The sequence below is a fragment of the Tamandua tetradactyla genome, chromosome 4, assembly GCF_023851605.1.
Source record: "Tamandua tetradactyla isolate mTamTet1 chromosome 4, mTamTet1.pri, whole genome shotgun sequence".
NCBI classification, from domain to species: domain Eukaryota; kingdom Metazoa; phylum Chordata; class Mammalia; order Pilosa; family Myrmecophagidae; genus Tamandua; species Tamandua tetradactyla.
In genome coordinates this window covers 12,418,398-12,562,576 of record NC_135330.1, presented here as the reverse complement: position 1 = coordinate 12,562,576, position 144,179 = coordinate 12,418,398, and the positions used below count along the sequence as shown (strand labels likewise).

Sequence of the window (144,179 nt, the reverse complement as noted above, 5' to 3'; positions counted from 1 at the left end):
GAGTGCCACTGCCCTCCACTGGGCAGATGAAGAAGGACATCAAGGCAGTTTTCAACCTTATGTACTACCCTTGCCTGTGTCCTTATGGGGAAGAGACATTCTAGCCCAGATGGATGTTACATTGACCAGTAACTGCTCTCCGGCCTCTAAGCATCTCTTAAAAGGAATGGGATATGTCCCTGGCAAAGGCTTAGGAGCCTCATTGCAGGGACACACCATGCCCGTACAGACTGCTTCCAATTTTAATAGACTAGGCCTGGGTTTTTCCTAGGGGCCACTGAGGGGAGATTCCCACCCACACCTATAAAACTAAAGTGGAAGACCAGTACCCCAGTGTGGGTGCCTCAGTGGCCCTTACCAAAAGAAAAGCTGTCAGCATTGCATACTCTAGTGTCTATACAGCTAAAAGAGAGCCATATCATTCCCTCCACATCGCCTTGGAACACACCCGTATTTGTCATAAAGAAAAAATCAGGCAGATGGAGATTGTTACATGATTTAAGAACCATCAATAACTGTATGGAGCCTTTAGGACCTGTTCAAATGGGGTTACCCCTCCTCTCAGCTTTGCCAGAACACTGGCCCATTATCATCCTAGATCTTAAGGATTGCTTCTTTTCCATCCCACTTCACCCTGAAGATACTCCAAAATTTGCTTTTACTGTGCCCTCTCTTAACCAAGAGGAGCCCTGTCAACGCTTCGAGTGGACGGTCCTGCCCCAGGGCATGACTAATAGTCCTACCATGTGCCAGCTGTATGTTGCTACAAAGCTAGCCAGCACTCGGCAGCAGTTCCCCCAAGTGAAAATCATCCATTATATGGATGACATTCTCTTAGCCCATAAAGACACAGATCTTCTTAAAACAGCTTTATCACATTTAGTCCTTAGTCTTAGAGAAGCCAACCTGGAAGTGGCCCCTGAAAAAATCCAGATGACAGAAATTACCACCTTCCTGGGGGCAAAAATCATGCCTCAGCATGTTTCCCCCCAAAAAGTGTCTCTCAGAGTAGATGACATACATACCCTTAATGATCTGCAAAAGCTTATGGGAGATATCAATTGGGTTCGTCCGTACTTAAAGATCACCAATGCCAAATTAACACCTTTGTTTGATTTGCTAAAAGGAGATTCAGACCTACACTCGCCCCGGTGTCTCACCCCAGAGGCGAGGCAAGCACTACGTCAGGTAGAACAGGCGCTCAGTAGTGCTGCTTTAAAAAGAATAGACCCCCAAAAGCCATTCGAAGCCTGCTTACTGCCAACAAAACTACAGCCCACGGCAGTGCTATGGCAACAGGGACCATTACTCTGGGTCCACCCTGGAATTTCCCCTAAGAAAAGTTTAGAGCATTTTCCTACAGCAATTGCAGAGTTGGCATTGGAGGCCATCAAGAAGGCCATACAGCATTTTGGCCAACAGCCTAAGTACCTCAGAGTACCTTACTCTTCTCAGCAACTTGAGATACTTACTGGATGTATAGATCAGTGGGCCATTCTCCGATGTACCTTTTTGGGAGAAATTGATAACCAATACCCAAAAGATCCCCTCTTACAATTCGTCACCCGTCACCCAGTAATCTTTCCTAAGGTAACTTCATCTAAGCCACTAGTGAACGCCCTCACCGTGTACACGGACGGTTCCAGCTCCGGTTCAGGAGCATATTGCGTAGAAGGAGGTTCTCCTAAAACTGTGTTCTTCCAACCACAGAGACCTCAATGGGTAGAATTACAGGTCATTATTACAGTCCTGAAAGAAATTACCGATCCCCTAAATATTATATCTGATTCGATTTATGTCGTAAATTCTGTAAATATTTTAGAGACGGTGGGCATTATAAAATATTCCTCCTCAGTAAGACCATTCTTTATCAAACTTCAAGAGACAATATGTGCCAGACAACATCCTTTCTACATAACTCACATTAGAGCGCACACAGGCCTGCCAGGCCCCATGGCACAGGGAAATCACGTAGTGGATGTGGCCACTCGACAGCCACATATCTTCCCTGCGCTGACACCGTGTCAACAGGCCCAAGAGTTTCATACTAAATTTCATGTCAATGCAAGCACCTTAGTCAGACAGTTTCACATACCGCGTGCAGCTGCCAGAGATATAGTCAGAGCCTGCAATAATTGTGCAGAACAGAGGGTAGTCCCTTCAGTTGGAGTTAACCCTAAAGGTCTCATCCCGGGAGACATTTGGCAAATGGATGTCACCCATCACTCAGAGTATGGTAAAGTTAAATACCTGCATGTGTCAGTGGATACTTGTTCTCAAGTTTTATTTGCCTCTGCCGAATCAGGAGAAAGAGTCCACCAAGTAATTGCACACTGCCTTGCCGCTTGGGCAGCTTGGGGTAAGCCGAAAATATTAAAAACAGATAACGGACCTGCTTACACCAGCAAAGCCTTCCAAAGATTTTGTGCAAATATGGAAGTGCAATTAAAACATGGTATCCCTTACAACCCTCAAGGGCAAGGAATCATTGAAAGAGCACACAGGTCTCTTAAAGACTTGCTCAAAAAACAGAAAGGGGGAATAGGCCACGGCCTGTCCCCGAAGGCTCAACTGTCTGTAGCCTTATTTACATATAATTTTTTAAATGAAAATTCACAAGGCATGACACCTGCCCTTCAACACACCACTCCGAGTCCTCCACATAGAGGTCTAGTCCGTTGGAAGGATGTCCTGTCAGGACAATGGCAAGGCCCTGACCCAGTGCTCAGCTGGGCCAGAGGCTCTGTTTGTGTTTTTCCCCAGGAGCCAGGACGTCAACCAGTGTGGGTTCCGGAAAGACTGGTGAGAACCGTGACATCGCCCGAGGAGGCCACGGAGCTGTTGCCTAAAAAACCAACAAGCCTTCAACCTGAACCATCAGATCAGGCCTCCAACTCTGCTGATGACGGCGGCGACTGACGAGATAGCAACGAAAGCGCCGGTCACCCTTCGATTGTTTAGAAGGGGGACCAGTTTTAATAACCCCCGTTGCCTTCGACCTTTCCGAACTGGGCGAGACTGTACAAAGTCTGTGGAACCGAGTCACCTCTTGGTTCTCTTGGCCCAATTTGACTACTTGGATCCTCGTGGCAGTGGGACTATTAGTGGGCTTAGTCACTGTTAAATGTTTGTTAGAACGCTTGTTCCAGACACAACAGCAACTACGTGTTTCTACCATGTTAGCTATGTCTTCCCAGTCAAATGTGGGTGTGCGTCCCTCCTCGATAGATAGCCCGTCTGAATCACCTGGGGCAAAGCTCTTGTCAGCAAGGTTTGTTGCAGGCTCCCTGGCCACTACCCGTGTTTAGCTAGGCACCAGAGGCTGTTAATTTTGCGCGCCTAGCCGCCTCGACGGTGGAGCTGCGGCCGCAGTCCTGGCCAGACTGGGCTTGGCTCTAGCCATTGCACCGAGGCCTCCGCAGCGTTTCCGATGCCCTGGCTGTCGCTCTCATAATCCCCGCTTGACCCAGTTGCGAGGCGAAGCACTGCAGGGAGGAGTCACGTGGTATCCAGTTCACGGACTCTCCGGTCTCTATATGAGGTGAGCATTCTGGTCGGTGCCAGAGGCTCCGTCGTGTGATGACGCGAGCCTAGTCCAGACTCCCCAAAGCACCAAACTATGTTGTGAGCCACTCAGGCCCACGGGAGCACCATCATCAATAGAGACACTGGGTACAAGAATACGGTCTACGGACCATGCCTCTTATAAAAACAAAAAGGGGGAGATGTAGAGAGCCGCTTTCCGGGTTTGGCCTAGTGGACACGCTGCAGCCTGCTCTAGAGTTCCCCCCGCCCATCGAGTGAGCCAAGATGGCGCTCACATCCTGCTTTTGCAAATGACGCACACGCCCACCAACCCTATCTTCCAATCACCTCTGTATACGTGGCACTAACCTATTGGGTTTGGGCACAGTATATAAGAGGTTACCCGGACGGGGTGGGCGGAGACGACCCACAGGGAGCCGTGCCTGACGGCCGCATAGAGGTCGCTCCCCCGCGGGATATTCAGTCCCGCGCGGAACCTGTAACAGAGAATGCAAGCTTAACTCCAGTAAAGGTCTGTGCTCACAACTGCTACGTGTCTTGGATCTGTGTTTCTCACCAGCGCGGATTTGTCTGCGTCTGTCTCTCTCTCCTCTGTCCCCTTCGCCGGCTGGGGGCTTGACGCTGAGCGAGAAGTCGCGGACAAACTTTAACTAATAGTGCAATAATAAAAACATGCTATCATCAATTGTAACAAATATTCCACACCAATACAAAGTGTTGGCAGTAGAGTGGTGTCATGGGTAGGTTCATTTATCAACTTGGCCAGGTGTTGGTGCCTGGTTATCTGGTTAAGCAAGTGCTGGGCTGTCTGTTGCTATGAGGACATTTCATGAACTTAAATCAGGACTACATTGGTGTCATCCACAGCTGATTGCATTTGCACTCACCTAAAGGGAGTGTCTTCTGCAATGCGTGATGCTTGATCTAATCACTGGAGGGCTTTTAAGGAGGACTCAGAAAAGACAACCACTCTTCCTGCTTCAGCTAGGAAGCCTCTCCTGAGAGTTTGTTGAGGAACTTTATTAGAGCTGTCAGCTTGTGGCCTGCCCTACAGACCTTGGACTCTACATCCCCATGGTTACGTGAGACACTTTTACACATTTTATATTTACAAATATCTCCTGCTGATTCTGTTTCTCTAGAGAACCCCATTTAATACAAGTGGTATATGCTAATCCTATATTTTATACATACTTTTTCTATTAAACTCACAATTTCTCTAATAAAAAAAAAGTAAAGGAGAACAATGTTTCCAATTTACTCTCAAAAGATTGAGATGATAAGGCAATTGGGACAAAATCTAAATAAATGGTTCATCTAAGTATTACTTCTGGAATTTCTCTATAAGTTTGAAATTTTATCTAAATAAGTTGTTTAAGAATTAGGGGGGAAGAAGAATCAGTGCCAACATTCACTGTCGGACATATTGAGAGAAACCTGATCTTCAGGAAAGGTAGAGATCTTGGACACAACTGAAGATAACTAAAGGATTTATGAATATGCTTCATATAGTTTCTAGAGTCTTAAGGGCTATGCAAAATATCAAGATTACTATGAATTTGTGGGAAAACTGAATTAAGGGTTTACTGAAATTGAAGAAGGGATTTGTGAGGTACTTAAGAATTTTGGGCTCTGAGTTCTAATGAAATACCATTCAAGTTTAAGGACATTTGACTAGCCTAATTATGACCCTGGTGTGTGCATGAATTAATCAAAGGTCCACAGTCGTGTGTTGATAGACTTTCCATATGATATAAGAAGGAAATAAAAGTACATTAGGCTTCACATGATTCCATAACTTTAATGTCAGAAAGAGAGGAATAAATATAGGCTAATAGAGAAATTAATGTGTCATTTGCTACAGTCTCAAAAGAACCTTGAGGGACACACAGGAGAAAGGAATTTGCATCAGTTAAGGGAAAGAAAGGGAATTGGACAAAAATAGGGAATTGAACTTGCTATGATATGACATACCCATTGGAAATCTCCTAAAAGTCATAATACTCAGGCTACAATTTACTAAGAAAATCTATTCTGCTAAAATTGACTTTAACAAATGAATGTCCTTGGGAAATACTGAATCTGCTTAGTAACATAAGTGCCTTTCATGTTGGAAAGACTGATCCCTATCTTCTAAAACAACCATAGATACATGTTTGGGACACCTCCCTCAGTAAAGTCAAGGATGCAACTTTGTGCTAGGCCTTTATAAGTCTTTTTATTTATCCATAGCAAGATTTTAAACTTGAGAAAAGATCCTGATTAAATTTAGGCCATGAAAGTTAAGATGATAGAAAACAATATTTCCAGAATCAGCAGCCCACTGTGTTAATTTTTTTCTTGATATGAGTGTGAATTTGCAGCCTCATTTATGAAACAGAAGTTTCTGCATCCTTCTCAGACTCTACCCTGGGAAATATAAATTATTTGTGGTTCTGGTTATCCTTACCTCCATGATTTTGTGGCAATAGGGGCAATTTTTCTCCAGAGAATACTGGGACAGAAAGAAAGTGTTAGGGTATGGAACTTTGGGTTTGAAGTAGAAAGACTCCTTAGATCTTCTCTGGAAAATTGGAGGTGAGATAATCTTCTGAAAGTCAGGTACTGAGTGAGGTTGGAGTAGAGGAGAGACTAGAAAAATCCCATGGGTGATTGATGAGAGTCTCAATTTCTTCACTGCTAAAATGAACAGTATAAAATGGGTTGGCTTAAATATCAGGAGTTTATTGGTTCATGGTTTTGAGGCTAAGAGAAGTTCAAAATTGTGGTCAACAATGCAATGCTTTATTTCCAAAGACTCACATTCTGGGGTTAACTGCCACCTATCCTTGGTCCTTGGCTTTTCTATCACTTGGCAGCATCTTCTCCTTTCTCTTCAGGGTTCTGGCCTCTGGATGCCTCCAACAATATTGGATTAGGGCTCACCATCATTCAGCTTGGGCACAACTTAACTAATAACATCTTCAAAGGTCATATTTACTAATGGGTTTCACACCCTGTGCTAGTTTCAAAGTGTTGTGTACCCAGAAAAAGCTATGTCCTTAAATCCTTATTCAATATGGTAGAGTGGAAAACTTTGATTAGATTGTTTTTGTGGAGATAAACTCACTCAAATGTGGATGTGACTTTTGATTATGTTACTTCATGGATACATGACATGTCCAATTGTGGGTGTGACATTTTGCTCAGATGGAGATGTGATTTTCCCCATTCAAAGTGACTCTTGATTAGTTTACTGGAATCCTTTAAAAGGGGAGACCTTTTGGAGAAAATACAGTTTCTTCAGAATTGACAGAGATGCAGGCATTTGGAGATGCTTGGAGTGCCAACAGAGTGAACAGATGCCTAGACACAGACATTTGGAGATGCAGAGTTCAGCAGATATTTCCATGTGCCTTCCCATGAGGTGTTAAATAAGCCAGAACTCAGAGTTGTGTCCTGGAGGAGCTAAGTAAAGGCTTACAGATGCTTAGAGAGGAAACCACTGGCATCAGAAGCTGGAAGCAATGGAACCAGGAGCAAGGACCAGCAGACGCCAGCCACACGCCTTCCCATGTGACAGACATAGGCCATTTTTTAGTCAAAAACTTTCTCTGGGTGCCTTAGTTTGGACATTTTTATGGCCTTAGAACTGTAAACTTGTAACTTAGTAAATTCCCATTTTAAAAGCCATTCTATTTCTGGTGTATTGCAATCTGTCAGCATTGACAAACTAATGTACACTTACATAACCAGGGGTTGGGACCTGAACACACATTTTGTGGGGAACATGATTCAATCCTTAACAATGGGGAAGTGAGCAAACTGAGAAATGAATCAGAGGGCATCTAGCACAGTGAGGACAGGCTATCCAAGTCTCTCCCTGGGACCAATGACACATTAAAGAGGGACCAGTCATACCTTTCCACTCTGAGTATCTGGTTTCCTCTGAGTCCTCAGCATCAAAGTTCAGATGTGAGTCAGAGCTCACAGCCAGTGATGCTACAATGAGATTTCCAAAGAGAAAAAAGACTGAGAATAGGAAGAGGTTCTTGGATGTCTGTAAAGACTAGAATCAAGAGTTAATTGGGTGTAGTGAAGATCATGACAGGAAACTTGAGAGGAAATTTGTAGTTAACTGATAGTGGCAGAGGAATGTAAGCTTCTGAAGACTGAGACTAGGTTGTACATTTCTTCATATTCACCTCTGTACCTAGTGATTCTTAGATACATATTAAGTATTTGAAAATACCTAGAAGGAAGAAAGGAAAGGAGAGAGGGAGGAGGGAGGGAAGGAGGGAGGAAGGAAGCAAAGGGGAAGATGGAGGGTATTTCCTGGGAGGGATTCCTCTAAACAGGGCAAGAGAAGAAAATGTACAAGTGCTAAGGATCTATCCCACAGCTGACAGGGCCAGAGTTCTGGGAAACACGTCCCGAGGCTACAAAGAACTTGACTGTGGCTATAGAAATCTAGCAGAGCTTTCCTTAGAGGGTGAAACAAAGATCTCCAAACTTTGGCTCCTGGGGCTCTGAGTTGCTAGCTGTCCCTTTCTTTACATTGGTTACTCCCTGATTTTGAATGCTTTCAAATGATTCTGGGCTTGGCTCCAGTGCCACCTTCTTCTCATAAGTGGAATCTGAGCCCAGAGGTTGGGATGTAAGAAGTTCCTGGTATCTTCAGTAATGAACTACCATTGATTTCTCTGCCAAGGGGTCATTCCCTTCTACCCTTTTGAAGCCCAGATTCTTAGCATAGATGGGCAGAAGAGAAAAAAAAACATTTATAGATTATTGATACTTTACAACTCCCTCAATTCCCACCCCATGTATGTAAATACTAGAAGATCAACCATGAGAAGCTTACACTCTGTGAAGGTGATGTGTCATGTTTGCATCCACTACTGTGGAGTGAAGCCTTACACTTTGCTCAGCCAGGAGAGGAGAGATAATAGGATGGGCTGGAGGACACATAAAGAAAATAAATAAATTGTTAACAACCCAATATTTTTTAGTAAAAGTTTTTCTGCTTCTCTCTTTCTCAGACAGACATGATTAAAAAAGGGTTTGATTTCCCCAGAGAATGTACTGAATTACCTCATGAACTTGATTCTACAGCTGGAGAAAATATACAAGCTTATTCTTTGTCTTTGAGCCTTCATGACTTCTCCCATACCTTTAGACTACTCTTCTCTAGTACTGAATGCAAGGACAATGAATTAGTTCTCATTGGTTCTGTACTTGGGAATATTGCTTGTTCAATGGGGTTACAATATTGCATCCAAGATCATTGAGGGCTTTGTTAGTAGTAGACTTGGGAGCAGCCCTGGGTGTCTCTGAGGTCTTGATGAATGGGAAAGTTTTGATGAGAAAGGGTCTATGACTAAGATACTTTGTGAGGATTCATCCCAAGGTTGTTCTGGACAGGAGCAGAATTCCTAGTGGGATGGGTTCTGTAAGGTACAACTCTTTATTGCTCCACCTCATATATTTCCACCCTGAGAATCCATTGTATTCTGAGACCTCAGCATCACAATTCAAATGTAGGTGAGTTCATAGCCAGTGATGCTTCTGTGAGCTTTCCAAAGAGAAAAAAAAAGACTCTGAAAAATAGAAGTAATTGGAGATATGAACATCTGGGAATCTGTGCATTGCATGTATATGAAATACATTTCCAGTTCTGATATCCTAGGCTCCTAGAAGGAAATAATTTGGTCTTGAACTCTGGTGTAAAATGTTTTATTATCATCAAGCTCCACCCAAGAATTGAAAAATAATTCTGACTGGAATTTTAATGGCATTATTACTAGAATCTCTTTCTTTTTTATATGTCTTTCTTCTTTATTAGACAAGTTATGCATTTATAGAGCAACCATGCATAAAATAAAGGATTCCCATATACCATCCTTTTATTAACACCTTGCACCAGTAGGGTGCATTTGTTAGAATTGATGATAGAACATTTTTATAATTATATAGTCAATGATAGTCGATGGTTTAACTTAGGGTTCACTGTATAGTGCTGTGTCATAGATTTTTTAAAATTTCTTTTATCATGTATAAAATCTAACATTTCCTTTTAAAATCACATTGAGATATTTATTTCAGTGCTGTTAATTACAGTCACAACGTTGTGTAATCAATGCTTGTGTAACCACCATTTCGAGTCTTAAGTTCCCATTCCCTATCCCTTCTCCATCCCTTGATGAGCAGCACTTCAGATTCTGACTCTGTGAGTTTGCTTATTCTAATTGTTTTAAATCAGTGCAATCATACAGTATTTGTCCTTTTACGTCTGGCTTATTTTACTCAACACGGTATCTTCAAGGTTCATCCATGTAATTGCATGTATCAGGATTTCATTCCTTTCTAATGCTGACTAAGATTCCATTGTATATATACCACATTTATACCACATTTTAAACATCCATTCATTGGTTGATGGATACTTGGGTTGCTTCCATCTTTTGAGAACTGTGAAAAATGCTGCTATGAATATCAATGTGAGAATATCTGTTTGAGTCTCTATTCTCAATTCTTCTGGTTACGTACCAAGTAAGGGATTGCCAGATCATATGGTAGTTCTATACTTGGCTTCTGAAGAACTGCCAAACTGTCTTCTACAGCAGCTGCATCAATTTACATTGCTACCAGCAATGAATGCGTGTTCCTACTTCTTCACATTCTCTCCAACACTCATTATTTTCCATTTCTTAAATAGCAGCCATTCTAATGGGTGTGAAATGGTATCTCACTGTGGTTTTTATTTCCATTTCCCTTGTGGCTAATGATGTTGAGCATTTTTTCATATGTTTTCTGGGCTGTTTGTGTATCTTCTTTGGAGAGATGTCCATTCAAGTCTTTTGCCTGTGTTTAAATTGGGTTATCTGTTTGTTGTTAAGTTGAGGGATTTCTTGATATATTCTGGGTATTAAACCTTTATCAGATGTTTTCAAATGTTTTCTCCCATTGTGTAAGTTGTCATTTTACTGTCATGTTAAAATCCTTTGAGCACAAAAGCTTTCCATTTAGATGAGGTTTCATTTATATATTTTTTATTTTTTTGCTCTACTTTGGGTGTGAAGTCTAACAAACCATTGCCTAACAAAAGATCCTGAAGATGCTTCCCTACAGTTTTTTTTCTAGGAGTTTGATAATAATTCTGGCTGTTTGAGTCATTGTTGGTTTTGTGTGTGTGTGTGTGTGTAGGTTGTGAGCTAGGGGTACTTTTTCTTTTCTTTTGCAAATGGAGATCCAGATTTCCTTTAGTATTGCTTTTGGGGCAAGTCTACTGGAGATGAACTCTCTCAGTTTTTGTTTATCTGGAAATGTCTTAGTCTCTTCCTCATTTTTGAAGCAGAACACACTGGAGAGGACTTTCCCAAATCAGACTTTACCAGCCACCAGGGCCAGGGACCCACAAGTGGGAGCAAACTGGCTCTATAGTGACCTGAGATGGGAATCAGAAGGGGTACCAAGAACTCCTTGCATGGCTTCCTATAACTGAGCTTTCTTGATCTGTCCAGCAAATGCAGCCCTTCAACTAATTCTCTCCTGCAGCCTGAGGAAGTTCATCATCCTTATGTCTCCACTGCAGTTGTCCCTGTCTGGGGCAGTTTGAAATGATGGCTGTATTCAGAGCCCCCTCTGCAGTGCAAAGTTGCTAATCAAAAGTCATGACTAGCCATGCCCACTCTAGGTCTTGGAGAAAAGGATTTTTATGTCCTTTTCTGTCACCTAGCTAATGAGCTAGCCAGGGTCTAGACCCCAAGGCAGCCTACCACAAGAGTGGGGGATGGGTGATGGTAGCCACCACATGGAGAGAGAAGTTTACTCTTCTTTAGTATAATTTATCAACCTCTTCCTTCTGCTTTTCTCTTGATGCTATACAGTGTTCATTTTGCCTTTGGAATTTCAAAATAGTTGTTGTAGACAGTTCCTGCCTGTATGATAGCTGCTTTGTTGGAATCCTAGTTCTCCCTACACTGCTATTTTCCCCAAATCCCCTGAAATCTCTTCCATATATACCTGCTAGTTGTTTTGCAGTGCTCGTGCTTCAAACTGCCTGTTAAATGCCCTGGAATCTCTTCCATATATACCTGCTAGTTGTTTTGCAGTGCTCGTGCTTCAAACTGCCTGTTAAATGCAGTTCATTTTTTAATGACTCATTGAGCATGTGAAATGCTTTTTCGAAACAGAGGGCTTTCATGTATATATTAAGCCCTTTGACATTCAGCTTTGTATTTCTATGAGCAGCACAGAATTAAGGAGTAAACCAAAATACATATTGAACAGCAAGACTCATGTCACAAAATAAATCTATGTTCTACATTGTATTTTGCTGTGTTCTCCTCTGGTATTAGTTTGCTATAAGTTTCATCATGAATGAATTCTAAATTTCTTTAAATGCTTTTTGTGCATCTATTAAGGTGATTACATGGTTCTTCTCCTTTTCTATGTATTAGGATAAATTAAATTGAGTGATTTTTAAAGTGTTACTCCAATCTTATATTCCTAGAATAAATCCAACATGATTATGATATATTACCAATTTTAAATATTACCAAATAAGTTTTGCAGATATTTTGTACAAGTGTTTTGTATCCATGTTTATTGTATGAAATTATTCTGAAGTTTTCCTTCTCCTGTACCCTTTGTTAGGTTTTGGTATCATGTTATGCTTTTCTTATAAAATAAGTTGGGAAAAGTTCCTTCATTTCAAGTCTCTGCTACAGTATATCTAAGTTTGAAATCTAGGGAAGGGGATTCTCTTTGTCAAAATATTTTTAGTTATAGATTCAAATTTTTGAATAGTTAAAAGTTCACACTGTTTTTTTTTTTGTCTCAGTTTTTATGAATTCTATTTTTCTAGGTTAATTTAGTCTAAATCTTCAAAACTTTGGCATAAAATTGTTTCTAATCTCTTATCTTTGAAATGTCCTTAGGATAAGATATTTGTTATTCGTTCTTGCTTCTTTTATTTCTTAATCTACCAGGTAGGGGGTTATCAATTTTAAACAAAATTTTATTGAGAAATCTTCACACGCACATATAGTCTGACCATACTATACAATCAGTGGCTCACAATATCATAACATAGTTGTGTATCCATCACCATAATCATTTTTAGAATGTTTGCATCACTCCAGAAAAAGAAATAAAAAGAAAACTCATACATCTCATACCCCTTATCCCTCCCTTTCATTGACCACCTGTATTTCCATCTATCCAATTTTTTTACCCTTTGTCCTCCCCCATTATTTATTTATTTATTTATCCTTATGTTTTTTACTCATCTGTCCATACTCTAGATAAAAGGAGTATCAGACACAAAGTATTCACCATCACATATCACATTATAAAAGCTATATAGTTACACGTTGTCTTCAAGAATCAAGGCTACTGGAACGCGGGTCAACAGTGTCAGGTACTTCCCTCCAGCCACTGCAATACACCATAAACTATGAAAGGATAGCTCTAGAATACATAAGAATGACCTCCAGCATAATCTCTCAACTCTGTTTGAAATCTCTCAGCCACTAAGACTTTATTTTGTCCCATTTCTCTCTTCCCCCTTTTGGTCAAGAATGCTTTCTCAATCCCATGTTTCCAGGGAGATTTACACCTCTGGGAATGAAGCAGGGAGAGGGAGGGCAGTGAGTTCACTTGCCAAGTTGGCTTAAACAGAGAGGCCACATTTGAGCCACAAAAGAGGTTCTCTTGGGGTGATTCTTAGGCATAATTATCAATAGGCTTAGCCTATCCTTTGCAGGAATAAGTTTCATAGGGGCAAACTCCAAGACCAAGGGCTCAGCCTATTGAATTAGTTGTCCCTACTGCTTGAAAGATTATTAGGAATTCCCCAGATGGGGCTGTTTATTATTTCCACCTCTCTCTAGGGGACTTTGAAAATACTTTTTTATTCTCTGCCCAAATTACTCTGGGATGTATGGGGGCATCACACGAACCTGTACAAACCAGGAAACTCTCACACCCTATTCAAGATTCCATGTAATTATGGTGTTTAGGTAAACTTACCACACAAGTTAAATTAGATAATGTGCTACCTCAAATAAATTTTGCACCAAATAAACCTCTCTCCCTTTGGACTTACACAAGCTGATGTTTGAAAATATGGGCCATATCATCCTTTACCCAGTATTCTGATTTACCTTACTCCATCCAGATCAGCTTCATTCATATCTCTAGTCAAAGTCCATTCATTTTTTCATTTTTTTTAAACAGTTGCGGAATGAAGTAATGCTGACTTTCATAGGTTTAGTGCTCTAACTCTGAGTGTCAGGCATCACATAAATACCCAAAGTTTCAGGAAATGACCAGGTCATATACAAAATAGCTCAGCATCTCAGAATTTAGAAATAATAGTTACAAGTCCTAAATATATATGGCTGCTGTAAGAGCTTACAATCAAAGACCCTTTAAAATAGGCCCCAACCTGATAACCCATCCTCTCAGCTTCATTTTCTGAGTTTGTATGTTATAGTTGGTTCATATGAATGAGGCATTTATCAGCTTTTAAAATCTCTCCAAAGAACACACTTTTGGCCTTATTGATATTTTCTAATTTATAGTTGTTGTTTTTTTAAGTAATTTTTGCCTTTACCCTTATTATTTTAATAGGGTTTAAATTGCTGTTGCTTTTCTATTCTTGAATTATGGATCCTTAGTTGGAGCCAAGATACAGATCCTTAGTTGATTGTTCTTCATCTTTCTTCCTTTCTAATAAAGGATATGAGGCTATATATTCCTTCTAATCAGTTAACTAAGTACATATATATTTCCTCTAATTACAATTAACTAGCTACAACACACAAGTTTTATGTGTCATATTATTACCATTCAGACATATTTTCTAGTATCCACTGAAATTTCTTTTTTAACACATTGGTTACATAGAAATGTATTTCTTAATATTAAAACATATTGGGATTTCTAGTTTTATTCCTCTATCATCAGAGAATATAATTTATATTATTATTATTATTATTATTTTGTATGCTCTAGGGTGGAGTCACATTTCATTAGTTTTCCATGTGAGTATCTCATTATTGCAGCACCATTTTGTTGAATTTTTCTTTGTTTTGTTTGTTTGTTTGTTTTGCTTGTTTGTTTTTTTTTGTTTTGGGAAGATCATGGGCCGGGAATCAAATCCAGGTCTCCTGCATGGCAGGTGAGAATTCTACCACTGAACTACCTTCACATCCCCAATTTATATTATTTTAATCTTATGAAATTGTTAAGACTTGCTTTGTGACTGTATTAGTCAGGGTTCTCTAGAGAAACAGAACCAACAGGAAAAATCTGTAAATATGAGATTTATAAAAGTGTTTCAAGTAACTATGGGGATCCAAGAGTCCAAAATCCATAAGGCAGGCCGTAAGGCTGGCAACTTCAATGGAGGGTCTCAACAAACTCCACAGGAGAGGCTGGCTGGCCAAAGAAGAAATGAAAATTGTCTCAAAGTCTTCAGTTGATTGGGTCAAATCTAATTGATTGGATTCTCTCATTTGTGGAAGATACACCCCAAGTTGATTGTAAATGTAATCAGCCACAGATCCGATCAACTGACTGATGAGTTAATCAACCAGCCTTCTGGTTTATCAACCAATCATGAAATGTCCTTGCAATAATGGTTAGGTCAGTGCTTACCTGACCAGATAACTGGGCACCATCACCTGGCCAAGGTGACACTGGACCTAACCATCACAATGACCTAGGACATAGTTGTTTAGAAAATAGTTCATGTGCTCTTGAAAAGAATGTGTGTTCTGAAGTTTCAGGGGTTTGGATGTATATAGTCAAGTCAGCCAAGTTTGTCAGTGGGTTCTTCAAATTTTCTACACCTATATTGATTTTCTTATCCACTTGTTCTTTTTTATCAGTTTTGGCAAGAAATATGTAAAAATCTCCCACGGTATTTTGTTGTCCCAGGAGTGGCATTGAAGCAGTGGAACCAAACGACTGGATAAATGGATACGTTCTTGGTAAAAATTGAAGTGGACAGATGACTCAATAGTGAGAAGACAATCCTACACAAGTTCTCGAATATTCAGAGGACTGGGAAACTTGAACACCTTAAGAAAGAGAAATGGAGTTCCAAGGAAAATGAGATAATATTTTCCTTAAAGTTCAGTAGGAAAGGGATTGAAAAGTAAGTTAAAATATAGATAAAGAAACTTTTTAGACCCATATATTCATGGACTGAGATTCATATCTGTTACACATGCATCATAGATTTTGCCCTACTTTAATCTTCAAAGTAGACAAAAGTGTCCAACAAAAGAAAAAATGTGCAAATACATTTATGCTAAGTGTCAAATAAGTAGGATTAATTGGAAGAAGTGATTATAGCAAACAACATATAATCAAATAAAAAATATGTAGTTATTGTACACAAGTTTTTTGTTGGACACTGTGGGGAATTGAAGAATAACAAGAAATGGTCCAGTCCTAAAGCGTTAATATTCTATAGATCAAAAGTCTGTAAAAACCTTTCCTTCAAGCTCAGAATGACCATGTCAGCTTCATTTTCCTCTCTCTCCCCTCTAATAGATAACTGAAGGACCTTCTCCTAGAAGCCACTTGTTCTCTGGTATTTGCTTCTAAGCCAGTGGTTGGTCCAAGGGCAGGTGTTTGCCAAGTCTTTTCTTAGACTAAGGAAAATAAAATAAAAAAAAGAGAAATATGTTGAATTTTCAAAATAATTCCCAATTTAAGTAAAACTAATTAAAACTAAATTAAAGGATTGTCCTGGGATTATTCTTTAGTACTTTTTTGGTGTAAAAATATATATTTAATTTACTAAAACAATTTCCTTTCAAAAATATCTTTTAATGGAATTTTAAAAATGAAATTTCACTCTTCTCAGGAGCCTCTTTTAGGGGTAGAGCTTGTGGCACTTAACTTCTTCATTTTGTATGTGAATGTAGTTGTCCTACTTAAGTTGCCTTAATGCTTATGTTGCTGGTGTTGAATTCCTAGGTCCTTGGCTGGACTAATCTATCACAGATCCAGCAAGTAGGTAGAAAGTTTACTGAGAACACATGCAAGAGGAACATACAGATGCTCTGGCAAGAGAATAGGTGAGAGGTGAGAGTCACATAACATTGGGGCAATCTGCTTTTATTTCTTAGCGTTACTTATTTTGGGCTTCCACTGGGTGTTTCTCATAAGTGGGTAGCCTCAGGCAGGACATCTGTGCAGGACAGGCTGCCCTGGTCTTAATCAACCATCTGTGCTTAAGGGCTTCTTCACACTATCTTCTCTTCCCTCTTGGGTTCCTGCTGTGATATGCCTCACTTGCCCTGAGGTTTTCCAATGAGAGGAATTAACTGCATATCCCAAGAGGGGATTGCCATTGGAGAAGTGTGGGTAGGAAATAGAAAGCCCAGTACCAAGAGAATTAAACAGGACCTGGAACATCAAGGCTGACATCATTCTTCTTCCTAGCCAGGAAAGAAAGCACTGGTGGGTAGAGTGATGGGTCCACTAATACAGCCAATTCCAAGTGATTAAGAAGAATGTCTTTTTCTCATATTTGGTATCACTATGTTGTATAGGGAAAAAATATCATTTTCCTTCCATACATGTAAATATTTCAAAGATTACTTAGTAAAGCAAAACAAATGAAAATATCTGGGCCAGAGCTATACTAGAGGTATATTGATTCAGAATAATGGAAACTACACCCACATTGTTTCCTACTTTTATAATCCCTTCCCCTTCAGACCATAAAATGACAGAGCAGAGGAGTGGCTTGAATATGTAGGATGCAAGAAAGGACCAAAGGATGAAACTTCTTAGTGGTGAGGAATAGAATTTTGAGCAAGAGGATGAAGCTACAATAGAATAGGAAGATCTACGTAAGGGAGGAGGAAGAGTCTGGAGAACAGGAGAGGGCAAGAGTAGAGGAAGCAAACATAGTGGTCTTGAATTTTAATTGTCATTTGTCCTCCATTGATTCCCCTTCTGACATTCATCCGGTTTATCGCTAAAGATCTTCATATCTCACACTATAGTCCATAGTGATTGTCCTCATGGAGATTGACAGCGTGGGTGGCCCGAGAAGGAAAAATAAAATGTGAAAAAAACGTTTGAGCTGCTTTCGCCCCTTCAGATAGGCTAGGAGATGGTATTGTCTTTGGTTTTCAGCAGTCTAGAGACATTCGCTACATCTAGGAGGTGTAGCAAAGGCCCCAAGTGCTAGTATCACCAGGACTGAAGTTTTTACTGCTTCACATGGCTGGGAAACCTCACTCTTCTGGTTCAATATAAGGAAGAGCCCTACTTCTCTTGATTTAAAGCCTGGGTACCTAGAACAAGGAGAAACTCAGTCCTTTAGTGAAGGGAGCTGCTAACATTAGCTCCTCCAAGCTCTGCAGAGAGGACGAAAGCTGAGAGCATCAGTGATTCTCAGCCCTGGAGCAGAAGCAATGCAAACAGTCCTCCTGCCTGCAGAGAGAACATGGAAGGGGGTGCAGCAGGCAGGGGAAAATATAAGCTATTCTGTCTCCCTAGGGCACCCTGAAGAAGGAGGCAGATCTGCTCTGATTTACTGGGTGGCATTGGAAGGCAGCAATCCCAGAAAGGCTGCTGTGAAGCAGGATTGCAACAAAGGTGTTTCCCCCAGGTATTGTAGCTCAGTCTTTTAGGACTACCTCACCCATAATAATCCTCCAAGGAAAAGAGCCATTGTATTAGGTTTTATCAAACTCAGGGCAGCCACTAGAGTTATGGAGTCTTTAAATTGGTTCTCCTGTTGAGACATCCCCATCCTGCCATATTGATGGACTTTCCTTTTTTCCTCTTAGCTCAGTTCAGGAACAGAGATGTCTTTGCTCACTTATTTTAATTTGAAATCTAATTTTATCTATTCTTCTATGGTGAATGATTGATTTTTCCCATCATTCTCTCTTCTATGGACACCACCTCATTATTTTCCACTAAGTGCCAACTCCTTTCCCTCTTCTTAGGAAGAGGAAAAAGACTTTGTGTCTTAACCACTTTCCCTATTGAAGAAACTGACAGTTTTATAACAAAAGTCCCATTATGTTCCTAAGAGAAAACCTGGAGGCGGATGTAGAGCAGTGGTCTTCAAACTTTTTTTTATCACACACAATTATCTTTGAAATTTTTTGAGCATATCTCTTAAATAGTTGTATATTCATCTATTTATAGAAATACACATTAGTATAGTAATATGTGCTAATATATGCATTTAAAACACACAAAATAGAACATTTAAATAGCTATGAAATAAGTAATATTTTATTATTTGAAATAAGTAATATTTTAAAATATCTTATTAGTTATGATAATTTACCTCCTTTGCTAACTAATATCTTAAGGCAAAGTTTATCACTAATCATAAATGGAAGTAAATGTATATTGTAGTTGTTTTAGCTGAGAATGTGCTGATAAATAGATTGCACTGGCCGTAAAAGTGACAGGACTTCATTTTCTTGTGGTTTGCTTGTGCTTGCTTTATGAAGCTTATCTTCAGTCTGCAATTTTTTCACAGGAATATTTTTAGTCCCATACTCCTTGTATGATCATTAATACAGTTAAAACTAGATAACATAATCTGTAACTCTACATATACAGATACATGCAAACATTTGTTTTTTTAAATTTATTTATTAATTAAAAAATTAAGAAACAAAATAAAACATCAACATACATAATCAGTAATTCACAATATCATCACTTAGTTGCATATTCATCATTTCTTAGAACATTTGCATTAATTCAGAAAAAGAAATAAAAAGACAATAGAGAAAGAAATAAAACGAACATAGGAAAGAAAAAAAAAAGATTATACCTACTATACCCCTTACCCCTCACTTTCATTGATCATTAGCATTTCAAACCAAATTTATTTTAGCATTTTTCCCCCTATTATTTATTCTTATTCCATATGTTCTACTCCTTTGTTGACAAGGTAGATAAAAGGAGAGATCAAACACAGGTTTTCACAATCACACAGTCACATTGTGACAGCTGTATCATTATTCAATCATCCTCAAGAAACATGGCTACTGAAACACAGCTCTACATTTTCAGGCAGTTCCCTCCAGCCTCTCCATTACATCTTGAATAACAAGGTGATATCTACTTGATGCATAACAATAACATCCAGGATAACCTCTCGATTCTGTTTGGAATCTCTCAGCCAAAAACATTTTGCTTTAAAAGTCACCATGCTGAGAGTGTGTCTTGAGTGAGTTCTCCACTGTCAATGGCCCTGGGCTGTAGATAACCCCTCAGGATGCTATATGCACTGTGTATAACATAGAACTACCTGACGTGGGGCCAGAGTGAAGGGGCCATTCTCTATTTAGATAGACAGTATATATATATATATTGGTATAACTTAATTTTTAAATCAGAGATGCAAACAAATATAATGTCCAATATTTTATTCCCATTCTAATGAATTGTCTTGCTCTTGCATGCTCACTCAGATATGAACAGTCTACTTTGGAGACCACTGGTTTAATGAATATATCAGAGACTCCTAGTGATCCCTCAATATCCTTAAATAATGATACTTCTCATCTAAATGTAGCCATGTGATGTCCCTGCTAATGGGGCAATGGAGAGGTAAGGGATGCATGGAACTCCTACCATGCCCTTAGAGGGAAGATCCATGCTATCCTCTTGCCTCTTTCTCCCTTACCTGTTGACTGAAGAGTCTCTGTGATGGATAGAGGTGGAGTATCTATCTCTAATAGATATTATGATGAAACCTTCATATTGAGAATATCAAAGGAAGGAATAGAAGGACCCCTAACAGCTCTAGACCTCCTACCTGAGGGAAATAAAATTCTGGTTTTTTTAAGCCATTATAATTTGGGAATTTTCTGTATGGAGATTCAACTGATATCCTAACTGTTCTGACTACCTCCTAGTCACCCAATTGGTAAAGGAGGGATTCTCCTTCCTAAATAGTACAAGATGGCCAAACACTCAACACTGATGCTTGATGGATGACATTGGCATCAGTTTGTCAACCACACATCCTCACTCCTCACAGAGGAGGATACTTCAGGCCGTGCGGGGTGTTCTAGTTTGCTAGCTGCTGGAATGCAACACACCAGAGACGGATTGGCTTTTAATAAAAGGGGATTTATTTTGTTAGTTCTTCAGAGGAAAGGCAGCTAACTTTCATCTGAGGTTCTTTCTTATGTGGGAAGGCTCAGGGTAATCTCTGCTGGCCTTCTCTCCAGGCCTCTGGGTTCCAACAACTTTCCCCAGGGGTGATTTCTTTCTGCATCTCAAAGGACTGGGCTGAGCTGCGAGTGCTGAGATGAGGTATACCGAGCTGCTTGGGCTGTGCTATGTTGCGCTCTCTCATTTAAGCACCAGCCAATTAAGTCAACCATCATTCACTGCAGCAGGCATGCCTCCTAGCCGACTGCAGATGTAATGAGCAACAGATGAGGTTCACATACATTGGCTCATGTCCACAGCAACAGAACTAGATGCTTTCACCTGGCCAAGTTGACAACTGAATCTAACTACCACGCAGGGTCACAAGGAGGTTGCCCTTCAGCACAGAATGAAGCAGTAGTTGCTTTGGAAGGTAAGCTTTGTAATGACAAGAGCCTGGGTACCCCTTGGTTCCTATGGAAGGATGTGATTGGCTTAATTTTTTGCAAAGATGTGAACCCCATTAGATTAAGGATGATGTCATGTGCAGCTGATCTAGCTGATAGAGGAACTAGCTAGGTGGGGAAACTTTCCCTTTATGTTGGGAACATATCTGATGAAAGCAAGGGAACTCATGGCTAGGTCTTTGGGGCCTTGTGAGGCTCACAGCTGTCAAGGCATCACTTTATTACTGCATCATAATTTAGAGCTTTATTTTTACATTAACTAATACAGTGAACTTTGTTCATAGCTCACCTGATCCTTCCATATCTTTCAAAGCAGCATTCTGATTTTGCTTAAGTATACACAAAAGGTAATTTCATTTTTCAGACCAGTCTGATTCACTGGTTCAGACATGAACATTGACCAATCTTAGCCAAAGGGCTGTGAGGGAAAGTCTTCCAGCAGACTCTGGAACACCCTCCTGCTCTCTAGAGGTCCTAGGATCAGCTGGGTATCCTCAGGTCAAACTGAGAAGATGCCAAGTGTGTAGCCTTTGACAAAGGTTTTATAATAAGTCATGAACTGCCAATCCTCTAGGATTGAAACCTTCCAGAAGCTGTGCTTGCCACTGATTGGAAAATATGATCTATCTACCTTCACAGAAGTGATATGGTCCAGCACTTCTTGCTCCTCCAAAGTTCTTCTGAATACAGTTATATCATCTATACATAAGGGCACCTTAAAATGCTTATATCTCAAAATACTTTCATCCACGGTTGACAAGTACCTAAGCTATGGAGATGAACAGAAGAAAGATGAACAGCTTTCTAAATGAAAAAATAATCTGATTAGACAAATATTTGAAAGGGAGTTTCTTCATATATTTTTTCTGTCATGTGATATGGGAATAACTCATTCTTTAAATCTAACCCTGATTACCACTGACTCCCTACTAGGTGCTCTGGATGCCCAGTCTAGATAAGAGAGAAGAGCAAAGGGGGCCACACAGATAGAAGGTATGGAGGGAATTTCCAAGCCAATCTTAGTTGCTATTTGGCATAGAGAACCAGTGGACTTCAGGGGAACTTTGTGGCAAGGAACCTCACTTCACACTTATTCTCACTTGGAGAATAAGAGGGAATTGCCAAGTCAGGGGCTGGGATGAAAGAAGATGTAGTAGATACTCAAAGAGGAGTCCAGCCTAGCTCATGAGGGGATGGTTGTTGATTCGTGGGAGTATAACTCAAGCTCAAAGTGTAAACTACTTGTTCATCAGCCACAGACTGCAGCATGGGAGGACAGCAGGGGAACAGTGATAGACTTGACAAGGGAAGCCTGAAGACCAGTAAGTACACAGAGAGGCAGAGAAGCCTTCTGCCCTCTCTTTCCACCAATGATTTATCACCCTCACAACTTCTAACAGTTACTGTCACCAGGTGTCAATTTGGGAAACCCAGGGGTGAAGGAAACTATCTGAGAGATTAAGCACTTTTATCCAGATGGGAGACTACTACCTAAAGAAACTCTTCAAATTTATGAATAGGACTAAGATTAAACCACAGCATACAATTAGTTATTTATTCCTGCTAACCATGAGCAGGGGACAAGAAGGAAGACTAGATTAGTGATAGACAAATAGATAGATAAAGGCTTCATATGCATGTCTGAATTTGTAGTATGAGTGAAATTGTATTGAGTGACTCCTCAATACAAGTTGGACTAACAATTCAAGATTATACCCCAACCCCCTTTCTGTATTCCTACAAAACCAACTGGTTTTGATATTTGAGAGCATGTATCACTGACTGTATCACGCATCTTACTTTTAGTTCTAAGCTATCAGTCCAGAATTCCACTGAAGCCTGTAGGACCCATATATACCACATCTGTTTTCCTATTCCAGAAAAAAATCTTTCTCTTAAAAGTTAGTGTTGGAAGCTTTAGGGATATAAACAACACCTACCTTCTCCAAAAGGATGGCTAATGTCCCAAAACACATGAAAAGATGGTCAACATGACTAATACGAAAATGCAAGTCAAACAGAACTGGGATTATTTTTTTTACTCCCAAACTGTAGAAGTTTATAATTTTTCAGTCCTGTCAGGAACATGGAGAAAAGCAAACCTGTGAAACACTATAAAGGTTTTTAACAGTTACCTGGTACACGATTACAAAGTTTAAAACGTACTCAATGACTCACAAATCACTGAAGAGTAAGGTCTGAAGAAATATAGGTCCCAGAATATGAAAATGTATTTGAAAGGATGGTTATTGTGCTATATTTTAATGGTAAATACATAAAATAACCAGCAACAGGAGAAATGGCTAAATAAATTTTAGTCCATTCATACTACAGAATATTATGCAACTACATAAAACAATGAGTTAGATTTATTTGTATTAATATGGAGTGACATCTACAATATATGTTAATGAAAAATGCATATTGCTGAGTAATTCATATAGTATAGTACAGGTAAAAAATAAAAAAAACCAAAGGGAAATATATTTCTCTCTATGGATTTGTGTATGAGCATAGAGAATGGGGTAAAAGGATACAGAACAAACTGTTAACTAACATTGATTACCTTGGCAATGGGGAAGAGGGAGATTGTTGGCTTTTTCTTTACACACTGGCAAATGTTTTATTGTTGCAAGAGGCAGGTATTGCTTTTGCAGTTTGAAAGGAAAATTCAGTAAATTATAGTAGAAATAAAACAAAAACAATGGAAGAGGAGCCCTGGACAATACTCAGGGTCATACATCTATAGGCAATCAGGCCTTTTACATTGTTAAGAGTGACTGCCTCTTAGAGGAACTCCTGTGAATTCATATACTGAAAAATCCATTTCTTTTCTAGGCTTTGGGGATGTTATAAAAAATAAAGAAACCCTTTTGTTATCTGAGTACTTGGCTTGCTTGAGGATGAGATGTCCATTGGTCAAGGGTCAACAGGAAGGCGAAATCAACGATTTCTTCTCCCATCCTCTCCCCATCTGTGCTAGTTTGCCAGCTGCTGGAATGCGATATATCAGGTATGGAATGGCTTTTCAAAAGGGGAATTTAATAAGTTGCTAGTTTACAGTTCAAAGGCCAAGAAAATGTCCCAAGGCTACAGAAATGTCCAATCTAAGGCATCCAGGGAAAGATACCTTGGTTCAAGAAGGTCAATGAAGTCCAGGGTTTCTCTCTTATCTGGAAAGGCATATGGCAAACACGGTGTCATCTGCTAGCTTTCTCTCCTGGCTTCCTGTTTCATGATGCTCCCCAGGAGGCATTTTCCTTCTTCATCTCCAAAGTTCACTGGCTGGTGGGCTCTCTGCTTCTTGGGGCTATTTCATTCTCCTCTGACTCTCTGAATCTCCCTCATTCTCCAAAATATTTCCTCTTATACAGGACTTCAGAAACTAATCAAGACACACCCAAATGGGTAGAGACATCCCTCCAGCTAATGCAGTTCAACAACCACTCTTGATTAAATCACTTTCCAGGGAGATGATATAATTACGGTTTCAAACATACAATACTGAATAGGGATTAGAAGAAACGGCTGCCTTTACAAAATGGGATTAGAATTAAAACATGGCTTTTCTAGGGTATGTACATCATATCAAACCAGCACACCACCCTACATCTAAATTGGCATGAATCCAGTTTAAGAAAGGTGTAGGGAGTAGTGTGCCATGCCCCAACAATGGAGTAATGGAGAAGGAAACATTTCTATGGAAATTATATGAGTCCAGACTACACAGCAAAGCTTAAACATAATGTTTTAGTTATAATAGCACTGCATAGCAAATTATCCCAAAATTTAGCAGTTTAAAACATTTAGTGCTTCATAAGGTTTCTATGATCAGAAAACTGTGAGTGCCTTTGCTGGGTTGTTTTGGTTCAAAGTCTCTCGTGAGGTCAAGGTTTTGTCCTGTAGTCATCTGAAAGCTTGGTTAGGACTGGGGGATCTGCCTACATTGTGGTTTATATGGCTGGTGAGTTAGAGCTGATTGAGGGCAAATGACCTCAGTTCCTCCCATATATCCTTTGCCATTTAGCTGCTTAGGGTTGCGTTTCCCCAAAATGGCATGGCAGTTGGCTTCCCTTAGAGTTAGTGATCCAAGAGAAGAAAAGCAAGAAGGCCAAAACGCCTTTAGTGACCTAGTTTTGAAAGTCATACATTGTCACTTTTGTTACATTGTATTCCATTAAAATCAAGTTGCATTCAAGTGGAGGAGAATTAGGCTCCACCTTTTGAAGGGAAGAATATAAAATAATTTGTGGATCTGTGTTACAACCACCAAACACCACTCACTGCTGCCCTATAATTTACTATATAAATTATAAATTTATAATTATAAATAATATAAATTATCTTTCAATAATTTCTCAAAGTTCCAAGTTCGCTGAAGATATTCCCTTTCTCTCCCACAGAAAGTTATGGATTTTTTTCTTAATAGCTTTCTTTAATTTCATAGGTTTTGGTGATTCAGGGTTCTCAGTTCCCTTTTCCAGGACATGTACTTCACTCACTTTTATACACAGCCAGAACTCCACATGCTCTTGTGAAGACCTCTACCCTTACCTCCACCCCAACATATCAGATGTATCAATGCAATTGGTCCAAGAATTCATTGGAACTGATTCCATCATGACTTATATCCCTCTTCATATCAGCTACCATAATAGTAATAATAACTGACACTTATGGAGCACTTATCCTATACCAGAAACTGTTTAAAGGATTTTACACATATTGACCTCAAGTATACCAAGTCATCTCTTATGATTCAGATCTTAGTTCAAAGCCTAACTTACTCTCCCACCCCTCCTGTGACGGTCACTTATTATGGAGTTTTGTGGACTTAAGAGGTATAGAGATGTTGGCTGGTTGTTGTGATATGCTGGATACATTGATAAGACAAAAGGATGAGCTTAAGACTTCAAATGAGAAGCTTATGTGCTCTATGATAGATATAAAAGTTTCTATGACTGGCCTGAAGGAAAATCTTATTTTCTGTAGCTGCAGACTTGAGATTTCTGAAAATTAGACTCAGAATCTTATTGTTAAAGTTGAAATCTCAATCTCACATAGTGAGGGCATTGACTGGAAAGGAGTGGGACACTGAAAAATGAGATGGCGACATATGGATGATAATGATGGCTGTGGAGACATTGAAACCCTAGATTGTGTGGTGTTTTTTACTAGATAACCCTGGAATAGTCTGCCCTGAGGACATAGCTGCCCCGCCTCCAAACTGCCCTGAGGAGTTGGCCACCCAACATCCACCTGAAGGGATTAACCCTTCAGTGACAGTGAAGCATGTAATTACCCCCCATGGGGAAATAGCTCTTGTTCCTGAAGTGAATTTAGGAACTTCTGCCTGAAGTGATTAATCCTGTTTCACCAGATGAAAATGCAAATTTCCGGAAGTAATTGGCTTGGAAGATATTTCTAATTCTTTTCATGATCCACCCCACCACCCCACTTTTCTTCCAGACCTATAACTAGACTGAAGTCCCAACAGGCCCCAAAAGGTGAGGAACAAAGTGTCACCCACGAGGAGGTATACTATACTCCAAAAGAACTGCATGAGTTTTCCAATTTATATAGACAGAAATCAGGGGAATATGTATGGGAATGGATTTTAAGGGGATGGGATAATGGTGGAACATAAACTGGATCAGGCTGAATTTATTGATATGGGCCCACTAATCAGAGATTCTGCCTTTAATGTTATACCTTGAGGGGTTAGAAAAGGCATTAACAGCTTGCTTGGATGGTTGGCTGAAACATGGATCAAAAGGCAGCCAACATTACCTGAGGCTGAAATGCCAGAATTGCCCTGGTATAATATATATGAGGTGATCCAACGGCTTAGAGAGATTGGAATGTTAGAGTGGATTTATCATGGAAAGCCAGCTCAAAGGTTATTATGGTGTGAAAAGCCAAGTGGAAGCCACTAAATCTGCCTACCCCAGGAATGTCCAGGGAATGCACCTTTTACCGGAACTGTGAGAAATAAATTTGTGAGACTAGCACCATCATACCTGTAGAGCTCTGTAGTCACCCTTCTCTGTAGGTCAGATATTACTGTGGGAACTGCTGTCAATGAATTGGAATGGGGATGATTGAATCCCAAGTTGACAGAAGTCAGGTGGCAACATTTAATCACCAAAGATAAGGTGGGCATGGCCATCATAATGGACAGCAGACTCAAAGCAGGAGTCAAAATAATCTGACTAACAGTGATTTGTGGCATTAGCTAGTAGATCATGGGGAACCTAGAAGAACAATAGATGGGCAGTCTACTGAATTCTTGTTTGAGCTGTATAAGCAGAAGAATTCTAGGTCAAGTGAACAGAAATCTAATTTGAATTACAAAAACAGAGAGTCATGTTTCCAAACAATCAATTTCCAGACTTGAGACAGTTTATGGACCCAGAGCCCCTTGAATGAGGGGAAGGCCAGGTCCCTTTGGGGGAGGAGTCTGTTACACTGCCACAAATTTATACTGTTAATCTTCCTCCAACCCTTCCCCAAGGATACCTATGCCCCTTTATCAAGGTAACTGTGCATCGAGGAAAAAGAAATGATCAGATATTTCCAGGATTGTTAGGCACTGGTTCAGAAGTGACAGTAATTCCAAGGGATTCAAAATGTGACTCTGGTCCACCAGTTAGAGCAGGGGCTTATGGAGGTCAGGTGATTGATAGAGTTTTAGCTCAGGTGTGTCTCACAGTAGGTCCAGAGGGTCCCCAGACCCATTCGTAGTTGTTTCCTCAGTTCCAGAATGCATAATTGAAATAGATACACTGAGCAACTGGCAGAATTCCCACATTGGCTCTCTGACTTATGGAGTGAGGGCTATTATGGTATGAAAGGCCAAGTGGAAGCCACTAGTACTGCCCCTACCTAGCAAAATAGTAAATCAGAGGCAATACCAGATTCCAGGAGGGATTACTGAGATTATTGCCACTCTTAAGGACTTGAAGGACATAGGGGTGGTGATTCCCATCACATCCCCATTCAATTCTCCTATTTGGCCTGTGAAGAAAACAGATGGGTCTTGGAGAATGATAGTGAATTACTGTAAACTCAACCAGGTGGTGACTCCAATTGCAGCTTCTGTTCCAGATGTGGTATCATTGCTTGAGCAAATCAACACACCCCCTGGTACCTGGTATGCAGCTATTGATCTGGCAAACACTTTTATCAATAGCTGTTAGTAAGGTCCACAGGAAACAGTTTTCATTCAGCTGGCAAGGTCAGCAGTATACTTTCCCTGTCCTACCTCAGGGGTGTAAAAACTCTCCAGCGCTATGTCATAATCTTGTCAACAGAGACCTTGATCGTTTCTTCCTCCCACAAGATATCACACTGGTCCATTATATTGATGATATCATGTTGATTGGACCTGGTGAGCAAGAAGTAGCAATTCTAGACTTATTGGTAAGGCATTTGCATGTCAGAAGATGGGAGATAAATCCAATAAAAATATAGGGGCCTTCAACCTCACTGAAATGTTTAGTGTCTAGTGGTGTGGAGCATGTCAAGATATCCCTTCTAAGGTGAAGGATAAGTTGCTGCATCTGGCCCCTCCTATGACCAAAAAAGAGGCACAATGCCTAGTTGGTCTCTTTGAATTTTGAGAACAACATATTCCTCATTTGGGTCTGCTACTCCAGGCCATTTATTGAATGACCAGAAAAACAGCTAATTTTGAATAGGGACCTGAACAAGAGGAGGCTCTGCAACAGAACTAGACTGCTGTACAAGCTGCTTTGTCACTTGGACCATAGGACTCAGCAGATCCAATGGTGCTGGAAGTATTACTGGCAAATAGAGGTGCTGTCTGGAGCCTTTGGCAGGCCTCTACAGGGTAATTACAACACAGACCCTTAGGATTTTGGAGCAAAACCTTACCATCTACTGCAGATAATTACTCTTTTTGAGAAACAGCTTTTGACCTGCTACTGGGCCTTAGTAGAGGCTGAATGCTTAACCATGGGCCACCAAGTTACCATGAGACCTGAGTTGCCTATCATGGTATTGTTGTCTGACCCATCAAGCCATACAGCTGGGTGTGCACAGCAGCACTTCATCATAAAATGGAGATGGTACATATGAAATAGGGCCAGAATAGGTCCTGAAGATATAGGTCAGTTAAATGAGGAAGTAGATCAAATACCCATGGTCTGCACTCCTACCACATTACCTTCTCTTTCCCAGACTAAAGCTATGGCCTCTTGGGGAGCTCCTTACAGTGAGCTGACTAAGGAAGAGAAAACTTGGGCCTGGTTTACAGATGGTTCTACACGATGAGCAGGTACCACCCAAAAGTGGACAGCTCCATCACTACAACTCCTTTCCAGGATGTCCCTGAAGGACAGTGGTGAGGGGAAATCCTCCCAGTGGGAGGAAATTTGAGTGGTGTACCTAGTTGCTCATTTTGCTTGGAAGGAGAACTAGCCAGAGGTGTTTTTGTGTACAGACTCATGGGCTGTTGTTAATAGTTTGGCTGGCTGGTCAGGGACTTGGAAAGAACATAATTGGAAGATTGGTGAAAAAGAGGTCTGCAGAAGAGGTATATGGATAGACCTTTCTGAGTGGGCTAAAAACATGAAGATATCTGTATCCCATGTGAATGTGTACCAGAAGGTGACTTCAGCAGAGGAAGATTTTAGTAATCAAGTGGATAAGATGACCAGTTCTGTGGATACCAGTTAGCCTCTTTCCCAGCAACTTCTGTCATTGCCCAATAGGCTCATGAACAAAGTGGTCATAATGGTAAGGATGGGGGTTATGCTTGGGCTCAGCAACATGGATGTCCACTCACCAAGGCTGCAGCCAATGCTGAGTGCCCCATCTGCCAGAAGCAGAGACCCACACTCAGACCCCAGTATGGCACCATTCCCTGGGGTGATCAGTCAGGAACATGGTGGTAGGTTGATTACATTGGACCACTTGCATCATGGAAGGGACAGTGATTTGTTCTAACTGGAATGGACACATACTCTGGATACGGGTTTGCTTTCCCTGCATGCAATGCTTCTGTCAAAACTACCATCCATGGACTTACAAAATGCCTTATCCATCATCATGGTATTCCACACAGCATTGCTTCTGATCTAGGAACCCTCTTTACATGCACAATGAAGTGCAGGAATGGGCACATGTTCATGGAATTCTCTGCTCTTACCATGTTCCTCACCATCCAGAGGCAACTGGGTTGATAGAATGGTGGAATGACCTTTTGAAAACTCAATTACGGTGCCAATTGAGTGGCAATACCTTGCAGGGCTGGGGTGATGTTCTCCAGGAGGTTGTGCATGCTCTGAATCAACATCCACTTTATGGTACTGTTTTTCCCTTAGCCAGGATCCATGGGTCCAGGGATCAAGGGGTGGAAATAGGAGTGGAACCGCTCACTATTACCCCTTGTGATCCACTAGGAAAATTTTTGCTTCCTGTCCTTGCAACCTTGAGCTCTGCTGGTTCCAGAAGGAGGAGTGCTTCCACCAGGAGAAACAACAATTATTACACTGAGCTGAAATCTAAGACTATCACCTGGTCACTTTGGGCTACTCATGCTCCTAGGTCAACAAGCCAAGAAGGGGATTACTTTACTGATTGGGGTGATTGACTCTGGTTGTCAGGGGGAAATAAGACTGCAAATATACATTGGAGGTAAAGAAGAGTTTTCCTGGAATATAGGAGATCCCCTAGGGTGTCTCTTAGTACTGCCATGCACTGTGATTAAAATCAATGGAAAACTGCAACAACCCAATCCAGGCAGGACTATCAATGGCTCTGAAACTTCAGGAGTGAAGGTTTGAGTCACCCTACCAGGCAAAGAACCATGGCCAGCTGAAGTGCTTGCTAAAGGTAAAGGGAACATGGAATGGGTAGTTGAAGAAGGTAGTGATAAATATGAACTATGACCACGTGATCAGCTAGAGAGACAAAGACTGTAATGGTATGAATATTTTCTCCTTGCTTTGTAATTAGTATCTCTGTATTTATACATAAATAAAATATCTTTGCTTTCCTCTTTATTTTATCCCCTTTATAATATGACTTAAACTGTTTTATTCATGTTATAGTATTTAAGTTGTAAGATATCAAGTTTAAGAGTGAATATTGCCCAAGGACTCATACCCTATTCTGGAGATATTTAATGTGTTTCTAGTCGTATACAGGACAGTTGAGTATGTTTAGGCTAAAAAAATACATATGTTATTGTTTTCTATTTAGAGATTAAGTATGGTTTAAGATTATGTGTATAGCTGCCAAGTTGACAAGAAGTGGACTGTGATGGTCAGGTTCATGTGTCAACTTGGCCAGGTGGTGGTGCCCAGTTGTCTGGTTGGGCAAGTGCTGGCCCATCTGTTGCTGTGAGGACATTTCATGGACTTAAATCATGACCATGTTGGCTGCATCCACAGCTGATTGCATTTGTAATCAGTTAAGGAGAGTGTCTTCTGCAATGAGTGATGCTTAATATAAGCACTAGTAAGCTTTTAAGGAGGATTCAGAAGAGACAATCACTGAAGAGCTGCTTTAACCACCCAGCTTCTCCTGAGAGCTCATTGAAGACCTTCATTGAAACTGCCAGCTCGTGGCCTGCCCTAAAGACTTTGAACTCTTAAATCCCCACAATTATCTGAGACACTTTTGTAAATTTTATATTTACAGGTATCTCCTATTGGTTCTGTTTCTCTAGAGAACCCTAGCTAACACATCTCCCAATTCCCAAACCCTTCCCCTGGAGAACCATGGTCCGTCATTGTCAAAATTCCCTATTATCTTTAATGTTTTCTCTTGAATATTCCTTTCACTTTTTTGTTCACAGTGAAACTTGGCTTTCCTCTGAGGGCACTTTTTCTTTAACCTGCTAATATGGTGGATGCTTCCTCTCCTGCTTCTTTTGTATAACTGGGCTTGGGGATTGAGTAGCTCTTTGCAAATCACAACTGCACCTGTCCATTTTCCCTCCTTAGAATATCTCAGCTTGTAAGACCCCTGCTATCAGACTACACTGCTTGGATTCCTCTGTTGTAATCATTTATGGATGCTTCTACATTCCCTTCTATCCCTTGAATATTTTAACTCCTACATTACTCCTTTTAATATTGCGGTCATAATTATTGGTGATTTTGATGACCATATAAACTATCCTTCCAGATAACCTGGATATCAGTCTTTGTCTTCTTCACCAATAATCTTGTTCTCTACTCTTCCTTGGCCACCCACTTCTACAATCAAACAGATCTTTCCATTGCCAATACTCTATCTGTTTTGTAATCTCTATAATCACCACTACCTATCTTTCCAACTCTCTTCCTGCAGTACCAGCAGGAAGATATCTTTGAAAGCCCTAGGACTTGCATTTCATCAATCCTAGCATTGCTCCTTATTCCTCTCATGGCCTTATTTTTCTCCCTACTCAGTTTAGATTCTGTAGTACGTCATTATAATAACTCTCTTACATAGAATCTCAACTCTCTTGTTTCTCACTTCATCCACTACACTTACCTTGAAAATCTCGTACCCTAGCTAAATTTAACCGTTCTCCTACTTTGCATCTGAAATAGGCAGCAGAACTGCATGGAGAGAAAACACAACCACTTTGACTGATCTCACTCTATGATAATGTTACTGACCCTTTGTGGGTTAAAATACTTGTTGACAGCTAGACGCTAGTTCTCAAACATTGGTGCATTAGAATTTCTTGGAGAGTTTATTAAAAATCCTGATGTCCAGGTCATAATCCAGGCCAATTAAGACGATCTCAAGGAGTGTATCCAGATAGCTTTATTTTTATAACACCCTAGGTGATTCTAATGTGCAGCCGAGTTGAGAACCATTGTCCTAGTCCATTCACTCTTCTGCCCCTCCAGATGACTCAGATTCACCCACACTGGCTTTTTGCTGTTCCTCCAATGTGTAGTACAATTCTGCTATAAGGTCTTTGAAATGATTCTCCCCATCTTCTGGGATTTTCTTTCTCTAGAAAACTGCATGGTTGGTGTGATTTGAAAGGATGTATGGACCCTAGAAAAGCCATGTTTTAATCAAACTCCCATTTTGTAAAGGCAGAATAATCCCTATTCAATACTGTATGTTTGAATCTAGAACTAGATCATCTCCCTGGAGATGTAATCCAATCAAGAGTGGTTGTTAAACTGGATTAGGGGAGATGTGTCTCCACCCATTTGGGTGGGTCTTGATAAGTTTCTGGAGTCCTATAAAAGAGGAAACATTTTGGAGAAAAAAAGCGATTCAGAGATTTGGAGAGAGCAGAACTACATAGCCACAAGAAGCAGAGTCCACCAGCCAGCGACTTTTGGAGATGAAGAAGGAAAATGTCTCCCAGGGAGCGTCATGAAACAGGAAGCCAAGAGAAGAAGTTAGCAGATGATGCCATGTTTGCCATGTGCCCTTCCAAGAAGAGAGAGGAACCCTGACTGTGTTCACCATGTGCCTTTCCACTTGGGAGAGAAACCCTGAACTTCATTGGCTTTCTTGAACCAAGATATCTTTCCCTGGATGCCTTAGATTGGACATTTCTATAGACATAATTGGGACATTTTCTTGGCCTTAGCTCTGTAAACTAGTAACTTATTATACTTCCCTTTTTAAAAGCCATTCCATTTCTAGTATATTGCATTTCAGCAGCTAGCAAACTAGATCAGTTGATTCCCTCATTCTTTCAGAAATCTGCTGAAAGTGTTGTCTGTTAGTAAGGACTTTCCAAACTATCCCATATAGAATAGGACCCTCACTCTTAGCATTCCTTATTTACTTTGACTTATTTTATTTTGAAAGGATGTGTGATTTGAAAGGATGTATGGACCCTAGAAAAGCCATGTTTTAATCAAACTCCCATTTTGTAAAGGCAGAATAATCCCTATTCAATACTGTATGTTTGAATCTAGAACTAGATCATCTCCCTGGAGATGTAATCCAATCAAGAGTGGTTGTTAAACTGGATTAGGGGAGATGTGTTTGTTTTTCTCCTTAGTATTTATTACCATCTGACATAGTATATATTTATTTATGAATTACTTATTGCTTGTCTCTGCATACTAGAATAATGACAGGGAGTTTGTCCATTCTGTTCATTGCCTATAATAAAATATATGCAATAAATTTATTTTAAGAACAGATTAATAGGTGCTCAATAAATATTTTAAAAAGGAATGGGCATCAGACTTCTCAGAATTTTATTGTCTTATCGACTTTCTGTGTTCAGGATAACATATTTTAAACAATAAATACATTTATAATCCTGATCAAGGGGGCTGGAGTGGGGCTTGGGTGAGCGAATAGGGGTCTTGGATCCCTTGAGAGCTAGGAGTTCTTAGACCTTAAAAGTGAGGCTTAGAGCACAACATTGTGACTGCAAGTAACAGCACTGAATTATATATTTGAGTGTGGCCAAAAGGGGAACGTTTAGGTTGCATATAAGTTACTAGAATAAAAAAAAAAGAGTGAGGCATGCTGAGGTGATGAGAAGGGATGGTAGTGGCCAACAGCAATGAAAGCAAATAGAAAATGTCACAGTGTCTCCACAAAAAGAGAACCATCATGAGAACCAACTTTTACTCACACTTGAGGCCCAGAGAGACTGTTGATCACCAACATCATCATCATCATCAGTAAGTCAACAGTGCTTGCCAATGCAAAATACACAGACAGATAGCTGCTCTGGTGGGCTGCTGGGGTAGAGAGAGTATCTGGGAGAAGTTGGGGTGCTACCAATTACAAGGGTAAGGGCTCAGCCCATTACAATTGCTGGAGTTTTCCTTTCTGAGTGTGGTGGCTGAGGAAGTATACATTCCACATGTGTTATTAGAAGAGCTAATACTAAAGAAAAGTGAATTTGTAGACTAATACTAGATCATTGTCAGAAAGCTACAGGCAGATGATATGGAATTTTACTTTTTCTTCTATTTAAGAATAATGAATAAATTATTACACAAGATCAAAAGATGAGTCTTGAGTCAACATTGTTCAACTTTGCTCAAATTACCTTGGTTTTTTAAAGTAATAAAAATATGAGCCCTTCCTAAGCATAGATTCTCCACATGCAATAGTAATGAAATAGACTCAATTCACAAATCTCTGGGTTCAATAAATGTCACATTTCTTTATTTTTCTAAATCAAATTAAGTCCATCACCAGGTTCCAACTTGTAAAAGCCCATGTGAAGTTCAATGTTAGTTTCTGTTCCTCTTCTAGATTGTAAAGGGACCTTGGGTTTGTGCAGTTCAGGAAAATGTGAGCAAGCTGAATTTGGGTCAATATTGAAGATGTCTAATGCCCAGACCTGGGAAACAACTTGAAGTTGTATGCCAGGTTAGCCATAGATATCCTAATTGATTAGCACTATGGGTAGAAATTATAATTGTAAAATCTTTCCATTTAGCCGTGATCTAAACTTAAAAGACTTGATCATAGAAAAGAGCTCAGGAAGGAAGAACCCTGTTGTGTCAGGTTCTTTGTATTTTAGCATATAGAGCTGGTCATTTCTGTCCTTAGAAAGGTAAGTGAAAGGAAATTGTAGTACTTTTACAATCCAGTGATTTTAGAAGCACAATTTACCCAGAGATCAGGGAATTTAAATGTATAGAGGCTCTGTTTCTGGTTCTGCTTGTTAAGAAGAAGCAAGAATCTTTCTGAGATATTCACAGGTTTGTTTTCCTGGAGCTATTTATTACAAATTCCTCCTAGAATATTCTTCCATTAAATATCCACTCCTATTTAATCATCCTGAGATGTAACTATCATTGGGGAGCATATATAACATATTTTGTCCATTCTATCTATAAAACACATATAATAGGAAACTGAATTTTTTCATTAAAATAGTAAATGAACTAATCAGCTATATACTAATCTGATTCATTACTCTGCAAATTGTGTAAGTTCTTCATTTTTAGTGAGAAAAGGGTGTAAAAAAAGGCTCATATCTCATGATCTACTTTTACTCCTTGTAACTAGCAACAAATATAGGGTGCCCACAGATTCTAATTTCAGCATAGTATGAAACTGATTCTTCTTGGGTATTCATAAAACTGTTTTCCTTCTCAGATCTTTCTACTTATGTGCCATTATGAATAGGAGGGGACAGATCTCCATGATACTGTGCCTTTTCAATTTCCCAAATCCTCTCCCATTTCTGTGAGATTAAACTCCTTTGGAACCATGCCATTTGCTTTTCACATTCTCTGACCACTTCCACTTGTGGACAAACCATCCTGAGAGCCTACATGCTTCCATTTTTTGAAATATAAATATTTCTAGTTCCAAAGCTTATGCAAAAAAAAAAAAAAACAAAAAACAAAGAAGAAAGAAAGAAAGAGAAACCACATGCATTGTTTATCTCTCTCCTGCAGTCAAAGAGTTTCCAGAGTAAGAAATTCTTTACTCTTCTTTTTTTGGGGGTAATGGGGGTGATGGTGGAGCAAATAGTGTGCATGTTGGTGTTATTGAGGAAGGTTAAAAGATGTTTTATTTCTTTCCTGATGAGGCTATAGAAGAAAAAAGAAAGAACCAGTTAATTTCTCAATAACTCGTTACCAAAATATATAAATAAATTTAGGAATATTAATTGCTCTTTAGCAGCCTGACCGCAACAGTCCTACCCCTACCAGGTTCAGAAAATATGAGCTTCTTAAGGTCGAACAAATGCTTTATCCTCTTCCCTGAATCCTGAGAAAAGTGCCTCATCCAGCACTTATAGGTGTTAAATAAAGGCTGATGACCAAAATAGAATCAAGTGACTACCAACGGCTGGCTTTCTCATGTGGATATTGTAGTTTGACCATCCCAGATTATCATAATTTATTCTTAAATTCTCATTCTCTAATTTCTTTATTTTCTTTGTATTCATTTAAATCTCCTTGGCTTTTCCAATTTGTATGCTGTATTCTTACTTCTGGCTTTAATGCACAAAGCTTTTAATCTTCAATGTCTCAATCTAAGCAGAGGGCTCTAGGATGGAATGAACCATCATAATGAGTTGATGAGAACAAGGGTCCTGGGATTTGGTTTTGAGTTTTTCAAGAGCTACCAGATGATATGATCTCAGATAACTTGAACCATATTCAATCTTATTTTCCATGTTGGTTGCAAATATAGAGAACAATTAGGCCTTACTTAATAAAAAGAAGAATAAGTTGTTGTAAGTTGTAGCAGCTTCTCATACATTTTAGGGACATGAATTTAGCCAGACCTCAGGAAGAAATTAGATCTTGGGACTGGGGAGTTTAAGCACCTTTTCTCATTTTTATTTGCCTGTGTTTCTTTCTGATATCTCTCTATATAATTCTTTTCCCCCCACAAGATTGGATGATTTTTTTGGTCACAGCTCTCATATTTACATGTTATAGTTCCAACTACATGGACAGCTTCTTTACATTTTTCCCTGTCATTCTTGTCTCTTTATCCTACCTCATTTTCTGCCTTATATTTCTCTCTTCAATCTCTATCTCAGACCTATTTCCATAATTTCTTTTGAGGAAATTAGAGTGATCCAGTTGGAATCAGATAAACTGTCTTGATTCAACCAACTTTGACCAGGGATGATGTTACATTATACACAGATGAATTTTGAAGACCAGATCATGTGAATTTGGTGTAAAAGCAGTTAACAATGAAGAAAGAATTTTGAGTTTGGAAGTTTCATAAAAATGTGTACCACATTTCTTTTCTACAGGAAGGAATTTATAAGGTTGCTTGAGGATTAGAGTAGACCTTGCATCAAAGAATACATTGCAAATTGTTTTTTATTATACATTTGAAGGTATTTTAAAGTTTATAATGCTAGATTTCGGCTCAGAACAAGTGTAGACTTGATATTGAGAGAAAAAGGATAGTTCATCCAATTGTGAAGTAAATAAAGCATTTCTAAGAATTCATGACCATGTGTCTCCCAAATTTTATTGCTTCCAAAATGGAAGGAAATTGTTATTTTATAAATCGAAATAAAGTTGTTGTAGGAGATAGAAACATGAACTGCAAGTTTGAAGTGGAGGCAGTCCTTCAGAATTTATTCATATTAAAATGGTAAGAGTGCTAATGGAGCTTAAATTCTGTTACATGTAGACATAGACAATGCTGGAGTTTAGGTAGTATTTATTTCTCAACATTGATTTCTTATTTATTGGATAATTGCTCTTTATTTTCTGACATTATGAAAATCAGGATAAACATTTGACAACAGAAGTGACTATCAGCTTTAAAGTAAAGCAAAATAAGTCATTGAGTTTCTTGGGGAGCTATAATTACTGTCATTGGGAAGAGAAGAGGAAGAGTAGCTGATATAACTTTAAACAGGTGGTTCAAAGAAGTTAGAGATGTTTTGTCATGAATATTGTCAGTTGGGATCATAGCTGCATCTCCTCTCATATTTCTAGTGGGGCTAGTGCAGCGATAATAAGCTACTGCCCCTGGCTTTGGAGCACCCCGTGCAGTAGAAAGAGCTGATAGTACTGGAATTGGTACAGAGAAAGCCTGGAGAGAACAGCTTGTGTCAGAAGTACTCCGGGCCTTGGGGAGATAGGCTATTATTCTTAAGATTATCTTTCTGTCCCTCCTATTACTATTTCATTAAAAGAACCATCTGGCCAAATTCCTGGTGTAGGTCTGGTAGAAAAAGCCAAAGAGGTCATTCTCGGGCTTTAAGTCTAGTCCTTATGTTAGACTGCCTGAAGGACATCTCAGGTGCCACATGTGAAGCAATCCAGGTCATTAAATCAGAACATCATGACTTATTTTGGGACAAATGTATTCATTTTCTTGAAGTATCATTTGTGTTAAATATATCCCATTAAGAATTTACAGTAGGAGACAGCTGGTTGAAGATTCAGGGTCCTGGTTCTCTTTTTTTACTATTACTGCTAACACCAGGCACATAAACTGGTGCCTGTTAAATGATAAATTAATGAACACCCTACTGAACATGTCCTTTTGCAGTGTGGCCCTGAGATTCATCTGTCTTATTTTTGAGCCATCAGCAATTTCTGAACCCTGCTCTGGTAAATGGCATTGTTCCCTGGAGATGCAAATGCATATTTTTTTTTTCTTGGCAGCTGAGATACCACTGCATTGCTTGTCTTGAGTTACAAATGGACAGATTAGTATTGGCCATGAGAGCAGACACTCCTTCTCTAGAGAGAGGGTCACAGGTAATAAGAGAGAAAACAAAGATAGAAGATATATTTAGGGTAAGAAAAGAGATTTGAAGGAATCCATATCAAAACACGGCGATATTCCTGGTAAGTGGGATGCTAGGTTATTAGTTAAGAATGAGGTGAACAGGACTAAAGGTTGGTGTTTGGAGAAGCCATTGTGGGGAATGTGGGAAAGGACAAAAACATACATCCTTCAAATATTTATTCGTATATTTCACATATCTGTGGTTTAATCAGGTCTCTACTCATATATCACCTTCTTAGAGAAGGCTTGCCAGTCCTGCCCTTTGATAATAATACCTGTATCACTCACTAAATCCTTGCTCTGTGATTTTTTATTAGAAATCATGTTTTAGCATGATGTATTTTTAAAATTTTTGTTTTTTTCCATAACATTTTATTTTTTATTTATATATTTATTTATAATCTCTTTCCCTATCAGGAAGTACACTTCATAAAAAAAGTAACCATTTATTTCAGCTGGGTCCTCTAAGAAATGGAATCTGAGTTGGAGTTAGAAATGCAAAAGATTTATTTTATATATATATTAGATATATTGCATACAATATACCCCTAGGTGTGGACCAAATTATCTCTATTTACCAAAGAGGACTATCAGGGTTATCAGGGTTATCAGGCTACCTTTAACAGGTGGGTGACGCAAGATGCAATTTGGTGTTTACTTTGAGATGCCATAACACACCTCTGGCCACTGGATCCTTAAAACTGAATGACAAACTTCTGAATTCTCGGAATTTATTTCCCGTATGTTTAACAAAGTCCTCCAGTGTGCTAGCCATCTCTTCCTCACCTAATTAACATGATATCATTAATATGATGGAGCAATGTGCTCTTTTGCGGAAATGGCCTATAGACCTTTGGAAAAGATGAAGAAACAGGATCTATCTAGGACATTCGGGAACAACTTCTGTATTCATGCTGCAGAACTGAGTCATTAAGGAAATCCCATTTCTTTTACAGTCAGGATGCAGATTACTCCAGAACCTATACCACTACAGTCGTCAGAAATCCATGCAATGAAAAAGCCACATTATCAGAAAGAAGCTGCCACTATTGCTGCTGCCTTCAGAGCCAAACTGCATCTTCTCTGAGCTGTTCTAAGGCCCTGCTTCTCAATACCCACAAGTAGGCACTGGATGGTGGGATCTCTGTTTAATGCTGCTCCTAAAAATATCAGTTCTTGTACTTGCAGGTAGACGTGGAAAAAATGGCAGAGATGCAGTCTCTGCTTCACTTTCAGCACCCAGATTTCACATACGTGTATCTGTCAGCTGAATAAAATCACATTCAGAACATTAGTTTCAAGGTAGATTGAGAAATGTAGTTTTTAACTTCCCAATCTCTGTCCTTCAGAAAGCCAACTTCGAAGGGTGAAGAGGATGTTGGGGACCCGTTTACCATGCTCATCTGACTAACTTTTATCAGATGTTTCTGAGAGGATTAAATGTAATAATGTATAGAAATGCCTAATTCAGTAGCCGTATGTAGTAACACTCAATATTGTTGGTTCCTCTTGCTTAAGCCACTTATCCATAATTCAAGAACTATGATTTTCTAGATCTAAATGCTATAAAATTAATATTCCAAATATGAATTTGCATTTCATTTGTCTGTGGATCCCATTTGAAATGATCTCTACTTGCTGTGATATGACTGTGTGTGGGATTATACCTTAGATGTGGGCTGTCCAACAAGGGAACCCCTAGCCATATGTGGCTGTCGTGCACTTGAAATGTGGCTAGTCTGAATTGAGTTGTGTTGTAAGTGTAAAATGCATGCTGGATTTCAAATACTTGCTAGGAAAAAGCCGATTAAATATCTCAATGATTTTTATGCTGATTACATTTTGAAGTGATAACATTTCAGGAATATTGGGTTAAACAAAATATATCATTACAATTAATTTCAACCGTTTAAAATTTGGCTACTAGAAAATTTTAAATTGCATATGTGGCTTGCATTGTATTTCTATTGGACAGCACTGCCTTAGATAAAGAACGTATAGAATTCTCCAAGGGAAGATCTGGGAAAGTCTCTGAAGGGGAACATACTATTGGGAAGGTAGCAGGACTCCTAACTGAACTCTACCCTCTGAGCTTTTGTTTCCCCCTAAGGAGAGTTTTCCTACCCCATTCTGAGATTTTTTTGTCTCTCTGGTCTTAATTTTCCATATTACTATAGAGATGGGGTATTTAAAAAATAGTTTCATTCCAAATATTATGAGAAACCATAAAGAAATATGAATACGTCTGAGTAAGATATTTGCTGGGTATTTTAGTTTCCAAGGCTGCTTAAGCAAATACTATAAAATTGCTTGGCTTAAACAATGGGAATTTATTAGCTCACAGTTTGGAGGCTGGGAAAATGTTCAAATCAAGGCATCATCAAGGTGATGCTTTCTCCCCAAAAACTGTGGCCTTCTGGGCGGGCTGCTGCTAATCCTTGGTTTCTGTCTCACATGGCAAGGCACAGAGCAGCTTCTCCTGGTCTCTTCCTTCTTTTCTGGATTTTATTTCAGCTTCTTGTTTCCTGTGGCTTTCTTTCTCTCTGTCTGAATTTCATTCTCTTATAAAGGACTCCAGTCATTTATATGAGAATTAAGACTCATCCTGATTGAGATGAGTCACATCTTCTCCCTCTCTGGGATTCTCTCTTGTTCAAATTCTCATTCTTTTATTAGGTCAAAAAAATCAATTGCCAGATTGTGCTACTTGAGCATTTCCTTAGGGCTGCATACCCCCCCAAAAGTCATTTCTTTTGAACAAATAAAACTCTCCCTAAGAGGAATTTTGGAGAATGTGATTTTCTTCATTTCATTACACAGAATAAATCGGATATGTTTAAAAAGTAAAGGTTTTCAATGTTAAGAAATTTGGCAAATATAATAAGGAACTTTATTGAGTCCCAAATCTCCTTAGCATAAGATAGCTACCCTCTAAATACACTTTGATTTAGCCTACCTGCAGCTTTCATCTTCATTTCTAATTCCTAGTTTCAGCATGGCAGGTTCCACCATGTTTTACATTCAATAGGACAGTCCATCAATTCAAGAACAAAGGCCAAGTCAGATTTCTCTCATTTTAATCTCCAGAAAGCCTTAACATTCTCCCTTGAGTGCAGGTTTCTTGAACTGAGGTCACAGATAGGCCATAGGTCATTTGTTATACACGAGCTAATCCTTTTTGGCTCATGTTATCAACTCTTCCCAGCTTTTCCAGTTCTCTTAACTGACCCCCTCTCAGAGACAATAGTTTAAAAAATTTAATCAATATAATATTCAGTGTTGTACTACCTTAAAATATATTGAGACTAGAGCATACTAGAAAATAATAATGAAAATAGTGTCCACTTATCAGCAAGTTATAGCTCCAAGTGCTTGATTTGCAATTAATGTGTTATACTTCTCATAACCACCAAAGAGATGGTATTATTATTTCCATATTACCATATTATACCAGGGAAATTTAGGCTTAGAAAGATGAAAGGATTTTCCTAAAACCACCAACATTCTAACTTCATCGATGTGACCTCAATGTCCCTACTCCAGCTCTTCCACACTATCCTGAGGTTTCTGGGCCATCACAGAAGCATAGGCTCTTGGAATTGAAGGGACTTCAAGCTCATCTCATCCTATACCTTCACTTTACAGATTTGTAAATTGATTGCAAGTGTCTCAGCTAATCAGAGCCATTCTGATGCTAAGCAAGACTTGCTCTAAAGTACTTTACATGTTCAGCGACATCCTGAAGGTAGAGTCATTAACGTGGCTTACCAAAAGGTTTGAAAGTTCCTTAGTGACTACTAAATGTAGGCAATTGGTTTTATGAGGTAGGTGCTCTCTCAGAGGAGGGTACTGCATGAGCTAATTTACCACCCACTCTTTATTTAAGTGAACAGTATATTACCATAATACACTGTTCATCTTCAGTTGCAAATGAAGGTCTTTAAGGAATGGGCCTTAAGGAAGGTGTTTAAGGAAGTGAGTAAACTTTAAAAGGAAAAGAATGCCAGGACCATGGGTAGTTGTCTTGCTTGTGAGCTTTGAACTGGGTGTCTTGGATACACCTGGGTTGTAAATCAAATGCCCAGCAATATAGTAAAATTTCAATTGTGGTTTGTTCTTTTTCCCTTCTTTTCCTATAGATCAGATTCTTTCTCCTTTCTTCCTCCCTTCCTCCTTTCCATGGATATTTCTTTCCTTCCATAGATATTTAATGGTAAAGTGTTTTTTTAGATGGAGCATGAAATTTGGCATTGAGTCACACTGGAACAGTCAGAGGTAATTTGTTTTTAAACATTTATTGACATGTGTAGTTGGATGCCCAGAATAACAGAACCTAATATTTTTCCTTTTGTTTTTCTTTTATTTGATTTGGCAGTAAGACAATATGCTATTTAAAAGTCCCAGTTATTTATGTGAGTAATAATAGAGAAAACATTGCTTTGGAGAAGATCACCTTTGTTTTTGGGAAGAAACATTTAAGGGATAAAATAGGGTTCCAAAAATATAAAGGAAGCTTATCCTGGAAGGAGTGAGGAGATGCACAAATTTTATGGCCTGTCAAAGACCCCAAATTCTTGCATGTTTGCAGCATAAGAAGGTCTCTGGGGAGGGAAAGTCATGAAAACATTCACAATAGTTCAAGTTGTCCGAATTAAGGACATTTGGAAGGGTAGGTTTCAGTAGCCCCTCCCTCCACCCCTCACTGAAGGGAGCTCCGTGATGGTTGGGGCGATTTGAATCAGGCTTATGGTCTTGCCTTTGCTTTATCTTGTTCTCGTTCTTTCAAAACAATTTTTAAACTAAAGCCTAAAGTCATCCCCATTTTCCACAAGGGAAGTTTTCCCCTTTGTAATAAGGTAAAGAGTAACCCCCCCACCTTACCCCCCAATTAATACCCACTTGAAACCTCAGAATGTGACCTTATTTGGAAATAGGATCTTTTCAGAAATGGTTAGTTTAATAAAGAAGAAGGCATCTTGGATTAGGCTGGGCCCTCACCTTATGACTGTTGTCTTATAGGAAAGTCACCTAGAAACACAGTCACACACACACATGAGAAAGTCATGTGGATACAGAGGCAGGTATTGGAGTTATAGTGCCACAACCTAGAGAACACCAAAGATTCCAAGAACCATAGAAGTTCAGACAGACACATGGGGGCAGTTTCTCCCTCAGGGCTTTCAGAAGGAGCATCACCTTGATTTAGGACTTCTAGTCTCCAGAAGTGTGAAGGAAAAGATTTATTTGTTTTAAGCCACCCTGCTTATAGTAATCCCTAGGAAACAAATATACCCTTCCAGAGGAAATAGAATTTCAGATAACTTTTAATTATCCATCTTGATGGCGCAAAGCAATTTAGAAAATATACTAGTCTCAAATCACCTACGGACCAGCTAGTTGCTTGACTTTGAACAGGTCCATTAAAATTTTCAAGTCCTAATCACATTATTTATAAAATGAGGACTTTGTGCTGGATCATCCACATTTCCCTTGTAGCCAAGTGATTATGCAAAAGACAGATCTGCACCACACTTTGGAGGTAAAGAGGGATAAAAGAGGCAAAATAGAACTCTAGTAAGTTAAAGGAGGAGAAGAAGAATTTGTAGAGAAAACACTCTGTGGCTCTGTTTTGAAACCGTATTATACTTAGCTTGCAGGTTTTTAAATATTGCATTGGTAAAAACAGCTTTATAAACTGTTGTTCAACAGATTTTTGACTCACAATTGTAACTATATGCCTGGGATTCCAAGAAACCCCAGTGTACACATTTCAGTAGGATCAAGTATGTGGGAATTTCACATGCAGAGAGAAACTTGAACACATTAAAATTCAGTAAAACTGAAATTGATGTCCACATTCAATCTATTTTATATGAGAGTGAGTGAAAATGGATTATTTTAAAAATTAGGAAGCAATAATATTGTACACACTTTTTTTCAAACTGTAGAAAAATTAAATGGCAATCCAAATGCTAACAACTGGTTAAAGATTAAATAAAAAAATTGGACATCCATATGGTGGAATACTTTGCAACATTTAAATATACTTATGAAGAGTTCATAATATTATAGAAAAATTTTCAATAGAATAAGGTATTATAAAAAAGCTAAATTGACTTTTTACATAAAATATTATCTTAGAGTAGATATCTTATCAAGAAAAAGAGAAATTAATGGAATAGGTAAGAAAGCTTGAAAACAGGAGTAACAATTTTTAAATGTCTTCTTGGTTTTGTTTTGGTTACAGTCAAATTTCAAAGATTAAAAAGGTGCCATTTGGTCAGGGAGCCCAGGATAGGAACGAGAGCCTTTAATTCTGTTATAGCTTAAAGTAATACCTGGATACATCCTAGAATATATTAAGCAGATAATCAAGAAGTATTGGCAAAGTCCCTTGAGGGATGGGACAAAAAATTTGAAACTATTGAACTTTACCATTGAGAAAACCCCTGATATAATATATAACTAGTATAATTTCAATGAAGATTATAATTTATTTTTAAGAATTTATTAAATTCCTAAAATCATACAGAAACATAAATAGCCAGTAATAGTCAATAAAAGTTTGAAAGGAGAAAGCATGTCAAGCATTAGGGACACCCAAATCAATACACCTAGCCCTTGATCTTGAGGCTTGCTCTAGTGAAGCTTATGTATGCAGCGGAGAAGTTTAGTCTACCTGTGGGTACATCTAAGAGTTACTTCTGGAGGACTCTTTTGTTGCTCAGATGTAGCCTCACTCTCTCTAAGTCCAACTCTGTAAGTGAAATCATTGTCCTCCCCCCTACGTGGGACATGACATACAGGGGTGAAAGTCTCCTTGGAGGTGTGGGAGATGGGACACGGACAAGCCTGGCCCTGGCACCATGAGTTCAGCAATAACATCCTGACCAAAAGAAGATAAAGAAGTGTAACAAATACGGTTTCAGTGGCTGAGAGAGTTCAAATAGAGTCGAGAGGCTACTTTGGAGGTCACTCTTATGCAAGCTTCAGTTGGATATTTTATCTATCATAACTTGCCAACCCCCAACCAAAACCTTTCCTGCCAATCCTAAAGAACATCTAGGGAAATATATAAGACTCTACAAAGGTTCCATGCACTAAGGTAACTTTCCAGATGCCTATAGCCTCCAGATGGGTCCCTGGAACAGATAAGCCATGAAACCTAGAGGGGCCCAACCTCCAGAACATCAGCTAGTTCCATCTCCCTATCCCATATTATTGACAGCCCCTTCCAACATGAAAGAGTTAGATTGGCATACCCCAAGTACCCCTAAAGAGTGGGATTGAAAGATCAAAGGTGATGGTGGAGTTATACAAAGAAGGTAGGGTTTAACAAATGAGTATGATTGCTGAATCATTATATTATATATTTCTTTTAGCCTCCAGTATTTAAAGCAGCTAGAAGGAAAAACCTAAAATTGTGGAATTGTAACTTATATCAAGCTCTGAAATGTTTTCTACTACTAATTGTTGCACTGTGCTTTGAAATTTATTACTTTTTTGTATGTATGTTATTTTTTATAAAAAAGAAAAAAAAAGTTGATTGTGATGATAAAAAAAAGTTTATTCCTTCTAGCCTCCAATGTTCTGGAGCAGCTAGAAGGAAAAATCTGAGATGATCGTATGGTAGCCCATGACAAACTCTTGGATTTGTCCTGAAACTACTTATTGAAGAGTGCTTTGAAAACTATTTCTTTTTTCTTTCTTTGCATTGTAGATATGTGATATTATACAATAAAAAAAGTTAAAAAAAAGATGCTATTTGACTAGAGCTGAAATGGACTCCTAAACACTACTGATCAACATGTAATTAGCATATATTGCTGACACCATGTGTCAACTATGTTAATTTATTCATAACTTGACATCTATAATAACACTTTAGGCACTGGTCCTATAGAAATTATTGAGGATTCAAAATTTTTTTTTTGCTGAGGTTGTTCATAAAAGTAGCAAAACAAAAATAAAAGCACAGCTGACAAACAATAGGAATGGGTAAATAAATAAGGGTATGTTAATACAATTAAACATTATACTGTCTGTTTTGCTTTTCTAAAGCTGCTGGAATGCAATATACTAGAAATGGATTGGCTTTTATACAGGAGATTTATTAAGTTACAGGTTTACAGTTATAAGGCTGTGAATATATCCAAATCAAGGCACCAACCAGAGGATACTTCTCAGAGGAAAGTCAGCCAGCATGTGGGACACCTTTGTCAGTTGGGAAGCCAAGTGGCTGGCATCTGAGGTCCTTGCTCCTGATTCGTTGTTTCCAGTTTCTGATTCCAGTGGCCTTCTCTTCAAGCATCTGTGGGCCCTCACTTAACTTCTCTGGGGAAAACTCTGTATTTCAACTTCTAGATTCCCTTGTTTTTCTCCAGGTTCTGGCTATTTCTGAGTCCTTGCTTAGCGCCCAGGGTATTTCTGTCTGTCTTCTCTCCATCATGAGTGAGCTCTCTTAAAGGACTCTGGTAATTGGATTAAGACCCACTTTGAATGGGTGGAGACACATCGCCATGAAAACAATTTAATCGAAAGGTCCTACTCATAAAAAGTCTATCACCAAAAGACTGGATTAAAAGAACATGGCTTTTCTGGGGTACATTACACTTTCAAAACACACTGTCATAAAACACTGAGTCTTAGTTTTCCAAGGCTGCTATGATACATCCCACATAAGGGTTGCCTTAACAGTAGGAATGTATTGTCTCGTGGTTTTGGAGGTTGGAAGTCCAACATCAATGCGCTGGCAGGGCTTGCTTTCTCCCAGCTTCTGCAGCTGTCCAGCAATTCTCTGCCACAGCCATCTCTCTCTTTTTTTGTCTGCTCCTCCGATTTCCACTGACTGAATACAAATTTCCTCTGCTTATGATGATTTCAGTCTTGAGGATTAACACCCATAGTGATTCAATTTGGCCTCACTGAAATATGATTTCTGAAAATTCACAAATGAATCCACACCTTAACTAATAATAACATCTTCAAAAGGTTCTATTTACAAATGGGTTCACACAACAGGTATGAGGGTTAAGACTTGACCATGTCTTTTGTGGGGAACATGATTTGATCCCCAACACCATGTTTACAAAAAGGCTTTTGAATATTTAGCAGGGATTATTAACAGTTATGCAGGATACATACTATATATGTATGTGCAGTCTGAAATTGTAGCCACTGACCACAAGTGGCTATTCAGCACTTGAAATGTGGCCAGGGTGAATAAGGAATGGAAATTTTAATTTTATAGCATTTTAATTAGTTTAGGTGGAAGTTTAAAAGCTGACACTGTAAAATATTTTCTCCTTAAACGCAACTTCATTGTTTTCTTGTTTATTGTACACAGTACAATATAGTCATTGCATAGCCTAAATACAATTGCTATCCTGTCCTCTCATGTCAGTCATATGCTCTGTTCTAATATTACCTATAAAAATGCCACTGATCAGGTGGGCAACAGTGGTTCAGTGGCAGAGTTCTCACCTGCCATGCTGGAGACCCAGGTTTGATTCCCGGAGCCTGCCCATGTCAGAAAAAATTAAAAATCACTGATCCAGTCCGTATCAATGAATCATCTCATTTTGAATGATTTTGTTTTATCTACCAATGTACATAATGTGTTTTATGTAACAATGTAACATTACAATGTGTTTATTTGAATAATTTATACAGGTAGCATGAGTAACAGACTGAGATACTTGTGTAACTCAATTGATAATTGGAACAAAATGCTTATTATTTTAATTGCTGCAAATGAATTTTTTTGGCTTAAGACAACAAGAATAGACAAATTTGAATGTTAAAGTAAAGGCACACTATTGATGCAGAATTGAACAGAGATGCAGAGGCTAGTACTAGGGCTAGCACAGTAAAGAGAAAACAAATACAAGGAGAGGTGTGTTGCAAATTTCACAATGAATGACAGTAACAACTTGCTGCAGCAGAGCACAGTGAAAAAGGTGTTTTTTGTTGCTTAAAAGGTTTTAAAGATAATAAAATGGAAAATATTAAGGACCATTTTTGGAAAATCCAAAATGAATAATTTGATATGAATTTCCTTCTCAACACAAAAGAATAGGTCAATTTAGTTACCTGAAATCATGATTATATGCCATTAAGTGTTTTAAAATTATTTTTAACAGGATCAGAGCTTGTAATTTTGGCCAGTTTTAAAAGATTTTGGAATCTTGTATGCAAAAATGAACATCATTTTTAGATAGAAAAGTGGTCAAAGAAAGCAATAGTCAATCATGGAAAGTAATTTTGGAAAATCATGAGAAAAAACTAAAAGTAATATTTTGCAAAAAGTGTAAGATTAAGCCACCGAACAATTGCCACCAAACAATTAAGCCACCAAACAATTGCCTGTAGCATACAAGACTTTCTAGCAATATCAAAGATCAGTTGATTCAGAATTTGAAAAATGTATGGACTTTCATTTTGCTTTAAATGACTCAAATGATATGAGACATTACCTAATTAATATTTTTGATTCATTTTGACTCAAACAACATCCAAGTTCACAAAATAATGTGATTAATTCAAAGCTTAAAAATCACAGCATAGGTATTTTACAATATTTTACATCCAACGAAGAATTTCAGCTAGATATAAGAAAATTAGTTTCTATCATGACAGAGCATGCTTTGGCTGTTAGGTCAAAATTCTGGATTTATTGGAATTTTAAAATGAGAGTCTAATGTTTTTCTTATTGCATTGTAAGTAGATGATACATATTGAAAATCTTTGTGCTCATTTTCCATAACAGACTTTATGAAAGGTGTCATGCATACAGTTAAAATTGTTCAGTAATAAAAGCAAATACTATGAATCACCTCTAGTATATGGAACTGTTGAAAAAACAAAGATAATGAAGTTAGTTATCTTGTGTTCTTTGTTGGTTGGTTGAATCATGGAAGAGTTTTCAAAGATTTACTATATTGTTAATTGCAATGAAAGATATTTGCTAACCAATATTCAACAATCAAACCCAAAAGATCCTTGCATGATTTTTCTTAATGTTACATTTTCTCATGGATGTTGCACTGCATATGCATGAATGAGCTAAATAAGAAGCTTTAAAGAAAGGAAAAGCTTATTTGAGAACTGGCTATAGAGATATGAGAATTCATGCTGAAATTGAAATTCTGTATAATACAAATCAATAATTAAGATTCTGCAGAATTTTTATAGCATGAATGCAGAAGATTTTATCTGTTGTCAAGAGTTGTATGTATATCACATGTGAAAACTTCAAGAAAAAAATTAGAGAATGTTTTGTGGAAATTGACAAGTTTAGTGTTGCTTTTCAATTTAAGCAATGCCCCTTTGGATTTATTGTTAAGAATAGTGAGTTGACCCAAGATTCACTAAATTTACTTAAATAGAATGGATATTATATTAGTCAGGGTACAGAACTAACAGGAGATATCTGCAAATATGAGATTTATAAAGGTGTCTCAGGCAACTGAGGGAATGGAAAAGTCCAAAATCCGTAGGGCAGGTTGTGAACCTGGCAGCTACGACAAAGGGTCTTGACAAACTCCACAGGAGAGGTTTGCTGGTTAAAGAAGCAGTGATAAGTCTCTCTTCTTCCTTAGAAATCTTCAGTGGATTGATTGTCTCGTTTGTGGGAGACACACACCTTGATGATTGCAGATGTAACCAGCCACAGCTACAATCAATTCCCTGACGATTTAATGAACCGGCCTTCTGGTTGATCATACAGTCATGAAATATCTTTAAGGCCAATGATCAGGCCAATGCTTACCTGGTCAGATCACTGGACATCATTACCTGGTCAAGTTGACATGAGAAGCTAACCATCACAGATGTATTTTTCTTTTCTTTTAATTTTTTTTCGTGTAGAGTATAACATATATACAAAGGAAAGAAATAAAAAACAACAGTTTTTAAAGCACTCTTCAACAAGTAGTTACAGGACAGATCCCAGAGTTTGTCATGGGCTACCATACGATCCTCTCAGATTTTTCCTTCTAGCTGCTCCAGAATATAGGAGGCTAGAAGGCTCAAACATTTTTTTTTATCATCCCAATTGACATTTTTCCTTCTTTTTAAATTTAATTAAAAATTTTTTTTTGCATGGGCAGTCACCAAGAATTGAACCCGGGTCTCCAGGATGGCAGGTGAGAACTCTTTTCCTTCTTTTTTTGTGAAAAATAACATATATACAAAAAGCTACAAATTTCAAAGCACAGCACCACAATTAGTTGTAGAACATATTTCAGAGTGTGACATGGGTTACAATTCCACAATTTTAGGTTCTTACTTCTAGCTGCTCTAAAATACTGGAGACTAAAAGAGATATCAACTTATTGATTCAGCATTCATCAACCTCATTACCTAATGGTTCACCCAACAACCAACACAATGGAAGAAAATATTCGGAAATCACATATCAGACTAAGGTTTGATTTCCTGTATATACAAAGAAATTATACAACTCAACAACAAAAGAACAAACAACACAATCATAAAATTGGTTCACCCATTAGGTAATGATACTAGCTTCTATGTATCTCTAAGTCCCCTATTTTCTGTATTATTAGTCCCTGGTTATACCTATATGCTGGTAATAAAAGTGGAATCCTACAGTATCTATCCTTGTGTGTCTGGTTGAATTTCACTCAGCATAATGTCCTCAAGGCTCATGCATCTTGTCATGTGCTTCAGGATGTCATTTTGTCTTACTGCTGCATAATATTCCATCATATGTATATACCACATTTTGTTGATCCACTCATCTGTTGATGGGCATTTGGTTTGTTTCCATCTTTTGGTGGCTGTGAATAATGTTGTTATGAATATCGATGTGCAAATATGTTTGTGTCATTGCTTTCAGCTCTTCTGGGTATATTCCAAGTAGTGCTGTTGCTGGGTCATAGAGCAACTTGATATTTAGTTCCCTAAGGAACCATCAAACAGTCTTCCATAGTGGCTGCAACATTATACATTCCCACCAGCAGTATATAAGTGTCCCAATTTCTCCATATCCTCTCCAACATTTATAGTTTCCTGTTTGTTTAATAGCAGCCATTCTTATAGGTGTGAGGTGGTATCTCATTGTAGTCTTGAGCTGCATTTCCCTTTTAGCCAATAAAAATGAGGACCTCTTCACATGCTTTTGAGTCATCTGTATTTGCTCTTCAAAAATGCCTATTCATATCTTTAACCCATTTTATGATTGTGTTGTTTGTTCTTTTGTTGTTGAGTTGTATAATTTCTTTGTATATACAGGAAATCAAACCTTAGTCTGATATGTGATTTCCGAATATTTTCTTCCATTGTGTTGGTTGCTCTTCAACTCTTTGACAAGTCTTTAGAGATGCAGAAGCCTTTGATTTTGAGGAGTTCCCATTTATCTATTTTTTTCTTTTGTTGCTTGTGCTTTGGGTGTAAAGTTTAGGATGCTACCTCCTATTACTAGGTCTTGAAGATATTTCCATACATTTTATTCTAGAAGCTTTATGGTGCTAGTTCTTATATTTAGGTGTTTGACCCACTTTAAGTTAATTTTTGTGTAGGGTGTAAGATAGGGGTCCTCTTTCATTCTTTTGGCTATTTATATCCAGTTCTTCCTTGCCCAGTTATTGAAAGGACTATTTTGTCCCATTTCAAAGGATTTGGGAGCCTTGTCAAAAATCAGTTGACCATAGATTTGGTGGTCTATTTCTGCACTCTTGATTCAATTTCATTGGTCAATGCTTCTATCTTTGTGCCAATATCATGCTGTCTTGACCACTGTGGCTTTATAATAGGTTTTAAAGTCAAGGAGTGTTAATCCTCCCACTACATTCTTCTTTTTAGGATGCTTTTAGCTATTCAGGGTCTCTTTCTATTCCAGATGAATTTGGTAATTAACTTTTCCAAATCTTCAAAGTACATTGTTAGAGTTTCAATTGGTACTGTGTTGAATCTATAGATCAATTTGGGGAGACTTGACATCTTACCTATATTTAGCCTCCCTGTCATGAGCAGGGAATGTCCTTCCACCTATTTAGATCTCCTTTGATTTCTTTAAGCAATGTTATGTAGTTTTCTGTGACAAGTCCTTTACATGCCTAGCTAAGTTCATTTGTAAGTATGTGATTATTTTCGTTGCTATTTTGAATGGCATTTTGTCCTTAACTGACTCCTCAGCTAGGTCATTACTTGTATATAGAAATGTTGCTGATTTTGGCACATTGATTTTATATCCTGCCACTCTGCTGAATTTGTTTATTAGCTCAAGTAACTTTGCTGTAGATTTCTCAGGGTCTTCCAAGTATAGTTAACATATCATCTGCAAATAATGAGAGTTTCACTTCTTCTTTTCCAATTTGGATGCCCTTTATTTCCTTGTCCTGCTTGATTGCTCTAACTAGAATTTCTAGCAGAAAGTTGAATAACAGTGGTGACAGAGGGCATCCTTTTCTTGTTCCTGATCTTAGGGGGAAAGCTTTCAGTCTTTCTCCATTGACTACAATGCTGGCTATCAGTTTTTCATATATACCCTTTATCATATTGAGGTATTTACCTTTGATTCCTATCTTTTAGAGCATTTTTATCAGCAAAGGATGCTGAATTTTGTTGAATACTTTTTCGGCATTAATTGAGATGATCGTGTGATTTTTCCCTTTCAATTTGTTAATGTGCTGTATTACATTAATTGATTTTCTTGGGTTGAGCCATCCTTGCATTCCTGGTATAAACCCCACTTGGTCATGGTGTATAATTCTTTTAATGACTTCTTTTAATGGATTCTATTTGCTAGTATTTTATTGGGAACTTTTACATTTCTGCTCATTAGGGAGACTGGCCTCTAGTTTTCCTTTCTTATAGGATATTCTTTACCCAGTTTCGGTATTAAAATGATATTAATTTCGACTTCCGGAGAAGATGGCGGCTTAGTAAGATGCGCGGATCTTAGTTTCTCCTCCAGAACAGCTACTAGGGGAGTAGAAACGATACAGAACAGCTCCCAAAGCCACAACAGAGATAAAAAAGACAGCGTACCCCATCCTGGAATGGCTGGCTGGCTGAGAGAACCCGCTCTGTTGAGATCGCCGAGGGGCGCGGGCTTCACCGGGCGGGGCGGCAAGCGGCCGGAGTCACTCCCTCCCCCCTTCCCAGGCTGGCTGGGAGAATTGGACAGGGGGTCCCCTCAAACCGCGGCGGCTGGCACCCACACCACGCGCGGCCCCCCGGACCAACTGAGAGAATTGGATCGGAAATCCCCAGGCCGCGGTGAACAGTGACGGGGGGGCCCCCTTCCAAACCCATGACTCCCCGGGAACGGTGCACTCTCCCGGGCAGGCCGCTGTGGCTGGTGCCCTCCCACCACGCTTGGTGCCCCGGGCCGACTAGGAAATTCAGACGGGCGCTTTCCCGGGCTGCGGCAGCCAGCGACCCTCCCTGCGTTCGGACCCCGGGCCGGCTGGCACTCTTCCAAGCCGCTTCGGCTAGCGAACCTCCCAGACAGCCAGAGTTTTCCAAACTTAAAGGACCCACAGCACCTTTTACTGGTGGGACGCGCAGACAAACGTGTGCCACGAGCGCCACCTACTGGGCAGGATAAGAAAAACAGAACCCAGAGATTTCACAGAAAAATCTTCCAAACTTTTGGATCCAACACCCAGGGAAATCTGTCTAAATGCACAGACGCCAGCAGAAGATAACGGATCACGCTCAAAATATTGAAAATATGGCCCAGTCAAAGGAACAAACCAATAGTTCAAATGAGATACAGGAGCTGAGACAACTAATGCTGAATATACGAACAGAAATGGAAAACCTCTTCAAAAACGAAATCAATAAATTGAGGGAGGACATGAAGAAGACATGGGCTGATCAAAAAGAAGAAATAGAAAAACTGAAAAAACAAATCACAGAGCTTATGGAAGTGAAGGACAAAGTAGAAAAGATGAAAAAAACAATGGATACCTACAATGATAGATTCAAAGAGAGAGAAGATAGAATTAGTGATTTGGAGGATGGAACATCTGAATTCCAAAAAGAAACAGAAACTATCCAGAAAAGAATGGAAAAATTTGAAGAGGGTATCAGGGAACTCAAGGACAATATGAAGCGCACAAATATACGTGTTGTGGGTGTCCCAGAAGGAGAAGAGAAGGGAAAAGGAGGAGAAAAACTAATGGAAGAAATTTTCACTGAAAATTTCCCAACTCTTATGAAAGACCTAAAATTACAGATCCAAGAAGTGCAGCGCACCCCAAAGAGATTAGACCCAAATAGGCATTCTCCAAGACACTTACTAGTTAGAATGTCAGAGGTCAAAGAGAAAGAGAGGATCTTGAAAGCAGCAAGAGAAAAACAATCCATCACATACAAGGGAAACCCAATAAGACTATGTGTAGATTTCTCAGCAGAAACCATGGAGGCTAGAAGACAGTGGGATGATATATTTAAATTACTAAAAGAGAAAAACTGCCAACCAAGACTCCTATATCCAGAAAAATTGTCCTTCAAAAATGAGGGAGAAATTAAAACATTCTCAGACAAAAAGCCACTGAGAGAATTTGTGACCAAGAGACCAGCTCTGCAAGAAATACTAAAGGGAGCACTAGAGTCAGAAACGAAAAGACAGAAGAGAGAGGTATGGAGAACAGTGTAGAAAAAAGTAAAGTCAGACATGATATATATAATACAAAAGGCAAAGTGGTAGAGGAAAATATTATCCAAACAGTAATAACACTAAATGTTAAAGGACTGAATTCCCCATTCAAAAGATATAGAATGGCAGAATGGATTAAAAAACAGGATCCTTCTATATGCTGTCTACAGGAAACACATCTTAGACCCAAAGATAAACATAGGTTGAAAATGAAAGGTTGGGAAAAGATATTTCATGCAAATAACAACCAGAAAATAGCAGGAGTGGCTATACTAATATCCAACAAGTTAGACTTCAAATGTAAAACAGTTAAAAGAGACAAAGAACGACACTATATACTAATTAAAGGAACAATTAAACAAGAAGACATAACAATCATAAATATTTACGCACCGAACCAGAATGCCCCAAAATACGTGAGGAATACACTGCAAACACTGAAAAGGGAAATAGACACAAATACCATAATAGTTGGAGACTTCAATTCCCCACTCTCATCAATGGACAGAACATCTAGACAGAGGATCAATAAAGAAATAGAGAATCTGAATATTACTATAAAGGAGCTAGACTTAACAGACATTTATAGGACATTACATCCCACAACAGCAGGATACACCTTTTTCTCAAGTGCTCATGGATCATTCTCAAAGATAGACCATATGCTGGGTCACAAAGCAAGTCTTAACAAATTTAAAAAGATTGAAATCATACACAACACTTTCTCGGATCATAAAGGAATGAAGTTGGAAATCAATAATAGGCGGAGTGCCAGAAAATTCACAAATATGTGGAGGCTCAACAACACACTCTTAAACAACGAGTGGGTCAAAGAAGAAATTGCAAGAGAAATTAGTAAATACCTAGAGGCAAATGAAAATGAAAACACAACATATCAAAACTTATGGGATGCAGCAAAGGCAGTGCTAAGAGGGAAATTTATTGCCCTAAATGCCTATATCAGAAAAGAAGAAAAGGCAAAAATGCAGGAATTAACTGTTCACTTGGAAGAACTGGAGAAAGAACAGCAAACTAATCCCAAAGCAAGCAAAAGGAAAGAAATAACAAAGATCAGAGCAGAAATAAATGAAATTGAAAACATGAAAACAATAGAGAAAATCAATAAGACCAGAAGTTGTTTCTATGAGAAAATCAATAAGATTGATGGGCCCTTATCAAGATTGACAAAAAGAAGAAGAGAGAGGATGCAAATAAATAAGATCAGAAATGGAAGAGGAGACATAACTACTGACCTCACAGAAATAAAGGAGGTAATAACAGGATACTATGAACAACTTTACGCTAATAAATACAACAATTTAGAGGAAATGGACGGGTTCCTGGAAAGACATGAACAACCAACTTTGACTCAAGAAGACATAGATGACCTCAACAAACTAATCACAAGTAAAGAAATTGAATTCGTCATTCAAAATCTTCCTAAAAAGAAAAGTCCAGGACCAGATGGCTTCACATGTGAATTCTACCAAACATTCCAGAAAGAATTAGTACCAACTCTCCTCAAACTCTTCAAAAAAATTGAAGCGGAGGGAAAACTACCTAATTCATTATGAAGCCAATATCACCCTCCTACCCAAACCAGGCAAAGATATTACAAAAAAAGAAACCTACAGACCAATCTCTCTAATGAATATAGATGCAAAAATCCTCAATAAAATTCTAGCAAATCGTATCCAACAACACATTAAAAGAATTATATATCATGACCAAGTAGGATTCATCCCAGGTATGCAAGGATGGTTCAACATAAGAAAATCAATTAATGTAATACACCATATCAACAAATCAAAGCAGAAAAATCACATGATCATCTCAATTGATGTAGAGAAGGCATTTGACAAGATTCAACATCCTTTCCTGTTGAAAACACTTCAAAAGATAGGAATACAAGGGAACTTCCTTAAAATGATAGAGGGAATATATGAAAAACCCACAGCTAATATCATCCTCAATGGGGAAAAATTGAAAACTTTCCCCCTAAGATCAGGAACAAGACAAGGATGTCCACTATCACCACTATTATTCAACATTGTGTTGGAGGTTCTAGCCAGAGCAATTAGACAAGAAAAAGAAATACAAGGCATCAAAATTGGAAAGGAAGAAGTAAAACTATCACTGTTTGCAGACGATATGCTAGTATATGTTGAAAACCCAGAAAAATCCACAACAAAACTACTAGAGCTAATAAATGAGTACAGCAAAGTAGCAGGTTACAAGATCAACATTCAAAAATCTGTAGCATTTCTATACACTAGTAATGAACAAGCTGAGGCGGAAATCAAGAAATGAATCCCATTTACAATTGCAACTAAAAGAATAAAATACCTAGGAATAAATTTAACTAAAGAGACAAAAAACCTATATAAAGAAAACTACAAAAAACTGTTAAAAGAAATCACAGAAGACCTAAATAGATGGAAGGGCATACCGTGTTCATGGATTGGAAGACTAAATATAGTTAAGATGTCAATCCTACCTAAATTGATCTACAGATTCAATGCAATACCAATCAAAATCCCAACAACTTACTTTTCAGAAATAGAAAAACCAATAAGCAAATTTATCTGGAAGGGCAGGGTGCCCCGAATTGCTAAAAACATCTTGAGGAAAAAAAACGAAGCTGGAGGTCTTGCGCTGCCTGACTTTAAGGCATATTATGAAGCCACAGTGGTCAAAACAGCATGGTATTGGCATAAAGATAGATATATCGACCAATGGAATCAAATAGAGTGCTCAGATATAGACCCTCTCATCTATGGACATTTGATCTTTGATAAGGCAGTCAAGCCAACTCACCTGGGACAGAACAGTCTCTTCAATAAATGGTGCCTAGAGAACTGGATATCCATATGCAAAAGAGTGAAAGAAGACCCATCTCTCACACCCTATACAAAAGTTAACTCAAAATGGATCACAGATCTAAACATTAGGTCTAAGACCATAAAACAGTTAGAGGAAAATGTTGGGAGATATCTTATGGATCTTACAACTGGAGGCGGTTTTATGGACCTTAAACCTAAAGCAAGAGCACTGAAGAAGGAAATAAATAAATGGAAACTCCTCAAAATTAAACACTTTTGTGCATCAAAGAACTTCATCAAGAAAGTAGAAAGACAGCCTACACAATGGGAGACAATATTTGGAAATGACATATCAGATAAAGGCCTAGTATCCAGAATTTATAAAGAGATTGTTCAACTCAACAACAGAAAGCAGCCAACCCAATCACAAAATGGGAAAAAGGTGTCTTGAACAGACACCTATCAGAAGAGGAAATACAAATGGCCAAAAGGCACATGAAGAGATGCTCAATATCCCTGGCCATTAGAGAAATGCAAATCAAAACCACAATGAGATATCATCTCACACCCACCAGAATGGCCATTATCAACAAAACGGAAAATGACAAGTGCTGGAGAGGATGCGGAGAAAGAGGCACACTTATCCACTATTGGTGGGAATGTCAAATGGTGCAACCACTGTGGAAGGCAGTTTGACGGTTCCTCAAAAAGCTGAATATAGAATTGCCATACGACCCAGCAATACCATTGCTGGGAATATACTCAAAGGACTTAAGGGCAAAGACACAAACGGACATTTGCACACCAATGTTTATAGCAGCGTTATTTACAATTGCAAAGGGATGGAAACAGCCAAAATGTCCATCAACAGAAGAGTGGCTAAACAAACTGTGGTATATACATACGATGGAATATTATGCAGCTTTCAGACAGGATAAACTTATGAAGCATGTAATAACATAGATGGACCTAGAGAACATTATGCTGAGTGAGTCTAGCCAAAAACTAAAGGACAAATACTGTATGGTCCCACTGATGTGAACGGACATTCGAGAATAAATTTGGAATATGTCATTGGTAACAGAGTCCAGCAGGAGGTAGAAACAGGGTAAGATAATGGGCAATTGGAGCTGAAGGGATACAGACTGTGCAACAGGACTAGATACAAAAACTCAAAAATGGACAGCACAATAATACCTAATTGTAAAGTAATCATGTTAAAACACTGAATGAAGCTGCATCTGAGCTATAGGTTTTTGTTTTGTTTTGTTTTATTTTGTTTTTACTATTATTACTTTTATTTTTTTCTGTATATTAACATTCTTTATCTTTTTCGGTTGTGTTGCTAGTTCTTCTAAACCGATGCAAATGTACTAAGAAACGATGATCATGCATCTATGTGATGATGTTAAGAATTACTGATTGCATATGTAGAATGGTATGATTTCTAAATGTTGGGTTAATTTCATTTTTTCCATTAATTAAAAAAAAAGAGAGAGAAGGGGTAATTGGAGCTGAAGGGATACAGACTGTGCAACAGGCTTGGATATAAAAACTCAGAAATGGACAGCACAATACTACCTAATTGTAATGCAATTATGTTAAAACATTGAATGAAGCTGCATGTGAGGTATAGGTTTTTTTTTTCTCTCTATTATCATTTTAATTCTTATTCTGTTGTCTTTTTATTTCTTTTTCTAAATCGATGCAAATGTACTAAGAAATGATGAATATGCAACTATGTGATGATATTAAGAATTACTGATTGTACATGTAGAATGGAATGATTTCTAAATGTTTTGTTAATTTTTTTAATTAATAAAAAATGATATTAATTTCATAAAATGAGTTAGATAATGTTCCTTTTTCCTCAACTGTTTGGAAAAGTTTGAGCAGGATTGGTGTTAGTTCTTTTTGGAATGTTTGATAAAATTTCCCTGTGAAGCCATCTGGTCTTGGGCTTTTCTTTGTAGGAAGATTTTTGATGACTGATTGAATCTCTTTACTTGTGATTGCTTTATTGAGATGCTCTATTTCTTCCAGAGTCAGTGTAGCTTGTTTGTGTGTTTCCAGGAATTTGTCCATTTCATCTACGTTGTCTAGTTTGTTGGTGTATAGTTCTTGATAGTATCCTCTTATGATTTCTTTTATTTCTTCAGGGGCTGTGGTAATGCACCCCTTCTCATTCCTGATTTTATATATTTGCATCCTCTCTCTTTTTTTCTTTGTCAGTCTTGCTAGTGGTCCATCAATTTCATTGATTTTCTCAGAGAACCAACTTTTGGCTTTATTGATTCTTTCTATTATTCTTTTGTTCTCCCATTCATTCATCTCTGCTTTAATCTTTGTTATTTCTCTTGTTCTATTTGCTTTGAGGTTAATTTGCTGTTCTTTCTCAAGTTCCTCCAGGTGTGCTGTTAAGTTTTTAATATAGGCATTTAGGGCAATAAATTTCCCTCTCAACACAGCCTTTGCCACATCCCATAAGTTCTGATAAGTTGTGTTATCATTTTATTTCATCTCCAGATAGCTATTGATTTCTCTAGCAATTTCTTCTTTGACCCATTGGTTCTTTGAGAGTGTGCTCTTTAATGTCCATATATTCGTGAATGTTCTTGTTCTTGGTAGAGATCCAGCTTCATGCCATTTTGATCAGAGAAAGTGCTTTGAATAATTTCAGTGTTTTTAAATTCATAAAGACCTGTGTACTGCCCCAGCATATGATTTATCCTGAAGAATGTTGCATGAGCACTACAGAAGAATGTACATCCTTGTACTTTGGGGTGCAATGACTTGTATATGTCTGTTAGGTCTAATTAATTTATCAAGTTATTTAACTTTTCTATTTCCTTGTTGATCTTCTGTCTGGTTGTCCTATCTATAGAGGAGAATGGTGTATTGAAATGTCCTACTATTATTTTTTCTCACTTGCTTTTTTTTTTTTTTAAACATGGGCAGGCACCGGGAATTGAACCCGGGTCCTCTGGTATGGCAGGCAAGCATTCTTGCCTGCTGAGCCACCATGGCCCAACCTGTCCTACTATTATTGTTGAAACATCTATTGCTCCCTTCAGTTTTGCCAGTGTCTGTCTCATGTACTTTGGAGCTCCTTGATTGGGAACATAAACATTTATGATTGTTATATCTTTTTCATGAATTGACCCTTTAATTAGTATATAGGGTCTTTCTTTGTCTTTTATAATGTCTTTACATTTAAAGTCTATTATGCCCGATATTAGTATAGCTACTCCTGCTTTCTTTTAGTTACAACTTGTGTGGAAAATCTTTTTCCATCCTTTTACTTTCAATCTATTTTTATCCTTGTGTCTAAGATGAGTCTCTTGTAAGCAGCATATAACTGGATTCTGTTCTTAATCCATTCTGCCAATCTGTATCTTTTAATTGGTAAGTTTAGTCTGTTAACATTCAATGTTATTCCTGAAAATGCATTTCTTGAATCCACCATCTTATCTTTTTTATTTTATTTTTCAGATCTATATATTCTTTTCCCTCTTTCTCTTTGTATTATTTAAATTACTCTTAGTGGTACTCTTCAATTCTGTGTCCTCCTCCAGACCTCCCTCTCCTGTTCCTTTTTTTCAGCCAACAGAACTCCTTTTAGTAGTTCTTGTAGGGCTGCTCTCTGATTGACAAATTATTTCAGAACTACTTTATGAAAACTTTCATCACTCCCTCAGTTTTGAAGGACAATTTGGCTTCATGCAGAATTATTGGCTGGATGTCTCTCTCTTTCAGGATCTTGAATATAATATACCACTGCCTCCTCACCTCCATGGTGCAAGTTGAGCAGTCTGAACCCAATCTTATTTGGTTCCGCTTGTATGTAGTATATTGGTTTTCCCTTGCTGCTTTCAGGATTTTCTGCTTCTCTTCAACATTTGACAGACTGATTAGTATGTGTCTTGGGGAAGGCCTATTTGGATTTATTCTGTTTGGAGTTCTTTGGGCTTCTTTGACTTGTATATTTATCCTTTATAAGGGTTGGGAAGTATTCCCCATTACATCCTCAACTTCTCTTACTAGCCCTTTACTCTTCTCTTCTTCTAGGACATCAATGATTCTTATGTTTGAATGCTTTGTTTTGTCTATCATTTCCCTGAGTTCTCACTCATTTTTTCCATCTTTTTTGCCATTTGCTGTTTTAAGACTTCGAAGTCAGTTATTCTGTCCTCTATATCATTTATTATCTCTTCTGTCTCCTCAAATCTGGTGTTGTGTGCCTCTAGTATGTTTTTTATTTGGCCAACAGAGTCTTTAATCTCTGTGATATCTATTTTTCTATTTATTCTTTCAAATTCCTCTTTATGCTCATCTACTGTTTTCTTGATCTCCCTTATGTCATTTGCTGTCCCACTTATTTTATTAAGTAGAGTAGTATGAACATCTTTGATTAGTTGTTCCAACATCTGTGTCACCTCTGGTATTTTAATTTGGTTATTAGGCATGGCTATATCTGTCTGCATTGTGATATGCTTAGTGATCTGCTGTCTTTGTGGCATGTAAATACTGTGATTGATTTACTTTGGAAATTGATTTCCTTCAGTAGTCTAAGGCCTTGTGTTTGCAGGATGGATGTTCAGCAGGGAGCAGGGCACAGGGTGGGGCACTCAGTGTGGTGATTTGTTTCAGGGCAGGTATAGGTGCAGCTTGAGGATGTTATGCTGATGCTTGTGAATGTGGGTGCCCAGAGGCCAGGGAGGATGTAGCTGTGCCAGTGCACTAGTCTGGGGTACACAACACTGGTGTGTGCTGGTCTAAGGCAAGCGACTGTTTGTGCACATGTATAGAGCTGTGGCAGCAGGTCAGTGTTATGTCTTCATGGACTGGGAGCAGATGTAACCTGGCTGCACAGGCGAGCACTTTCTCAGTGCATGTACTGTTTTAGGACTGCTATAAACCGAGGTTCTCAGAGCTGGATGACATGATTGGGGGCCCATGTGCATACATGGGTCTAGGAGTGCTATAAACTGATGTGCAGAGCTCAAGGCGGTTGGGGTAAATCTGTGTGACACTATGGGCAGTGGACTGGGGAGTATGGAGGTTATTGTGGGTGACCTTTATGTGCTGGTAACAACCTGTAGGGAACAGGGAGGGGAAGTAGTGCTCAGGAGGGGTGTAGGAGAGGTGGCTTGGGCTGTACTTGGGATGGGAGTGTGAGGCAGGTACATGCCTTGGGGGCTGGTAGGGTGGGGGTGCCTGGAGTGTGGGGAATGGGACTGGGTGATGGGATGTGGGTGAATGGGGTGTGGGGTGAGTTGCTGGTCATGGGGCTGCACTGGAGAGAGTAGCATACCCAAGGAACATGGCCTGGCTTCCTTCTCAGTCCCTGGCTACCGACCATTGCTCCTTCGAGCTCCATGCCTCCCACCAGTATCCAGCTTTCTGCCTCTCAGTTTCTTGGCCTCTGCAACTAGGACCACCCTGTGTGGTGCAGAAGACTCTCCCAGGTCAAATGCACTTCTGAATCGCTACCTCAGTTGCTGTCCTGTCTTTTCACTAACTTTTCCGTGGAGCAGGGCTAATCTTGAGCTATTCTATTTGGCCATCTTCCCAGAAGTCCCACAGATGTATATTTGAAAGTGATATGTTTTCACATCAAAGTCAAATCAATTCCAAAAAGATGAATCAATTTTATCAATGTAGATATTAATATAATGAAAATAGTTTTATATTCAAATTATTAAAAAAACTTTTAAATATGTTTGGAACAACTTTAGTATGTGAATCTGCTTGGTATGATTGTCACTGTAGAAAATCTACAAGTTTCTCAGAATTCATGAGCATAATAAAGCTGCAGAATATGAAGTTAAACACACAAAAGTCCATTTTATTTCTTAAAATAGTATTAAATACTGGAAACAAAAATTGGAAAAATAACATAATTCATAGTAACTCCCCCTCAAAAATTTAGGTATCAGTCCAGCAAACATACTACAGCCCTATATATTGAAAACTACCAGACCCTGAGTTAAATAAATGGAAAGACAACCTGTGTTCATTGATTAAGAGACTAAGCATTGTAAGTATTCCAATTCTCCCAAAATTTTTTTGTCATAAAAATGTGCCTTTAAAAAATTTATATGGAAACCAAAGGAACTTGAATAGTCAAAGGAATTCTTTTTAATAAAAGGTAAACTTGGCAGAATCACTGTGAGTCAGTTATCAAAATGGACAGTTAAGTGAAAGGAAAGGCAAAGAGCTCAATGAATTAGAATAGGAAGTCCAGAAAAGATTATGTCTATTGACACAGACATAGTCTAAAGTCTGTGAAAATATGTATTATTTAATTAAAAAAATTTTTAATTAGAAAAGTTGCAGGCTTACAGAAAATCATGCATGAAATACAGAGTTCCTATATGCATTAGCCAGGGTTCTCTGGAGAAATAGAACCAACTAGTTCTGTAAATACGAGATTTATAAAAGTGTTTCACACAATCATGGGGTGCAAGAGTCCAAAATCCACAGGACAGACAGGTTGTAAGACTGGCAATTCCAGTGAAGGGTAGAAGTCTCCAACTGATTGGATCATATCCAACTGATAGGATTCTCTCATTTGTGGAAGGTACACTCATAGCTGATCAATAGATGTAATAAGTCACAGATCAAATCAACTGACTAATGATTAACCAACCTTCTGGTTTATCAACCAGCCATGAAATATCCTTGCAGTGTTTGCCTGACCAGACAACTGGGGCACCATCACTTGGCCAAGTTGATACATGAACCCAACCATACCATATACCACTCTATTATCAATATCTTACATTAGTATGGTACATTCGTTGCAATTAATGAAAGAACATTTTTATTATTATTCTATTAACTATGGTCGAACCCTAGAGTTGACTGTGTTGTAGAGTCTATGGATTTGCTTTTTTAAAAAAATTGATTCTAGTAACATATATATGACTCCAATTTTCCCTCTTTTAACCATAATCAAATATATGTATTTCAGTACGGTTAATTACACTCACAATTTTCTGCTACCATCACCACCATCCATTACCAAAACTTTTTCATTACCCCAAATAGAAATTCTGAACAATGAAACATTCATTTCCCATTCCCTACCTGTACCTGAGCCCTGGTAACCTATATTCTAGATTCTGACTCTATGAATTTGCTTATTCTAATTATTTCATATTGGTGAGCTCATATAACATTTGGCCTTTCATGCCTGGCTTATTTCATTCAATATGATATCTTCAAAAATAATCCATGTTGTTGCATATATCAGAACTTCATTCCTTTATATGGAAGGATAATATTCTATTGTGTGTACATAAGACATTTTGTTAATCTATTCATCAGTTAATGGACACTTGGGTTGCCTCCATCTTTTGGCAATTGGGAATAATGCTTCTATGAATATTGCTGTGCAAGCATCTATTTGAGTCCCTTCTTTCAATTCATTTGGCTATATACCTAGAACTATGACTGCTGGGTCATATGCTAATTCTATCCTTTCTGAGGAACCATTAAACTGTCTTCCACAGGGGCTGTACATTTTACATTACCACCAACAAATGAATGAATGTTTCTGTTTCTCCGCACCCTCTCCAACACTTGTAATTTTCCATTTTTAAAGAAAATAATAGCAGTTCTAGTGGGTATGAAATGATTTATCATTGTGGTTTTGGTTTGTATTTTCCTAATGACTAATGCTGTTGAGCATCTTTTCATGTGCTTTTTTGGCCCATTTGTACATATTCATTGAAAAAGTATCTATTCAAATTTTTTGCCTATTTTTAATTAGGTTGTTGGTCTTTTTGTTGTTGAATTGTATGCTTTCTTTATAAACTGCAGATAGTAAATCCTTATCAGATAGGGATTATCAGTCCTAAATAAACTGTAAATAAAATGAAAAATAAGCTACAGACTGGGGTAAGAGGAGGCCTAGTGGAGAGGGTTTTCACCATCAGCCAGCAGTAATTAGGTTACCTCCCTCATAGTGTCAGTGCAGGCCACAAGGGAGCAGTAACAAGGCGTCCCCACACACCCCCAACCAGCGAGGATTCAGTAGAGGCCCAGTGGGGAGCCAGAATCCCACCACCACTCCTGCTGTCAATGGAAGATGAGTAGGGTACCTGGACTTCCAGCCCAATTGGCATTAAAAAGGTGGCATCTTCCTTTCCCTGTCATAGTAGCATCAGAAGAAACCAGATTAGACAAAATATTTGAATAAGATTCAGAGTTTCACAGCACAATACAAAAATATCCAGATTTCAATTAAAAAATCACTCATTTTACCAAAAACCATTCTCAACCTGAATGTAAAAAGAGAATCAAATGATGCCAGTACCAAGATGGCACAGATGTTAGAATAATCTGACAAGTATTTTAAATGCAGCAGTCATAAAAATGCGTCATTGAACAATTACAAATATGATTGAAACAAAAGACTAAAAAGTCTCAGAAGAGAAACAGAAACTTTCATCAAAGAAATAGAAAATGTAGAGAAGAACTAAATAGAAATTTTAGAATAAAAAAATAAATAAAATAGGCAAAAAATCCACCAGAACTCAATGTCTGGGTTCAACATTAGAATGGGAGGGACAAAGGAAAGAATCAGTGAATTTGGAAGATAGAAAAATAGAAGTCCTAATTAATAAAGTAAGAAAGGAAAAGAAAATAATGAGAAAGATTAAAAAAGAAAAACATAAAAATGTTTTTCTTTGCAGAAGAGATGCCTGTCTATGTAGAAGTCCCAATGAAGCTATAATAATTTCTTAGAACTAATAGGGTTCAGCAAAGTCCCAGAATACAAGATAAACTTGCAAGAATAAATTTACAATTTCTAAAAAAGATGAAATAGATATAGTTCTAACAAAATGTGTATAAGACTTTGTGTTAAAAAATACAATGCTGATGAAAGAAATGAAAGAAGATCTAAATAAATGGAAAGACATACCGTGATCATAGATCGGAAGTCTCAACATAGTAAATATATCAATTCTCTCCAAATATAAAAGTGTAACATAATTCTCATCAAAATGCCTACAGGATTTTTTTTATACATATAGTCAAAGTGATTCCAAAACTTATACAGAAATGCAAAGGAACTAGAATAGGTAAAATAATTTCGAAAAGAATAAAGAGGGAGAAGCCACTTTACCCAATTTCAAGACTTTATGTATCTACAATAATAAAGACTATTTGGTATTGATGGAGAGAAAGACCAGAATAGAATAGAGAAAGAGAAAGAGATACAAATATGCTCTCCTGATTTTTGACAAAGATTAAAACAATTCAATAGATGAAAGATAGCCTTTTCAACAAATTATGCTAGAGCAAATGGACATCTATAGGCAAGAAATAAAAGAAATAAGAAGAAATAACAAAATAAAGGAAAGGAAAGATAAAAGAAGGAAAAAGAACTTCAACCCAAGTCTCACATTGTACGTAAATCATCAAAGTGGATCACATACGTAAATGTAAAACATATAAATATAAAACTTTTAGAGGAAAGCACCTTTAGGATCTCAGGTTAGGCAAAGAGTTTCTTAGACTTGACACAAAAAGTATGATTCATAAAAGAACAAACTGATAAATTTATTTTATCAAAATTAAAAACTTTTGCTCTTTGAAAGACACTGTTAAGTGGATGAAAGGACAAGCCACAGACTTGGAGAAAATACTTGCAAACCACACATCTGACAATGTACTAGTATCTAGTACATATAAAGAGCTTTCAAAACTCAGCACTAAAAAGCCAATCCAATTAGAATCAGGGTAAGGATCTGAAGAGATATTTCACTGAAGAGGATAAACAGATGGTAAATAAGTACGTGAAAAGATGTTCAGTTACATAAGCCATTAGAGAAATGCAAATTAAAATTGCAATGAGCTATCACTACACATCGATCAGAATGGTAAAATAAAAATAGTGAGAACGCTAAGTGCTGACAAGTGGATAGTGAAACTGGTTCGCACATGCATTGCTTGTGGGTATCCAAAACGGTACAGCAACTTTGGAAAACAGTTTGGTAGTTTCTTATAAAACTAGAAGTGTAACTACCACATGACCCAACAATTGCACTCCTGGGGTATTTATTACAGAGAAAGGAAAACTTCTTTCCATAAAAAATCTGCAAATGAATATTTATAGGAGCTTTATTTATAATAGTTAAAATCTGGAAGCAACCCAGATGTTTTTCAATTAGTAAATGGTTATAAAAACTATGGTTCATAGGTAACATGGAATACTTCTCAGCAAGAAGCGAAAAGGAATGAACTGCTGATAGACACAGCAATCTGGATGAATATTGAGAGAATTATGCTGAGTAAAAAAAATCCCTCCAAATTGCATACTGTGTGATTTCATTTAAATAACATTGTTGGTATGACAAAATTAGAGAAGTGGAGAACATATTAGCGGCTACTTGCATTTGAAGATGGTCTAAGAAGGAAGTGGGCGTGGCCATAGATGCGCCGCGTGAAAGATCCTCGTGGTGGTGGAAATGTTTCGTGTTGTGACTATGTCAGGGGCAGTATCCTGCCTATCATATTGTCCCATAGCTTTCCAAGTGTTACCATTGGAGAAAATTGCGTAAAGGATGCATGAGATCACCCTGTATTATTTCTTAATTACATTTGATTCTAATTCTCTCAAAATAAAAAAGTTTAATTTTAAAAAACGACTCAAATTGCAAATTTCTCTGCTCTAAAGTCTTTTCCATCTAAAAACCATTTTACATGGAAAGACGATAAAAGCAGTTATAATTTTAGTATTGAATTTTGTTAGAAAATTATGAGAAAGTGAATTAAAATGTAGTTTTCAAAACAGCAAAATATTCAATTACAGCACCAAACAATTGCCTGCAGTACACAAGACTTTATAACACTATCAAACATTAATTTATTCAAAATTTGAAAAATTGAAAGTTCTTTTGTTTCACTTTAGATGAGTTGCACAATATAAGACAGTCCAATTAATACTTTAGTTCTCAAAGGACAAACAACTTCAACAAGAAATGTCATTTTGCAGCCTAAAGCTCAAACTTGGGGCAGAGATATTTTTTTAATTTTTTACATCTGTCAAATTAGAATTTTATTTAAATACGAGAAAATTATTTCCTGTTTTGATGGACAGTGCTCCAACTATGTTAGGTCAAAAATCTAGCTTAATTGGAATTCTAAAATAAGAAGCTGATTTTTTCTTTATTCCTGTTCCACCTTATGTTACATATTGAAAATACTTGGTCTCAGGTTTCTAAATCAGAATCTAATGGGAAGTGTCATCAATTGTTAAAAACTATTCATCATTACATGCAAATGCTATGAATCATCACAGTTTATGGAACATCTGAAAGAAATAAAAGGCAATGAATTTAATGTTCTTGTGTTCTTTGCCAATGCTTTTTGGTTGAGTTTGGAGGAGTTTTTCAAAATTATGTTGTATTTAATTGTAATTGAAGATATTTTACTTGCCAAATATTCATTATTCAATAACTAAACACAAAAAAAGTGCTGTGTGATTTATGCTTCCTTTATATTTTTTTGCTAATATCACACTGCACATCAAAGATTGAAATTTGATGCTTGGAGGAGAGGAAAAGCTCATTTATGATCTGTCTATACAATTAAGAAAATTTATGTTGAAATTGAAGTTTTGATAATACAAATTAATAAGAATTTTACAGAATTTTTCTGGCACGAACACAAAGTTTAATTGTTAACAAGAGAATTATGCAAATTAGCTGCAAAAACTACAACAGAAATTTAAAGAATTTTTTTTTTTTTTTTTGCATGGGCAGGCACTGGGAAATGAACCCGGATTTCCGGCATGGCAGGCAAGAATTCTTCTTGCTGAGTCACCGTGGCACTGCCCTAAAGAGCGCTTTCTTGATATTAATAAATTTAGAGATGCTTTTCAATTTTGCAATACTCCTTTGAACCTGAGGTTAATAACACCGAGTTGGCATAAAATTTATAGTGAATTTCTTTAACTTGTATTTTTTGCGAGTGATAGTCTTTTATTTCATAGTCGGATAAATTCTAAAACGGGATAGAGTAAAGTTGGCACAAGACTTAGTAAGTTTCTTTAACTTGTATTTTTTGAGAGTAATAGTCTTTTACTTCAAAATCAAATAAATTCTAAAGAAACAGTGGACTAGTTTTGTCAATGTGGATGTGAATATTAAAACAAAATGATTTTTTGACATTTGATTTAATTATTGGAAAACTGGTTTTGAAACAACTTGGGTATGTGAGTCAACTTTTTCAACTATAAATTGAGTTAAATCTAAATACAGATCAAATATTTCCAATGAAAATATAGTACCTGAATTGGCATATACTGTCCATATAAAGTACACACCATATTTAAAAGATTTAGTGTGAAAAATGAATGTAAAATATCTCATTAATATTTTAAAATTTAATACACATTATGACATTTTGTAAATATTGTGTTAAATACAATGTATTGCTAAAATTAATTTCCATCATTTTATTTTTTAAAAAGGATACAATGGAAAAGTTAAAAATTACATATGTGGCTTGCAATATATTTCTGTTGTGTATGTTTATATCCTAGAGAAAGAGAGAGATTAAATTTTGGAAAATATTAAAATGTTAGGAGTAGTTATTATTGAGGTTAGGAATTATGGGTTGCTTTAATTTTTTATGCTTTTCAGAATTTTTTAAAATTACATCATGAAATTTTATAATCATAAAATAAAGCTATATTTTAGACAAAACAATGAAAACAAGAAAGATTTAGTGCATTCTTGGTTTGTCAAAATTCTTATATTGACTTTTCAAATAATACATATATTTAGCTTTATAGAAAAGTCGCAAAGATAGTAATTAGATTCCTCATATGTCTCCACAACTAATTTTCCCCATTTTAACAGTTTACATTTGAATGATACTTTTGTCACAATTAACATTGGTTCATTATTATTAACTAATACTTAATTCAGATTTCCCTAGTTCTAACCTAAGGTCCTTAAGTTCTGTTCCAGGATCTCATGTAGGATACCATATTATATTTAGTCATCGTGTCTCCCTAGACCCCCTTGGCTGTGACAGTTTCTCAGATTTTCCTTGCTTTTTGACGATCTTGACAGTTTTAAGGAGTACTGGTCAGGTATTTTACAGATCGCCCTTCAGCTGGGATTCATATAATACTTTTATCATGATTATAGGCTTTTGAGGGGAAGACCACAGAGGAAAGAGTATTGTACATGCTATAAAGATGATTTATCACTGCTGACGTTAATCTCGTTTAGTTGGCTGAGGTAGTGTTTGCAGGTTTCCACACTTAAAGGTACTCTGCTTCCTTTCTTTCCAAACTGTGCTCTTTGAAAGGGAGTCGCTCTGTGTGACCACATTTAATGAGTGGGAAGTTATGTTGTACCACTTGAGAATGGATTATCTGTATAAGTTACTTGGAATCCTTTTGCACCCATTTATTTACTTATTCTATAATTTTATTTATGTCAGACTGGGTCTAGTGATATTTATTTCATACTTTCATCTATAACCACTACTGTATATGTTTATTGCTCAAACAGTTTCGGTTTTGGCAATTTGGAGCTCTTTTAGGTGGGTCCTGCATCACATTGTCATTGTGTTTTTTTGTTGTTGTTTGATTGTTTGTTTAGGCACAACCTTACTTTCTGCCACTACAAGATGTTCCAGGCTCATCTTGTTTATTTTCTCCCCTAGTTTTTGTAGACAGCTTTTTCTCTAAAGATCCCTTATTTTTTAAATTGGAGAATGGTATTAGGAACCAAGATATGGGCTAAAGTTGTGCTTGTTGCTACAAGAGTATTATTATTTCTAGGTCCACTTAGTTGACAGAGCAGAGAAATATATATATATATATATATATATATATATATATTTATATATATATATTTATATATATAAATATATATATATTTCATATATATATGAAAAAAATAAAAATATGAAGAAAGAGGAGGAGGACAAGGAGGAGGAGGGGAAGAGGCAGAGGGAGAAGAAGGAGGAGAAGGAAATGGAGAAAAAGAAAAAGAAGAAGGAGACAAAGAGGAGGAAGAGTAGGAGGTAGAGGATGGAGAAAAAGTTGGAGGGCTCACATACTACCTGATTTAAGATTATTATAAGACTACTGTAATTAATATTGTATACAATTTATGAAAGAATAGACACATAAATCAATGGAACAGAACAGAAAATCCAGAATAGACCCACAAAATAATAGTCAACAAATTTTTGACAAAGGTGTACAAATTCAATTCAATGGAAAATCACAATGTTTTTAACAAAGCAATTGGACATCCATAGGCAAAGAACAAATCTATTTTTTAATGGGCACTACATCTATAACTCTATCTCTATTTATGTGTGTATATGAAATATGTATTCATAGGTATCTATTTTAAGCTAAACATGAGTTTATCCTGATTTCTCTATTTTCCATTGTCATATGGATCATTCTAGCTTTCTCCCCTTGCTGATGTATAACTTCCTATTCCAACAGTGAAAAACGTGGCTTCCACCATCTGCCATCCACTTTTTAAAACTTTAAAAAAAAATAATTTCAGATTTATAGGACAGTTGCAAAAATAATACAAACCCCATATAGAGAACTCCAACAAACCCCTCTCCCCCCAGATACCCAAATCCACGAATTTTAGCATTTTACCACATTTGCTGTAACATTCTATCTGTCCATCAATGTATCAGTTCATGTTTCTATTCATTCATCTATCTGTTCATTTTTCTTCATTCTCTCTTCTTTCTGCTTCTCAGACTGGATGATTTCAATTGTCTCATCTTCAAGCTCACTGATTCTTTTGCCAAGTCCAATCTGCTGTTGAATACTTCAAGGGAATTTTTAATTTCTTTATTGTGGTCTTCAACTCTCTTTAGCTCCTTTTCATAATTTACATCTCTATATTTATATACTCTTTGTGTTCATCTGTTGCTTTCCTGATTCCCTTTAGTTCTTTGTCTCTGTTTTCCTTTAACAATTTGAGTATATTTATGACAAAATTTTTAAAGGTTTTTTCCTAGTATGTCCCAGGTCTGGTCCTCCTCACTTATGGTTTCTGATGCTTTTATTTTTCTCCTTTGTCTGGGGCCATCACAAACAAAGGCATCATTTTCTGTTTCTTTGTATGTTTTATAATCTTTTGTTGAAATCTGGAACTTGATCTTTTAATATGTTACAGCTGGCACTTAGACTTGAAGACATCTATTCCTTAAGCTTGTATCGTGTTATGAAAGAGCTTTCCTTGAATGCCAGAAGCTAATAAAAAAGAAGAAGAAAAAAAATGAAACTCCTTTCCAGTCTTTGTATAGTGACCACTGTGAGCACTCTCCTTTAGAGCTTATCTATACAATGAGCTTGGAGAATAGCATAAGGCTAAAGCATAGGGACTGCCCTAATCCTTTCTGAACATGCATCTTTTCTCAGGCATATGCATGTGGCCCTAGGAATTCCCACATTTACCAAATAAGAATTTCTCTTCTTCCTAGGAAGCACTATCCTCATGGCCCCAGGCACTGCAATACATGCTCTACTGCCAGCATTCCCTTGCCCCTTGAAGCCACTTGACTGCTTTCCCACAGTGTCCTGTAGGAGAGCTTAGTGAACTACTTTCTATACACAGGGAAACTCTGGGATGATGAGTCCTTCAGGTCACCAACAGATAAATTGGGCCAGACATGCATGTTCTAGTATATGTAGGAGGGTTACTTTGCTCCTTCTGGAACCAGGAGCAGAAATCCATGCTGCAAGCATGGGCTGACTCTGCACCAAGCAGATAGGGGAGTGGTCAATCAGGGAATGAAAAGATCCTGCTACTTTTAAGTAAGCTTTTTCTTGATTTGGGTACCTACTCTGTTATGGCCCTCCTTTAACTGTTTTCTGGAGCTTTGAGAAAGATGTTTCTGCCAGACCTTGCTGGTCATTCAAGGCTTCTATGGGGAGACAGAGTCTTGAAGTGACTCACTCTGTCATCTTGATAGGAATCAGATGGCATCCATTTGTAAATTGTTCAATTCAATTATACTATCATAGTGGTTTCAAATTGTTAACACAAATTCCTGTGGGAAGCAGTGTTATAAACTAAAGGACGATGCTTATTAGGTCATTTCATTTGCGTTTAGTCTTACAGAGTCCACTTATTTCCAAAGTTACCTAGGTCAAACACCTTTTCACCCATCCCTTTTATTGAGGTTGTTTCATGAGTCTGCAATACAGCTAGATTCTTTTCTCTTAGTCTGCATTCCATCCTGGAGTCCAGCCTCCTAAATGAATTTGAAATATCCATGCATTAAGTTGCAGTCTTCTGTGGAGTTTCAGAAGATTGAAGACGCATTGGGTTTCAGAAAGTGCATAGAGTCATGTATCAACAACTATAGTATCATACAGAATAGTTTCACTGCCCTAAAAATCCCTGTGACTCATATATTCAATCTTTCCATTGCTCAAACCCCTGGAAACTACTGATCTGTTTATAGTCTCCATAGTTTTTGTATTTTTCATAATATCATATAAATGGAACCATATAGTATATAACATCTTCAGACTGGCTTCTTTCACTTAGCAATACATCTGTGAATGGCTAGATAGCTCATTACTTGTTATTGTTGAATAGCATTTCATTGTATTGATTACAGCAGTTTATCCATTCACCTGTTAAAGGACATTTTAGTTGCTTCCAGTTTCTGGAGATTATTAATAAAGCTGCTACAAACCTTGGAGTGTAGACTTTTGTGTGGCACAAATCTTCAATTAGTTGGATAAATACTCAGAAATATGATTATTGGAGTATATGGTAAGACTGTGCTTAGCTTTGCATGAATCTACCAAACTTTTTTCCAAAGTGGATGTTCCTTTTTGCATTGCTACCTGCAATGAATGAGAGTTCCTACTTCTTTGTATCTTCACCAGCAATTGTTATTGTCAGATTTATGGATTTTAGTCATCCTAATGGGTAAGTGGTGATATCTCATCATTATTGTAACTTGTATTTTTCTGATGAAATATGATGTTGAGCATCTTTTCATGTGCTTATTTGACATCTGTATACCTTTGCCCTGAGGTATTTGTTCAGATCTTTAGCCCATTTTAAAATTGGGTTATTATTTTTCTTACTGAGTTTTAAGTGTTTTGTGTATTTTTTGGATCCAAGTTAGACATATGTTTTGGAATGGGGTGCAATCTATTTTTAGATTGTTCAATTCATTTATGCTGTTATAGTGGTTTTAAATTGTTAACCCAAACTTCTGTGGGAAGCAGATTTATAAACTAGAAGACAATGCTGATTATGCCTAGTACTATTTGCCCTTGAGGTTACAGAGTCACCTCATTTCCAGAGTTACTTAGATCAGGACCTTTTCCCCCATTCCTTTCATTGGGTGGCTTTTTTGTTTTATTGTTTTGAGTTCTACATTTAGTTCTTGGTCCATTTCGAGTTAATTTTTGAGTAAAGTGTAACATCTGTAGCCAGGCTCTTTTTTTTTTTTTTTTTTTTTTGCATACATATGTCCAATGTTTTTGCACCATTTGTTGAAAATGGCATCCTCTTTTTTTCCATTCAAATACCTTTGTGTCTTTGCCCAAAATCAATTGACTGCACTTGTGTAGGCTTATCTCTGGGCTTTATATATCGTTCTATTGCTCTATGCATCTATTCTTTCACTGATTAATACTCAGTCTTGGTTATCGTAGCTTTGTAGTAGATAGTAAACCTCTATAAAAATAAAATACTGAGGTATAATTTTTAGTGTTTTGTAAATGTTTAGTATTTTTTAAATGTTTGCAAAATTAGTATTTTTTGTAAATGTTACTTTTTAAAATCTTAAATTCCAAGTTTTTGAAGCAGTTGTATAAGAAACCAATTGACTTTTGTGTATTGGCCTTTAATTTTGTATTCTTGCTATAATCACTTATTTGTTCCAAGAGTTTTTTGTAGATTCATTGGGGCTTTCTTTATAAAGTGCCATGTCATTTGTGAATACTGCTCATTTTCTTCCTGCTAATCTTTAAACTTTTATTTATTTTTCTTGTCTTACTGCACATGCTAGAACTTCCAGCAAGAAGTTAGACAGGAGTGCTGATAAGTGACATTCTTGCCTTGTTCGTGATCTCAGGGGTAAAGAATCCAGTTTTTCAATGTTCAGTACAGCAGCTGAAGGATTTTTGTAGATATTTATCAAGTTGAGAAGTTTCCCTCTATTCCTGATTTGCTGACAGTTTATTTATCAGAAATTGGTTGGATTTTGTCAAATGCCTTTCTGCATCAATTTAATGACAATATCTGATTTTTCTTCTTTAGCCTAATGCTATGGTATATTACACTGATTAATTTTCAAATTTAAACCAGCCTTGCATACCTGTAATCAATCCCACTTGGTTGCATACAAACTTCATTATATATATTGTTGGATTTGATTTGTTCATATTTTGTTGAATATTTTTGCATTTATGATCATTAGAGATATTGGTCTGTAATTTTCTTTTAACATATTTATATCATTTGCTATTAGGGTAATACAGGCTTCATAGTTATTCCCTCTCTTCCACTTTCTAGAAGAGTTTATTTGAAATTATAATTATTTCTTTCTTAAGTTTTTGATAGAATTCATCAGTAAAAGCATCTGAATCTGATATTTTCTCTTTTAGAAAGTTATTAATTTATTGATTCATTTCTTTAATATATATGTGGATAGATAGATAGATAGATAGATAGATAGATAGGTAGATATAGATAGATAGTGTTAGCATGACATATTGTTCTCCATCCCTTTACTTTAAAGACATCTGAATGGGTTTATTCTAAACAACTCATTTTGAGTCTTGTTTTTATCCATTTTAACAATCTGTCTTTTAACTAATATATTTAGACAATTCACATTTAAAGTGATTATTAATAAAATTTTATTAATATCTACCATGTATGTAGCCAATTTCTCTACATTGCATTTGTTCTGTTTCTTTTATTCCCCCCCCCTTTTTTTACTTTCTCTGATTTAATTGAGCATTTAACATCCATTTTGTCTTTTCTCTTAGTGTATCAATTATAGATTTAGAAAATTTGTTGATTGTTAACATGGAGTTTATAATATACATTTTCAATAATCTAAACACACTTAAAAATAACGCTATGCCTCTTCACATGTAGTTCAGGTATCATATAATAAAATATTACCAATTCCTTGCTCCTGTCCCTTGTGACATTGCTATCATTACTTTCCACTTATTCATACACTATAGTCATGCAGTGCATTGCTACTATTACTGTTTTAAAAAGATATCTTTTAGATGACTTATCTTTAAATTCACTAATTTGTTTGCCTTGGCAGTATTAAGTCTAATATGGAAGACAATCTTCACTTCTGCTGCTTTGTTTTGATTTCTAGCACTTCTTTTTGAGCTATCGTTAGACTTAAAAAAAACTCTTTCCTTTTATTATCAGTGTGTTGTCTAATCCTTCCTTTAGAGTCCTTCACATATTAATCACAGTTATTTTAAATTCCCTAACTGATGGCTACAACATCTATATCTGAATCTAGTTATGATGATTACTTTGTCCCTTTAAACTATGTTTTTTGTTTCTTTTGGCATGTTTTAAAACTTTTTGTTGACATGTAGAATCAGGTAATAAGAACTGATGTAAATAGCCTTTGGTGTGAGAATTTCTGTTAATTTGGGCAGGAATTGGGTTTGTTTAATGTTTAATGGTGGTAAGGTGTGGTGTAGAAGGTGTGTTCTATTATCTTCTAATTAAACCTCAGTCTTTTTGTGAGCCTGACTTGCGGGGTTGTAACTTTCATATGTGTTTCTCCAGTGGCATACATCCCCCTGCCCCACCCCCAGGTCCTGCTGTTTCCTGGCTGCAGAATTACTATTCTAGTTCCTTGAAGTCCTAACCCTGTTGACTACATGTTTTTTCCCTCTTAGATGACACAGGAAGGCTGCAGGTGGCTGGAGCGGAAGGAAGGCAGTCCTTTCTCTCAGCTGGGATAAGGCTGTAAGAAAGTTGTTTTCCCTGGAGAGTAGACCTTTGTTATGACTAAGACTCTGTGCATAGTTCACAATGATTATACCTTCCTTCTTCCTTCCAGAGCCATGAGGGGTTCATTCTCAGATCTTCACCATGAGAATCTGGTGGGGTTCCTGGAGGTAATGTCCACAGGAGTATAGGAGCACCCCTCTAAGACTGCATCCCCCAGGATTTTCCCATTTTAAAGCAACATAGCCTCAAGCAATTTGTCAGTTCTACCATTTAAGTGTTCTACCAGCATATGGCTCGAGTGGCTCCAGCTCCAGGTAAAAAGATATCATCTGTGTCTCTCTGGAAACATTTGTCTTTCCAGATAACCAGGTGGCAATTTGACCCGTGACTTCAGTTCTCTGATAGGTCTTAAAATAAGTTGTTGATTTTTAGTTTATCCAATTTTTTCTTGAGCAACAACTTCCAAGTTCTTTATATGTTGGAGCTGAAACCAGAAATCTCTTTCACTGTCATTTAGTACAATATTTTGGTGAATGTTAACTTTCCTTCTAATTAAATCTTCAAGGAATTTTTACAGAAAAAAAAACAATAACTGTTGAATACTTTCTTTCCTATTTTGATTATAAATAAGAAATTTAATTAAAGTGGCCCAGTAAGAAAAGCCTAGAGTATAAATTGTTCTTTATGCTGAACATACTAAATCAAGAAGCTATAGTATAAGAAGTGAAAGGCTAGAGAAATGAGTCAGGAAAATGTTTCCATATTCTTTCCTCCCATCTTTCCATCCCATCTCACATTTTACTTTTATCCTAAAGTTCCTCCATTCCTCACACTCCCACCTTCATTTCTGAGAGTCAGACATCAGTCACCCAGCTCCTCCAACTCTTTTGGATAAAGTGAAATGCCAAAGAATTAAAGAAACGAAAGTTGAAATTTCTTGACTTTTTAGTTCAAAAAGGTGTAAAACAGAAAGATTTCAATGCACATTTGGAAAGAATGTTTTTTAATTCCCTAGATAACACTAGATAAATCTTCTCATGCTGGTTGAAGTTAAAGGTCAGAATCACCCAAAAGTGAAATTATCAAGGAAATACCAACCAGTGTTTTCTGAACAATGCAAGGAGACTTTGGGGAGTTTGTTACCAAGAAGTCATGCGAGATGTCCTTCTTTTGTAAGGTTTAATGACAGCAGCCAGCTAGGCTCATGGATCATCCCAAGGAAATGACTTAGCAAAAGCACCTGTGTAAGCAAACTGTCATAAAAGATCCAGGGCAACCATAATGCCTCTAGGGAAGAAAAGACTTGGACATTGGAGGGGAGTAGGAGAGAAGCAGAAAAGGGAGCCTTATATTTAGTCAAGCTGGGGCAATATGGAATCAGCTAGAAACTTCTCTTCTTGCTTAACTGCAATAGTGGAAAATCACTGCCTGTGAAAGGGCATGCCTTGCTGTCACTTCCAAGAAAAGTAGCAACTCTTTAAATCCAGAAGGGATGGTTTAGCAGGATTGGAGGTGCACTGGAGCTAAAGCTCAGTTGCTCAGTAATAAATAAAAGGGACCTCTTTCAAGTGATGAACAGAAAAAGAAGGTGGGGAGGAGTAGTTTGGGACAACTAACCTGGCTTAAATTGAGATTCTGACACTTATCAAGTATCTGACTTTGATAGGCTACCTATCTCTTTTGAGTCTCAGTGTTCTAAATGATAAAATGTAAATGATATTGTCTCTGCCAAAATCACAAGTATATGGTAAGGATCAGATGAAAAAGTTTCATAAACTACTTTGATGTTGCTGACATGTTGCATTAGGGTCCCTCAGGCCATAAGACATTGGGGAGAAAGTTTATTTCAAGGGCAGGGGTGGAGGATTGTTAAAGTTGGAAGTTCAGAAGCCAAAGAAAACAAAATAAGTTGATCTGAAGCTGGTTAATGTGTGAGAAGGAATTCCGGTCAGACCACAGTCCATCTTGGAGCTACTTGAGAATCCATAAACTCCTCTAGGGTGACACTTAGATACTGCACCCTCTAGTTTTTGGCAAACTTACTTTCATCACCTGAAAAAAAGAATCACTCTATCTCTCTCCAATGCCATTGAGAAGACCCTCCTATTTACTTAGTCGGATCTCCTCCCCTTAAAGGAGCACAGCTCCCATTTTGTAAATGCCGTGATCCTTGATCCCCTGGTAGACTTGGCTTTGGGGCCCATTCTTACTATCCATACATGGCAGCTGCAACATAGAACAGGCAGAGCTTGCAGTCTGAGCTGCTGAAAATTTTCTTCAAAATGAGAACTACAGACCACAGCAGAGACCTCAAATCTGTCAAATGGTGTCACTCTCTGCTGCTCATGGAGGAGTGGTGAATTGGGTGACTGAACAACAATCTGAATTTGTTTCCCTTTATATTTAAAACATCCGTTAGAACTAAATCTTTCTTTTCTTTATGTTCCTACTCAACAGTCTGCTAAATATTGAAATAATTTGTACATATGGATGTTCTAGTTTGTAAGCTGCTGGAATGCAATATATCAGAAATGGATGGCTTTTAAAAGGGGGGAATTTTTGTTGCACGTTTACGGTTCTAAGCCCATGAAAATGTCCAAATTAAAGCAAGCCCATAAGAATGTCCAATCTAAGGCATCCAGGAAAAGATACCTTGGTTCAAGTAGGCTGATGATATTCAGGGTTTCTCTCTCAGCTGGAAAGGCTCATGGCGAGATATGCTAACTTTCTCTTCATCAGCTTCCCTGGGGGTCTGTTGGTTCCGGTGACTCTGGTGGTTCTCTAGCTTTTCCACAATGTTTCCCTCTTTAAAGGGCTCCGGTAAGCAGCCCCACCTTGAATGGGTGGAGACACATCTCCATAGAAACCATCGAATCACAGGATCACATCTCAATGGAAACAATAAAAATGATCCCACCCAGCAATATTGAATGAGGATCAGAGGACATAGCTTTTCTGGAGTACACACCAGATTTAAGCCAGCAAAACAGATATATGTATGTCTCTAATCAGAGACTAAAAACTAAGGTTCTTCATCACTGTTTTCCCAGTATCTAGCCCCAGACCCAACACAGCTCAGTGGCTACTGAATCAGATTAAGTGAGGACCAAATATGATCATGGAGCTCTAAATGTTTTTCCTCTGAATTACTTTAATACTCATGTTTCCTAAAATCTTAGCAGGTTCCTGCCTGAATAAGACTTTATATCTTGAGCTGCTGGTGAAACTGTTCTTCTCAGGTCTTCACTGGCCAGAGTGAGGATCCCGGGTGGTCCTTTCATACAAGACACAAATTACTCTCTCAGAGAAGGATTGGGGTGAAATTCCATTTTGTTTGGGAAGTTTGAGGCTCTGGGGAATATGAAGTTCCGTTTAGCTTGATTTCTCCAGCATACCATTGTCCCCACTGTGAGTTTCCTTTAGGTGGTGATATTCTCTGGATAAGCAGAAAATACCAACCTATGCTAGTGTAAATTCAAGTTCTACCTCCACCCCTTCCTCTATCTTTGTACAATGGGGAGGATCATCCTGGCCTCCCTCCAAGGATTGCTCTGAGGACCTAGTAAGATAGTGGTTAGGAAAGTTTTGTGGCAAGTCACTAAGAGTATGGAAGAGGTTTTCACTGTAAGGTGATAGTGTGAGAGGTGACAAGAATAATCCTGGGGAGAAGGCAGGATTCCTCTTGCATCATTTGATCTGGCCAAATATTTTTCTGGAGACTGTAACTACCAGCAGGTGAGAAAAAGTTCAGGAGCCTATTACCTAATAGGGCATGAAAGGTTGCTGAAAATGTTGGATCCCATAAAGTCTAGCTGTGAAACTTTTCCATTCAAACAAGGCTTCTGTAAAACCTGGGTAATAAATGTTCTAGAAGTGCATGGTGATAAGGTGGTCTGAATGATGCCCCTCAGAAACAATATAGCCCTTGGCCCCAGGAGGTGGCCCACACGTAGATCAAGATAGCCAGGACTGTCCAGGTTTAATGCAACATACATTTATTTCACTGAAGTCCAGCATCCAAGGTCTTTTCTCAGCTTGATGAGATTTAGCTTTATATAGATCAGTAAAAAAATATCCTAAGGCTTACTTCTTTGTCATTAAATATTAAGCACGTGTTGTCCATTTCTGTATCACATTGCATTATGGAGAGTTCTGCCTATGCTTGTCTCTCCTGCAAGATTAGGAACTCCTTTATTCAAGGTATGGTATAGCATTATTCCTACATTTTCTATGTCTAGCATATATGGCAAAGACTTGATGACTATTTATCCAATGGCTGACAAATGCCAAAACTTTGCCTGCAATATTTCCCTTTTAGCCATTCAGATTTTCTTTGCCAGTTAATAACTTGCTTTTAATTACTTTTATTTGCCTTATTTAAAGAATAGTTTGACTTTTGCTGTTGCTTTTGTTAATACTGAGAGAGGATCTGATAGTTCTGTTATGGTCTGGAACACAGATGCATGTGACTTTTGGGGTCTCCATGTCTTCTTTTGAAGCATTTTCTGGTTAATGGGTCCATGCTTTAACTACAATGAAGTTCTGCCCTGGTGCCAAGCTGCTGCAGGTCTGAGGCCCCAAGTAGTCGCTGACATGCCAGCAGATCCAAGGTGTTTTAGCTCTGCTTCTTTGTTGGATGCTCATCTGAACCTCAACTCCCCAAATCTACACGATATTCTTTGGTCAGTTGCTGTTTGATGTCTGACTCAGCTTCATCACAAGTCCATAATTATTTCTGTGGACTCCCTCCCAGTACCCTAGTCACATTCCCTTTCTTTCATGATATATATTTGGCTTGGATTCTATAGATCTGTACAGCATCCTGGATATCTCAGTAGTGTTAAGTAAGGGCAACAAGGATGCCAAGAATTCACAGTGACAACTCATAATCTGAACCATAACTTTCCTGAATTTAGATGATTCTCATTGTCTAAGAGTTACCATAAAAATTCCTTTCTCTTAGCAAAGCAAAGCCTTCACAATCAGACCCCCAACCACCCCTACTGGTCTTATCTTCTTTCATTCTCCTCTTGATGCCCTGGAATCAATACAGTAAATGACTTCACATTCCCTGAACATACCCCTTGCTTTCATACCTTTGAATATATTGTTCTTTCCTTTTGGAATTCTCTTCCACCAACTTGTCCATCTGATGATGTCTTATTATGTTTTAAAACCAGCCCTATCTTCTTCTCTCTGAAGACTTCCCTGACATCTCCTACAGTCTCTCTCTTTCCTGAGTTTTCCTTTAATCCTTTGTAAATACCACATATGAAAGGTTGCTGAATCCTTTTAAATGTTTTTCTTCACCTCTAGATTGAGCTTCTTGGAGCCAGGCTTTTTCACCTTTGTTTCCTCAGGATCTAGCATAAAGCCTACTTCATCATGGTTGCTTGAATTACATGGTTTCTGTAGTAATGGCAGCTGCATTGACCTAGTAAAATTTTGGAATATGCCCTCAAGAGGCTGTCATTATGGCTGACAAGATTAGAACTGCAAGGGTCTCTAATTAAACTGTCTATGGCCACCGTATTTAATAAGCAGTTTTGCTAAAACCTGGGATAATTAAAGCAGCAGATGCCAGAGGAAATCTATTTCCTCTGTTCTATCTCATCCTAAGGTCATCCTGCCTGCCCACACAGACTTATTACCTGATATGTCAGGTATAAACAAATTCCTAAAAGAATCCAACTTGCAGAAAACCTCATTCTCTTAGGCAGGAAGGAAGGAATGTGGGGAAAAAATTAAAATGTGTCCTTGATTCTGTTTCCTCAAAGGGCCTTTCTGTTGCCTTCAAGGCCCCCCAGCAAACCAAAATGTCTTCTTCAGGTTTATCCTGTCCTGTGTTTGTTTATCCAGTGTTTAATTTATAGCTTTCAAACTCTCAGTTGTTACTCTTCTATTCATTTTGTACTTAAAGAACAAGTCTCTAAGAGCCTTTCTTCTCAAGGGCATATGGCTGCCTTCCTCATATCATGTCTAGAGTGGATGCTCACAGTTTCAGAAAAGTATTTCCCTAGTTATCAGGAAAGTTTTATGCCAATAACCCTGCAAAGAGCATCTTTAACCTCTTTGTTCCTCAGCGTGTACACTATAGGATTCAGTAGGGGGGTGATGACAGTGTAGCTTACCGAGATCAACTGGTCCTGGTCCTGGGTGTTCTCTGACTTGGGCTTGAGGTAGGCAATGGAGGCACAGCCATAGTGGACGATGACCACAGTGAGGTGGGAGGCACAGGTGGCAAAGGCCTTCTTCCGACCCTCAGCAGAGGCGATCTTGAGGATGGTGGAGATGATGAGGACATAAGAGATGAAAACTAGACCCATTGGTGCAACAAGCACCAGGACACTGATGATCAGAGTCAAGATCTCGTTGATGGTGGTGTCGATGCAGGAGAGCTTCATCACTGGTCGGATGTCACAGAAGAAGTGGGCCACCTTTGTAGCACAAAAAGGTAACCTGAATACAGATGTCACCTGTGTCATTGCTACAATCAGTCCAATGCTGCATGCCCCTAACACCAGCTGGACACACACCTTCTTGCTCATGATGACAGTATATCTCAAGGGGTTGCAAATGGCCACATAGCGGTCATATCCCATTGCTGTCAGAAGGAAGCAATTGGTGATGCCAAAAGTTACGAAAAAGAACATCTGTGTGGCACAACCCGTCAATGAGATGGACTGAGTCATACCAACAAGACTAGAGAGCATCCTTGGGAGAATGACCAATGTATAGACAGTCTCTGAAGTGGATAGCATGCTCAGAAAGAAGTACATGGGAGTGTGGAGGTGATGATCAATCCAGATAATGGACACAATGATGACATTGCCCGCCAGAGTGAAGATGTACAGTGCAAGGAACAACACAAAGAGGAGGAGCTGGTGCTCATGTAGGCTGGAGAAACCTTGGAAAACAAACTCAGTGATGAAAGTGTGGTTCTCTCTCTTCATTGAGTGATCACCGAGTCTGAAAAGGTAGGAGTTACACGACCTCAGTGAAGCAGCTTAAGCACATTTCTAAGATTGACTGAACTAGTTCTCAGCTATAAACATGGGGATACATGCCCCAGTGGATTAAAATCAATACTTGAGTTTACTTAACCTCAGTTAGTTTTATTTTTATTCTGGGGCCATGTATTACAATTTTCTATGTATCCCAGAATCATGTTTCCTTTTCTCTCATTGTATAACCATGCCCATTCCTACTTCATTCCTACTGTTTTCCCAACTAGAATGCCCTTCCTGCTTTCCTACTTTTATTTCAATCTTTCCCCTTCTTCAAAGACTAACTCAAATTTTCATCCCTCCATGAAAACATATTGTCCTCTGATAGTCTCATGTTTATTTGGATTATTTCTTATCCTCATGAGCATCGTGCTCTTCTCACACAAACCATAAGTGACTTTTAATATCTTTTACATTTCTGGGTATCTCACTATTGAGAATTATGCATGAATTAAATACCTGAAGACACTTTGTTTAGGGATTGACTGGAGTCATCTTTTCTCTCATGACTATGAGTCATCTCCTTACGTATCCTTTAGGAAATGGAAGCAGAATAGAGTCAGAAAGTTTCATCTTGTTTTTGAGAAGGAAAAGGCCACCCAGCCACCACTATCATCTCCACGCTGCTGCCTGAATGACGGAAGTCTGGTACAGCTGACAGCGCTGATTCACGTGTGTTGTAAGCTATGCACCATCTTTACCTTCCCTAAACAAGAAAGTAAATTTATAGCCAGTATAATTTGTGACTAGGTGTACACCTACTCTGAGGAGGTAAACAGCTGTAGCAGGGAAGATGCAGCAAATTCGGCAGTCTGTTAACTAAAGCAAAAACAGAACTTGAATATAAAAACCAGAGTTATACTAAGGATACCTCATTTTGTGGGAGGATGGTGATCAATCCAACTTACATAACATTTGACTTTTGTACCTTTAAACAGTAAACTCCTGTAAGGGATTTGAATTATATTATGATTGGCTTATGCATATTCAGAAAAAGACTTTTTTGCATAAAGTATATCACATCTATGATGAAGGTGAGTGGGCATGGAGACCTTCTTTGAGTTTATAAGTTTATTTTAAAGAAGTTGAAGACCAGCTGTTAATCACTTACACTCAGAATGTTAAAAGAAAATAAAGCTGCAAAATATTGGAAAGCATTTCCAATAAAGAAAATCTTTTGACACTGCAGTATATGGCTGAAAACAGTTATCTTCTGTTAGGCCTTTGGGCATAAACTAGACAGTGGTCCAGCCATACCTAAAGGCGTGGCATCTTTAGGGTGAAACTGGAAATGTGTGGCAGTGCATTTGATTGTTACAATGGCAGGCACAGGTACAACTAGCAATAAATGATGCAAAATATCCTGCAATCCATGTGTCTCTCTCACCCAAGGAAGGATTGTCCTGCTTTAAATATCAATAAGGCTCTGGTTAGAAATGTGGGGCTGGAGTGTCCCTGCTCTGCTGAAGTCCCTCTGTCTTGAGGTAGAAGAATGGATCCTGTGACCTGATTAGCAGCCTCCACTTGTGGACCCTATAATTCTTCAAAGGAAATAAAGGGAAGGAGGAGCAAACACATCCACATGAGGTCTCTCAGCTGTGACCAGAGCTATTATATTACAATACGTTAAACTCAGCCCATGAGTAAGAAACCACATCTCCCTTCCTTTCCTCAAGAGCACTTACATCTGTGATTAATACTGAGTTACAACAGCAGAGTTGAGCTGGAGGAGACGGAGCAGCAAAGACAGAAATGTTGGATCCTCTTGGTCACAATGTGCAAGTGCAGGAAGGAGTAAGGTGCCTAAGAGTACCTGTGGCAGGAGATGAGTCTGAGCAGGGGGTGATTGGAATCTCTCCAGCGAGAATGTGGTTGGGCTTTGGAGACATGGGCATTGCCGATAGCCTGTCTATATGGAGAAGTCTTTGAAGCCACAGAAGAGGATCTCCAAGGAACAGCCAGTGGAGCTCCTGTGTGTCACTCCCTGAAGACATCCTGAGACCTGCTCTCTGTCTGGGAGGATGCAGACAGCAATACCTGGGGAACTCATTAAGCGTGAAACTTATTTACCCAATCTCAGGTTTAGTGCTTTGGGAGCCTGGGAGAAGTTTTTACTTCAGAAGGAACAACATAGAGGGTGGTCTATTTAATAGAGTTTAACTTGTTTGAATAATCAGATTGTGTTTATTTTTTATAGATGTGCCTTGGAAATCTATAGTCACAAATCTAGGCAACTCAAGCAGGCCCTTTTCCCTATGGGCAGAAACACTGCCTAGTGTGTAACTCTGATTTTCTCTTTAGGATAAAAGTAGTGAAATCTAGCCCTTCCTTTCAGAGGGAAGTTCATAATGCCTGTTTTTCTGCCGTGTGGTATTCAGCATTGGAAGTTCACAGTTAATAGACCAAAAGATCTTCTCTTGGGGGCTAAGAAATAGAAATGAGCCTTTGAACACTGTTCCTTTTGCCCACAATTGCCTTCTCTTCTCCATTTGGCAAACATCCACTAGTCTGTTAAGACTGAAGTCAGAACTGACTACCCCTTGAAGACTTTCCATGAGTCAGTTTATTGCTTCTTTAGCATTTTTACTTACTCTGATATATGTGGTACTTATCTTCAAAATTAAATATATGCTAGGCCCTGTGCTAGTGGCTGAGAATACAGAAATGAATGAGATGCTGAATCAACCTTTGAGGAGCTCACCATTTAGTTGCAGGTGATAGACAATTATAATAAAATTAAATGAATACCAAATGCAAGTGTGACAGGGTAGAGACATTCTTTGATTAGACGCAAATTGATTATGGAAAATCAACATTGTGTAGGTAAAATGAGGCTAGATTACAAAAGGTTTTAAAGTACTTAGATTTTACCACTTTTAAGGCCTTCTTAGTGATTCTCATTTAACTTTCCTGTTCATAGGCTTCAAAGTCCCTTAGCAACTGATCTCTTAAGGTGTGAACTTCTTTATCACAGCCACCTTGTGCTCTCTTTTTTCCTATCTGGTGCTTTTGCTTCCCTGCCAGAAAAAGGCATATTCAGCACTGGGATTTGGTTGACTGATCTGGAAACAGCATGAAGATGGATTTTAGGCTGGTGGTAAGAGGCAGGAGACCAGCTATGCTGCTGATGTAACAGGCCTGGACAGAGATCATTAGGATTGATCTAGAGGGGTGACAATTGTCCTGGAGAAGAGGGACAGATGTGAGAGATATTTGAGGGGAATCAATAGGGTGCAACCGAATCAGTGTGTAGATCAAGAGGAGGGAAATGACTAGTCCTGTCATAAACTGTTTTCATCAGGCTCATTCATGCCAACTCCCCAAATATTTACCAATATATATAGCGTCCTATTGTAAAAGATGAATCCTTTGAAATGTATCTCTGTACTTACGGTCATCATTAGATAAGACTGGTGGCCATAGGATCTCAACAGGAAAAGAGTAGGGTTGAGCAAAATAGATCAATTTGTAATGATATCATTGCTTTGGAACAAATTAGGAAGTTTCCAGAAATGAGCCATTGGGTAGATGGTGCAGCAATGAGGTGCCTAAGGAAAGGGGAGATATTCACCTTCAGTCAATTAATAGTTATTGTGTACCTGTGCATATTTTTATCTCACTTAATTTTCTGAATCACTCTATGACATCAGTACTATTATCACTATTTTACAGATAAAAGATGTATGGGGAACCTACTCTGCCATCAACAATATATAGATTTAATTTGTTGCTAGACAGAAATGAACAAATGAGGTATGACTATAGAAACAATGTGGGCTAATCAGCCAGCAGATCCGACTGGAAACTCTTAAGTTGTTCTTTTTTTAAAATTTATTTTTATTTTTCACTTATTTATTTATTTTTTTACATGGGCAGGCTCCATCAAGTCGTTCTTTTTATAGTACACTTATGGCATTTGGCTTAATGTAGGGTCCTGGATCCAAACCTCCAAGCAATGCTTTGGAATTATCAATGTTCATCTTTTAGAGTCCCAGAGAGAACACAACAGATTTAACTGAAACCAACATTATTCCTGATGTTATGTCCATGTTCACATCCATCCCTCACCCTATCCCAGTCACTGGGAGCTAGGGTTTTCAACCTTTCTAAGTGTGAAATTTTATCCCTATTGATAACAGTTTTACTGTTGGTGACTATTGATGGAAAAAGTAAACCATGAGAAAGAGAACTACAAATTTAGTAATTGAGGCTTTCAAATGAAACTAATAAAGAATAGCTGCATGTGTTTATGTAAATATTTATTCAGCCTCCATACAATACTTGATACATATATGAATCCTGGGATTCCTTGCAGTGACTCTGAGTCAACTAGGGGTGGAAGAAGGAATGATGCTGTAAGTAGTTGGTGGACCCGTAGGTGGGGAAAACATGGGGAGATTGAATCTAGAGCAGAAATGCACATGTGGCTGTGTGGTTTTATTCAACTTATGGCAGGTTAGGAAGACTCTAGGAGAATAGATTTTACTAGAACATGGGAACAGCCACTATGGGGAAGTCCATTTACAAAATCAGGATCTCCTGAGGGAGTGAGAACTTATCTACAAATGAAAATGCTGTTGTTAAAACTGGGGCTCCATCTCCATGTCAAAGATAGCTTGATGTTGACTTCTGAGTGACTCAGAGAGAAATGTGGGGAGGTGGTGCATGAGAATGCTAACAGGTACTGTTACATCCCATCTGCCGCCAGGAAATATTATGTCCATAACCTTGTTGATGCCTCACAATAACCCTGGGAGGTAGATATCATTAACCCCACTGTGCACATAGGGGACAAATGCCAAAGAGGGCAAATAATTTCCCCTGGATATAAACTAACTAAGGGGGAGCTTAGGGTTAGGACACATGACCCATCTGCTCCAAAGTCTATGCTTTGTCTACAATCCCATACAGCTTAAGTGTCTTCTACTTCAAGGTCATCAGTTTTTAGAAGTGGGTAGTGGTGAATAATAATTGTAGAAAGAGGATAGGTACAAAGGCTGGTAAACTGATGGGTCCTGAGCACTATCATTTCCCAGTGGCTTTTGGCCCACTTTAGACTCCTTTTATTTTTTTTCCTTTCCTCTTTGGGGTTGTGCTGAGGAGAAAAAGAATGTATCACGGTAGTTGAGGAGTAAGTGCAATATTATAATATGCAATTTCTGAACTTCCAGACCAATGTCCAAAGTCTAAGAACATCCCCAATGAGGATTTGAGATATGGGTAAATCCTCAATTTGTGGGGCTCCTTCTTCTCCTCATATTTAATTACTGTTGGGGTTTGAATCATGTACCCCACACTGCCATATGTTTAAATCCCCATTCTGCTACATACTAGATATGTAACCTTGGGAAAATTACTAATCTTTGTGGCCCTGAGTTTCTTTATCTATAAAATAAGGATAATAAAACCTACTTCATAGAATTATTGAGCAGATTAAATAAGTAAAGTGCTTAAAATAATGCCTGGTATTTGGGTTGCATTTAATAAATGTACCAAAGAGGAATATCTTGAAAACAGTCAAACAGCCTGAAAGTAACAATAAAACAGAAAGAGGTGGAGGGCTTCTTGCTGATGCTAGTTGTATTTTAACTGATCCCATACGCCTGTGTTTCTTCCCTTCCTCCCTTCCCTCCCTCCTTTCTTCCTTCCTTCCATTAGTAATTATTAAGTATCTACCAGAGAATCAGGCATTTTCTGGAGCAGAGCCTGAGTAATTGCTCTATGGATGTAGACACCTCCTTGTTCAGCTCTGGTTCCCTTAGAAACAGAGCCTGAGACAGGGGATCTGGGTGCAGATGATTAATTCAGGGGTTGCTCTAGGAAAAATGGAGTGAAGGAAGCAAGATGGGGCAGAGCAAAAGGCTAAGCAAGGGCGTGATTTCACCTGGAATCTAAGTTCGTCCTGATCCCATGGAGGACTGGAGAATAGAGCTGGCCCCATATGGAGGCCAAGGGGAAAGCCTTTTTGACCTTCTGTGTCAGTCACTTATTAGCTTGGACTGCTCCTTAATGAGGTACATTAAACCTTCAAGGAAGCTCCCTTTCAGCAAAGACAATTCTTCAAAGAAAAAGGCAGCTATGAGAAACTATCATCCCAACGCTCATATCAGTTGAGGATAGCTGGGATCCGTGCAGGGCAACACAGAGGCCAGGCTATGGGGAATGATAAGGGAAAAGTATGAAAGATGTGAGCCATTCTTATGTTACTGTCAAATATTCAGGAAGCCATTTGTTAGGTTTTCAGTCAAGCTGCTCAAAATGTAAACTCAACCAATTTATAAACTGGCTATCAGAGACTGCATCCAACACAGCTGTCTAGGTCCTTACTAGTAATAGGCACTAAGTGAACAATTAGTAGAGTGAATTTTCTTTAATCATAGTGTAAAATGTAGCATTGGTAGTGTTATGTGCAAACAACGGAGAACCTGTCAATATTTAGTGCCTCTGATTTTCATGCCAAAGCCAGGTTCAACTTAAACACATTCCTATGATATGATACTATATATTCTTCCCACACTCCCTGCTGGTTCATGATACCTTGTGCCAAGGGCTACAGGAATAACATCTAACAACGTAGTATCGCACCCGGATGTGCTTTATCTTATTTGATTTTTATCCAGTTTGGTGAATACATCCACCAGGTTTGGCAAATCCAACCATCTTTCACTCATTTTTTCCTCCCCTGTTTGATTTTCTCTCTCTCATTTCCAGACTCTCTCCAGATCAGCCACTTGGTGCTCTCAAACCATCTCTTATCCGACTGGCTCCTTTACTGTGAAACTTCACCAAACTTTTTCATTTCATTATTCTTGACACTAACCAAAACCTAGGAGAGGGGTTTTCTGCCCAGAGCTCTAAGCAAGGCATCCTTGACCTCCTTGTTTCTCAGGCTGTATACAACAGGGTTCAGCAGGGGAGTGATAACAGTGTAGGTCACGGAGATAAGTCTGTCCTGCAGGGAATTCTGGGATTTCGGTTTTAGATAGATAAAGGAGGTACAGCCATAGTGGACGATGACCACTGTGAGGTGGGAGGCACAGGTGGCAAAGGCCTTTCTCCGGCCCTCAGCGGATGCAATCTTGAGGATGCTGGTGACAATCAGGACATAGGAGATGAAGATCAGGATCATGGGCAGAACGAGGACACACAGACTGATGAGCAACGTGATAAGCTCCTTGATGGTAATGTCAGCACATGCGAGCTTCATCAGGGGCCGGATGTCACAAAAGAAGTGGGAGATGACACTGGCATCACAGAAAGGCAGACTGAACACCGAAGACACCTGGATGATGGCTGTGCTCAGACCAATGCTCCAGGATCCACTCGCCAGTTGTACACAAGCCCTTTTGCTCATGATGACTGAATACCGTAGGGGGTTGCAGATGGCCACGTAGCGGTCATACCCCATGGCTGTGAGCAGGAAGCAGTTATTGATACCAAAAGTGAGATAGAAGAAGAGTTGTGTGGCACAGTCCGGAATGGAGATAGGTAGCTGAGGGCTGAGGAGACCGGACAGCATGCGGGGGATGATGGCCACAGTATAACAGGTCTCAGAAATGGACAGCACACTCAGGAAGAAGTACATGGGGGTGTGGAGTTGATGGTTGAGATGGATAACTGTCAAGATGATAGCATTGCTAGCCAGGGTCAACAGGTACAGGAGCAAAAAGACCACAAAGAGGATGAGTCGGTTCTGCTGCCCAAAAATGGAGAAACCTTCAAAGGTAAACTCTGTTACTACTGTGAAATTGGGTCTTGACATTGAGGAGAATCTGGGTCTGAAAGAGATGAAGTGGTGGGAGGGTTGAGAATCCAGCCTGAGAACAACAGGGTGGTCCAGGATCAGCATCATCTTGGCACTCTATAGACACTAGCCACGTACTCAGTCACCTCTCAGGGTCCTTAGGGCCCTGGGATCAGAGAATGGTGTAGTGGGGACTAAAAGAGAGTAATTACATAAAGGAAGTAGTAGAAAGACTAAACCAGCTGCATAGAAGTAGATGTTGATCAGAGAAAGCAGTAGACTGAGTATGCTTCACTCGAGAACTCCACCTTAACTCCCCTGGCTTAGATCAGCAATGACCATTGTATCAGGGACCTGCTCAAGCCAGGGAAGAGCTCTGGGTAAGGCATCTTCCAGGATTTAGGAGCCCAGCCCCAGTTCTGATTGAAAGGGTAAATCCAGATACACAGTACCATCCCATCTCACAGTTCAAATTCAAATCGACTGATATATGAAATAAAGCAGTGAGAAGAGACACTGCCGTTTTTCCTGGAGGAAGGTCCAGTATGTGAAGCCAGGACATTCAGTGCCAGAGCCAATTATCTTTCTGATCCTTTTCCCTTCCTATGGCCCCAAAATACCACCTACTTTAATACCTGAATTGCTCTCCTTCTATGTGGAGGGTGATTTCTGTTTCTATTTTCTAGTATCTAGTTAAGCACAATAAAGCCTTGGAAATGTTTAATCATTTGGAAATGTTTAATCATTTAATACCAGTAACTATAAGAAAAGAGTGATAACAAAATACTTCTTTATAGGAATCTTTAGCTCTAAGCCCAATGTAAATTGAGGGATGCATTATTATTTTTATTATTTTGCTTCCTTCACTTGTCTTCATTTGCTCATCCAAAAATACGGAGAATAATATTATCTACTCTATAGGGTTGTTTTGGAGATTATATGACTTACTATATATAAATTGACTACTGCAGTTATTGATACATAACAAGAAGATAAATACTGGGCGGGCCGCGGTGGCTCAGCGGGCAAAGTGCTTGCCTGCCATGCCGGAGGACCTCGGTTCGATTCCCGGCCCCAGCCCATGTAAAAAACAAACAAAACAAACAAAATACAATAAAACAAGAAAATGTTTAAAGATGTTTCCTTCCTTCCTTCTCTCTGTCTTTCCTTCCCTTCCTCCCTTTAAAAAAAAAAAAAAAAAAAAAAAGAAGATAAATACTTGAAATTTTTGCTCCCTTTCCCTCATCTATCCTCCTTAACCCTGCTCCCAGTACATCTGGGTTCTACTTGTATGCTAGGCTCACTCAAACCCACTCTCTGTGTTTCTTTCATATTCACGGTTGCTGTCATTAATTTTTTCAACCCCCACTGTTTGGAAAGTCCAATTTTCACTTTCCCCACCTCACCCCCTTTCTAATTCTAGATCCTGAAACGTTTGGGGATGGGGGTGGTCCAAAATCAGACACCTCTGTGTTCAATCCCAGAGCCACTTACTTCATGTGTGACTTTGGAAATGTTTCCTCATCTCTTTAGGCCTCAGTTTCCTCTCCTGTCAAAGGTTGACCATATTAATAGCCACCTTAGAGGACTCGTGTGAAGATCACACAGGAAGATGCCTGGGAGGCATACAGCAGAGAACCTGACATAGAGTATGCCATCAATAAATAGTAACTGTTGATAAGATGAGCACAGCTTTCAGACCCTGATTATTTTAGGCCATTGTTTTGACTTCTCTGCTTTGCATAGAATGGCTTCTAAGGTCATCTTCTTCTAGCCAACAACTGTGTAGCACCTTGCAGTTTAGAGGGTGATTTTCTGCCTGTAGGGCTATGAGGAGAAAGAGAGCAGAAAAGGAAACACAATTTTCAAGCAGGGGCAGAATCTGGAGGATGGGGATGGGGATGGACATTGATTGGAAAGAGTAAGCTATTTCCACTCCCTTCCCACACCCACGGCTGAAGCAATTCTGCAGGAATTCCTGTGTCCAGAACTCCCTGCACACATGAAACACAGTACTTCAACTGGCCATTCACTGACCATCTGGTTCAGCCTGGGGCAAGGAAAAGGAGAAAATGTAGGGAACTTCCATGTTCAGAGAAAATGATTTTCCCATTTTAAAAGGGAAAATTGAGTCCACTCAATGAGAGTCAGTCATGTTCTATTTTTTGCCTCCAGGTCCTGCAAACAAGGAATATGATAGAGGATGGTGGGTGACAGGACTGGGTTTTCCCAATTCCCCTGGATCAATCAATATGCATAAGTATGGAAGACCAAAATGACACATTAAACCCTTTGAAAACTTGGCTCTGGAGATGCTTCAGGGTTGGGGCCCAGATAACCCTTTCTCAGTAATGTTTCCTGTATTTATAAAGCTTTTTGTTCTCTCAGTTTTGTGGCACTACTGCATATTCATTTTTACCACTTGGCAATATTTCCAGGAGAGGAAAGTAAAGGAGAGAGGGATATACCTTGAGACAAGGGTCGTGAGGCCCAATCCAATTGCAGAACAAGAATCCCTGCTTCATTGACTCATGGACCGTGACTTACATCTCACTTGGTAGGGTGAAGTCTCATTCAGGATTCAGAGAGTGAGGCTGCAGTGAGTAGAGCAGTGAATCGCAGGGCACCCCTTTTTGTGGTGGCAGACACATCACCCAGAGAATCCTCCAAAAGACAAGAAGAAAACTGTAGAACCCACCAGGATCTGTCAGTTTATTCCTTTCCTTAATTGATAAGAACTGGATATAACAAACAGGAACAGAAACCAGCAGCAGACTCACCGGTTCCTCCCCATAGCCCTGACTCTTTAAGCCTGAATAACATGCTGCCAGAGAGGACCATCCTCCTGTGCCTCAGGACTCTTGGGTCCCTCTCCCTAAAGTCACAAGGCAGCAATAGCAAGATCCAAAGCCATGATGTCTGAGGATCTCATTATAGAAGGGTTTAGCATAATCACATAGATGGTATTTAGACCATCTGGGATTTCCCCACAGGAATAAATTTTTTGCATCGAGGTATGGGGCCTTTTTCTATTGAGTAGATGAAGAGAAACCTCATGACCACAATGCAGAGGGGACCCCAGAACCCAACCTTTCTGTTTAAGGGTGCAGGCTCATTAGGCAAGTCACATACACCCTGGGGTCTCTGTGCTCTCAGAGCTGAAGGATCTAACTTGAGAACTCTTCTAGTTTGGATGGTCTAAGAAGTGTGACTTTCATTTATTGATTTTATTGAGCACCTCTCACTTGCCAGGGACATGGAATATAGCAGAAACTGGGACACCACATCTGCACTGCATGGCATTTCTTCTGGCTTTGCACATCCCATGCCAAGCATTCAGAAATCATGCAGGGACTAGGAAACGTTGAGAGCCTACTCCTTGAGGAACATCAGAAGGAAGGTCCAATGGAGTTATACCTGAATCCCTTCTCTTTTTCTTTTCCCGCAGTTAGTCATTTATCAGCCCCAGTCTTGTTTGATTTTTGTAACATGATTACAAGAAGGGTGGGCCTTTCCTAAGGTTGAAAGAGAATCAGATATCAAACCTACCAGGGTCCCCTGGGACTTAGGCTCTTCCCTATTTCCTTGTTCTGGTGCCCAGTTTATGCCTTTCTCTTAGAGACTCCAAAGGTAGGAAAATTTCCCTTTCTAAACACCAGCATACTGAGAACCAAGGACTTAAAAGTAAGGCAGTTTATTGTGGTCTTTGACAAGCCAAGCTTACTGGGAAAGGCTGAGAAGCATAGGATAGCTCTGTGGGTTCAGTTCAATTCAATATAATTTCTTTCAAGGCCTTCAAACATTCACCCAAGAGAAACTGGAAATACTCAAGTCCACGAGCCATTAGAAAGCCAGAGTCTCACAGCTGAGAGATGGCTATACAGTATATTTATCACTGCATGGAAACAGCCTGTATGTAACCCCATTAGAACTGTTTGAAATCCTCTAAGGAGCAGCTAAAGGCAGGCTTAAAATTGGACAGAAGGTCTGTCAAGGCCTTAATATAATCAGTTAGTCTTGGGTCTTATTTGTCAATGTCCATTCTTCAGAGTTTCTCTGGTAGCTCTATTTAATATGTAGCTCTTTGAAATTAGAAATAGGATGAAGTTGAAAACCATGAGAAAGGAAAGAAAACACTGATATTGAAATTATGAACTGGAAAATGATTGCTTTTTATTCCATATTTGTCTGAAATGAGATGTGTTTAGACTGAAAAATCTGAAGCAGGTGGAGTATTTTTCATAGGGAGAAAATATATTGATGGTTCTATTATCTCCATTTTGACAGGTTTGTCTTTTTCATTCTGACTTTTCATATCTTTTATTTTTCTTGGCATTGCATTTAACAATGAAATACAATATAATATTAAATACTAACAATAACAGGCACATTTTTGCCTTTTGCTAGGTTTTAATTTGGATGCATGTTTCATTCATTATTAAATGTGATGCTTGCTGTAAATCTCTGGAAGATACCCTTCCTCAGATGAAGGAGGCTTGTCTGCAAGTTTATCTTGAATGATTTGTTTAATTTTCAGCTAGTTTATTTTCTTCATTCATTGACATAATTATGTTTTTCCTATAATTGGCTGATTGTGAACTACATTTACAGATTTTTTAATGTTATTTATAAATTTCTGAAGAACTCCCTATGTTTTTAATATGTATACATATACATATATATATTCTCTACTGAATTCAATTTGCATTTTTCAACTGTCTGTTATTAGCCTGTAGTTCTCTTTTCTCCCACTTTGTCTATTTTTGGTACCAAGGGTTTGCAATTAGTAGTCTCTTAAAACATGTTGGGAGAAATTTCACAGCTTTCCTGTCCTTTGAGACTGGTGTCTTTGTTTTGTTGTTGTTTTTGTTTCAAACAGTAGGTATTTTCACTACTACCAATTCCATTTGTTAAGGTTATTATTCTAGTAAATTCTCTATTCCTTGTGGAACTAAATATGGTAATTTATATTTTCCTTCAAATATGTCTATTTATATACTTTTTCAAATAGATTATTATAAAGTTGTTCAAGGCATGCTTTTATAATTACTTTATCCCTGTGTATCAGTACTCATATCATTCTATCCTACCTGATTTTCTTTGTGTCTCTCTAGCTTTTCTTAATCATACTTGTCAAAAATTAAGCATCATAATTAATCTTTTCAAAGAGCCAGTTTTAAAAAATAAGATTTTTATTGTTTTATGTTTTCTTTACTTTTGCACTTCAATTAATTTCTATTTCATTATTATTTGTTTCTACTTTGGGTATGTTGTTCTTTTCCAAGCTTCATGAATTAAAACCTTCATTTATTTGTTTTCATTCTTGTTTTCAATGAAATCTATACAGCTCTATCGTCATGCTAAGAAATGTTTTGGATGTGCTTTGTTGATTTTGATATTTAGTGCTTTTGTTATATTTTACTATCACATATTTAAAAATTTTCCATTTTTAGCTCTTCATTCATCCATGGTTTATACAGATGCTTATTTTAAAAAAGAAAACTTAACACAGGAGTCAACAACTCAGACGCTGGAGTCATGATGCCTAACTTGTGTCCCACTCTGCTACCTCCTGGCTTTCTAAACTTGCTCAAGTTGCTTAACCTCTCTATACCTCAATTTCCTCATTTTTAAAATGGGGGAAATTATAGTGCCTACCTCAGATAGTTGTAAGGATTAAATGAGTAAATATTTAAAAGTGCTTAAAATAATAACGCGTAGAGTAAGTGCTATATACGTTGCTTATTAAGTAAAATTCAGATCCACCAGGGGAAGTAATGGAAAAGGGGTTGGCTGCCTTTTTTGTTGTTGATTTCTTATTTTATTGCATTGTGGTCCATGAAAATTATTTATATAATATTGATGATTACGAATTTGTTGAGGCACTCCTTGGGGCCAAAGGAAGGAATCTTCTCTGTACATAGGCTACAGAGTTTTAGATAAGACATTAATTTAAGCCTTGTTAAAACATTGGTTATTTTATTAGTTTGTGCCCAAGAGAGGTGTGTTAAATTCTCCAACTATGATTGTTTGTCAGTTTCTCCTTTTAATTTTATCACTTTTGCATAATGCATTTTGAAGCTATGTTGCTAGAATCTTAAAACATTCATGAATGGAATATCTTTCTAATGAATTATGTTATTTTTCAATACTACAGGTCCCTTAGTGGTTTTCATTTTGAATAATATTTTTGTTTGATTTTAATAATGATACATCTATTTTCTTTTGGTTAGCATTTGCCTAGATACCTTTTACAACCTCTTTATCTTCAGCCTTTCTATGTCATTTTTAAATACGTGTTTTATAAATAGAATAATGTCAGATTGTTCAAATTCAGTCTGAGAGTCTGTGTTTCAATTGGTTAGTTAATCCATTCATATTTATTATAATTAAAGAAATTGTTAGATATTACTGACATCTTATTTCCTATTTTCCATTTGCTGTGATTTCCTAATCTCTTTTTGTTTGAATAATTTTTTATTTATTCCATTTTTTTCTGACGAGAATGCTAATCAGAATATCTCCACTCATCCAGCAGCTACTTTTAATTGTGGCCATTTAATTTTATTTTAAATAAAAAATCCAAATATTGAATTAAAAGATGTGAAATAGTACTATACTAAAAAACTTAATTCTCTATAAACACTTTAACTCTTCTGCCTGCTTCTTATATTATATGCCATCATATTTCTCTTAAATTTTATACTATATGCATAGGATGCTATTTCTTGATTCCTAACTTTTAGACATTATCTTTTGACTTCCTAGTTCACTTATAATACCATCTGTGCACACATGAACACAAGCACACACACACACGTACTTCTTTCATCCGCCAAGTGAAACTGTCTATTTTAAGAACATACATTATTATGGCATGAAAATATTTTTCACAGCTGAACCATGCAGCATATTATAAGTGCTCATCTCTTCTTGTGCAATTTTTGTTTTCTCACATTTTAGCAATTGAATCCTTTTATTTATCTAGTTTTCTAAGTATCTATAATGAATTCATCCTCAGACTTTCCATTTACAGCTATAAAATCCTTTCTCCATAGGCTCAAGTTAATCAGGTAGTGTCCTCAAATCATTTATATATCTGTATCTATATCCAAACCCATATCTATATCTATATCTTTATCTATATCTATATCTGTATCTGTATCTGTATCTATATCTATATCTATCTAATCTGTTTCCCTATATATCAATCTTAAACCCCTAATATGGAGTTCTCTTTCTTTCTTCTGTCATGTGGATTGGAGTACTGTCTAGGTAACATTTCTAACTCGAGATTTCTTTCACCAGATTCCCTTTATTTCTTTCCTACATTAGCTATCCTATTTCCTGGAACCCTAATTTTGATGGAGCACTTACTTCTTCGGTAGTTTCCTGAGAATGAGAATGTGGGATGTAAATTTCTTGAACTATTGAAGATCTGAAAATATCTTTACCATATCCACATGTGTTTTGAGTAATTTGCTGGATGTTGTTTATCTTGGCAAATTTTTTGTCCCATAATATTGAAAGCATTGCTTCATTTTTCCAACTTCTAGAGTAGTTGTTTAAAAATCTAATGTCATTAGAATTCCAGTCTTTTATGTGTGCTTTTTTCTCCTTTCTCTTTATGAAAGTTTTTATCATTTTATTTTACCCAAGTTCTTTGATATTACATAATGGTGGGATCTCCTTCAATGGGTGGATACAGCTTTTATTTTTTTCACTATGCTAGTCACTCAGTGGCATTCAAGTCCTTCTGTTTTTTAAAAATATTCTTTTTATTGATTTACCTCTCTCGTATTTTCTTTAGTGCTCATTCTGGAACTCACATTTGTTAGACATTAGATTTCTTCTCTTGATCCTCACATTTTCTATTCTGTTTCTATTATCACCTAACTTTTTGGAAGATTTACTCAATATGTCTTACAGTTTTAGAATTTATTAATATATTTAACTAAGGAAGTGTCTTATTTTTCATACTTTTCTTTTTATAGAAGCCTGATTTTATTTCATGATATTCTATTCTCTCATACTTTTGAATATATTAAATATATATATACATATATAAACATATATTTTTAAAAATTTTTCCCTTTTATGATTGCCTCTCTTTGTTCTTCTTTTTTTTGTTTGTTTTTTCAGTGCTTTTTTTTCCATTAGATACCACTTTGACTGTCCATTCCTATTTTTTTAAACTTTTTTTATTGTATGGTATAACATATATACAAAGCAAAGAAATAAAAAAGCAATAGTTTTCAAAGCACTCTTCAAAAAATGGCTACAGGACAGATCCCAGAGTTTGTCATGGGCTACCATACGATCTTCTCAAATTTTCCCATCTAGCTGCTCCAGAATATAGGAAGCTAGAAGGCTTAAACACTTTTTTATCACCACAATCGACTTTTCCTCCTTTTTTTTTTTTTTTGTAAACAATAGCATATACACAAAAAAGCTATAAATTTCCAAGCACAGCACCACAATTAGTTGTAGAATGTATTTTAGACTTTGACATGGGTTACAATTTCACAATTTTAGGTTTTCACATCTAGCTGCTCTAAAACATTGGAGACTCTAAGAGATAATCAATTTAATGATTCCGCATTCATATTCATTTGTTAAGTCCGTCTTCTATGTATAATTCCACCATCACCTTTGATCTTTCCATACCTCTCTTGTGGTTGTTTGGACTATGGCAATCCTAAATTTTTTATATTGGAAGGGTCTGTCACTAATATGGGGTAGGGAGATGAAACTACCTGATGTTCTGGAGAGGCTGGGCTAGGTCCCAGGACTTATCTGGACCAGGGACACATCTGGAAGTTGTAGGTTTCTGGCAAGTTACTCTAGAGTCTGTGGGTTCTTATATATTGCCCTAGGTGTTCTTTAAGATTGGCTGGAATGGTCCTGGTTGGGGTTTGGCAGGTTATGATAGGTAGCAAGGTCTACCTGAAGCTTGCATAAGAGCAACCACCAGAGTAGCTTCTCGACTATTTGGACTCTCTCTGTCACTGATGTTTTACTAATTATACTTCTTTTCCCCCTTTTGGTCAGGATGGAATTGTAGATCCCATGGTGCCAGGTCTGGATTCATCCCTGGGAGTCCTCTCCCATGTCACCAGTGAGACTTTCACCCCTGGATGTCATGTCCCATGTAGGGGGGAAGGCAATGATTTCACTTGCAGAGTTGGGCTTTGAGAGATTGAGGCCACATCTGAGCAACAAAAGATGTCTTCCAGAAGTAACTCTTAGGTATGCTTATAGGTAATCTAAGCTTCTCTGCTACCTACATAAGCTTCACAAGAGTAAGCCTCATGATCAAGGGCATGGCCTATTGATTTGAATATCCCTACAGTTTGACACAGTATCAGGGGTTCCCCTGATGGTAAGGTGTAATAGTTCCATAGTCTTTCTCCCCACCGCCCCACCACCAAGGGACTTTGCCAAAACTTTTTGATTATCTGCTTAATATACTCTAGGATGTTTCCAGGCATCACAATAATCTATACAGGATTAAAGGACCTCTTTCTTATTCTGTGCTTCCTATGTTTCAGTTGTTCAAATGAACTATACAGATAGATTGAATTAGATTATGCACTACAGAAAATTTCAGTTCCAGATCAAATAAAACTTTCTTCCACTGGTCTCAAAGAGTGTGTGTGATTCTAAAATACAAACACAGTCTTCCTTATCCCTATGTTCTGAATTACTTTAACCCCAACCTGTTTGGCTTCATTCTTATCTCTAAAAATCAGGTTATATATATGAAACAGCCTCTCACAATTCAGAAATAATAATCACCACTCCAGACTTAATGTGCCTGCTCTAAAAGTTTACAATTTAGGCCCTTATTTTTTAAAAAAAAGCAATTTCTAAAGGTAAACATACCATTGCTTTAGTTTGTTTGTTTGTTTCTGGTTTATTTTGTCTCACCAAATGTCCCACATGTTCATTCACGTCGTTGCATGACTCATGACATTCTTCCTTTTTGTAGTAGCACAATGTTCATTCATAAGTATATACCATCATCTGCCAATATGCTTCTCCACCCATGCATGCTTCAGTCACCTGCATTCATCGGGCATCATGCAGAAGGCCCAAAGTCCTCAGTCCATCAACATTCTCAATTTTAGATAATTTCATTGTTCCCAAGAGACAGAAAACCAATAAACACACCCTAAACAAATAGGAAATCTAAACCTCCTCAACTCTTTTCCCTCACCCCATTATTTACCTCTGCTGTTGCTGTGGTAGTGCTGATGGCTTCCTTTTGAACACAGCTCATAGCACACAATAGCAGTTTTTCCCCTGTACCATGGACTTAAACACTGTTTATACAAGAATCATATCTTTGAAATATTCTTACAGAAACTCATTCATATTTCTAGTGTGAGTCAATGGGACATGTATGTCGATACAACCCCTTTCAATCTTGTTCATCTTCAATATGATAATATTACTTCTAGGCCCACTAGAGAATCACCTTCACTCCTATCTATTCCCTTGCATTGGAGTTCAACCTCATTAGCTAACAGTTCACCCATCTCTAGCTTCTATGTGTCTCTAAGTTCCCTATATTCTGTATTATAAGCTTCTGATTATACTTAAATGCTTGTTATAAAATTAGGATCATACAGTATCTATCCTTTTGTGTCTGGTTAATTTCACTCAGCATTATGTCCTCAAGGCTAATCTATCTTGTCATGTGCTTCAGGACGTCATTTTGTCTTACTGCTGCATAATATATTCCATCATCTGTATATACCACATTTTGTTGATCCACTTGTCTGTTGATAGGCATTTGGTTTGTTTCTCTCTTTTGGCGATTGTGAATAATGCTGCTATGGACATCAGTGTGCAAATGCCTGTTTCATCATTGCTTTCAGTTCTTCTGGGTATATACCAAATAATGCTATTGCTGGGTCACAGGGCAACTTGATATTTAGTTTCTTAAGGAACTGCCAAACAGTTTTCCATAGTGGCTGCACCCATTATACATTCCCACTAACAGTGCATAAGTGTCCCAGTTTCTCCACATCCTCTCCAACATTTATAGTTTCCTGTTTGTTTAATAGGAGCCATTCTTATAGGTGTGAGGTGATATTTCATTGTAGTCTTGATCTGCATTTCCCTTATAGCCAGTGAAAATGAGCATCTCTTCATGTGGTTTTGAGCCATCTGTACTTACTCTTCAGAAAAATGCTTATTCATATCTTTAGCCCATTTTATAATTGGATTGTTTGTTCTTTTGTTGTTGAGTTGTATGACTTCCTTGCATATACAGGAAATCAACTTTTGTCTGATATGTGATTTCCAAATATTTTCTTCCATTGAGGTGGCTGCCTCTTCACCTTTTTGACAATATCTTTTGAGATGCAGAAGCATTTGATTTTGAGGAGTTTCCATTTATCTATTTTTTCTTTTGTTGCTTGTGCTTTGGGTGTAAAGTTTAGACCTATTACTAGATCTTGAAGATGTTTCCCTACATTTTCTTCTAGAAACATTATGGTGCTAGTTCTTATATTTAGGTACTTGATCCACTTTGAATTAATTTTTTGTGTAGGGTGTAAGATAGGGGTCCTCCTTCATTCTTTTGGCTACTGATATCCATTTCTTCCATGCCCAATTATTGAAAAGACTACTTTGTCCCATTTCAGAGGATTTGGGAGCCTTGTCAAGAATCAGTTGATCATGGATTTGGTGGTCTATTTCTGCACTCTTGATTCGATTCCATTGGTCAATGTTTCTGTCTTTATGCCAGTACAATGCTGTTTTGACCAATGTGGCTTTATAATAGGTTTGAAAGTCAGGTAGTGTTAATCTCCCATTTGTTGTTCTTTTTTAAGGATGCTTTTAGCTATTCGGGGTCTCTTTCCCTACCAGATGAATTTGGTAATCAGCATTTCCAAATCTTCAAAGTAGGTTGTTAGAATTTTGATTGGTACTGTGTTGAATCTGTAGCACAGTTTAGGGAGAATTGACATCTTAACTATATTTAGCCTCCCTAACCATGAGCAGGGAATGTTTTCCCACCTATTTTGATCTTCTTTGATTTCTTTGAGCAATGTTATATAGCTTTCTGTGTACAAGTCCCCTACGTCCCTAGTTAAGTTCATTCCTAAGTATTTGCTTCTTTTAGTTGCTATTTTGAATGGATTTTTTCCTTAACTGACTCCTCAGCTAGGTCATTGCTTGTGTGTAGAAATGTTACTGATTTTTGCATATAATTTTATATCCTGCCACTCTGCTGATTTTGTTTATTAGCTCAGCTACCTTTGCTGCAGATTTCTCAGGATCTTGCAAGTATAGTATCATATCATCTGCAAGTAATGAGAGTTTTACTTCTTCCTTTCCAATTTCGATGCCTTTTATTTCTTTGTTCTGCCTGACTCCTCTGGCTAGAATTTCTAGCATGATGTTGAATAATAGTGGTGATGATGGGCATCCTTGTCTTGTACCTGATCTTAGGGGGAGGCTTTCAGTCTCTCTCCATTGAGTACAATGTTCGTTATCAGTTTTCATACATTCCCTTTTTCATATTGAGGTAGTTACCTTTGATTACTATCTTTTGGAGTGTTTTTATCAGAAAAGAATCTGAATTTTGTCAAATGCCTTTTCAGCATAATTGAGATGATTATGCGATTTTTCCTTTTTGATTTGTTAAAATGCTGTATTACATTAATTTTCTTGTGGTGAACCATCCTTGCATTTCTGTTATAAACCCCACTTGGTCATGGTGTATAATACTTTTAATATGCTGTCAGACTTAATTTGCTAATATTTTATTGAGAATTTTTGCATCTATGTTCATTAGGGAGATTGGCCTGTAGTTTGCCTTTCTTATAGCATCTTTACCCAGTTTTGGTATTAAAATGATATTAGCTTCATAAAATGAGTTAGGTAGAGTTTCTTTTCCCTCAATTTTTTAGAAAAGTTTGAGCAGGATTGGCTTTAGTTCTTTCTTGAATGTTTGATAAAATTCCCCTATGAAGCTATCTGACCCTGGGCTTTTCTTTGTAGGAAGACTTTTGATGGCTGATTGAACCTCTTTACTTGTGATTGGTTTGTTGGGATCTTCTATTTCTTCCTGAGTCAGTATAGCTTGTTTGTGTGTCTCCAGGAATTTGTCCATTTCATCTACGTTGTCCAGTTTGCTGACATATTGTTGCTTCTAGTATCCTCTTATGATTTCTTTTATTTATTCAGGGGCTGTGGTAATGCATCCCTTCTCATTTCTGATATTGTTTATTTGCATCCTCTCTCTTTTTTTCTTTGTCAATCTTGCTAGTGGCCCATCAATTTTATTGATTTTTCTCAAAGAACCAAATTTTGGTTTTATTGATTCTATTATTCTTTTGTTCTCTCATTCATTTATCTCTGCTTTAATCTTTGTTATTTCTCTTATCTTATTTGCTTAGGTGTTGGTTTGCTGTTCTTTCTCTAGTTCTTCCAAGTTTGTGGTTAAATCATCGATTTTTGCGCTTTCTTGTTTTTTATTATAAGAATTTAAGACAATACATTTCCCTCTCAGCACAACCTTTGCCAGATCCCATAAGTTCTGATAAGTTGTGTTCTCATTTTCATTCACCTCCAGATAGCTACTGATTTCTCTAGCAATTTCTTCTTTGACCCACTGGTTGTTTAAGAGTGTGTAATTTAATCTTCATATATTTGTGAATGTTCTCATTTTTTGGTGATTATTGAGATCCAGCTTCATCCCACTGTGATCAGAGAAAGTGCTTTGAATAATTTAATATTTTTAAATTTATAAAGATCTGTTTTATGTCCCAGGGTATGATGTAACCTGGAGAATATTCCATGAGCACTAGAGAAGAATGTAATTCCTTGTGCTTTGGGGTGCAATGACCTATATATGTCTGTTAGGTCTAATATATATATCAAGTTATTTAACTTCTCTATTTCCTTGTTGATCTTCTGTCTGATTGTCCTATCTATAGAGAAGAGTTGTGTATTGAAGTCTCTTACTACAATTGTTGAAACATCTATCGCTCTCTTCAGTTTTGTCAATGTCTGTCTCATGTACTTTGGAACTCCTTGATTGGGAGCATAAACATTTATGATTGTTATATCTTCTTGGTGAATTGATACTTTAATTAGTATATAGTGTCCTTCTTTGTCTTATGATGTCTTTACATATTTTGTTTGATTATTGGTATAGGTACTCCTGCTTTCTTTTGGTTACAACTTGCATGAAAATCTTCTTCCATTCTTTCACTTTCAATCTATTTCTATCCTTGTGTCTAAGATGAGTCTCTTGTAAGCAGCATATAGCTGGATTCTGTTTCTTCATCCATTCTGCCAATCTGTATCTGTTATTTATTAAGATTAGTCTGTTGACATTCAATGTTATTCCTGAAAATGCGTTTCTTGAATCCACCATCTTATCTTTTTAATTTTATTTGTCAAATCTATATATTCTTTTCCCCCTTTCTCTTTGCATTATTTAATTTACCTTTAGTGGTACTCTTCAATTCTGTGCCCTTCTCCAGACCTCCCTCTCCTGTTTTTTTGTTTTTTTTTTTCAGCCAGCAGAACTCCTTTTAGTATTTCTTGTAGGGCTGGTCTCTTGTTGAGAAATTCTTTCAGGACTTCTTTGTCTGTGAAAACTTTAATCTCCCCCTCAATTTTGAAGGACAGTTTGGCTGGGTACAGAATTCTTTGCTGGAAGTCCTTCTCTTTCAGGATTGTGAATATATCATACCACTGCCTTCTAGCCTCCAGGGTGCTAGTTGAGTAGTTTGAACTCAGTCTTATTTGATTTCCCTTGTATGTTATAGATTGTCTTTCTCTTGCTGCTTTCAGGATTTTCTGTTTCTCTTCAACATTTGACAGACTGCACCTTGGGGAAGGCTATTTGGATTTATTCTGTTTGGAGTTCTTTGGACTTCTTTGACTTGAATATTTATGTCCTTTATGAGGGTTGGGAAGTTTTCTCTCATTATATCCTCAACTACTCTTCCTAGCCCTTTATTCCTCTCTTGTCCTTCTGGGACACCAATGAGTCTTATATTTGTGCACTTTTTTCATCTGTCATTTCCCTGAGTTGTCATTAAATTTTTTCCATCTTTTTTGCCATTTGCTGTTTTGAGTCTTCAAAGTCAATTATCCTGTCCTCTATATCACTTATTCTTTCTGCTGTCTCCTCAAATCTGGTGTTGTGTGCCTCTAGTATGCTTTTTATCTGGTCAACAGAGTCTTTAATCTCTGTGACATCCACTATTTTTCTATTTATTCTTTCAAAATCCTCTTTATGCTCTTCTGCTGTCTTGTTGATCTCCTTTATGTCATTGCTATCCCACTTATTTTATTAAGTAGAGTTGTATAAACATCTTTGATTAGTTGTTCTAACATCTTCTCTGTTGTCCTCTCTGGTATTTTAATTTTGTCATTAGGCAGGCCTGTATCTGTCTGCATTGCTATATGCTCAGTGATCGTCTGCTGTCTTCGTGGCATGTAAATATCTTGATTGATTTACTTTTGGAACTGAATTATTTCAGTAGCCTAAGGCCTTGTGTTTGCAAGATGGTTGTACAGCAGGTGGCAAGGCATGGGGTGGGGCATTCAGTATGGCGATTTGTTTCAGGGCAGGTATAGGTGCAGGTTGGGGATGTTATGCTGATGCTTGTGAACATGGGCACCCAGCAGCCAGGAAGGATGTAGCTAGTCCAGGTGCACCAGACTGGGGGGCATAACCCTGGTGTGCACTGTCTCTAAGGCATGAAGCCCTTTGTGCGCATGCATAGAGCTGTGGCAGCAGGTTGGTGTTAAGCTTTAATGAATTGGGGGCAGAAGTGACCCAGCTGCACAGGTCCGCACTTTCTCAGAGCTGGGAAGTGAGGCTGAGGGCTGTGCACATGCATGGTTCTAGGACTGCTGTAACGTGCTGCTTCCAGAGCTGAATGATGTGATTGGGAGCCCGTGCACATGCACGGTTCTAGGACTTCTGTAAAGTGTGGTTCTCAGAGCTGAATGATGTGATTGGGAGCACATGCACATGCATGTGCCTGGGAGTGCTGTAAACAGATGCACTGAGCTCAGGGAGCGGGGGTGAGGCTGTGTGACACTATGGGGTTGGGGCAGAAGTAGCCTAGGTATGGAGGTTAGTGCCTGCAACCTTTATGTGCTGGCAAAAGCCTACAGGGGACAGGGAGGGGGAGGTAGTGCTCTGGAGGGGCACAGGAGAGGTGAGTTGGGCTGCACTTGGGGTGAGAGTGGGGGGCAGGTACGTGCACCGGGGCTTGGTAGGGTGGAGGCTCCTGGAGCACAGTGAGTGGGAGCAGGTGATGGGGTTCAGGTGTGTGGGGTGAGCCGCCGGTCACAGGGCTGCGCTGGTGAGGGTAGCGTGCCCAAGGAACGTGGCCTGGTTTACTTCCTAGTCCTGGGCTGCCATCCATGCACTCCCGTGGGCTCTGTGGCTCTGTCCCTCTACACCAGGCTCCAGCTTTCTGCCTCTCAGTTCCTTAGCCTGCACAACCAGGGCCACCCCATGTGGTGCAGAAGGTCTCCCAGGTCAGCTGCACACCCGAATTACTGTCTCAGTTGCCCTCCTGTCCTTTCTCTACCTTTTCCGTGGAGCAGAGCTAAGCTTGAGCTACTCTAGTCAGCCATCTTCCCAGAAGTCTTGTTTTGTTCTGTTTTTAAATAACCTTTAACTGGTTTCTTTGGCCTACTTCTTTCCATCAGGAGCAGACTTCAGAATTGGCACCTACGCACCCTTAGGGCAGGAGCCAGGTGATAGTCCTGGGACTTCTCTTTTCCCTTCTTGCAGGCTCACGAGGTGGGCTGCAGCCTTTGGCCTTGGCAGGGTTTTCTGCTTTGTATTTTTATATTTTTAAATCTATCTAATAACACACTTTCTCTAATATTTATATGAACTATTAATCTATTTTCCTATTTATTTAACTGCTTCAAGCTCTTAAACTTGTATATTAACTCGCACAATTATCATTAATTATTCTTGAGATAACAAATGTAAATATACATTTCAAATCAACATATGAAGCATAAAAAGCTATTTCATCCCAGTTCACAGCTAGAATGCTTAACTAAATTTGATAATGAATATTCAAATATTTTCAAAAACTCTAAATGACTTGTTAAATTCAGATTATTGTAGAGATAATATGATTATGATAATGATTAGAGACAATAATTTATGCTGTCACATGATCATTGTCAGTTACAAATTCCAGGATGCAAAAAAATAGCATTGATGTACAGAGGGCTAAATTTTCAAAAGAATGATATAATAAAATCTCAATGAGCAGTGGGACTGAGTTTTCAGACCAAGTGATTAACACCTTGAAAATATATAATCTTAACAAGAATCAGCGGACTTGGCAAAAGTGTGTTCCTATGTCAGATTTAAAGTGCAATTTGTAAGCAATGAACTTGGATATTTAGCTAAGGAAACTTCCAAGCTAAATATAGAACATGTTGCTTGGCTTTTTCTTGCAGCTTATAGTAAACTGCAAGAGGAAAGGGATAGGCTGAGAATTAAACTCTTAAGCCCAAAGGAACCAGAAATTGATAATTTTGAAAGTTTTCCCATTCATGTAGTATGCTCTGAGACTCAGGGAGTCTTAGAAGTGGCTTTATCAGGGACCTCCCTGAGCTTCCCTGAAGTGAGACTCCAGAGAATGTAGCTCTGTGCAAGGATTTAGCTGAATAACCCTGTGCTAAGGAGAATAGGTACATGACTCATGGATCCAGTTGGCCATTGCAGAGGAAATCAATATAGGAAATGCAGTCATCCAGGAAGGATCTGTGGAAAATCCTTTTTGTCTGATGGTTTGAACCCCTGTGAACAGCATACAAAGTCAACAAGGTTTTGTGAAGGTTGTATGAACAAAAGCATTTCTATCTTGGACTGAAAGGGACAGAAAAATGACAAATCAAAAGAAGAATTATTACAACAGAAGAATCATGGAAGCAGAGACCCAGACCCAAAAGATCTCCTTGGGCCAAGAGAGTGGACCCACCCACGTGGTGCGAAGGGCAGGTCTTCTGCACCTGGAAAGGATAGGCCATCTGCCCTGGCACTTGAGGAGGCAGGCCTTGCACCAAGTTGTTTAGAGAACGTTGCCACGACAATGCTACTAGGTGGTGGGGCCTATACCTCAGTGTTCTAGGAAAGCATGTCACTGCATAGTGCTTATGAGGGGTGGGGTTGCTATGCCATCAGGCCCAGAGGACAAAGAATCAAACCACCTGAATCCATTAGGTTTCAAACCTTGAGACCTAATGGAATTTACCTGCTGGGTTTCTGACTTGTTTGGGACTCAATGACCCTTGCATTCCTTCCAACTTCTCCCTTCTCGAATGGGAATGGTCATCCTATGCCTTTCCCACCATTGTATATTGAAATCAGATAACTTGTTTTCTAGTTTTCACAGGTCCATCAGAAGGAGGGGAATTTTGGCCTAGGACAGACAACATTCATAATATTTTATTTTATTAAAACATTTTTTTTTATGAGAGAAGTTGTGGGTTTACAGAACAATCATGCATAAAATACAGAATTCTTATATACCACCTGTGATGGTTAGGTTCTGGCCAGGTGATGGTGCCCAGTTGTCTAGTCAGGCAAGTACTGGCTAAACTGTTGCTGCAAGGAAATTTTGTGGCTGGTTGATAAACTGGAAGGCTGGTTTATTAAATCATCAGTCAGTTGATTGCATCAGTGGCTGATTACTTCTATAATCAAATAAGGATGTGTCTCTTACAAATGAGATAATCCAATAAATTTGATTTGATCTAATCTGTTGAGGACTTTTTTTTTTTAAGTTTTTATTGTAAAATATATATACAAAAAAGCAAAAAATTTCAAAGTATGTTGCAGCAAGTTGTTTGGTGTGGGTTACAGTTTCACAATTTCAGACTTCAAAGTTTGGTGTGGGTTACAGAGACTTCAAAGTTTGGTGTGGGTTACAGTTTCACAATTTCAGATTTTTCCTTCTAGCTGTTCCAAGACACTGGAGACTAAAATAAGTATCAGTCTAATGATTCAGCAGTCATACTCATTTAAGTCCAATCTTCTCTGTTTTAACTCCTTCTCCTGTGATCCTTCTCCCAATCTTGAGAAATATTTGGACTATGTCCATTCTAACTTTTTAATGTTGGAAAGGGGTGTAGACAATATGGGACAGGAGGATGGAACTAGTTGATGTTCTTGAGAGGCTGACACCTTTGGATTTCAGAACTTACATGGTCTAGGAACCATCTGGAGGTTGTAGGTTTCTGGAAAGTAATCTTAGTGCATGCAACTTTTGTATAATCTCAGATAGAGCCCTAGGCATTCTTTACGGTTCATATGAATGGTGCTGGTTTGGGTTTGACAAACCATGGTAATCAGCAATATCTATCTGAAGGTTGCTTAAGAGTACCCTCCAGAATAGCCTCTTGACTCTATTTTGAACTCTTCTAGCCACTGAACCTTATTTTGTTATGTTTCTTTCCCCTTTTTTGGTCAGGAAGGTGTTGTTGATCCCACAGTGTCAGGGCCAGGCTCATCCCTGGGAGTCATGTTCCACGTTGCCAGGAAGACTTTCACCCCTGGATGTCATGTCCCACGTAGGAGGGAGATGATTTTCCTTGCAGAGTTGAGTTGGGCCTTTAAATGATGTATGTCTGCCATTTGATATGATATGTTGTTCTGTAGTTTAACCTTGTCATCTTCGCATCTCTTCCCCAGGCCCTCCCTGGCCTGCAGTCTGCTGCTGAGACGACTGTAGTCGGCCTCCTTCTGGTCCATCTGCTTCTTGTGCGAATCCACCAAGAGCACTCCGGAGGTCCGCATTGCGCTTCTCCAGGCGCCCACGGGCTACCTCGGTGCGCTGGACCTGGCCCTGCAGCTCGGCCACCTCCTCCTGAAGCAGGACATGGCGAGAGGAGATGCTCCAATAATTGAAGGCGAGGACGGCAATCACCACCAGCAGCATCACCAGCACTAGGGAGGGCAGGCGACCCGCCCGCCGGTTGGCCCCGAACCCCACCATGGGATCGAACCCAGCTGTGCCCCGGGGCCTCGCCGCCGACACCTGCAGGCCTTGGCTGCTGAGCTGCCCAGGGGACGCAGCCCCAGGACCGGTTAGTGAAGGAGGCAGGCTATTTCGCCCGCGAACAAGCTGGAGAAGGGGGCGGGGCCGCAAGCTGTAGGGCCTTCCCCGCCCCGCCTCCTCAAATCCGGCTAAAGCGCGTCTCGGAGGCTTTGAAGCCGACCTCACAACCGCCAGGTGGAACAGGGAGAACTCTGTTGAGGACTTTTAAAGAAGAAGATGGAATTTTCACTGCTTCTTCAGCCAGCAAGCCTCTCCTGTGGAGTTTATCAAAAACTTTAATCAGAGTTTCGAGTGTCACAGCCTGTTGTAGGGATTTTGGACTCTTGCATTTCCATGGTTGTATAAGACACCTTTATAAATCTCATATTTACAGATCTCTCCTGTTAGTTCTATTATTCAGGAGAACCCTGGCTAGCACCCCACCCCATCAGCACACCTTGCGTTGGTGTGGAAAATTTGTTACAAATGATAAAAATTTTTTGTGATACTACTATGTTGTAGCAGTATATATATGCATAAATGTAGCTCTATCCATATATTGAATATATTGAATATATATTGAATAAAGGGAATGTCAGTCACAAGATCTTTACAATTACATGGTCACATCTAAAAGCCACATAGATACATAATCATTATCAAGGATCAATCCTACTGGATTTCAACAATTTCAGGTAGTTCTTTCTGTTATTCTAATACACTAGAAATAAAAATATATATCTATATAATGAGTTGGTAGTCATAATCATTGTTAAATCACAATTTCTGTTATACCTTCTCCATCTCATTTGAATATTTTCCCCATCTTTAGGAATATCTTGGCAATGACCATTTTTTTTTCACATTTTTTTTTAAAATTTTTTTTATTAATCAAAGAAAAGAAAAGAAATTAACACAACATTTAGAAATCATTCCATTCTACACATGCACTCAGTAATTCTTAGTATCATCACATAGATGTATGATCATCATTTCTTAGTACATTTGCATCGATTTAGGAAAAGAACTAGCAAAACAGCAGAAAAAGATATAGAATGTTAATACAGAGAAGAGAATTAAAATAATAATACTAATAAAAAATATATATATAAAAAGGAAAAAGAAAAAAAATAAAAACAAAAGATACAAACACACAAACAAACAAAAAACCATATTTCAGGTGCAGCTTCATTCAGTGTTCCAACCTAGTTACATTACACTTAGGTATTATTGTGCTGTCCATTTTTGAGTTTTTGTATCTAGTCCTATTGCACAGTCTGTATGCCTTCAGCTCCAATTACCCATTATCTTACCCTGTTTCTAACTCCTGCTGGTCTCTGTTACCAATGATATATTCCAAGCTGATTCTCGAATGTCGGTTCACATCAGTGGGATCATACAGTATTTGTCCTTTAGTTTTGGGCTAGACTCACTCAGCATAATGTTCTCTAGGTCCATCCATGTTGTTACATGCTTCATAAGTTTAGTCTGTCTTAAAGCTGCATAATATTCCATCGTAGGTATACACCACAGTTTGTTTAGCCACTCGTCTGTTGATGGACATTTTGGCTGTTTCCATCTCTTTGCAATTGTAGATAATGCTGCTATAAACACTGGTGTGCAAATGTCCGTCTGTGTCTTTGCCCTTAAGTCCTTTGAGTAGATACCTAGCAGTGGTATTGCTGGGTGGTAATCCATTCTGCCATTCTATGTCTTTTGATTGGGAAATTCAGTCCATTAACTTTTAGTGTTATTACTGTTAGGATAATATTTTCCTCTACCATTTTGGCTTTTGTATTATATATATCATATCTGATTTTCCTTCTTTCTACACTTTACTCCATACCTCTCTCTTCTGTCTTTTCGTATCTGGCTCTAATGCTCCCTTTAGTATTTCTTGCAGAGCTGGTCTCTTGGTCACAAATTCTCTCAGTGACTTTTTGTCTATAAATGTTTTAATTTCTCCTTCATTTTTGAAGGGCAATTTTGCTGGATATAGGAGTCTTGGTTGGCAGTTTTTCTCTTTTAGTAATTTAAATATATCATCCCACTGTCTTCTAGCTTCCATGGTTTCTGCTGAGAAATCTACACATAGTCTTATTGGGTTTCCCTTGTATGTGACAGATTGTTTTTCTCTTGCTGCTTTCAAGATCCTCTCTTTCTCTTTGACCTCTGACATTCTAACTAGTAAATGTCTTGGAGAACGCCTATTTGGGTCTAATCTCTTTGGGGTGCGCTGCACTTCTTGGATCTGTAAATTTAGGTCTTTCATAAGAGTTGGGAAATTTTCAGTGATAATTTCTTCCATTAGTTTTTCTCCTCCTTTTCCCTTCTCTTCTCCTTCTGGGACACCCACAACACATATATTTGTGTGCTTCATATTGTCATTCGGTTCCCTGATTCCCTGCTCAAGTTTTTCCATTCTTTTCCCTATAGTTTCTGTTTCTTTTTGGAATTCAGATGTTCCATCCTCCAGTTCACTAATTGTAGCTTCTGTCTCTTTAGATCTACCATTGTAGGTATCCATTGTTTTTTCCATTTTTTCTTCTTTGTCCTTCACTCCCATAAGTTCTGTGATTTGTTTTTTCAGATTTTCTATTTCTTCTTTTTGTTCAGCCCATGTCTTCTTCATGTCCTCCCTCAATTTATTGATTTGGTTTTTGAAGAGTTTTTCCATTTCTGTTCGTATATTCAGCATTAGTTGTCTCAGCTCCTGTATCTCATTTGAACTATTGGTTTGTTCCTTTGACTGGGCCATATCTTCAATTTTCCGAGCATCATCCATTATTTTCTGCTGGTGTCTGGGCATTTGATCAGATTTCCCTGGGTGTGGGACCCAGCTGGTTGAAAGGTTTTTCTGTGGAATCTCTGGGCTCTGTTTTTCTTTTCCTGCCCAGTAGGTGGCGCTCGTGGCACTCATCTGTCTGCGGGGCAGTCGGCCCGGAAAACCGCGCGTGGAGGCGGGGGTCGCTTGCCGCCGCGGCTTGGGGGAGTGCCGGTCCAAATTGCCCAGCTGGCCCGAGATGCCAAGCGTGACGGGAGGGCCCCGCTATCCAACGTTCCCAGTCAGACCAGGGAGCCACGTGCGTGGAGGGGACCCCAGTCGCCAGCCGCCCCGGCCAGGAAAACCTGCGCCCCTCGGGTATCTCACCGCAGTGGATTCTCCCTGCCCATTCAGCCGTTCCAGAATGGGGTACGCTGTCTTTTTGGTCTCTGTCGTGACTCCGGGAGCTGTTTCGTATTGTTTCTCTTTCTTTAGTTGCTTTTCTGGAGGAGGAACTAAGACCCACGCGTCTTACTAAGCCGCCATCTTCTCCGGGACGGCAATGACCATTTTAATTTCTTCATGCTGGGAAGGAATATTGACCTCATGGGATAGAGGAATGGAACTGGTTGAAGTTCTTGCAGAGACTGGCACTTCTGGGTTTCAGGGCTTATCTGGCAAAGGAACAATCTGGAGGCCTTAAAGTTCTGAAAAAAATAAACTTACTATGTAAAAATCTTAGATAGATCTCAGAGTAATATTTAGGCTTTTCAGGAGTAGTGTTGGTTGGGGCTTGGTATACTGTGGCAATTTGCAATATCTAGCTGAAGTTCTCATAAGAGTTACCTCCAGAATGACCTATATGAAATCTCTTAACCACTGAAACTTTATTTTGTTCCATTTATTTTCCCCTTTTAGTCATGAAGACATTCTCAGTTCCACGATGCTAGGGCTAGGTTCATCCTGGGAGTCATCATCCCATGTTGCCAGGGAGACTTGCACTACTGGCAGTCATGTCCCACATGGTGAGGGTGAGGGGGGAAGTACTGAGTTTATTTGCACAACTGTCTTAGAGACAGAGGCCATATCTGAAGAATAGAAGAGGTTCTCTGGGGGTAATGATTATAATTTGGCATAATTATAAGTAAGCTTCACATCACCTTGGCAGGAATGAGTTTCATAAGTGCAAGCCTCAAGATTGAGGACTTTGCTTATTAAATTGGGAGTCCCTAATTCTTGAGTCACTATCAGGAATTTCCCAGCTAGGGAAATGTAATAGTCCCACATTTTCCACCCAGTCCCTCAAGGGGACTTTGCAAATCCTTTTTTTATTTTCTGCCCCAAATACAGTAGAATGTACGAAGGTATTACATTAATCTATATAGAATAATATGACTTCATTCTCTATTCTAGGTTCCACGTAATTTGGTTGTTTAAATAAACTGACCATATGGTTAAACTAGATAGTGTACTATAGAAAATTTAAATTTTGGACAAAATAAACATCTCTTTCTTTGGTCTTATGCCAGAGTTTAATTTTTAAGATAAGACAATATCATCCTTTACCCTATACTCTGTTTTACCTTAGCCCTAACAAGATACATCCCATTCATATCTCTAATTGAAGTCTGATCTCTTTCTCAGCTTCTTTAACAGTTGCTGCATGGAGTAATGCTAACTTTCAGAGATGCAGAACTCTAACTGTGAGTCTCAGGTGTTATATAGATACGTAAATTCCAGGTAACTACCAGGTTATATACAAAGAGCACAATATTTCAGAATTTAGAAATAGCAATTAAAATTCAGGAATAAATATGCTTGCTGTCAGAGCTTACAATCTAGGAAATTTACAATGAGCTTTATTGAATATTCTGTACTCCTTAACCATCAATAGCCCAACCTCTGCCCACTTTCTATCCTCAACAATCCATGCTCTCGAATTCAATTCTGAGTTTGCTCATTATAGTTAGTTTATATTAGTGATACTGTACAATATTTGTCCTTTCATTTGTGGCTTATTTCACTCAACATAATGTCCTCAAGGTTCATTCCCCTAGTTGCATGCCTCATGATTTCATTCCTTTCTGCAGTCACTCAATATTCCATCGTATATACACATCACAATTTACCCTTACATTCCATTAGGCTGCCTCCAACCATTGGCAATCTTAAATAATACTGCCATACACAACATAGATCAAATGTCTATTCATGTCCCTGCTTCCAGTTCTTCCAGGTATAAACCTACTAATGGGCTTTCAGAATCATATGGCAATCCTGTACTTAGCCTGCTGTGGAACCACCACACCACCCTCCAGAGGGACTGCACTACTCTACTTCCCTACCAACCATGAATAGCTATATGTCTAACTCAACATTTTCTCCAGCACTGTATTTCTCTGTTTATTTTTTAATAGTTTTATTCACACACCTTATAATCCAATGTAGGTGTGCAATAAATGGCTCCTTGTATAATTACATAGATATGTATTTAGTACCACAATCTATATGAAAACATTTCCATTTCTTCTTCAAAGGAAGAATAGGGAAAAAAAAGAGAAAAAGAAAAACAAATTCCACATCTTGCCCTTACAATGCACTCTTATTGAGATTTTGTTTTGGTATATTGCCTTTGTTACAATTAATGAAAGAATATCACAGCATTACTATTAGCTATGGACCCTAGTTTACATTGATTGTATTTTTCCATATACCATCCCATTTTTAACACCTTGCAAAGGTGATATACATTTGTTCTTGCTCATGTAAAAGCTTTTTATATTTGTACATTTACTCACCATCGTTGTCCACTCTAGTTTTTACTAAGCTAGACATCCCAGTTTTTATGTTTGATCTTTCCTTCTGCTGCAATGCATGTCCCTTGTCTCCCTCTTTCAATCATACTCACACTCAGCTTTGTTCATTATACTTACAATTTTGTGCTACCATCACCCTGTATTGTCCTATCCATTTCTGAATCTTTACAATCAATCTTGTTAAACATTTTGTACTTTCAGCATCAAATGCCCAATCTCTGCCTTCTTTCTATCTCTTGAACAAACCGATGTTCTCAGCTTCAACTCTCAGAGTTTGCTCATTATAGTTAGTGCATATTAGTGAGAACATACAGCATTTGTCCTTTTATTTCAGGTTTATTTCACTCAACATAATGTCTTCAAGGTTTATCCACATTGTTGGATACACCATGACTTTATTCTGTCTTATTACTGAGTAATAATATGTATATACAACAGTTTGTTTCTCCATTCATTTGTTGATGGAATTTGGACTGTTTCCATCTATTGGCAATCATAAATAATTCTACTGTAAACATCAGTGTGAAAATGTCTGTCTGTTTCCTTGCTTTCAGTTTTTTTGAGTATATACCTGGTAATGGGATTGCTGGATCATATGGCAATTCTATATTTAGCATCCTGAGGAACCACAAAAATGCATTCAAGAGCAGCTGCACCATTCTACCTTCCTACTAACAGTGAATAAGTGTACCTATTTCTTCACATCCTCTACAGAACTTGTAGCTTTCTGCTTTTTAAATTTTTTAAAAAAAATTTATAATGGCCATTCTAGTAGGTCTGAGATGATTCCTCATTGTGGTTTTGATTTTCATTTCCCTGATAGCCAGTGAAGTTGAGCATCTTTTCAAATGTTTTTAAGCCATTTGTATTTTCTCTTTGGAAGAGTATCTATTCATGCCTTTTGCCCATTTTTAAGTTAGGTTGTTTGTCTTTTCTGTTGTTGAGTTGTAGGATCTCTTTATATAATCTGGATATTAGATTCTTATCTGCTTTTTAGTTTCCAAATATTGTCTTCCATTGAGTAGGCTGCCTTTTTACATTTCTGATAAAGTTCTTTGATGAACAAGAAGTTTTCAGTTTTGAGGATATCTTATTTATCTTTTTTCTTCTGTTCTTGCTTGTGTTTTGTATGTAAGGTCTAGAAAACCACCTCCTACCACAAGATCTTTAAGATATTTCCCTACATTTTCTTCTAAAAGTTTAATGGTCCTAGCTCTAATGTTTAGATCTTTGATCCATTTTCAGTTAGTTTTTGTATAAGATGTAATAGGGGGCCTCTTTCATTCTTTTGGATATGGATATCAAGTTCTCCAAGCACAATTTGTTGTAGAGACTGCTCTCTCCCAGTTGAGTGGACTTGGCCACCTTATCAAAAATCAAAAATCAAAACAGCTAGTACCATGCTGTTTTGAATACTGTAGCTTTGTAATATGCTTTCAAGTCAGATAGTGTGAAATCAACCATTTTTCTTTCTCAAGATGTTTTTAGCTATTCAGGGAACCCAGACCTTCCAAATAAATTTGATTCTTGTGTTTTCTATTTCTGCAAAGTAAGTCATTAGGATTTTAATTGGTATTGCATTGAACCTTCAATCAGTTTGGGTAGAATTGGCATCTTAATGATATTTAGTCTTCCAATCCACGAACACGAGATGTCCTTCCATTTATTTAGTTCTTTGATTTCTCTTAATGATTTTTTTTGTATTTTTTATGGCATTGATTACATTATTCCTAAATATTTTATTCTTTTGGTTGCTTATTGTAAATGGACTTTTATTTTCTTGACATCCTTCTCAGATTGCTCATAAATACTGATTAGAAACACTATTGATTTTTACGTATTGATTTTGTATCCTGCCACTTTGCTCTATTTGTTTATTAGCTCTAGTAGCTGTGCCATAGATTTTTTGAATTCTCAACATACAGTATCATGTCATCTGCAAACAGTGAAAGTTTTACTTCTTCTTTTCCAATTTGGAAGTCTTTTTAATTCAATTTAATTTTATTGCCTAATTGCTTTAGCTAGAACATCCAGTAATGTTGAACAGCAATAGCAATTTTAGAAGAAAAGTTTTTAGTCTTCATTCCTCCACTCTTCTCCAAACCCCTTTCTACTACTTTTTCCTATCTGCCTGTAGTGCTCCCTTTAGTATTTCTTGTAGAGAAAGTCTCTTGCTCATGAACTCTCTCAGTGTCTGCTTATCCTGAAAATGTTTTAAACTCTCACTCAGTTTTGAAGGACAGTTTTGTTGGATAAGGAATTCTTGGTTTTCAGTTTTTCTCTTTTAGTATCTAAATATACCATTGTTTTCTCACCTCCTTGGTTTCTGCTGGGAAATCCATATTTAGTCTTATTGAGCTTTCTTGTATGTAATGGATCAATTTTCTCTCACTGCTTTCAGAATTCTCTCATTATCTTTGACATTTGACAATCTCATTAGTAAGTATTGGGGAGTAGGTCTATTTGAATCTATTCTATTTGGAGTATCTGCATGTCTTGGCCATGTAATTTTATATCTTTCATAAGAGTTGGGAAACTTTCAGTGATTATTTCCTCCATTATTTTATTTGCTCCTTTTCTTCTGGGATATCCATAATATATATATATATTCATGCACTTCGTATTGTCATTCAATTCCCTGAGCCCCTGCTCATATTTTTCCATTCTCTTCTTTATCTTTGTTTGCTGTGTAGGATTTCAGACATCCCATCCTTTAGTTCACTAATCCTTTCTTCTGCCTCATCAAATCCACTAAGTCTCCATTGTGTTTTTCATCTTTTCTATTGTGCCTTTTATTCTCTTAAGTTCTGCCATTTGTTTTTTGGCATGCTTTTGAGTTTTTCTTTATGATTACCCAATCTTTTTTATGTTTTTCATTTCTTTTGCCACATTCTCCTTCAACTCATCAAACTGAGTTATGTGGTTTATTTGAAAATTAATTAGTTGTTTCAATTCCTGTATCTCATTAAGTGTGATTTTTTTTTCCTTTGACTGGGCCACATCTTCGTGCTTCTTAGTATGATTTGATGGTGTCTAGGTTTCTAATTTTCTTGATTAATTTATTCAGGAAGTCATTTTCTCTTTTGCATAGGATTTTCTTGATTTGGGGCTTTGTTCTCTAACTGTTCTTTGACGTTCTGTTCAACTTTTTCTGGATCTCTAGTATAGCTTCTGCTTAACTGTTCAGAATTTTTCAGCTCTTATTTTTCTGATTCTTACCCTACCTATATGGAAGTTTTTGAAAATGCCCTTTTGTGTGTGTGCAATCATTTCACTCCCAGTGAAAAGCTCTCTCTTCCCTCTTCCTCTTTAGGGTATGTTGATCTGCTCTTTGTTTTGTTTTTTGCTTTCTTATATTTTTAACATTTCATTTGCATACCTGTAGCAACTTTTTCCTGAGGCCTGGCTCTGGGAAGATAGACTCCTAAGATAGTATTGACTCCAGTCAAATTTTCCCAAACAAGACAGGTCCAGGACTCAGGAAGTGGATGTAATTGATATCAAGGTTCCCAGCATCACTAATTGTAGAAGACACTCCCCTTTGGCTGATTACAAATTGAATCAGCTGTGGATGCAGCTGACGTGATCATGATCTAATCCTATGAAACGTCCTCATTGAAACAGACAGGCCAGTACTTGCCCAGTCAGATAAACAGCTACCACAACTTGGCCAAGTTGACACATGTCCCTAACCATCACACCTACAGATGAGCCCCAGCAGGTGCCAGTCTTTCCTGTGAAGCCTCTTAATTCTGTGCTTTACCAGTCCTGCCCAGCAGGTGGTACTTGTCAGCCCATTGTTCCTCACCTATGTAAAATTGTACTGTGCCTTTCTCAGCAGGCCCTGTCCCTGCCAAAGGTGTGGTTGAGAAAGAGGCTGAGGCTGAAAGCAGACTTAAACTGCTTGTTTTCCAGCTCCTGGGGTCTGAATTCCCTAAATATTAGTCATCACCTGTGCTGTAGCTTTACTCTCTTTGGGGGGAAGCTGGAACCACTCTTCAGCCCACTGTTCTTTGCAGGTAAGAAATATTATGGGTCTCTCAAGCAGTCCCCCTTTCCCTCCTGCTGGGGTGTGTTTGAGTCAGGCTGGGCTCTGCTTTACATAGGTTGAAATTCTTGTGTGTTTGAGAATAGGCTGGGCTTGGCTTTTTGTAGATTGAAACTGCTCTTGATATCCCAGACCCTTGGGTCTAAATTCTCTGAATGAGAGCAGCCACTTGTGCTGGGCCCCACACCACCCCCTTTCTTGGGGAAGCTATGCCTTTTAGCCAATTATCTTCTCTATCTGATTAGTTGTTTCATCTCTCAGACATTCCTCAATTTCACCCTTGCCTGGGGCAGGCCTTAAAACTGAGAGTGTCTCCTGCTTTCTTTAATGGTCTGCTAAAAACAATCCTTCTCAGAGCTGGTCCCCTACCCCCCAAGTTCACCAATCAAGAGCCAGAGTTGGTACCTGGCTCTATGTGCTCCTTTTCTTGGGGCATAACCCTTTTCTAGTATTCTGAGCTGAGCAAACTCCAGTAGCCTCTGATTATTTTTAATTTTTCCTTCCTCAGACATGCCTTTTCCCTGCTGGGAGCTGGGCTGAAACAGGATTTATTTCTTGTTTGCTTTGTAGATTCATCAAATCTACAAATAGATGCTGAGCCAGTATTCAGCTGTCTGAATTTGTTAATCAAATCTGCAATTAGAGCTTGGGTAAACTCTCCTTCCCTTGCTCCTAGTAGAGAAACTTCTGTTTACTACCAGGGAGATACTCAGAGTCAGCATGCCACACTAGTTGGGGAGGATCACCAGCCTCATAGTGTGGAAGAATTTACTTACAGTTCTATGCTATGATCTTGGCCCTTCCACCGGTTCTGGCTGGTGCATGATGTGTTCCTGGTCATGGGAGTTCCTCAAACAGTTGTTCCAGGCAATTCCAGGCTACTTACTAGCTGCCTTAGAGGACAAACCAAATCCCATACCTCTCTAAACCACCACCTTGCCCCTAATATGGGTTTGATGAGACTTTGTACTTAGCATTGTCACTGAAGTGACTTAAAGCTTTCAGGATGTTGTGATGGAATGCATGCATTTTGCATTTGGGAACAACATGTCTTTTTGTGGTCCAAAGGGCAGATTGTGATGGCTTGGAGTTATGTACCACAGAAAAACATAATTTTAATCTTAATCCACATTCTTGTGGGTGTGGACCCATTGTAAATAGGACCTTTTGATGAGGTAACTTCAGTTAAAGTGGGACTCAATTGAATCAGGGTCTGAACCCCATTACTGGAGAATTTATAGAGAAGACCACAGGGAGAGAAAATCACAGAGAGAAGCTAGAAAATAGAAGTCAGTGGAGCCCAGAAGAGAAAAGAAAGGACATCATCATGTCACAGAAAAGCTAGGGAACCCAAATATCACCAGCAGCCAGTACCAGGATGTCAGTCTTTGGGAAGAAAAAAGTATCTGACTAACTTCTCCTAGTCTCAAAAGCCTATAAATTCTCATTGTTTAAGCCAACCCATTGTGTGGCATTTGTTTTAACAGCTGGGAAACTAAAACAACCACATGCAAAATCCTTCTTCATAAAGTTTCTAAAAAGTAAGTAAAAGAAATGACCTTGAGAGTGTCATGAGGGAAAAAAAAAGAGTAATATATAATGGATCTAGAATCACACTATGGCTTTGAACCTTACTTTAGAAGCTAGAATTTAATAAAATAATGGCTTATGCAGTTCTAAGGGAAAATTATTTCCAGGCTAAAATTCTAAATTCAGTAAATTAAAAGAGACAATCTTAAAAGAAGCAAGAGAAAAATGATTCATTACATATAAGGGACCCACAATAAAATTAACAGCTAACTTCTCATCAGAAACAATGAAGGCCAAAGGGAAGTGGGATGACATATTAAAAGTGCTGAAATAAAAAGATTGCCAAAAAGGTAGGAGAAATTATAATATTCCCAGATCATCAAAAACTGAAATAATTAATCACTAGCAGACCGTCTCTCCAAGAAATACTAAAGGGAGTCATTCAAAGACTGAAGTAAAGAATACCAGATGATAACTTGAACATATATGAAAAAATGAAGAGCATTATTAAAAGTAATTACATAAGTAAATATAAAAGACAATGTAAATGCATTTTGTTTTAAACTCTTTGTTCTATCTGATTGAAAATACAACTGTATAAAGCAATAATTATAAAACTGCATTGATGGAATTATAATGTAATAAAATGTAATATGCATGACATGAATGGCACAGTGAAGTGGGATTGGAGCTACATTGTTAACAAAGTTTTTGTATAACAGAAATTAAGTTGGTATTAATCCAAAATATATAGTTTTAAGGATTTTAATTGTAATACTCAGGGAAACCATTAAGAAAATAACTTTTAAAATTCTAGCAAAAGATTTGATAATTAAAATGATATACTATAATGATATAACAATTTGCTAAAATAAGCAAGAATATTTTGAAAAAAATCAAAATGGGACTCATGAGCTAACAGATATTGAAATGTGATGTACTGTTAACTCTGGATTCCAACAAGTTAGTATTTATAACTCTCTGTTTTCATTTTTAGGACATATGATATTTCTATGTTCTATGCCAGAAAAGGAGTGTGCACAGCATATAGATGTTTTCAGTTGAATTGTGTTACCCCAAAAGATACATTCAGGCATGCTTCAGTCTTCTGAGTGTGATCTTATTTAGAAACAGGAATTTGAAGATGTGATTATTTAATATGAGGCCAAAGTGGATAGGGTTGGCCTTAATCCAATATGACCGGTGTCCTTTTAAGAAAAGGAAATTTGGAAACAATACAGACACAAGAGAAAAAACCTTGAGATAATAGAGACAAAGATTGAAGTGCTGCAACTGCGAGATAAGGAAGACTAAGGATTTCTAGCAAACTACCAGAAACCAGAAGAGGTAAAGAAAATCTACCCACCCACCCACCCATCCACAAAACAAGTTAAAAAGGAAGTATGGCACTGCCAGTACTTTGATTTTGAACTTCTCGCCTCAAGAACTGTGATACAACAAAATTCTGATGTTTTGAGCCATTCAGCTTGTGCTACTTTGTTATGGGAGCCCTGGGAAACTGAGACAACAGATGATGGAATATTCATCATTTATCTCTATATCACCTGCGTAGCCTCTGATTTCTCCCTTTCTGTGCATAACTCAAGTTCAAGATGAACTCTAGAAAAAGAATATGGTAGATAAATTTACAAAATATTGCCCTCAAATAGCTCTGAATTTTCACATGGACTGGGGAGGTCACTCTGAGTATTAGATGACCAGCTTCCCATTAGCCTCCCAGAGTGGAAAATCACTGTGTCCCTGACTGTTAACCCTTTGGAAGGATGAGTATAAAGAGATACCCTCACGATCTAACTGAGAGGTGAGCAGTCTCCTCCTTGTTACTTTGTATAGATCATCTTTGACTTCCTTATTCCTCAGGTTATACACAACAGGATCAGCAGGGGAGTGATGACAGCGTAGGTCACTGATATGAGTCTGTCCTGCTCCAGGAAACTCTGCGACTTGTACTTGAGGTAGATGATGTTAGCGCAGCCATAGTGGTTGACGACCACTCTGAAGTGGGAGGAGCAGGTTAAAAAGGCCTTATTCTGACACTCAGCTGAGGCAATTTTATGGATAGTGGTGATGATAAGGACATACATCATGGAGACCAAGCCCATGAGTGAGACAAGAACAATGACACTGATAACCAAGTTGATGATACCATTAACAGTGATTTCTGTGAAGGCTAGCTTCAGCAGAGGTTGTGGGAGATGACAAAGTCATCATAGAAGAACAGGCCAAACACAAATGTTGTCTGGACAATGACCATCCCATTCCCAGTGACCCCAATTCCAGGTAGATACAAGCTCTCTTACCATAGAGGCTGAATGATAATGATCGAATATTGTAGGAGGTTAAAGATGACCAAATAGAGGTCATACCACACAGTCATGAGTAGGAAGTAGTTGTTGATACCAAAGAAGTGACAAAACTAGAACGGGGTGGCACAGCTTTGCATGGGAATAGGCTGTTGGGGACTCAGGAGGCAAACATTATGCAGAAGTGATGGCCACAGTGTAGCAGTTCTCAGAGAAGGACAATATGCTTAGGAAGAGGTACATGGGGGTAGGGAGGTGATTGTCCACATGAATGATGGTAATGATGATGACATCACCAGGGAGAATCATCAGGTAAAAAGTTAGAAAAATAACAAAGAGGACAAACCTGTGCTGCCACCCAAAGCTGGAGAAACCTTCAAAGAGGAACTCAGTCATGGCAGGAGAGCTTGGCCTTGACAGTGAGGAAGGCCTGGAACTGAAGAAACAAAACATAGGAGAGGGGGTGAGGATCCAACCATGCAACAGATTTTACAACACCCCATGCAGCATATGGGGTTTTACAATCTCCTAGCAATATCCAGTCAATATTTTCAGACTGTGTTGTCAGCATAGGGTGACCTGGGAAGGTCCCCAAACAACCAGCCTTTCTACTCCATAATCCTGAGTCCTCAGACTTCCTTTCTTTAGATATACTCTCTTGGATAGGGAAGATTGCTAGTAAGGGCCAGACTGTGGAAGTCAGTCATTCAGGGTGTCATATGGTCAAATTTCCATGAATTAAGGTCAATTCTTTTTTTGAAAACAAGAGTTTTGATCAATCTCTTCTTTGCTCTACAGAGTATGCTCCCTAAAGAAAAGAGCAGCACATAGTGTTAATACAGGATATTGAAAAAAATTCTCTAAATAAGTTTTTGATATACAATTACTCAATGAAGGGTAAGGTCTCCACATAGATAAGTGAATCATCTTTCAAGGTATCTTTCTGTTTCTAACCCTCACAAAAACAGGTCGCAACAATTGCTAGTAATGTCATTAGTGCGATTATTGTCTGAAGTGAACTATATCTCCACACCCAATGAGTTTCTTTCTGAGTGTCCTATCTCCTTCAAAGACCTAAGGCATGGCCATTATGTTTGGCTTTCCCAGTCAGGTAGGCAAGAATCATTCCACTTTCCTTGAGAACTATAGAATACAGGTCACTTTCTTCCAACTTTGGTGGCTTGGAGCTGTATACCCCAGGAAAACATGTTCTTACTTAGTCCATCCCTGTAGGTGTAAACCACTGTAAATATGACCTTTTGATGAGGTTATTTCAGTTAAGGTGTGATCCAAATGAATCAGGATGGATCTTAATCCTACTACTTAAGGCCTTAGGGTAGGCCACAGAGAGACAGAAAGTGACAGAGAGCAGCAAAAGCTAATCAATGGAAACAAGAAGTCAGAAGAGGCCACAATATGCAGTGTCATGTGACAGAAAAGCCAAGGGCCAAGGATCTCTGGCAGCCAGCCTCAGAGCACCACAGTCTTCTGGAGAAAAGCACCACCTTGATGACATTTCTCTGGTGAATAGCTTTGATTTTGGACTTCTCATAACCTCAAAACTATGATCCAAGATATTCTCTCTGTTTAAGCCAAACTATTGCATATTTACTTTAGCAGCCAGGAAATGAAAACATCAACCTACTGAAGCACTGGGGTAATACCTTGATATTCAACCCACTCTGTCACTCAACTCAAGAATCGCAGGGACTGTGTCATGCTGGCGTCCTCAGTCTGTGCCACATGATTGCCTGCATCATTGTTTCAAGCTGGGTGGCTATTGTCTAGCTGATCTTTTGTAATGCACTCATTGACCATTACTTCTGTGACATATAAACCATGCTTGCTTCTGCTAGTGCCATCACCAGTCCTGTCACTGCTTGTTAGTCTTCTGGCCATCACTACCATTGCCAATTCCCTCTTTGCCTTTTATATCTTTATGTCATTTCTACCATTTTCAGGATAGCATTAGCCCAAGAGCCTAAAGAGCACTTTTGTGTCCTAACCTCCTCATGTCTCTGGTTAACATCCAATAAAGCTGTACCTCCAGAGCCTACTTCAAACATGATATCAGACCATTGAGATCAGTTGCTCTTAATAACCTGCTATCATTAGATGTCTATAAGCACTGATGTTTACTATCATAAAAGTAAAAGATGGCCAAGGTGCATAGGTGGTTCAGTGATAGAATGCTCGTCTTCCATGCGGGAGACCCAGGTTTGATTTCTGGACCATGTACCCAAAAAACAAAAATAAAATAAAAAATAAAGATGTCCAGAATGCCTTGAGACAAGTTGTAGGAAACAAAGCACTTTTCCAAGTTTATTTAAATTGAAAGAATATTAACATCTCTTCTTAAATAGTTTAGAAAATTCTCAAGATATAAAAATTTTGCACCAGCAAAACGTCTGGTGCCAAAATCTCAGGTGACTGGTGACCTGTCCTGAAATGAGCACAAGGATAAAAGTGAGACTCAAGTATGAGACTTAGAAAAACCATTTACCACAGCTTTCACTTCTTGTTAGCATGTATAAATTTGTATGTAAATAAACATGCTCCTCTAAACTGATGCCCTTTCGTCCTAGTCCATGAGACTTCTACGGTATGAAAATATGATCTGGAGCATAAAACTCAAGCTGAAAACCTACAGTTTATACCACTGAAGCATAAACTATAATAAAACATGCAGTTACTATATTTAGAGTTCATTTAATTTAGGTGCTTGAAAGAGGGTTTATCTAGAAAGGATATTTGTGAAGAAAACCTGATTTCAAATAGTTTTAATATGTTGATAACATAAATATACACATTTCCAGAAATGAGTTGGAATAAGCTGTAAGTTTTCTTTAGTGGATAATTTCAATCAATCCGAATCAAATTGCCCTTTACACATACACACATGAAGCTCCAAATGGATAGGGGTTTATGGACAATAATAACTGAAGAGAGACTGTCAACTAAATGAGACAGTCATGGGACTCTGGCCATGTGAACAATGCTTATATGATTTGGTTTGATCCTTTATTTTTTCTGGCTAGTGAAAAGCTACTTGAAGCAATAGCTCATGTGAAGCTGAAAAAATTGCCTCTGTTATGAAAAGGATAAATAACAGGATCAGAGGAAGAAGTGAATGCTCAGTAATGTGATTTATGAAAACTTCTCTGAAATTGGTCTAAGAAGACAGAAAAACAAGAAGGAAAGCAGCATTATAGCTTCCAGTGATGGCAGAATAAGTAGAAAGGGTAGGTGGAAGGACAAGAAGAGTAACAAGAAAAACCCAAATCAGCTTAAAAGATGTCCTTTCCTTCATATTCCAGGTCCCAAGGGTGGAAAAAGATTAAACAATTAACATAAAATGTTTGACTCACCACGCTACTTCTTTGATAAATTAATAGGGTATTATCGCTACTTCTTTGGAATAAATATATATATATAAGCACTTTTGATATTAAAATTTCCCTAAATAAAAACATATATTTACACTATCTTTTTTTGTAATTACCTTTATTGGACCTCTTTATTTCTTTTTCCAGATTTGAGTTGTCATCTGGTATCACTTCCTTTCAGCCTGAAGAACTTTCTTTAGTACTTTGTAAGGCAGATAAACCAGCAATCAATACCCTCAGTCTCTACTTGTCTGTATATGTCTTTATTTCACATACCCTTTTGAAAGGTAGTTTGGTTAAACAAAAAATAATTGATAAACATGTTTTCTTTCTGCACTTTAAATGTGTCATCCCATTGAATTCTTACCTCCACTGTTTCTGAAAAGAAGTCAACTCTGAATCTTATTGCAGTTTCTTTGTACACGATGATCATTTTTCTCTTACTACTTCAGAGAATTTTCTCTTTGTCTTTAGCTTTTAACTGTTTGACTATCCTGTTTCTAAATTGTGTAGCTCTTTGTCTTGACCTTATTTGGAGTTTCCTGGATGGGGAGATTAAGTTTTTTTTTTGTCAAATTTGGTAGGGAGATTGGCCACTGAACCCCTAGAGGAAACTGAGGAAAGAGGAGGGAAGATAAAAGCAAATGTCTTTTCTTAAAGGGGTAATGCAGTATAAACTGGACCCACAACTTTGTCTGTGGCTCTGCCTCTTTCTGCAGAGCACTTTCTGACAATATAGGCTCCAGAATACTGCCTATGGAGGAAGAAATAACATTACAGTTTGGTAGATTAACTACTTTTTGTCCAGGTGGCCTGAATGGGTGCATCTAGTGTCTTTCTTCTCTTCCAAATAATGGGGCTTATCTTTGAAAGAAGTAGTTCAATATGAATATTAAAGTTCCCTTGCCTCTTGCTACCCAGCTGTTTTAGAACTCAGGGAATTTAATCACATCCACACACTTATAAATTGTATTCTTCCTCTCTTCCTTTCTTCTACAAATGATCCTGCCTCTAGCTAAGAAATTTAAAACATGCTGAAAACATTTTTTAACCCTGTCTTATACATGCTGTTCTCTGTTGGTGGTGCATACCTTGCCACTAGATGCTGAAATGGCAAAGGATTTAGAGCTCAGATTTTTCCTCCTCTTCTCTTGGCTTTTCGTGATGTTTCTATAATATTTTGGCCTTATTAAGCTAATTTTTAACTAACTTTTTTTTGTTGAATAGATAATAAGCAGACATGATATAAAATCCAAGTAAAATAGATTTACAGTTAGGTATTAGTCTTTTATAAATACCAAGAATTCTGATTCTCTGAAAATAGGATCAAAATAACCTGTTGATAAGACGAAGCTGAGATTTTGTTTTTGTTTTTGTTTTTGCCCCTTAGTAAGAGAATCTATAACTTCGACAGTCTTAATAGTATCTGATAGGTGGAGAGCAAAGTTGGGCTATTGATGAAGTTTTTGAGTCTATTTTATGGGAAGACTTACAATCTTGGGATTTGTTGGAACTGGGTAAGAATTAGGCTATAATAGTTTAGGACTGGTGGGTTCACCGAGGTGAGACTTTTGAACTGAGGGTTTCAAACTGCCTTAGGGTATAAACAGCCATTTGATGCTATCAGTTAAAAAGCTGGACATTTTGGTGATCATTTATATGGGCTTTTAGGAAGTTCTTGAAAAGAATAATAAAGTTGTTTGCAACTTTTATCTTTCTGGGCAAGAATTTTCTAAATAGTAATGCTGTGTTGAGAAAGTAAGGTTGTATTATTGAAGAAAACTGAATATTAATGTAGCCAGTAAAACCCCGTCCTTACTCCTATTCCATTTTCCACCAATTAAATACATAGTATATAAATGCATAGATATGTTTACATATAAAAGCTAACATAGAAGCATACATGTACTGGGATTGAATCTTGGTTCTTCCAGGTCCTAGCTATGTAACCACGGGCAAGTTATTTAACCATTCTGTATCAGTTTCTTTATCTGTAAAATGGGCTTAATGAAAGTAATTCCTATGCAAAATCTTTGTGAGGACTAAATTAGTTAATATATAAGAAGTGCTTAGGAAATGCCTGACACCTGGAAAATAGTATATAAGTTACCTCTAAGTGTATATAAGATTGGAGACATTCCACCAGCTGAGACAGTAAATGTGGAGTACTTAAGCAAGGAGACTTCTGATGATTGTTTTAGAAAAGGAATTGGAAGCTAAGGATAAAGGACAATAATTATAGGAAATTTGCATGAATGTAATCAATTTTATAACTTCTTCAAATTGATATGCAATTAATCCCTGTGTTTCCCTAAGGAGACTGGCAATAAAATTCACAACTTACTTTAATAGGAGAAGAAACCCAAAGAAGACCGTTAATTAATTCATTTATTCATCAAATATTACATTTTTCCCTACTATGTTTTGAGGTCTTTGATCAATGGCTAGTACATACTGGTTGCTCAAAGAATGTTTATTGAATGCACAATGAACTAAACTGAACCCCTGATGTTTAGGAACTCCCAACAGAATTAAGGGAGAGAGGTAAATGGGCATGATAATACAGTGTAAACAGTGCTATGATGGTGTTCCAAATAGTATGTTATGGAGGTGTAGACGTGGACACCTAACTCAGCCTTAGAGTCAAAGGACACTAGAGGAGTTACTCTCCAAGATAGCAAGGGAAAGGTGCATGAAGCTTGTGTCATAGAGCCATCCAAGTAAAGGGACCAGCATTTCAGACGAAGCAGCAAGAGAATCACTTCAGCACAGTGGTTAAGTCCAGAGGTTCTGGAGCCAGAAGGCTCTTCTATTGAGTCTGACTCCACCTTGGACAAGGTTTGAACTTTTTTGTGAAATACTATCCTCACCTATATAACGAATACTAATAGTACCTAGATATTGTGATACTCTAGATCAGGAATAAACACAGGAGCAAAGTGACTGAAGCATAGTAGGATCACAAAAAAATGTTAGTCATGATTATTACTGTTGTTCTTATGATTATTATGGAAGATCACATCATATTTAGGGAATAAAGAGTGGTTCTGAATGGGTCTAGGGCTGTGTGGATTGGCAGGAATTTTAAAAGGCTGAGACCCAGGGCCCTGATGTAAGGAAAAAAGAGGAACCTAGCTCTGACCCTGGGACTGAGCAGTGCCTTGGTGTGTGGAATTCTCCAAAACTCCAAGCTTAAATTTGACTGAACTAAATATATCAAATATACACACTAGTATTGTGTGAGTAGAATGAGCCTGTATTAGAAGTTCTCACACCATTTTTAGTCAGATTGAGATTGATCAGTTGCTTCTGTCATTGCAGACATCAGATTCTCTGTCTTATTGGGATAATTCTACAGGAAGCCCTTGCTGTTTACACTAGGGCATTTCCCCAAGCCTTCTCTGAACCCTTGCTAGGAGCATAAAAGAGAAATGACCTGAATTTTATGAAGGTGAGCCAAGGATTTGTGTGACAGTTCCTGCTTCTGTTTTTACTGCTTCCTGATTGAAACTTCCTTCTTCTTTTTTTTTATTTTAGTCCTATGTATTTAGATACAGCCCATTGCGACTTCAAATTCCACTTTGTTGGTTATGATATCACAATACTTTGTGATCTTCCCTCCAGCCTTGTTCCCATTCCAGATTTCCACCATGTTGGCAACAACATACAGAGCCCTCAGAATGAACGTCAGATTAATTCTACCTGAGGAAATGGAGAGTTCCAAGAAAATAGACTGCTAGAGACAGACCCATAGAATATTCCCATATATACTGGGTGTTTCACAGTGAAAAAGCCATGTGTCACCTTATCGCTCTGTATTAAATCTCACCAGTCAAAGAATCATCCCATTGTACACACAGAGATACACCCAACACATTGAATTGGCTTATAAGAGTGTTTCTCTTAAATAGGAAAGGACAGTGATCCACAGAGGAGGAGCCCATAGATAGCTCTGGGAGTACTTGGCCCATGTCCACAGAGAAGGGACAGGAGGGTGACAGAGGCGGCAATTTGGGAGTGCGGCTGACCTGGGGGAGCCTTCTGCACCACACGCAGCATCCCTGGTTGCAGAGGCCGAGGAGCTGAGAAGCAGAAAGCTGGAGCCTGGCACAGAGGCCTGGAGCCACAGAGCCCGCAGGAGTGCATGGACAGGAGCATGGGACTGGGAAATAAGCCAGGCTGTGTTCCTTGGGCATACTACTGTTGCCAGTACAGCCCCGTGACAGGCGACTCACCCCACACCCCATGCACCTGAACCCCATCACCTGCTCCCATTCCCCGAGCTCCAGGCACCCCCACCCCACCAGACTCCAGTGCATATATCTGTTCCATACCCCCACACCAGGTGCAGCCCAGCCCACTTCTCCTGTACCCTTCCTGAGTACTACCTCCCCCTCCTTGTTCCCTGCAGGCTGTTACTAGCACATAAAAGTTACAGGCACTAACCTCCATACATAGGCTAGCCCTGTCCCCCACCCATAGTGTCGCGCAGCCTCACCCCATGCTCCCTGAGCTCAGTGCATCCATTTACAGCACTCCCAGACCCACGTCTGAGCAAGTGTACCCAATCATGTCATTCAGCTCTGGGAACCACACTTTACAGCTGTCCTAGAACTGTGCATGCATGCACACAGCCCTCAGCCTCACTTCCCAGCTCTGAGAAAGTGCCAACCTGTGCAGCCGGATCACATCTGCCCCCAATCCATGAAGACATAATGCTGACCTGCTACCACAGCTCTACACGTGCACCCAAAGGGCCCAGTGCCTTAGACCACTGCAAACCAGGGTTACACCCCCCACCCCCAGACTGGTGCATCTGCACAGTTATATCTTCACTGGCCACTGGGTACCCACGTTCACAAGCTTCAGTGTAACATCACCAACCTGTACCCATACCTGCTCTGAAACAAATCACTGTACTAAGCACTCCACCCTGTGCCCTGCTCCCTGCTGTACAACCATTCTGCAAACACAAGGCCTTAGACTACTGAAAGAAATCAATTCCCAAAGTAAATCAATCAAGATATTTATATGCCATGAAGACAGCAGAAAATCACTAAGCATATCACAATGCAGACAGATCTAGCCCTGCCTAATGACCAAATTAAAACAACAGAGGACACACAGACATTGGAACAACTAATCAAAGATGTTCATACAACTTACTTAAAATAAGTGGGATAGCAAATGACATAAAGGAAATCAAGAAGACAGTTGAAGAGCACAAAGAGGAATTTGAAAGAATAAATAGAAAAATAGCAGAAATCACAGAGATTAAAGACTCTGTTGACCAAATAAAAAACATACTAGAGGCACACTACACCAGATATGGAGAGACAGAAGAAAGAATAAGTGATATAGAGGACAGATAAATGACTTTGAAGACTCAAAACTGCAAAAGGCAAAAAAAAAATTGAAGTAGATTGAAAGTGAAAGGATGGAAAAGATTTTCCATTCAAGTTGTAACCAAAAGAAAGCAGGAGTAGCTATACTAATATCAGACAAAATAGACTTTAAATGTAAAGACATCATGAGAAACAAAGAAGGACACTATACACTAATTAAAGAGTCAATTCACCAAAAAGATATAACAATCATAAATGTTTATGCTCCCAATCAAGAAGCTCCAAAGTATATGAACTAGACACTGGCAAAACTGAAGGGAATAATGAATGTTTCAGCAGTAATAGTAGGAGACTTCAATACACCACTCTCCTCTATAGATAGAACAACCAGACAGAAGATCAGCAATGAAACAGAGAAGTTAAATAACTTGATAAATGAATTAGACCTAACAGACATTTCACCCCAAAGCACAAGATTATACATTCTTCTCTAGTGCTCATGGAACATTCTCCAGGATAGATCATATGCTGGGGTATAAAACAGGTCTTTATAAATTTAAAAATATTGAAATTATTCAAAGCACTTTCTCTACTCACAGTGGGATGAAGCTGGATCTCAATAATCACCAGAGAACGAGAACATTCTCACAAATATATGGAGATTAAATAACACACTCTTAAACAAAGAGTAGGTAAAAAAAATTGCTATAGAAATCAGTAGCTATCTGGAGATGAATGAAAATGAGAATACAACTTATTGAAACTTATTGGATGTGACAAAGGCTGTGCTGAGAGGGAAATGTATTGTCTTAAATGCTTATAATAAAAAAAACAAGAAAAGGCAAAAATCGAGTACTTAACCGCAAACCTGGAGGAACGTGAGAAAGAACAGCAAACTAACCCCAAAGCAAATAAGAGAGGAGAAATAACAAAAATTAAAGCAGAGATGAATGGGAGAACAAAAGGACAATAGAAATAATCAGTAAAACCAAAAGTTGGTTCTTTGAGAAAATCAACAAAATTGATGGGTCACTAGCCAGACTGACAAAGAAAAAAAGAGAGGATGCAAATAAATAAAATCAGAAATGAGAAGGGGTGTGTTATACAGCCCCTAAAGAAATAAAAGAAATCATAAGAAGATACTATGAACAACCATATGCCAACAAACTAGACAACTTAGATGAAATAGACAAATTCCTAGAGACACACAAACTGACTCAGGAAGAAATAGAAGATCTCAACAAACCAACAACAAATAAAGAGATTCAATCAGTCATAAAAAATTTTCCTACAAAGAAAAGCCCAGGGTCAGATGGCTTCACAGGGGAATCTTATCAAACACTCCAGAAAGAACTAACACCAATCCTGCTCAAACTTTTCCAAAAAGTTGAGGAAAAAGGAACTCTACCTAACTCATGTTATGAAGCTAATATCATTTTAATACCAAAACCGGGCAAAGATACTTTAAGAAAGGAAAACTGCAGGCCAATCTCCCTAATGAACATAGATGCAAAAATTCTCCATAAAATATTAGCAAATCAAGTCCAACAGCATACTAAAAGAATTATACACCATGACCAAGTGGGGTTTATACCAGAAATGCAACGATGGTTCACCATAAGAAAATCAATTAATGTAATACACTACATTAACCAATCAAAAGGGAAAATCACGTGATCATCTCGATTGATGCTGAAAAAGCATTCAACAAAATTCATCATCCTTTTCTGTTTTCTGATAAAAACACTCCAAAAGGTAGTAACCAAAGGTAACTACCTCAATATGATAAAGGGAATATATGAAAACTGATAGACAGCATCATACTCAATGGAGAGAGACTTGTATATATGATATAATATATAATAAAAAAGTTTAAAATATATGCAGAGCAGAATAATGGAAATTAGATATCAGCATTCTAATTTTTATAAACTTGTTTGGTGTTCCGTATTTATAATATTAAATAAAACATCTTTAAAGCATAATATTATTTTTTAGCTTCTCAAATTCCTTTGAAGCCATGAATTTTCACAACTTTTATACAGCAGGATTCCGATTTTGCTATGAAAATCCTATATGACAATATCCGGGATAAATTATTTTAATTCAGATATAGTAAAAAATATGAAGAAAAGAAGAAAATAATAGATAGAGAAAGATGAGGTATTTCCCTCAAGATACTTTGCTTCTATGCCATTCTCAGTTTCTCAGTTGAAAAATGATTTCACTGACTGCTAGAAAAATCTAGAATCTGACAATGAAGACTGAATGTCCCTCTTCTGAAATGTAACATATTTAAACATGATTACTAAATGTTTGATAATTAAGTTCCAACAAAATTAAGCTTATGATAAGAGTTTAATTGCATTTAAGTTTCCAGAAATGCAGCCTGGTGATATTGGGCTTCAGTGTTAACTTCAGTGAATATGAATTTTAACACTCAACCATTGATTATTGGGTTTAAAGGTATATTCAATGGACTGTATTCATTAAAGTCTTTTAAGTAAAATAAAATAAAATGAATGAAAAATGTCAGAATGCATCACAAGTAGTAAGGCTAAGTACTGTTTTGTGAATCTTTTGTTTCAGTCTACATGTTTTTGCACACACACACACACATATACACACACATTCACACACTTAAACATACACCAGGATATAACATGTATATCTTACTGGTGGCTGTGGGTCATGTAAAAAGAGTTTGAAACTCACTGAACTAGAAAGAGAGAGAAGGTGCTTGGTGTGGAGTGAGAGGATAAATATTAACTTCTGTAATTGCTAACAAAAGATAGTGATGCAAAGTTTTGGAATAGTCCTTCTGAAAAGGACTGCAAATGTATGACCTGCAGAAAAATACACTAGCAATCAGAACTTAAGACCATGTGGGAGTGAAAATTAATTAGTAAAATAATATAAAATGTTCTCTCAATTCCCTTCAAGCCGTGAATGTTAACAGTTTTTAAATTGAAGAGGTGAAAACATAGCGATTGTGATAACTAATGGTAATAACAGTGATGATAATAATACATTACATTTCTTAACACTTTCTGAAATTACCTCAGCAATTTATACTATATTTCTTCTTATTGATACATACAACAGTCCAATGAGAAAGATGAGTAGAAATTGACTTCATTTTACCAATAAGGAAAGATTCAGTTACTTGCCTAGGGAAACATCTGGTAAAGAACAGATTTGCCTCACATTCAAGTCTTCTAACAATTTTGTGTTTCTCCCAATAAAAGGGTGCAGTTGGGAAGTGAAGGATGGAGCCCATACATCTGGGGAAACCAAGGAAAACAATCAATTTCTGTTACTGATGAGCTAACTGGAGAACTGGTTCAGATTGAATGACTGAGGTATGTCTGGAGGATCATGCAGGAGAGGACTTCCCCTTTTCATTCCTCAGAGCATCTAGGGAAGAGAGTTTACCTCTAATCAGGAAGATAAAAGAAGATTGATGGCAGGAATGGAAAATTGAAAAGGAAAATCAGAAACAAAAATCTCTGAAGCAGTTGCCTCCTAACCTGGAAGAAATTGAACTCTCTGTGTTTGATATATATATACTTGGTAGAACTTTCTGGGAATTATAGCATATTATCTTATCTAATAAAAATAAAAAGATTTGTCTCTTTTGTCAATTGCAAGAAACTCTCACACCCAAATGTTTCATGTGTTTGTCCCAAGAAACTTTGGATATGTTTTACAAATGAGGAAACCAAGGGTCAGAGAGGTTAAATAACTTATTCAACTGCATGTGGTGAATAAGGAAGTAGAGGTAGGAATTGAAATGGAATTTTCCCTCCTAATACTCATATTCTTTCGACTTCACTCTGTTGACATCCAAAAACTGCTACTTAACATTTTATGTGACCAACTATATTTTCTGATATGGATTATCTATTATTGAAAAGGTTGATGGACAGGACAGCATTTTCAATGCTACAGCCTATAATTAAAATAAAATCCTTTTACTTATTGTACCAAGTATGCCGGTTTGAAAGAATTATGTACTCTAGAAAGCCATGTTTTAATCCTGATTCAATCATGTGGGAGCAACTGTTTCTTTTAATCCTAATTCAATACTGTAGGTTGTGAACTTTGATTAGGTTATCTCTATAGAGATGTGGTGCAGCCAATTGTGGGTGTGACATTTTGATTAGATGAAGATGTGACTCCACCCATTCCAGGTGGGTCTTGATTAGTTTGCCAGAGTCTTTTAAAGGGGAAACATTTTGGAGAAACCTCAGAAACAACAGAACAGAACTGACAGGCAGAGAACAGAGACATGGATATTTGGAGAGGTTTGGAGCCCAACAGATGTTGCCATGAGATGTTGAACAAGCCAGGACCTGGAGAGAGCCAAGGAAAGTCAAGTGATGAAAGCCAGCCCCAGAGAAGCAAAGTGAGGAACTCCTGGAGGAACAGAGCCTGAAAGCAATGGAGCCCAGGAGCAAGGGACCAGCAGATGCCAGCCACATGACTACCCAGCTGACAGAGGTGTTCCTGACTCATAGATCTTCCTTGAGTTAAGGCATCTTTACCTGGATGCCTTAGTTTGGACATTTTCTTAGGCTTCAACTGTAAACTTGTGACTTATTAAATTCCCCTTTTTAAAGGCCATTCCAGTTCTGGTATATCACATTCCAGCAGCTTGCAAACTAACACACTGAGTAAAAGTAGAAGTGACCATTAGTAAACAAAGAGTGCTTTCATTTGGGGTTCACTTTGATTTCAACATAAATTTCAAAAAAAAATGTAGTTGAATCTATGTATGACTGAACCATAATGGGTTTATGAGAATTTAAAATATGTGGGCACAGCCCTAACTTTTTAAATTAGCTTAAAGTCTGTGAAAGACACATCACCTGAAACAAATGAGACATTAATTAATGGGTGGAAATGCGTACCAAGCTAAGATTCCACCCAATTCTGTCTTCATCCAATGTCCATTTTATATTTTTATCCATACAGATATCATGAGAAATGTTCACTATAGTAACAAAGAAATGTGTAAGATTTGGAGATTGGTGTGTAAGGCAGTAGATTAAGTTATTCTTCATCATGGGTATCTCATTTGAGGATTCACGAAAGGAGGAACACCTCAGTTGCGTATTTCACAATGAGAAGGAGAGTGTCCTGGCTGAGCGAGAGCGGAAGCAAACATTTCCACTAAGAGGCAATAGGTTGTAGAAGTGCATGAGAATGTGAAAGGTGAGCATGGAAACTGTGAGTCACCAGGTATTGTTGATTGGAAGCTGTGGGGAGTTGGATAATAGACGGCACAAAAGAAGAGCAAAGAGATGAAGGTGGCTAGTGAAAGATGACATGAATTCAGATTATAAAAGGTCTTAAAAGATTGAATTGATAATTTGATGAGTCTTTTATTGTGTGGAGTCACTAAGTTACCAGATGGCTAAATTCTCCTTACCCATCTGAATCCTCTCAGACTTCTCTCCATCAATCCCTGCCCTAGGTTGCCTCTTTTATTCCCATTCACTGTTGTGTCTATCTATTCTGCCAGCCTCTCCAAAGACAACCCTAATTTCTTTTTCCTAGGTTAAGAATGCTCACATATAAGGTCACCAACAACTTTCATATATTCTCATAATATGAATGTCAATACAATGATTTAAGGTTCTCTTTCTTTAACTAGATCTCCAAGGGATTCCAATCATGTTCCAAAAATAATTTTCTCACATGATCCTGAAAACTTTAGGTCTCCATTTCCCCATGTGGTCAGTCAACCTGCAACTTAAGTGAGAAGGATCCCAACTTCAAGAGATCTGACTTTATTTATGCTTATTATTTCTGATATCCACTTTGTTTATAGTGTCTAAGGTGGAAAGGAACTTGAATTATCCATAAAATAATGGCATCATTAGGTATTAAGTCTGTGTACTTCTAAATGATAAGGGGAAACTTTGTGTCCAAATAAGAATGTTGTAGAACGTATTTTTAAAATTTTAGCCCTCCCTGGAAACAGGCTTCCATCATTAATTCTGTCTGCTCTTCTGATCACATTCAGCCCCACTCTGCCCAGACAAACTGTCTACTTCCCACATCACCAAGTTCTTCCTCCTCTACTTGATCTTTAATACCATCCCTGTTCTCACATGGGATGCAAGTTTGTGCTTTGGAGAAACTTCTCCCCTTCCAAAACGTGGAATTTATAGTCCCTTGGTTCTCTCCTCCTCTTGTCCAACCACTGCTTAACAGGCAACAGAATTTTCATTCCCAGGGACTTGTGAACTCCCAGGGAAGTGTTCTGCCAATAGCCCTCCACAGAGCATCTTTAAACCTCTTTTGTCCTCAGTGTGAATACCATACATTTCAGTAAGGGGTGATGACGGTGTAGCTTACCGAGATCAGCTGATCCTGGTCTCTGGAGTTTTCTGACTTGGCTTGAGGTTCAGCCATGGTGAGGTGGAAGATGCAGGTGGCAAAGGCCTTCTTCTGGTCCTCAGAAGCGGCAATCTTGAGGATGGCAGAGAAGATAAGAATACAAAAAAGGAAAACCAAACCCATGGGAGCCAGGATCACCAGCACACTGATGATCAAGGTCAGGATCTCACTGATAGCAGCATCAGGGCAGGAGAGCTTCATCACAGGTCAGATGCCCTGGAAGATATGGGCTCCTTCGTAGTGCAGAAGGACAGCCTGAGCACAGCTGACAGTGGTGCACTGCTGCAATGAGGTCAATGCTGCAAGATCCCCATAGCAGCTGATGCTCAACCTCTTGTTCATGCTGACCAAGGGGTTGTAGATCACTACATAGCAGTCATTACACAGCGCTGTGAGCAGTAAGCAGTTGTTGATGGCCAAAGCAATGAATAAGAGCTCCCGAGTGGCCCAGCCTGCCAAGGAAATAAGCTGAATCAGGCCTCTGAGGTTAAAGAGCATCTTCGATATAATCACCAAAATGTCACAGAGTCTCTGAAGCTGGCAGCATGCTGAGGAAGAAGTATATGGAGGTGTGAAGGTGGCAATCAAGGCTAATGATGGAGACTATGGTGATAGCGTCTGCCAGGGTTAATATGTTCAGTGCAAGAAACACGACAAAGAGGGTTAGCCGGTATTCACAGGAGCTGGAGAAATCCTGGAAAAGAAACTCACTCGCCAGAAGAAGGCCTTTGTCCCCTGCATCTTTCACCTCACCATGGCTGTACCTCGAGCCAGGTCAGAGAATACTGGGGACCAGGATCATATACGGTGTCTAAGAAAAAAAAATTATGAAAGAAACCTGGATGGATGATCTATGTCAAGTAGTAAGCTAGAAAATTCTTGTGGGCAGTTCATCTCACATCTCTGCTTACAGAAACTTTCTTTTCTCACTAAAAATATGCATATTTTTAGAGCAAAACATTGTAAACTCATACCTTAGTTCTATCATACACTAACTTTTCTTGGGCAAGAGATTACCTGTACAAGTTTCCTCATCTTTAAATGATGTATCAATGATAACAACATCACAGAATTATTGACAGAAAACATTTAAACAGATAAGTGTGTTTATACTACATTTTTTAAATATCAGGTCATTCAGGATCAGTGATATGATGCAGAATTCCAAGTTCTGTAGCTACAAACTAATTCCTAAGTTTCTGGAGTTTGCTTATAGCGCTTTTCACTGTAGCTTATATATTGCATCTGCATTCTTCTTCCGGTCCTTTGACTCTGACGATACTGCTTCTCTCAACTTCTGCCCTACACCACTCTTACCTAGTATCACTCATTCTTCAAAGCCACACAAAGCCATGTCATCTGTAAAATACGTTCCTTATATTCCCTCCCTCCCCTTGCCCTTCTCTCTCTCTCTCTCTCTCACCTTCTCTCTCTGGTTCTTAAGTCTTGTAAATGTAGATAGTGAAGAATTGATCACTGGTTCTTTTGTATGGAAAACACCTTATAGTACATTTGTGATTTATTATAAAACATGCTCACATTTCCTCCCTAGAGCAGGGAGGATACGGTTTAATATTTCTCTCAGATACAGAAAACATGGATCTGCTCTGTTTAGGGAATTGCCCATTGTATTGGTTTGAAACTGTTGTGTACCCCAGAAAAGCCATGTTTTATAATCCTGATTCAGTATTTCTGGGTGGGCTCTTTTGATTAAGTTGCTTCCATGAAAATGAACCACCTAATTGTGGGTGGGGCATTGGGTTAGGTGGTTTCCATAGAGATATATCTCCACCTATCCAAAGTGGGGTTACCTACTGGAATCCTTTAAGGAGGAGCCATTTGGAAAAAGATTCAGAGCCCACATAGCCAGAGACCTTTGAAGGAAAACACCCCCAGAGAAGTCTTATGATATGCAAAGAGGAAGTTAGCAGATATCTCTATGTGCCTTCCCAGC

The 144,179-nt window shown here is 38.2% G+C and overlaps 2 protein-coding genes and 3 pseudogenes across 4 annotated transcripts; 1 reads left to right on the top strand and 4 right to left on the bottom strand.

The window, feature by feature from the left end:
* Positions 1-36,580: 36,580 nt before the first annotated feature.
* Positions 36,581-135,302, bottom strand: LOC143678791 (olfactory receptor 10J1). 3 transcript variants are annotated; one of them, XM_077155725.1, is made up of 6 exons: positions 133,909-133,987; positions 130,840-131,014; positions 127,433-127,522; positions 86,263-86,336; positions 84,928-85,765; positions 36,581-36,670 (listed from the first exon to the last, which is right to left on the bottom strand). In XM_077155725.1, the coding sequence occupies exons 5-6, from the start codon at positions 85,747-85,749 to the stop codon at positions 36,626-36,628; spliced, it is 867 nt and encodes a 288-aa protein (XP_077011840.1). In that variant the 5' UTR covers positions 85,750-85,765; positions 86,263-86,336; positions 127,433-127,522; positions 130,840-131,014; positions 133,909-133,987; the 3' UTR covers positions 36,581-36,625. The 3 variants fall into 3 exon arrangements, with proteins under 3 accessions (XP_077011840.1, XP_077011838.1, XP_077011839.1); XM_077155723.1 differs by lacking the exon at positions 36,581-36,670 and having other exon boundaries at positions 84,820-85,765; XM_077155724.1 differs by lacking the exons at positions 36,581-36,670; positions 130,840-131,014; positions 133,909-133,987 and adding an exon at positions 135,145-135,302 and having other exon boundaries at positions 84,820-85,765.
* LOC143678790 (olfactory receptor 10J4) lies at positions 92,630-93,565 on the bottom strand. Its single transcript, XM_077155722.1, has one exon. The coding sequence runs from the start codon at positions 93,563-93,565 to the stop codon at positions 92,630-92,632; it is 936 nt and encodes a 311-aa protein (XP_077011837.1).
* LOC143678789 (protein GOLM2 pseudogene) lies at positions 112,344-113,660 on the bottom strand (annotated as a pseudogene).
* Positions 126,640-127,482, bottom strand: LOC143680166 (olfactory receptor 10J3-like; annotated as a pseudogene).
* A 7,677-nt stretch (positions 135,303-142,979) lies between the features above and the next one.
* Positions 142,980-144,179, top strand: part of LOC143680165 (glycogenin-1 pseudogene) — a 20,945-nt pseudogene continuing 19,745 nt past the window's right edge.

Coding starts and splice junctions, on each gene's coding strand:
- LOC143678791 (XM_077155724.1), bottom strand. CDS start 85,749: ATGAAGAGAGAGAACCACACTTTCATCACTGAGTTTGTTTTCCAAGGT.
- LOC143678790 (XM_077155722.1), bottom strand. CDS start 93,565: ATGTCAAGACCCAATTTCACAGTAGTAACAGAGTTTACCTTTGAAGGT.